The sequence below is a fragment of the Chrysemys picta genome, chromosome 4, assembly GCF_011386835.1.
Source record: "Chrysemys picta bellii isolate R12L10 chromosome 4, ASM1138683v2, whole genome shotgun sequence".
Lineage (NCBI taxonomy): Eukaryota > Metazoa > Chordata > Testudines > Emydidae > Chrysemys > Chrysemys picta.
The window spans coordinates 62,818,186-62,947,921 of NC_088794.1; the positions used below are offsets into that span (position 1 = coordinate 62,818,186).

General features: G+C 50.7%; 4 protein-coding genes across 4 annotated transcripts; 3 read left to right on the plus strand and 1 right to left on the minus strand.

Annotated features, from left to right (window-relative positions):
• The first annotated feature begins 14,353 nt into the window (after nt 1-14,353).
• On the plus strand, nt 14,354-37,596 carry PSMA5 (proteasome 20S subunit alpha 5). The gene is made up of 9 exons (XM_005310995.4): nt 14,354-15,160; nt 21,549-21,615; nt 24,991-25,117; nt 27,180-27,247; nt 28,287-28,394; nt 28,499-28,557; nt 29,535-29,637; nt 31,189-31,275; nt 37,305-37,596. The coding sequence occupies exons 1-9, from the start codon at nt 15,132-15,134 to the stop codon at nt 37,380-37,382; spliced, it is 726 nt and encodes a 241-aa protein (XP_005311052.1). The 5' UTR covers nt 14,354-15,131; the 3' UTR covers nt 37,383-37,596.
• A 13,735-nt stretch (nt 37,597-51,331) lies between these two features.
• SORT1 (sortilin 1) lies at nt 51,332-99,573 on the plus strand. The gene is made up of 20 exons (XM_005310994.4): nt 51,332-51,544; nt 64,801-64,860; nt 67,901-67,974; nt 69,329-69,431; nt 69,937-70,107; nt 70,492-70,565; nt 77,368-77,417; nt 78,721-78,851; nt 79,237-79,381; nt 81,899-82,054; nt 83,439-83,545; nt 84,138-84,240; nt 84,504-84,672; nt 85,102-85,292; nt 91,105-91,294; nt 91,839-91,955; nt 92,583-92,691; nt 92,858-92,964; nt 94,834-94,957; nt 96,002-99,573. The coding sequence occupies exons 1-20, from the start codon at nt 51,377-51,379 to the stop codon at nt 96,014-96,016; spliced, it is 2,364 nt and encodes a 787-aa protein (XP_005311051.1). The 5' UTR covers nt 51,332-51,376; the 3' UTR covers nt 96,017-99,573.
• Nucleotides 99,574-106,790: 7,217 nt separating this feature from the next.
• Nucleotides 106,791-107,810, plus strand: LOC101945429 (galanin receptor 2a-like). Its single transcript, XM_008175228.2, has one exon. The coding sequence runs from the start codon at nt 106,791-106,793 to the stop codon at nt 107,808-107,810; it is 1,020 nt and encodes a 339-aa protein (XP_008173450.2).
• A 9,908-nt stretch (nt 107,811-117,718) lies between these two features.
• LOC135983061 (SRRM2 protein homolog rsr-2-like) lies at nt 117,719-121,050 on the minus strand. Its single transcript, XM_065592443.1, has 2 exons — nt 120,223-121,050; nt 117,719-119,154 (listed from the first exon to the last, which is right to left on the minus strand). The coding sequence occupies exons 1-2, from the start codon at nt 120,767-120,769 to the stop codon at nt 118,619-118,621; spliced, it is 1,083 nt and encodes a 360-aa protein (XP_065448515.1). The 5' UTR covers nt 120,770-121,050; the 3' UTR covers nt 117,719-118,618.
• Nucleotides 121,051-129,736: the final 8,686 nt, after the last annotated feature.

Consider the following 129,736-nt stretch of genomic DNA (forward strand, 5'->3'; position numbering starts at 1 on the left):
AGTATCCCCCTTCAAGATGCCTCCTAGAGGCCATTGGACCTGGTTTCAGGGGGTATTTCTGGTCAAAGATACATGAGTTCTGGGGCCTAGATGTTTTCTACCAGCTCCCATGATCACTCTTCTGATCCATAACCCTCCCAATCCACCAGATAATAGGGTTTGCCTCAAACTTGTTTGAAGTCTAGGATCTCATGGACCTCCTACTCCTCTTGCCCCAGGACATCTATGGGAGGTGGGGTTGGTGGAGAGCAGCCAGGACAGGAATGTCTCTCCTAGGGTTTGAGAAGGGACACATAAAAAACTGAGTGGACCTTCAAGGATTCTGGCAACTGGAGCCTAAATGCTACAGGGTTTATTTGTTCTGTGATCTTAAATAGGTCAAAAACTGGTGGTCCAGTTTGGCTGAGGGATGGGTGGATTTGAGGTGTTTGGAGGTCAGCCAGACAGTCAGTGTGGCTTGGTGATTTTGCTCTGCATGATGTTTGTATACCTGCTTGGCAGCTTCCAGGTGTTCAGTACACTCTTGATGGACCCAATGAACATGGGCAACTAGATCTGCTGTGGCGGACTGCAGAGGCTGTAGGTGTGGCTGAATGAAAGCAAGGGTGAAAACCATAGTTTGCATAGAATGGACTATGTTGAGTGGATGCATGGGTGCAGCTGTTGTAGGCAAACTCTGTGTATAGCTGGAAAGTGACCCAATCATCTTGACAAGAATTGAGAAAACAATGGAAGTTTTGTTCGAGGGCCTGTCCAACTGTTCTGTCAGCCCCTTTTTCTGTGGGCGATAGGCTGAGGAGGTAAGCAGTTCCATTCCCAAGAGTTTGCACCAGAAATGGGAAGTGAATTGTGGACCTCCATCTGAGACTCTTCCAGTCAACATCCCATGGAGCTGAAAAATATAATGTAGAAAGGGTGGCATGGCTGGTTGGTTGGGAGAGAACAAATGGAAATGAAATGCACCATATTAGTGAGGAGCTCAATGGGGACAAGGGTGACAGTGCAATCCTGGGAGCGAGGTAACTCTAAAGTGAAATTCAAGAATACCAAGGAACCATCTTTAACACCTTGAGTCGGGGATGGCCCTCTGGGATGTAAAAGATACCTTCCGTGATAAAGTAGGCCCTCCTTCAAATGAAACCCCAAACTGGACAGAATACTAGGAGCATTTAGGGTCTGACAGATCTTAGTAGCCTGGAGGTCTTGGGGAAGCAGGGGCATCACGTCTCTGTGTGTTGTCCCTCTAATAAAATTAGATGGGCATAAAATGGTAGCTAAGGGAGACATGTCTTGAAGCATCTGCCTCTGGTGAAGAGCTTGGCAAGATCTGGGTGTACACAAATTCTTTAGCTGATCAGCTGCACAGTTTGCATCTACTGACCAGAAGAAGTGGACCCCCTTTTGGAGAAGCACAGTTATCAGGAAAAAGAACAGGAGTACTTGTGGCACCTTAGAGACTAACAAATTTATTAGAGCATAAGCTTTCATGGACTACAGCCCACTTCTTCTTTTTGCGGATACAGACTAACACGGCTGCTACTCTGAAACAGTTATCAGGGTTACTAAGTGAGAGAATCCTTTGATAAAATGCATGTAGAAACTGGCAAAACTGAGAAACCCCTGATCACCTCCTATATTCTTCAGGGTATTCCACCCAGAGATGGCAGAAACCTTTTGGGTGACCATTGTTAGTTCTTTGGGGCAAATGATATACCTGAGGAACTCAACTGTGCCTTTGGCGAACTCGCATTTCTCCAGTGTAGCATAGAGATGGCTTAGGTGGAACCTCTTGAGAACATGGCATACGTGTTGCTTGTGCAGGGTCTGGTTTTCAGAAAAAAAAAACAAGAATATCATCCAAATAAATAACCACAAACCAGTCCAATATGTCCCAGAAGATATTGTTGATAAAATGCTGAAATGTCACCGCAGCATAACAAATCCAAAAGGCATAACTAGATATACAAAATGTCCATATCGAGTGAAGAAAACAGTCTTCCACTCATCACCCTCACTGATTCAGACCAGGTTGTAGGCCCCATGAAGGTCCAACAATAAAAATATTGGCTGAGTGGACTCAAAGAGTTCATTAATAAGTGGAAGGGGGTAGCAATTTCAGACTGTCACTTTGTTCAGAGCTCAGTAGTCAATGCAGAGACTCAAGGAATCATCCTTGTTCACCCTGAAGAAGATTGGAGCATGACAAGGTATCAGTTCTCTTTTTATCGAAAACATTAGCATAATTCCAATATTTCACCAGGATTCCTAAAGCTACTGAAGGGGTCACAGGAATAGCAACAGTTGCCCTCAGAGTATCTCCTGTGGTCTCTGAATTCACAAGATCACAGGGCATTTCTGGTCCAGAACATGGTTTGGGGAGGCAAAGCTGACAACAAAGTCTTGATGTGAAGCGTATCGTTCCTGGACCCCAGCAGATGAGTGGATCATGGGTGGCAAGCTAAGGATGACGGGGGAGTGAGGTTTACAGATCAGACCAAACAGTAGAACCTCCCTGGTATTCTGGAGCATGGTAACAATCAAGGGCACCATTTAATGGGTAACCAGGCTGGAGGAGAGGGGAGAATCCATCAAGAGACTCCACCAAACCAGCGTTGCTCTTGTGCTGAGATGGAATATTGTGAATCTGGGCAAAGTCTAAGTCCATGAAATTGTTGGAGGGCCCCGAGTCTGAGTGCCCCTCAGCTCTACCCTCTGCCATGGTGGGATGCTGTAGCCATAGTGGCAGTTGGAGGGTGATGGCATGGTGTCCATTCATAGCAAAGGTACCAATAAACACAGGGCGGTTAAGATTCTGGAGTAAGGAGGGGAACATAGTCTCAGTCCAGACCCTCTTATTGAGGCTGAGGCATGGAGTCTTTCTGGTCAAAATACGGCCCAATTATTACCAGAGCATCCCATGTCATAGTGTCCAGATTCCGCACAGTACAGGCATAAGCCTGAAGCATGACACCAGCCCTTCACAATGTCAGAGAGGCAAGGCCAAACTGGCTGATCTGCCTGGGCTCCTGTGATGAGAATGTGGAACATGCCAGGAACTTGACTGTCTCCCCAGGCAGCGTTCAGTCAGGCAGTTGTCAATGCTGACACACAGCTTGACCAACACGTCCAGGACAGACAGCAGCTCCACCCATGCCAGCTCCTCCTTGATTTCCTTGCTTACGGCATGTCAGAAGCAGTAGCACTGCATTGCTTCCTTCCATTCAGCATCTGCTGCTGGGCGCTGGAACTCTGCGGCAAACTTAGCGACTGACCTGTTTCCCTGATGCAGCCTGAAGTGCATTCTTGGAAGACTGCACACAATTTGGATAGTCAAACACAATCACCATGGCTCAGATGAACTCTTCAAATTACCCCATTAGGGGGCTAGAAGTCTCTAGGACAGGAGATGCCCAGGCCAGGGCCTACACACTTAGTAGGCTAATACAAAGTCCTACTCAGGTCTGGTCAACACAGAATGATTGGGGCCATAGCATGAACAGGAGCTGGCACGGGTTCATGAAACTACAGAACTTTCCAAGGTCCACACCAAACTTATTCAGCACTGGAATCTCTGGCTCCCTAGAAGCTGGGGCAGCAAACACAGGTGGGATGGCTGGAGCCTGTAGGACTGCAATTTGTACCTGCAGGACCATAATCTGAGCCTGTGGGGTTTGCAGAATTCCCACAATGTCCTGCAGGGCTGCCTTTATGGAATCCATCTGAAGGGCAGTCCGGCCCCTTGCCTACCCTTGTTCAGTCTTTTGGGCTGCTCAAACTCTCAATGACTGAGTTGCAGGCAGGTTAGCCTAATGGTTGGAGCAACAGTCCAGCCTACCAGATAAAGCTGAATTCAGCTGGGACGGGGTGCTGGAGTGAAGCCAAAAGTGAGAGCCATGAGTCAGAAGCCAAACCCTAAGCCCAAGAGTAAGCCGAAGGCATAGCCAAGAGTTGGAGCCAGAAGCCAAAGCTGAAGGATTAGCTAGAGTCACAGTCAAGAGGCATAGCTGAGGATCAGAGCCGAGACTCAGAAGCTAGGATGGTGTGGGGTGCTGGGCCAGGAGCAGGACTGCAGAAAGGGACAGGACCAAGTGCAGCCACAGGCAAGGAGCACGCGGAGCAGCCACTAGAATGTTGCTACTACTGAGTTTAAGTAGCAGCCTGCTGACTCCCGCAGCCTATCAGGTGGCTCAGTCAATCAGACAACTACTATCAGGGCCAACTGCGCTCAGTTTGTCAGGAGACTGGCTTTGCTGCAGGCTGGCCCCTGACAGCTGCATTGCTGCGAAGGGACCTCAGCCTTAACATGACAGATTCCCTTTTAAACATCAGCGTCTCTATTCGCTTTCAAAATCTTGCCCAACAGATTCTAGGAACCCAGCAAGATTGTCATTTTCCTCTTCTTATGGCAACAGCAGCAACCTAATGTAAGTGTAGACATGGTATTCTAGGGCCTTGATTTTAACTCACATTGCCTGGTTTTCTCTAATGAGGTCTTGCCTAGTCGATCACATTGAAACATAATGGCAACTGTGTATAACGTCTAATCATTGCCTTCTGCTGGACAGGATCAGAACTGTTCAACTATGCATTTACTAGGCTGAAAGATTGAATAGTTTATGAAGCTTTTCCCTTATCTCACATGTTAGGGGGCCTTTGTTTTCGGAGCAGAAAGATTTGAGTTCTAACACTGCTGAACCAGTAAAGGGGTTACAGTGCACCATATAATGACAAATGTGAAGAGCTGGATGGCCACTGATTTATTGCAAGCCATAAAGTCCTTCTCAACTTTCAACCTGTGTCTAAATACCAGGGGTCTCAAACACGCGGCCCGCGGAGTTATGTCCTGTGGCTTGCCATAGCTCCCCTCACCCCCCGCCTTTGCCCCCCCCCGAGCGTGCCACGTCCCCACTCCTCCGCCTACCTCCCAGCACTTCCCGCCGCCAAACAGCTGTTTGGCGGCACTCAGGACTTTCCAGGAGGGAGGGGGGGAGGAGTGGGGATGGCATGCTCAGGGGAGGAGGTGGAGAAGAGGCGGGGCTGGGGCACGGATTTGGGGAAGGGGTTGGGATAGGGGCAGGGAGGGAGCAGAGTTGGGGTGGGGACTTTGGGGAAGGGGTTGGAATGGGGGCGGGGAAGGGGTGGGAAGAGATGGGGCAGGGGCGGGGCCTCATGGAAGGAGTGGAGTGGGGGTGGGACCGGGGGAAGAGGTGGGGGCTTTTGTATCTTTGTATAGAAAGGTGTCAGTGATGTGGCCCTCGCACCAATATACTAGTCCTCATGTGGCCCTCATGGTGATTTGAGTTTGAGATCCCTGCTCTATAGCCTGCCCTCCCTACTATTTATTATCCCGCTCTAGCACTGTATCTAAAACTATAGTGGCTGGTTGCTTAAATTTCACCCAATTATGTTTGCAGAATACAACACATCTGTATAGTGTACAATATATTGTAGGGAAAAATTCTTGCATTGGCTGGGCGTGGGGGATTGAGGCTAGATAATCTCAGGGGCCTTTTCCATCTCAAACATGTCTGTGTGATTGTTGCATTGCCAGGCACTTTGCAGATGCAGGCAGACGGTCCTGTCATGCAGGAGATACTCCACTGGCTTTGGAAGTGCTAAGTCTCTGCTGAGATAAACCCCGCTGGTTGGATTTACCCCTTCCCCTTTGTTGTGACGTTGAGACACAACAAAATAACTACTTTGGGAAGGCAATGATGCCTCAGATAAACACCCGGGGATGGATTTCCATTCAAAGGCATCTTCCTGCCTCAAGTCCAACTGTTCCCCTGTTCCTGATCCTCTGTAGCTTTATAAATAAAATAACACAAGCTGAGAGTGGTGCAAACTGCTGGTGTAGACACATGAAACTCCTTAGCAGAAGGCGTGAGCAAATATTTTTTTCATCATCACAGTTACCTCTAACTATAATATTTAAATATATCAAATTATAATATTCTAATTATATGTAAAACACCAAGGACAGATTCACTGAAGCTAGCTTAGAAAGGTGCAAATGACAGCTCCCTGCACCAACCTGCACCTCCTCCCCCAGCCCTGGGAGGAATTTACCCACTGGGTTAATTCCACCCATCACTGCAGTTTTGATTCCAGCCAGGGGCTCCAAAGGATCTTTGCTTGCAGAGGCTATTTCTGTGCATCCCTCGGGTCCCTTGCACATGTCCCCTTCCCAACCAAGACTGCTCATGCTTTGGGTTACAATGGAGGAGGGGAGGTTGGGGCCACTTTCTGCCACGGCAATCTCCTCCCCAATGGATTTGCCATTGACTTTGGGGACCCTACGCCTGCATTTGTGTTGACAAAATCTAGCATAAATCTGAGTTGAATCTGGCCCCAAAAGTACAGTCCACAGCAGTGTCCCCTCTAATTTTTCCCACGCATGTGTGGAATGAATTTTGTTATGTGCACCAATATGGAGGTGATGTGTGACACATTCATGTGAACAAAATTCATGTGGCGGGGGTGGGGCCAAGTGGTTTGGCATGTAGGAGGGGGCTCAAGTCTGAGGCAGAGGGTTGGGGTGCAGGGGGATGAGGACCGCGGCTGGGGGCGTGGGCTCTGGAGCGGGGCTGAGGATTAGGGGTTTGGGGGGCAGGACTCCCCCCAGCTCTCTCTCCCTACAGCAGCACCTGGTCTGGGTGGGGAGAGGCGCCTCTTCCCGCTGTGGCATCTCCGGGGCTGGGCCGCGGGAGAGGTGCCTCTCCCTGGCCGCGGCAGGGCCAGGCCAGGCTGGTGCTTGAGGAGGGGCACCTCTTCCCCAACCACAGCAGGTCCGTCTGCAGTCTGGGCTGCCGGTGACAGTCTGCAGCTTCGGGCTCCCCAGGGGAGCCCAAAGTGGCGGACCATCCGTCACCAGCAACAGTGGCTGTGGCTGTGGGCTCCTTTCCATCCCCTCCTCCTCCCCGCCCCCCGTCACTGGCAGGCAGCTGGCGGCTGCTGTCTGTCAGTGACAGACGGAGGGGGTGGAGAGAGGACCCTCAGAGGAGCGAGTGGGCGGAGGGTGGGGAGGAGAGAAGCCCTGGGCCAATGGGCCTAGAGCAGTACTGGTAGTTCCCAAACTTTAACAACCTGCGAACCCCTTTCACTAAAATGTCAAGTCTCGTGAACCCCCTCCTAAAAATGAACATTTCCATGGATTTTCTCCCTTACCTCAGCATAAATTACAAAAGCATTGATCGTGGACATATAAAACTTGTTTTTATGACATGCTTATTACACACTATTAATTATTATTTATCATTACAGTATTTGTATTATGTTATGAAAATGACAACACTCTTCCAAAATCTCACTTCTGTAGCTTGTATCACTTTTGATTAAGCCTGTTATAAGACAAGGCTCCTATCAGAGGTGCCAGTAGAAAAAAGGGGTGAGGGAACAAAGCCCCCATGCACCACAGGGACTGGGGGGGGGGCACTGCCAGAAAAGTGAGGGGCCCAGGGAGGCCACCGGAAAAAAAGGGCAGGGATCCACAGGGAGGCGTGCTGATGTGGGGGCGTCATGTGACCCTCATCACCCCCCATACTGGCGCCTCTGGCTCCTATGTTTCATCAAGGAGTATCAGATGTGAAACAGCATGAAGGTATTTAAGAAGCCAACTCAAAGAGTTCCTCCTACAAGCATTCAGGTCTTGAGCAGTTCAGGCAAACAACGCACGTTACAACAAAGCTTAAACTTGTTCTTCATAATAATTTAAAAACAACAGTAGCAGCCTATTTAATTTTAAAAACAGCAAAAAAATATCCACCTCCCTTTCTATTTCGTAAAAGGAGACTTGAAGTTTAAATCTCCTCAGCGTGATAGATATGCTTGCTTTGAACTGCTTAGCTCTTGGATGTCCCCAAGGCTCCGGGCTGCTGGCCCGTGCTGCCCGGGGTCCTTATGGACAGTTCTGTCCGCCATTAGGGAATTTTTTCCTGAGAACCCCTTGTAACATTTTGTGAACCCCCAGGGGTTCACGAACCCCAGTTTGGGAACCACTGGCCTAGAGGGATCCGAGAGGAGAGAACAGGACGGGCCACCAGGACCCCTGCTGAGCGTGGGCCTGCCGCCATTATAAACCCGGTACTGTCCGGACTGGTTTAGGGCCAGGGGAGGGGCATCACTCCCTGCCGCGGCAGGGCTGGAACTGGAGGAGGGGCATCTCTCCTGCCACAGCCCTGAGTGTCTGCGCAGCGCTTAATAGGCTGCTGTGTGGCCACGTGGCCATGCAGCTTAGAGGGAACTTAGGTTAGGGTTACCATTCGTCCGGATTTACCCGGACATGTCCTCCTTTTTGTACTAAAAATAGCGTCCGGGGGGGAATTTGTAAAGCACTCACAATGTCCGGGATTTCCCCCCCAGGCAGAGCAGACGGAGCGGCTGGGAGGGCTGCAGGGAAGTCCCGGGCTGGACTCCGGAGCAGCTGGAGAGGAGCCGGATCCGCCCTGCATTCTGAGCAAGTGTATCAGCACAAAGTGCAGCCCTCCCCTTTTGCAACTGGGAGCAGTTTCTGCCATGCAGCGTAGCAAAACGGGAGCGAGAGCACTTTGTGCTGATACAAGGGCAGCTCTCCCCTGCAGTCCGGTCCGGACCAGGGACCGGGTTTTGTTGTGCAGGGCCAGGGACCCGGTTTTGTGTGCTGGGGAGCTCAGCCACGTGTCCGGCTCGCACAGAGCCCAACACCCTGTTCTGAGCAGCAGGGTAAGGGGGCCAGGGGGCAGGAAGGTTCTGGAGGTGGCAGTCTAGAAACGGGGGGGGGGCTTTTTGGGGGGAGTGGAGAAAGTTTTGGGCAGTCAGGGTACAGGTAGGGGGGTAGGGTCCTGGGGGGCAGTTGGGGGGGTCTTAGGAGGGGGCAGTTAGGGGACAAGGAACAGGGAATCTTAGGTAGGGGGTGGGGTTCTGGAGGGCAGTTAGGAGCAGGGGTCCCAGGAGGGGGCAGTCAGGGGACAAGGAGCGAGGTGGGGGGCTGAGAGTTCTGGGGGGGAGCTGTCAGGGGGCAGGAGTGGGGAGAGGGATCAGAGCAGTCAGGGGACAGGGAGCAGAGGGGTTTAGATGGGTTGGGAGTTCTGGGGGGGGCTGTCAGGGGGCAGGAGTGCGGAGAGGGATCGGAGCAGTCAGGGGACAGGGAGCAGAGGGGTTTAGATGGGTTGGGAGTTCTGGGGGGGGCTGTCAGGGGGCAGGAGTGGGGAGAGGGATCGGAGCAGTCAGGGGACAGGGAGCAGAGGGGTTTAGATGGGTTGGGAGTTCTGGGGGGGGGGCTGTCAGGGGGTGGGGAGTGGTTGGATGGGGCGTGGGAGTCCCAGGGGTCTGTCTGGGGGTGGGGTGTGGATAAGGGTTGGGGCAGTCAGGGGACAAGAGGCAGGGAGGCTTAGATAGGGAGTGGAGTCCTGGGGGGCAGTTAGGGGCAGGGGTCCCAGGAGGGGGCAGTCAGGGGACAAGGAACGGGGGGAGGGTTGGGGGTTCTGGGGGGGCGGGAAGTGGGAGGGGCAGGGGCGGGGCTAGGGCGGGGCTCCTCCCGTCCTCTTTTTTGCTTGCTGAAATATGGTAACCCTAACTTAGGTCCACAGTACCACATACAAAAATAATCAGGAGTAAAAGGAGAAGAGTCCTCAGGATAGTCCAGACTTAAAGGGGAAGGGAGATTTTATGTCTAGCATTAAAGATCATGGACTAAGACCCCCTGAAAATAAGAGAAGATGCTAACTCAATTGTGCTGGAGGGCCCTGGTATAACACAAGCCATAAGTAGGGCCCTACCAAATTCATCACCATGAAAAACCTGTCATGGACTGTGAAATCTGATCTACCACTGTGAAATCTGGCTATTGTAGGGGAGGGGGTGGATTGGGGCTCCTACTGTGCACTGAGCTTCAACTGCTAGTCCTGGACAGGCTGGAGGGACAGGACTTCCTCTTCCCTTGCTTGGGCCATTCCCGGGGCTGGGTCAGACCCACCTCCAGGAACCTTCCCCAGCTGCAGGAAGCTCCAGAGCTCTGAAGGCAGCACCACTGCAAGCAGCAGCGCAGAAGTAAGGGTGGCAATACTATACAATGGCACCCTCACTTCTGTGCTGCTGCTGGTAGCAGCGCTACCTTCAGATCTGGGCAGCTGGAGAGCGGTGGCTGCTGGCTGGGCACCAGCAACAGCGCAGAAGTGAGAGTCACATCATATGGTGGGGTCATCACTTTTGGAGGGGACAGCTTTACGGGTGGGTGAGTGGGCGACTGCCCAGGGCCACTTGGTCAGGGGGGCGCTGTCATCCTCCCTACACACACACAGCCAGCCCAAGGCCCCTTTAACCCATGTACTCAGAGTGTGGGAGGGGCAGGGATGCCCAGCTGGGGGCTCCTACCATGCACCAGGCTCCTGCCCTCCCTAGCTGGGCTGGGACTTCCTCTTAGCCTGCACAGGCTGCTCCCAGGAATCTACCCCAATTGTAGGAAGCTCCGCGGCTACTGGCTGGGAGCCAGGGCTGGCTCCAGGCACCAGCGCAGCAAGCAGGTGCTTGGGGCAGCCAACGGAGAAGGGAAGAACTAGTAGGGGAAGCAAAAGTGGATGGGAACCTGGGAGGCAGTGACCATGAGATGGTCGAGTTCAGGATCCTGACACAAGGAAGAAAGGAGAGCAGCAGAATATGGACCCTGGACTTCAGAAAAGCAGACTTTGACTCCCTCAGGGAACAGATGGGCAGGATCCCCTGGGGTCCAGGAGAGCTGGCTGTATTTTAAAGAATCCTTATTGAGGTTGCAGGAACAAACCATCCCGATGTGTAGAAAGAATAGTAAATATGGCAGGCGACCAGCTTGGCTAAACAGTGAAATCCTTGCTGATCTTAAACGCAAAAAAGAGGCTTATAAGAAGTGGAAGATTGGACAAATGACCAGGGAGGAGTATAAAAATATTGCTCAGGCGTGCAGGAGTGAAATCAGGAAGGCCAAATCACACTTGGAGTTGCAGTTAGCAAGAGATGTTAAGAGTAACAAGAAGGGTTTCTTCAGGTATGTTAGCAAGAAGAAGAAAATCAAGGAAAGTGTGGGCCCCTTACTGAATGAGGGAGGCAACCTAGTGACCGAGGATGTGGAAAAAGCTAATGTACTCAATGATTTTTTTGCCTCTGTCTTCACGCACAAGGTCAGCTCCCAGATTGCTGCACTGGGCAGTACAGCATGGGGAGAAGGTGACCAGCCCTCTGTGGAGAAAGAAGTGGTTCGGGACTATTTAGAAAAACTGGACGTGCACAAGTCCATGGGGCCGGATGCGCTGCATCCGAGGGTGCTAAAGGAGTTGGCGGGTGAGATTGCAGAGCCATTAGCCATTATTTTTGAAAACTCATGGCGATCGGGGGAGGTCCCAGATGACTGGAAAAAGGCTAATGTAGTGCCCATCTTTAAAAAAGGGAAGAAGGAGGATCCGGGGAACTACAGGCCAGTCAGCCTCACCTCAGTCCCTGGAAAAATTATGGAGCAGGTCCTCAAGGAATCAATTATGAAACATTTAGAGGAAAGGAAAGTGATCAGGAACAGTCAGCATGGATTCACGAAGGGGAAGTCGTGCCTGACTAACCTAATTGCCTTCTATGATGAGATAACTGGCTCTGTGGATGAGGGGAAAGCAGTGGATGTGTTATTTCTTGACTTTAGCAAAGCTTTTGATACGGTCTCCCACAGTATTCTTGCCACCAAGTTAAAGAAGTATGGGCTGGATGAATGGACTGTAAGGTGGATAGAAAGCTGGCTAGATCGTCGGGCTCAACGGGTAGTGATCAATGGCTCCATGTCTAGTTGGCAGCCGGTTTCAAGTGGAGTGCCCCAAGGGTCGGTCCTGGGGCCGGTTTTGTTTAATATCTTTATTAATGATCTGGAAGATGGTGTGGACTGCACTCTCAGCAAGTTTGCAGATGACACTAAACTAGGAGGCGTGGTAGATACACTAGAGGGTAGGGATCGGATACAGAGGGACCTAGACAAATTAGAGGATTGGGCAGAAAAAAACCTGATGAGGTTCAACAAGGACAAGTGCAGAGTCCTGCACTTAGGACGGAAGAATCCCATGCACTGCTACAGACTAGGGACCGAATGGCTAGGTAGCAGTTCTGCTGAAAAGGACCTAGGGGTCACAGTGGACGAGAAGCTGGATATGAGTCAACAGTGTGCTCTTGTTGCCAAGAAGGCTAACGGCATTTTGGGCTGTATAAGTAGGGGCATTGCCAGCAGATCGAGGAACGTGATCGTTCCCCTTTATTCGACATTGGTGAGGCCTCATCTGGAATACTGTGTCCAGTTTTGGGCCCCACACTACAAGAAGGATGTGGAAAAATTGGAAAGAGTCCAGCGGAGGGCAACAAAAATGATTAGGGGTCTGGAGCATATGACTTATGAGGAGAGGCTGAGAGAACTGGGATTGTTTAGTCTCCAGAAGAGAAGAATGAGGGGGGATTTGATAGCAGCCTTCAACTACCTGAAGGGGGGTTCCAAAGAGGATGGAGCTCGGCTGTTCTCAGTGGTGGCAGATGACAGAACAAGGAGCAATGGTCTCAAGTTGCGGTGGGGGAAGTCCAGGTTGGATATCAGGAAAAACTATTTCACTAGGAGGGTGGTGAAACACTGGAATGCGTTACCTAGGGAGGTGGTGGAGTCTCCTTCCTTGGAGGTTTTTAAGGCCCGGCTTGACAAAGCCCTGGCTGGGATGATTTAGCTGGGAATTGGTCCTGCTTTGAGCAGGGGGTTGGACTAGATGACCTCTTGAGGTCCCTTCCAACTCTGATATTCTATGATTCTAAGGGCGGCAGGTCCGGCTTTTTGGCGGTAATTCGGCAGCGTGTCCCTCAGTCCCTCTCGGAGGGAAGGACCTGCTGCCGCATTGCCACCGAAGAATGAAGCCGATCGTGGCTTTCCCCCCTCTCCCCCCCCCACCCGCCACTTGGGGCGGCATAAATGCTGGAGCCGGCCCTGCTGGGAGCCCAGCTCTGAAGGCAGCATCACTGACAGCAGCAGCCCAGCCAGGACTAGCAGCTGGAGCCTAGCGCATGGTAGGAGCCACCAGCTGGGGTGCCCCAGCCCTGTCCCTCCCCAGCTCTGGATCCAGCTCTCAGGAGTTAAAGGGGCCTTGGACTGGCTATGGGGAAGCGGGGAACCATGGCACCCTGCTGATCATAGGGCTTTGGGCAGTCACCCACATCACCCACCCATAAGGCTGGCTCTTTCCCCTCCAAAAGTGACGACCTCCCACCCAATACCATGCCACCCTCACTTCTGTGCTGCTGCTGGCGGTGGTGCTGCCTTCAGAGCTGGGTGCATAGCCAGCTGCGGTCCTCTGGCCAGCCAGCTCTGAAGGCAGCAATGAAGAAATAAGGGTGGCAATACCTCAACCCCCCTACAATAGCCTTGCAATCCCCCCATGACCCTCTTTTGGGTTGAGACCCCCACCGTTACAATAGTGTGAAATTTCAGATTTAAATATTTGAAACAGTGAAATGACCATTTTTTAAAAATCCTATGACTGTGAAATTGACCAAAATGGATCATGAATTTGATAGGGCCTTAGCCATGAGTTAACATCTCATAGGTGTAAAGTCCAGGGACTTGTACGTACGTTCAGGAGAAGATGATTTCACAAGTGGATTTCAGTTTTCAATCAGTTTCTAAACCATTAAACCTATAATGTTTACTGAGTGTTTGCAAAACAGCAAGTCTGAGATTTACAGAGGTCTGAAGGTGGTTTACCAGCGGTGCTGGTAATTCAGTTTGTGATTTGTACTTCATTATTTATTCTGTACAGCATCACAGATGTCCATAAAGGCTACCCCTCCTCCTTTCTTAATGATGAATCTTTGCGCTAAATTCTAGTGAACATCTCACTCTTGACTGGTTTGGAGCAGTCCACAAGGAGTTTGGAGAAATCCAAGCTCTGCAGACGGGAGATTAGACGCGGAGCAGCCAAGGTGCTACGGTGGGAGAGGTGAAGATGGTGGGACGAGTGTGTCCCCAGGTGGTAAGGTGTTAGGACATAAAGCTGTGTGCTCTGGAATCCACAGCACCTGAGAAACCAGTGTGAGTTAGAACATGAGGCCAGTTTTGTGTGTACAGATCAACCTGCACAGTGTGAGGAGTCAGTGTGCACAATAGAAGAGGGTGAGTACAGCAGCAGGCAGTGCCTATACACTGGTGTAGCTGCACAGTGGTGTAGCTGCAGCAATGTTTTCATGGATGCTGGTGTTTGTGGTACAGTTGCAATATTGCCAATCTCAAGCATGCAAAAATCATGACTGGGGCCCCCTAAAATCATGATTAATGTAAAAATCATGATTTTAAAAAAAATATTGTAAAAAATAATACAGTTTTTTCTTTTCCTTTTAGAGCTGCTAGGGTGCATTCACTTTGTGATTTGAAGATTTTTGCTGCAACAAGGGGGGGGGGGAAGAATCCTTTTTTAAAATGAAAGCTGGGAGTCTCGTGCAATCTCCTGATCTCTGCAGGTGGGGTTTTAACAAAAAACCACAACCGTTGTGAGACTTGTCACGAAGTCACCAGTTGTGCCCAGTGACCAACCAACCAGTAGTGAGTGGTGGGGGCAGATGTTACTGCCACCCTGGTCTGGTTACGCTGGACCTGGTGCCCCACTGGGAGCAGGAGCAACAGAACTCAGGACTTGCTGGCCTCAGCCCCTTCTACTGCACCTGCCCCATCTCCTCCCTGCTGGGCCCACTCCTCCCACATCCCACCTCTTTCTCCCTGCTGGGCCCAGCCTCCCCCGAGCGGCCTGTGCGGTCCGCCCCTCCCCCCTCATTACCATCTGGGTTCTTCCCCCATCAGAAGGATTGAAAAGGGGGGCGGAACCCCATACGCCTTAGACCCTGGCAACCAGCAGCCAATCAAGGCTTGGCAAGGTAGCTTTTGACCAATAGCAGAGAGGCAAGATCCCGCCTCGGATGCCTATTGGCGAGGGCACGGTGACGTGTCAGGGTGCTTCACCAATTGGGTAGCGGTAAGGGCGGGGCTGCGCAGGCGCAGTGCGGAGCCGGTTGCTGACAGGGCCGCTCGCTGCAGGTATCAGGCCTGGTGTGGGACTTGGATCCGGACTCGGCATTTCCCTGTCTCGCACGCACCGGCCTTCAGCCTCGCGCCCGTCGCTGCCATGTTCCTCACCCGCTCCGAATACGACAGGTAAGCGAGGGAGCGAGCGAGCGAGGGCGGGCCCGCGTGGGCCTCGGCCCAGGCCCAGGATCTGCCTCGTCATGGAGCTTGGCCGGGCCTGGGGCCGGGTCACGCCGGGGGCGGCCCAGCCTTCGAGACCCCTCCACAGCCCCTCCCGCTGAGCCTCTCTCAGCCTCGCCGTGGTGTCCCCGGAGTGCGGGGGATCCCCTTAGCTCCCGTCCCCCCGCCTGAGGGATCGACCCCCCAGGCCCTGCCCCCCCTGCCTGGGGATCGACCCCCCCCCCATCGCCCGCCCCTCTGCCTAGGGAAATCGGCCCCCATGAGCCACCCAATTCCGTTTTCTTTTTCCTCCCCTAGCTTTCCAACTGTCTCTTGGTGGGGAAATCCCCCCTTCCAGACCCTGGCCTTGGGCCTCTTCCCTGGTGCTGTCAGTGGGGATGAGAATGAGGCATGCTTCCAATGATTCCCCTTGCTTGTTCCCATTACCTTCCTCTTGGCCCTGAACTGGGCCTCCTTAGTGGGGGAGTACAGACCCCACTACATCATCACTCTGGAAGGGTCTGTAGACTTCACCTCTGATTAACAGCAAGCTGGTGGTGGCCCACATTTGGAGGTCCTGGGCAATGAGAAAGAATGCTTTAGCCACCCAGTCTTAATGTCTCTGAAGTAGGAAACTTGGGGTTTGTCTATACTGGCACTTTACACCTCTCTGAGCGCTGCAAGTTTCAGCGTTGTAAAGTGCCAGTGCACCAGCGCTGGGAGCTACTCCCCTCATGGAGGTGATTTTTTTTATAGCGCTGGGAGAGCTCTCTCCCAGTGCTATACCACGACTACACAAGCCACGTTAAAGCGCTAAAGTCAAAGGAACGCTATCAGATTATTTCACTACAGTATTTTCCTTTTCCACTCATGGCACCCAACTCTCCCTGAAGTCTCTTGTGATTAAATACCAAAAGTGCTGCAGTATGGCTAAAAGTCTGATGTAAAGCAGCAGTAACCAAGTGGAGTCCAAGTTAGCAAGACCATTTTGGCTCTGTCCACACTACAATTACAGGTGGCTGTAGGCTTCATTACAAGAAACAGGCATATTGGAGAGAGGTAGTTGTAGGGTAGTTGGAGCCTTGTCTCTAATTCAACATATCGTGCCTTTGTATTGTAGTTTAACTGCTGTTCTCAAACATTTGGGCCCTGTCTATGCCATGGCTCAATCTGCTTTAAATATGGTGGTTGTTAGTAAAGTGTTTCCCTGATCTGAATAGATGAGGCCTACTCATGTTAGGCCTCCTACTGTCTGGCTTGCAACTTCAGAACTATAGTGTAGGCAGGGCCTAAGAAGCAGGCTGGGTTAGTCACAGAGTGACTCTTTTCCGTGTCTGGGCCGGGTGAGGTTTCTGAGTTTTTAGGCTTTTGGTTTCATTTTTAGTTGGACTGAACGCTATGTTTTGCATGGTTATAAAACTGCCATCAAAGCAAATAAATAAAAACTACTCTCAGAAAGTTTGGGTGACTATGTAATCATGAGCTAAGCTTTTGTGGGGATCTGACAAATGTGAATTTGCATATGCACCTTTGCACTTTCAATGTATTTGGAATGTTCAAATAATAACTTTTCAATTAAAAACATAGCTAATTGTTCCTCATACAGTTACAAATCCTAATACAAACTTGCAATTGTATTCCCAAACTATTGCAAAGTCACTGAGTACAAAAACAACACAGGAATATAGAAATCATGGTGAGACAGTTTTTCATTGATTTGAGATTTATTGCTGAGAAAAATGCAAAGTTAATTAACTTTGATAAAGGGCTGAGTTGCAGCTAATACTTCTATCTTTTTATGGTTTTGTTGTGTATATATAATTCAGATGTATAAGGTCCTGATCCTGCAAGGAAACTTGTGTGGGCTGAGCCCCACTGAAGTCACTGAGGCTTTGTGCATGTGCAGTATCCGCCCACAGAGCCCCATGCAGGTGCAAGAGTCTCTCCATATGGAACTCATTGCAGATTTGAGGCCTCAGGGTAGATCCTTTTGCGAGGTAGGGTATAATCCAGAATTCTGTTGCAGCAAATAAAAATAAAAATCTGAGTGACCCTGAAAGAGAGTTAGCAAGAAAATATTTACATCTTCTTTGATGTACTGTAACAATACTATATACATCTCACATTTCTATATCATTAAAATACTGTGGGGAAAATAGCTTTATGTGCTGCAGGGCGACTTCGGACTGGCAGTGTGGTGGGGGTAGTTAGGAAGAGAGTAGTCTCAAAATGTAGCTTGTTGCTGCTGTTGCGAGTTGTCTTGGTTTCCCATCGAGCTGTTTCTTCCCATCTGAAGTCTCTTCAGTTGTCAGCAGCTTGATCATTCTACCCTCTTCAATATCTCTTTTGGGGGTGGGAACCAGTATCTATTTTGCCCATCCCTTGCATGATGATCATCTTCATGGGAGCAGCTGGGGGGCTCATTCAACAGCAATTCCTAATGTAAGTTTGCCTGCAAATTGTGGATCCAGAGCAAGATTGAACAGGCACACAGCCCTTCTAGCTCTAGATTTTGGGCAGTTGGAGGGACAAGGCTGCTTGGATTCCTTCTCAAGCATTCGCAGGAGTGTCTCTTCTTTCTCTCCCCCTTTCCACATATCAATATGGCACTTCCTTCTCCTTCCCAGTCCCCCACAAAGGTTTAAATAGATATTCCCTTCATCCCTTTCCACCAGTAGGTTCATTTCTTTAGTGTGGTGTTGCTCCTCTTTCTAACAGCCCAACCCAAAATACCAATTAAGTCTCTTTTATAGATTCATAGATTCTAGGACTGGAAGGGACCTCGAGAGGTCATCGAGTCCAGTCCCCTGCCCGCATGGCAGGACCAAATACCGTCTAGACCATCCCTGATAGACATTTATCTAACCTACTCTTAAATATCTCCAGAGATGGAGATTCCACAACCTCCCTAGGCAATTTATTCCAGTGTTTAACCACCCAGACAGTTAGGAACTTTTTCCTAATGTCCAACCTAGACCTCCCTTGCTGCAGTTTAAACCCATTGCTTCTGGTTCTATCCTTAGAGGCTAAGGTGAACAAATTTTCTCCCTCCTCCTTATGACACCCTTTTAAATATCTGAAAACTGCTATCATGTCCCTTCTCAGTCTTCTCTTTTCCAAACTAAACAAACCCAATTCTTTCAGCCTTCCTTCATAGGTCATGTTCTCAAGACCTTTAATCATTCTTGTTGCTCTTCTCTGGACCCTTTCCAATTTCTCCACATCTTTTTTAAAATGCAGTGGACACAATACTCCAGCTGAGGCCTAACCAGAGCAGAGTAGAGCGGAAGAATGACTTCTCGTGTCTTGCTCACAACACACCTGTTAATACATCCCAGAATCATGTTTGCTTTTTTTGCAACAGCATCACACTGTTGACTCATACTTAGCTTGTGGTCCACTATAACTCCTAGATTCCTTTTCTGCCGTACTCCTTCCTAGACAGTCTCTTCCCATTCTGTATGTGTGAAACTGATTTTTCCTTCCTAAGTGGAGCACTTTGCATTTGTCTTTGTTAAACTTCATCCTGTTTACCTCAGCCCATTTCTCCAATTTGTCCAGATCATTTTGAATTATGACCCTGTCCTCCAAAGCAGTTGCAATCCCTCCCAGTTTGGTATCATCCGCAAACTTAATAAGCGTATTTTCTATGCCAATATCTAAGTCGTTGATGAAGATATTGAACAGCGCTGGTCCCAAAACAGACCCCTGCGGTACCCCACTCGTTATGCCTTTCCAGCAGGATTGGGAACCATTAATAACAACTCTCTGAGTACGATTATCCAGCCAGTTATGCACCCACCTTATAGTAGCCCCATCTAAATTGTATTTGCCTAGTTTATCGATAAGAATATCATGCGAGACTGTATCAAATGCCTTACTAAAGTCTAGGTATACCACATCCACAGCTTCACCCTTATCCACAAGGCTCGTTATCCTATCAAAGAAAGCTATCAGATTGGTTTGACATGATTTGTTCTTCACAAATCCATGCTGGCTGTTCCCTATCACCTTACCACCTTCCAAGTGTTTGCAGATGATTTCCTTAATTACTTGCTCCATTATCTTCCCTGGCACAGAAGTTAAACTAACTGGTCTGTAGTTTCCTGGGTTGTTTTTATTTCCCTTTTTATAGATGGGCACTATATTTGCCCTTTTCCAGTCTTCCGGAATCTCTCCCGTCTCCCATGATTTTCCAAAGATAATAGCTAGAGGCTCAGATACCTCCTCTATTAGCTCCTTGAATATTCTAGGATGCATTTCATCAGGCCCTGGTGACTTGCAGGCATCTAACTTTTCTAAGTGATTTTTAACTTGTTCTTTTTGTATTTTATCTGCTAAACCTACCCCCATGCCATTAGCATTCACTATGTTAGGCATTCCTTCAGACTTCTCAGTGAAGACCGAAACAAAGAAGTCATTAAGCATCTCCGCCATTTCCAAGTTTCCTGTTACTGTTTCTCCCTCTTCACTAAGCAGTGGGCCTACCCTGTCTTTGGTCTTCCTCTTGCTTCTAATGTATTGATAAAAAGTCTTCTTGTTTCCCTTTATTCCCGTAGCTAGTTTGAGCTCATTTTGTGCCTTTGCCTTTCTAATCTTGCCCCTGCATTCCTGTGTTGTTTGCCTATATTCATCCTTTGTAATCTGTCCCAGTTTCCATTTTTTATATGACTCCTTTTTATTTTTTAGATCATGCAAGATCTCATGGTTAAGCCAAGGTGGTCTTTTGCCACATTTTATGAAGAAGGGATATATGCAGTATTGCTAGAGTAGTCTAAGATTTTTTGTCGGTAGCGGTGGTGGCATGGAATGAGTTCCTGGCATATGCCAGTGGCTGTCTGTGCCCTGGGCACCAGTATCTGGACCAGTCAGCTGGGGCACTGTGCTGTACTGAGTATGAGGCTTCATACAGTTATATTTAAAATGAAACTGTCTTCCAAGGTAAGGCAGAAGTCACGTGTTAAGAAATCTCCCAGAGTCCCCACAGATTTCTGGATTCTAGTGGGGCATTTGGTGGTGGCATTGCATTCAAATAGGATACATCTGCACTACAGAACTTACAGTGGTGCAGCTGCATGGATGCAGCACTTGTGGTGGAGACACTCTAAGCCAATGTTTTTCAAAGTATAGGTCAGGCCCTGGGTCACCTTGCTGATTCAAATTATAATGATTGTTGCTGTGCAGCAGCTCTAAAGGGACCTGGAGAGGAGAGAGAAAGGGGGTGGGTGGGAACTGGGGAGGGGAGCAAGTTGTGGCTTGCAGGGCTGCTGTGGACATCTCCCCCGGCCCTCTGGAGCTTGCTGCTGCTGGCTGGAAGAGAGGGACCCTTCCCCTAGAGCTCGGTGCAGAGCCTTCCCCGGGAGCTGCTGGCAGGGGGGAAAGAGGCCCCTCCCCCGGATCTAGCTGCTGCTGGCGGGGAGAGGGCTGGGGGGAGTCCTCTGGCCCCACCCCAGAGCCTGCATCCCCAGCCAGTGCCCTCACCCCCCCCCCCCGCATCCCAACCCTCTGCCCCAGCCCTGAGCCCCCTCCAGCACCCTGAACCCCTCATCCCCAGCTCCACCCTAGAGCCCTCACCCCCACATGCCACCCTCTGTCCTACCCTGGGCCACCTCCCACACTCCTTACGATAGGCTTACTAAGGCTAGTGTCTAGTGTTAGTTATATAAAGTGGGTTAAGCTGGAATGTTTTGCAATATTATGATTTTATGAAAACTCTAGTCAAAAGATATAATTATGTTGGGTTACGGGCTTCAACAATTTTCTTCAAATGGGTCATGAGGAAAAAAGTTTGAAAACGATTGCTCTAAGCCAACGGGGGAGAGATCTCCTGTCGGGTTGTTAACTCCTGCCTCCGCAAGAGGTGGTAGCTCTTTAGGTGGGAAAAACTTGTGCTAAATATAAGCAAGGCAATAGCTTTTCTGAGCCAATAGAAGCATATACAGTTTAGAGTCCAGTGGCCATTCTAGCATCTGCTTGTGGAAGAGCCCTTGAAGCATTTCTCCCTACATTTATAATTGGACCCACTGGAATTCTAGGGCATCTGCTGCTGCTTTGTCCAGTCCCTGCTGCTTTTTCACTCCTTCCTTTTTTTAAAACTTGTGGATCTACATCCCTCTAGTCAATATCTGCCATGTTGGTGTTCGCTTTCTGAATATACAGGTGGCATGCTGCTGGATGAGGAATGTACCTCTATAACTTATCCAGTCACTGACTTTAATGCACTCCTGCATTACCAGCTGACTTGACTTAGTGCCATTATGTCCCTTTGTGGAGTTGAAACAGGAACTATTTTCTCTGATGTTTGTCCTTTATGTTTTTGGCCTTTTCTCTAGCTCTGATTTTGTTTTCTTCATTGCAGGGGTGTGAATACCTTTTCTCCAGAGGGACGGTTGTTCCAGGTGGAATATGCCATCGAGGCTATTAAGGTATTGCAAACCTCAGCCATTGTTGATACATTGCAATCTGTAGCCCAAATGCTTCTAATTGTGATTGGGTTTAGTCACTAAGGATGGGAGAGCTCTTAAGAAAAGTCCCGTTGTTCATTTCAGTAGTTGACATGCTTCATTTGAAGTGAGGACTGAACCAGTGCCCTATCATTATTTATTGTTCCCTTTTTGTACACACACACCTGGTGGAGCTCTTGTGTGCATACAGTGATGCTGGTTAATAGCAATCCTGATGAAATATTGCGGTTGAGAGCCAATCCCGTTCCATTGATGTTCATGGGCTTCGGATACTGGCAACAGGCATGCCACTTATTAACAACTTTTTCTGGAGGAAAGACCCCAGCTGCAGGCAGGTTTGCAGGGCTACAGCAAGGAAAGGAAGCGCTTGAGGCTGCACAGTACGTCTCTGTGCTGTGTCTTGCACTAGCACTAGTGCCTGGGCTCGGCACGTCCAGTGCTTCCTTCTCTGGCTGCAGGCCCACAAACCTGCCTGTGACCAGGAACTGCCATCCACATCCATAGTGGCCTGGGGTGCCCACGTCCCTGGCACTATGGGCTGGAAGGGGAGGCTGTGGGCTGGGCAGCGATAGGGAAGGAGACTGCAGCCCAGATGCTGGGGTTTTCCATGGAGAGCGTAGGTGCTGAGGTCCAACAAGGCTGCACAATACCTCTCCCTGCACTTTCCTGGCTGTGTCCTGTCCTGGCACCGGGGGGCTCGGGCTGTCCTAGTGCTTGTTCCCTGGCTGCAGCCCTTCTGCTTATTGGCAACTTCTGGACAGCAGCAATTTTTACTGGGAACCAAGAGGTTGCTAATAAGCAAAATCCATTGTATAATCAATTGAATTGAATGTCAGTTAACACTTAGGAACACCACAGCCTGGAGTGGGGGAATGGGAAAGACCTCTTCCCCAAAACTACACAGTCAGCAAAAGTTTGGGGAAACTACTGAATGCTAACATACTGCCAAATGTTGTTAGATGGGGGGTCCCAGCCACCTGAGATTATTAAAGATCCCATGGCATTTTTGAGACTTGGTGTTAGCTCCAACGTACAAACCAAATTCTAATTTGAGTAATTACATTCTACCTCCTTAAATGCCTCCCTATAGCTTCAATTAAAAATATTCACTTGATGCCCTGAATCTTCTTGGGCTAATGGAGCATTGCATTCTGGGATGTGTAGCTTCCACATACTGCCTCTCTCAAAGATTACCATTTTATAACTACGCTATTCTATGTTAACTAGGTGACCTTTATTTTCTTGGCTAATTGCCAAAGTAACCTGGGGTTTGTGAAGTTTGGCAGCGCCTGTTTATAATGGTTGGGAATGTTCTTTCTGTTGCAAGTGATGCAGTTGTCTCATTGCACATGCACAAGATGTGTTTTAAATGAATTGAGAGATGGAGGTGTATTTTTTTCTAATATGTAAAGAAACCAACAGTTTCTCCCCAAATTTGATGCAGAGGGTTTTAGTGTAAGTGGCGTTGAAGAAAGAAACAGTTTTTTATAGGTTCCTCGATGGCCTCTATTTAGGGATTAATGTTAAGGGTCCCCGTAGATGAATATCTTCTCTGTTACTATTGCCCACTCAAACACTTTGGCCACAAGGAGCAGGCAAGGTGCAGCTATTCATTTTCATCGAGTTTTTGGAAGCAAGAACTCTTAAATGCATCCTAGTCAGTGTGCTGATGCATTCATATTGCTCAGAAAATACATATAATAAAGCTGAAATCTAATCCATAGGATAAACTTGCTTGTCTTTATTGTCAGTTCCACCAATAAGCCTGGAAATGAATTAAATTTATGCCACTCAAATATTGCCTTTAAAATGTTTGGTACATTATTCCATGTATCGGGAATACAGGGAGGTCCTTCAGTTTACAGGGAACTAAATTGGGGCAGTTGGTAATGCAATCTTTGCAGTACCTCAAACAATAATATTTTGTTTCGTAATTACAGCCGAAGCTTTGAATATGGTTCAGGCAAGATATATACTTAATAAGGGATCCAGGTGGTTCAGTCATTGAGAAACATGCAGGTGAATATGATGCGACTTCCAGAATTAGGGAATTCTTGTGTGCATTTGACAGTGGCATGATTTAGGGCTTGTCTACATGGGGAAATTTACTAATATAGTTATACAAGTAAACTTCCTTGTGTAGACAAGCTCTTAGAGTTATGAGCAGGCAACTGATAGCCAAGTATTTAATCCCAGTTCTGATGCTCTGTGTGGCCTTTGTTGGTCACCTCACTTCATTATACTCATTTCCCTATCTCTAAGAGGAGTGTAATACTTAATTATCTCGGAGGGGAGTTGAGGATGCAGCAATTAAGGCATGAAAAGCGGTATGTGGTGTGAGTGCGAAGTACCTCTCTTTCACTTGTACACTTGGTGAAGACTCCTAACTAAATTCTGCAGATGGTAGGGGATTTCACAGCAAAGGAAAGAATAAAAGTGACTAAACTAATAAAATTAATCTGCGAATATTAGTTATATCCTGTTTTAAGGCCTCCATGGAAATCAATGCATCTAACTTTAATTTTGTTCTGCAAAAGAAAATTCACAAGGCTCTTTTTAATCTGTAAAATTAAAAAAAAATCGGAGAGATTATGGTATAGCTCAGGGAAGAGATTAACTACTAATCTGCAAGAGGGTTTCTGGATCTTGATGAACTTTCAAACTGCACATCCTGAACAGTTTAACTTTTTCTGGTTCCCAGATCAAATTCTGACCTCTTAGTTTAGCTCTCACTGTGCATTATCCTGTATTTGTTGTGAAGGTACATAATTGTAGATACATTAGTGCAGTGGTTCTCAAACTTCATAGCACCACAGCTCCCTTCTGACAACAGAAATTACTACACAACCCCAGGAGGGGGACCGAAACCTGAGCCCTGCCGCCCCAGCCGGGGGAGGGGAGCAAAGCCCAAGCCCCGCCCCAGGCAGGGGGCCTGTAATCTGATTTCTGTTGCTCAGGGCTGAAACTGAAGCCTGAGCCCTGCTGCCCAGGGCTGAAGCCCTCGGGCTTTGGCCCCAAGCGGTGGGGCTTTGGCTTTGGCCCCAGGCCCCAGCAAGTATAATGCCAGCCCTAACAATCCCATTAAAATGGGGTCGCAACCCACTTTGGGGTCCTGACCCACAGTTTAGAACCCCTGCATTAGTATATGCAGAATCTGTTTCTGCTACTGATGTTGTAGTACAGTAATGGCATCATTCTGGGGGGGGGTAGCGATATTACAAATGATGTAGGTCAAGATGAGCATCCTCATTTTGTGTAGATTAGATACCAAAGTGTAGGCGCCCTAGTGATGTTGTAGATTATGTATGATGGTGATAACTGTGTGTGTGTTCTTAGCTTGGCTCCACAGCCATTGGGATTCAGACATCAGAAGGTGTTTGCCTGGCAGTGGAGAAGAGAATCACCTCCTCACTTATGGAACCCAGCAGTATTGAGAAAATCGTAGAAATAGATTCTCATATAGGTAAGAGTAATGCAGGTTTGTTCCTTCTCATGATAAGGCCTGTTGCATCCTTCCAGCCCTGGACGTGTAATGAAAGCCTCTCCTCCAGAAGAGTTTCATGAGAGACTTGTCTTGAAACATGGCTTCTGAAGTCAGCTCTCAGGCCCTCACGTGGCTTTCTTGGGTGGGAACGAACAAGCAACTCCCAGCAAATACTGGGTGCTGGTTACTGGTTTTCCAGGCTCCAGGCCAGCAGGACATAGTTGCAGGAGCAGGAAGCAGCAGCTGAAATGCTCCTCCTCTTTGACCCCCCTAATGAAAGCTCGTCCCCAAATTTAGATCTGGGCAGGCAGGGAATTATTGCAATGTAAAGGTTTGATCCCAGGCCAGCATCTGTGCTGGGAGCTCACTGATTGGATCACTAATGTTAGCCTGTTCCTCTGTGCTCAAGGCAGCTTACTCTGGCTGCAGGGGGCCCAAGGAAGACTGATTTCCAAATATGTCAGCTTAAAAAAATTAGAGCTCTCCAAAGCACTACTCTTGTAAGTGATGAGAATTGGTGTGGGCTGTGCTGCTTGTGAAGAGACAGGTTTTTTTTTCTGGGAATCTAGCCTTCCTCCTCTGCTTTCTTACAGTACAGCCCTTTCCACAGCTACCAGCAGCCATGTGGTATTACAGGTCGAACAAATCTATTTATTTATAGCTGCTTATTTCAGCCAGCTTATAGTGAGGTGAAGATTCGCTGATGCGGCACCTCCTGCTGGTCGTCCTGGGAATTAGCTCTTCCATCCTGGAGCGCCCTCTGCAGGCCAGTGTCTTGCCTGCCGCTGGCCCCTGTGTCCCTCCTGGACCCTGGTGCCCCTCTATGTCAGGGGTTCTGCCCCCAGCAGTAACCCACAATCTGGGTCTCCCTACCCAGGGGAACCCCCCAACCCTCTATCCCCACCTTGCCTCAGTGGCTACTGCCATTCACCATCTAGCCCCTGCTCACTGGGGCAGACTGCAGTCTATAAACCACCCATCATCGGCAAGGGGGGGGGGTTGGGCCTCTGCCTATTCCCAGGCTACACTTCTGTAGCCCCAGTACCTTTCCTGGCCTTTAGCAAGGCCTGCAGCCTGGGGGGTTTTCAGGCTGGAGCTCCCCAGCTCCTCTGGCCTTCCCCCAACCCCACTTCACTCTAGGTACCCTGCTCAGCTCCCAGGTAGCCAGGTCCTTCTCTCTCTACAGCTAGAGGGGAAACTCTCTCTGAGCTCCTGGCTCACAGTCCTTTTATAGGGCCAGCTGTAGCCTGATTGGGGCGTGGCTCTTTCCCCACTCAGCCTAGCCTTTCACAGCTGCAGCCCTCTCCAGGGCTGCTTTTAACCCCTCTTCTTCAGGAGTGGGCAGCCATCCCACTACACAGCTACAAATGTGCAACTTTCTGTGGGTATATCAAATACTGTCAGGAAGAAAGGTGACTCTTCAAATACTTAGATTTTTGGTCAATAGCTCCACAGGTCCTCCCATTCCAACCCTTCACTCTCACACGTGGAGTAGGTCCCCAGTCTGAATTCTGGCTGCTTTGTGCTACCCAGCCACTAATTAATTCACCCTTACATTATGCCACCTGTGTTCAGGAAGCTGGTGGCTCCCTGTGGAGCCTGATTGCTCTCTGACCTCTTACTGTGCCAGTGCCAGCTAATAGAGAAGCAGCCAGCCCTCTTTTCAGGGGAGGATAACTTTATTCTTTCCAGTGGGTTTGGCTAGTGTCTTGGATACGCTTCCAAGGTTCCAGATTCGGTTCCTTTGTCAATTCATTGCAGTGGTGTTTTTTTTGCCCTGATAAGCCATAGCTTTAGCCATCTAGCTGAGTAGTAGACCCTCACCTGTCTCACAATTCTATTTGCATCCAGTGTTCTTCACTTTCTGACCTAACTATTGTATAGTGTTACTGAATGCTGTTACACAGCAGCCACATTTGGCCCAGTGGGTGAAGGAGTACTTATGTCACCCCACTACAGTGCTTTGGGGATTTGGGGGACAAAAGTGGTAGATAACTTAATAAATGAAGTTATTTGTCACACTCTCTCACCTTTGTTTCAGGCTGTGCCATGAGCGGATTAATAGCTGATGCAAAGACTTTAATTGATAAAGCAAGAGTGGAGACACAGGTAAAGCTTCCTCTGTTATTCCCCCTCCGCCAAACAATGACCTGATTCTGAGAATAGATTATTTTTGTGGCCAATTGGATGGTCCCGGCACTTGCAGACCTGGGTAGCAAAGGCAAACAATGCTGAGCAGAAGGAGAAACTTGGAGCCAAGCCCAGCAGCTGAAATTTCACAGATGTTTGGCAGAACTGACTCTCTCACTCTCACTTGTTGTTTGTTTTGATCTTTTTAGTAGTGAGAGCTTGGTATGAAGAAGGAACTGCATTAAATTCTGTTGTAGAGGGGCTTTTCCTGGGGGACTCACAGCTGGTATGGGTGGATAAAGGCACATCAGCACTGCTCCTCCCCTTCTTTTGGAGTAACATGAATCCTTCTCTCCTTTCAGCTGAGTGTAGTTCTAAGATGCCCTGACTTTGCAATCACCCTGTTAGTGGCCCAGGATCTCAGGCTTCCCTAAGGGGGCAGCAAACTAGTAAAGGGACCAATCCACTACTTCTGAAAGAAGCCCTCATGACTTGGTATTATTTCCAAATTACTGGGTTTTTCCCATCCCAAACCAGGCCACGAAGATACCCTTCTTCTGAGAAGCCCATGTCACAGACACACATCCTTTAGCTTGGGATGTCACTTCTGAGCAATACAGAACGTTCCTTGCGTTATCTCCATCTTATAATTGAATGTACTGCCCTTGTAATGCCAGGTCAGGGAATGGAACTGGAGTCCCGAAGCTGGGAATGGGTGACGGGATGGATCACTCGGTGATTACCTGTTCTGTTCATTCCCTTTGGGGCACCTGGCATTGGCCACTGTCAGAAGACAGGGTACAGGGCTAGATGGACCTTTGGTCTGACCCAGTATGGCCGTTCTTATGAGTCTTCCGCATGGCAGCATCACAAGGCTACATGGCAGGCCCATTATCTTTGAGACTCTTTTATTCCATCAGAGCATTGGCTTGTGTATGTGTCCTGTCGAGGATCACGTGCAAGAACTGGCTTTTGGAAAGGGACGGGTAGTTCAAGCCCTTGTATTATCTTCTCCTAGAATCACTGGTTTACATACAATGAAATCATGACAGTAGAGAGTGTGACGCAGGCCGTATCCAACCTAGCCCTGCAGTTTGGAGAGGAGGATGCTGATCCTGGTGCTATGGTAAGTAGGTGCTGGCACAGGACATTTTCTGAGTGTAAAACCATTGGATTTCCTCTGCCTTAACAGTACTGGTCTCTCTCAACCCTCCTGTGGTTTTGTTACAGTCTCGTCCATTTGGTGTAGCACTGTTGTTCGGAGGAGTCGATGAAAAAGGACCCCAACTGTAAGTTCAACTCTCTCACTGATTCATGCTCTTCTTGGGAAGAGGTGGGGCTTCTACCTGAAGCACCACAAGATAGTCTTATTAGACAAAAAATAGGGAATTGCATAGAAATCAACATCTTGGACTTATCTCAGTATGTGTCTGGGATGCAACAAGCTGCAGTGGTTGCCTGTTCAGTTTTGAACAGAATATGATGCTTGCAGTAAATCCTGATTTTAAGTCTTATTTTATTCTCAACTTTTTTTAAGTGAGAAGGGGAGATCTTTCTTACCCTTCCCCAGAGAACTAGCAGAACCACTCGTAACATAATATCTGGAGTCTGCTATACCATTCCTTAGGGAGGGGGTGGGAGCACTTGTAACCAGAAACTCAATGTGCTTCCAAGATCCAGACCTTCCTGGAGTGGTGGGGGTGTGGAAACTCCATGAATGCAGTGGGAGGAACAGCTCAGCCAGAAGAATCTCTAGCTGAAGGTCTGTCTTTCTGGGTAACCATGGCCTCAGTCCCTATCAGAATAATGAAAAATCCTGTTCATGTGAAATGCTTCCGCTAGGGTTGCGAATGATAGTGACAGAAAGGGGTGCAACTCTAATTCTAGTTTGGATACCCTCATTGTCTGTTGCGTTTGGCATTTGCTTCAGGGCATTTCTTGACCCTTCAGCCCCTTTGGAATCTTGGTCTGAATTTCCTCTTGCCCTCCAAATGCCAGCAGGAGTTACCTGCTGCTGGTGTGTCTTGTCTCAGCAACCCCTCAAATCTGCCATACAGGATGAGGCTGGCTTTAGCCATGTATCATGTACCCTGAGCCTCTGCCTCAGGATGTCAGGCAAGCTGCCACTCTCTAAATTTCACCCGAAGAGTCCTTAGCTTCCAGCTGTAAAATGGGCTCTGCAGAGAACGTTTCATTATTGTGAATCTTCTGGGGAAATCCCTTGCAATGCAATGGCATAAGACACTCTTATCTGTATTCCTGGCAGGTTTCACATGGACCCTTCTGGGACATTTGTGCAGTGCGATGCCAAAGCAATTGGGTCTGCCTCGGAAGGTGCACAGAGCTCTCTGCAAGAGGTTTATCACAAGGTAATGGAATGAGTTCAGAATTACACCTGCTGATTAGCTAGCTGATGTTTGCAGTGCCCTGGGAAGTAGGTATTACCCCCACTTTGTGGGTGGGGAAACTAGGTACAGGGGCTAAATCCAGAAGGGTAGTACCAGAACACCCCAATACCAAGTTATGGTATAAACACACTCCCCAAAGATGATACGGACACACTGACCCCTCCTAAGGATAAGGTCAGGATGACAGCGTGATGGATAGAGATGTTTTGATCGAACCAACAGGTACAAGTTAAAGGGTGGTAACTAACCATGGTCAGAGAGGCAATATGTAACTTGTTTGTATTGGTGTATAAAAGAGGGGTTGCCGAGGGGGTGTGTCTGTCTGGACTAGAAGGGAGCAGAAAGTCATAACTGCTCACTGAGCTGCGGCCATTGTAATGGATATACATGTGTTGGGTGTCCCCATAGAACGGGTTCTCACAACAAATATTTTGGTGGCCTCAGAGTGTGGCCACCAACTCTTGCTGGTGGCCGCTCTGACAAACCAGGTTCTCTGTCCCTGCCTCCCACAACCCTTCAGTGAGAGCCTGCCTCAGGCAGGTGGGTCGGGAACTCACCAGCCATTTGCGGAGTCCCAGGCTCCCTTTGCCTTGCCCGGGCAGGAGCGGGGGAGCTGCCCAGGGGAGCGCCCCAGCAACCGAACACTGCAGCCACCTCTGGCGCCACGCACACCAGCCCCATGTGTCTCCAGAGCCGCTGCCTGGAGCCCCTGAGGAGTGCAGGGCGCAGATCCCTTCTGGCGGCACCAGCACAAACACCAAGGCAGTGCATCTCTGCTTTTGGTAACAGCTATTCAGGAGCAAAAGCTGGATGCTGCAGGTAAAGGCCATTGCTTTGCCGCGCTCCCCCACGTCCCCCCACTCCATCTATGCTTTCGAGGCTGTTTTGGCTGAAAAAAAATCCGCTTGTGGCAGCATTTGAGAAACGCTGCTATAGAGTCTACTGGGCACTAGGACCGTGCTTCATAAACAATAAACTTGGCCGAACGCCTTTGCCACTGAACCGAGTCTGTGATCTTCTTGGGACGTTAACCCATACCGCAGACCTTGATCGATCTGGTCGGAGCCAGTACAGTACAACACTCATGCAGCCAACAACTGATAACAGGTAGTCATCCATTCTTGGGTATCACATAAATCACTGGCTCTGGACATTGGCTCATGGTGGGGGGGGGGGGGGGGGCGCGGCTCACATGTTAGAACATGAAGACGTCTGTGAATACGGAGGCCAATTTTTCAGAATTGTTAAAACATATACGCAGTAATTTAGTTATTACCGTGCCTGAACTACATTCCTCACTACTGCAGTGTTGGTAATGTACATAATTTGGCGACGTTTTGATTTGCTGCCAAATAGCTTGATATGATATTTTGGAGCAGGACAGAGGGAGGACACGACTTTTGGAGAGGATGTGATTTTCTTTTTTCAGAGGACTGGTTAGAGGGGTGTGCATGAGAAGCTAAGCAATGAAACTGAGTGGCTAACTTTTTTGTGGCTTGTTTTATTTAACAGTCAATGACACTGAAAGAAGCAATCAAGTCATCCCTCATCATCCTAAAGCAAGTTATGGAGGAGAAACTGAATGCAACTAACATTGAGGTACGTGCTGCTGTACTGTTCTTCCTTGTATAAATGCTGTAGGAGCTTTCAGCATTTGGACTACAAGAAAAGTCTATCCTGCTTATATTCTCTGCTTCCCTGGTCCAAGTCTCTGTGGTTGCACTGCAAGTGTGTCCCCTTATGGTGTCTCACCTGATACTAAGTCAGGGCTGGTTTTAGATATTTGTCAAAATAGCAATGACTGGGGTGAGGGGACTTTCAAACAAGGGCCAATCTGCAACTCTTAAGCTGCAATCTCTTCCTGAGGTGGTGATTCTTGTCTGTTTCAACATCTATATATTTCTAATGTGCTCATTGCCATAATATCAGTGTGTTGCCACATAACTCCGTGTGGCATACCTGAAGTAAGAATGAAATCCTCAATCTTTCTCTTAATGTGGGCTCTTGGGAAAGTATTGTTGTGCTCTTCTGCCCTGCTAATTGGAGAATGCTTGTCTGAGTGAATATCTGAATTCTGCAACACTCCCTGAATGTGGTTAGACTTGACTTTGTATTGCTCTCCAAAACCTTGAAGGGGGGGGGCCCTGCTGAGAGCACTAACACAAGATCTCAAGAATTGCCAGAGTGGACATGTCATGCCAGCTGGGCAATTTTTTTAGGGTTTCCCACTGCCATCCTTTCTTGGCACTTCCAAGGAATGAAAATTATACAGCTTCAGGACTTGCTATTCTTAGTCTTGTGTCAGTGCAAAAATCCCTGTTAGATAACAAGACCAAAGAGATGGGTTTCCCAGACTTCAAATCTCTGGGAATGAATATGTAGAGTCTGTTAACCTCCACTTCCCAGTGATGAGCAGCAGCCTTACCAAATGTAATTTGGTTCAGACATGCTAATGCTTTGGGGGGGGGAAATAAAAATAATTTTTTCCCTCTTGGTAAAGGGTAGGTGAATAGATATTTTTTTTTTTTTTTAAAGCAAGGCTGGTGTATAACATTTGTTTCTATTTCTGCCAGTTTACAAGATAACTGAACCTTAAAATCATGTCATTCTGACTAGTAACTTGCTCTTCTGTCTCTTCAGTTACTGATGTGATTTCAACAGCTGCTCTGTCTAACTGGTAACTTTCAAGCTGAAACTAATAGGCACACACTCTAATTTTGGGTGCCTCTGATTTTGACTGCCCACCCTGAGATGTCTGGGGCCTGACTTCTCAGAGTTGTGAGCTGCAGGTGCCTTAGCTCTGGCAGTCTGCAAAGGATCAGTTGCTGAAATTATAATGGATTTGAGGTGGGGAAGCGAAGCAAGATGATGGTCAGAATGATGTGATTTTACATTTTTGTATGCACAACCTACTAAAGCACAGAAATACTTTGGGTCCAGTATAAATGCTCTGAAGTCCAGTAAACTTACCTAAGCACTGTTACTGAACAGTACCAGCAATAGGAGAGAAGTCTAATGACAGCATTAGATACTAGCATCCGTTTGAGCAACAAAAGCTACTAGCAATAGGCATCTGACGCTAGCTGTGCCGCTTGTGTCTAATATTAAATGCTGCTAGTGAGCCCTTCTGAGATGATAAACTGAGCTGTCCTGGAGAGGAGAGATGGAAGAGGACATGCCAGGTTTGCACACTCAGAGCACAATCTTGTGCCATCCCCAGAAATGTTCCAATTAGCAAGGACTATGTCATGAGCATTTTAACAGGGTAGCCAGCCCCTTAAATGAAATTGGGCTCAGCTCTCCTTTTTCAGTCCAGGTGTGTTCTAGTTAAGTGTAATGAGGGTAAGGCTGCCCTAGGAGTTATAAACAAGAGCTCAGAATCCTGAGGTACAGTTTAGAATGGAAGAGAGTCCAGAGGCTTGAGAGTAAGGAGCTCAGAGGAAGAGCAGAGCTGGGCTGAGAGCTCAGGGAGGAGATGCCCCTGAAGCCAGATCAGGCTGAGGAAAGCAGAAGGCAAGAAGGCAGTCGGAGGTGGGGCACCTACAAACTTCCCCAGGCCAGAGAATGCTGAAGGCTGAGAGCAGCAGAGGGTGATGCCTCTGAACTGGAGAGCTGAAGCTGGAAGGCCAGAGAGGGCTGAAGGACAGATGGGTGAGCCTGCTGATGTCTCAGGCAAGAGCTGGAACTATACCTGAAAAGGAACAAGGGTGGAGAGAATCCCCAGCTAGGGGCACTGAGCTGGGGCATGTTGAGAAATGCCAGAGCTGTACTTGGTGTTGGACTGTTGGGATGAATGTGCTATTTGGACTGTGCTGGGGGCATCTTGGTTTATGGTAGGTAGCGGGACTTCTGGAAATAAACTAAAACTGCAGAAATGGCTACTTATTTATTCCAAAGGCTGTACTGAGTTTATTTGAGGAATAGAGGGAAACTGAGGCAGGGGGCCACTTGCAGGGCTGCCATGAGGCTACAGTGGGGTGCCCAGTAAGGGGCCACACATTTACAAGCATGTTTGCTCATTATTACTATCTTACAAATCAGTATCTTGGTCAGTAAAGCTTTCTTCTGGATGAGTGACTCGTAGTACGCATCCGAAGAAGTGGGTTGTAGCCCACGAAAGCTTATGCTCTAATAAATTTGTTAGTCTCTAAGGTGCCACAAGTACTCCTGTTCTTTTTGTAGTACAGTGTGTGAAGAAATCAATGCAGAGTAATGTATACAGTATACTTATGTCAGGTCCTCATTTAACAGGGCTTAGCTGTCCTCAGCATAGCTCTGTATGCGTTGAGGAATCACTATCAGGTTTAAGTGTGAGAATAGTGTGCTGAGGATTAAAGGGGCACTGTAGACTGAAATCACCCTTCTAGTTGAGAATGTTTGACTTAGTTACTATATCTGAAAGGCTAGAAGGCAAACTGAAGAGAGAGTTAAGGTTTGGGGTTGTTTTTTACATTTGACAACATTGTGTTTGGGTTTTTTTCACATAGAAGTGGGGTGTAGAAAAACAACATGAAAATGTGGTAAAGGAACAGTTAAAAATATACGTTGACAGCAGGGCTCAAGAGCCAGTGCAGCACCCGAAATGTCTCTCAATTCGCTTTTTCAATGTGACCGTTTCCCTTTATTTAACCTCTTTACAGGCAAGTCTTTAAAATCTAGAGCAGTGGTTCTCATGCTTGGGGCCCCGTCAGCACACAGCTGCAGCCCATGTGACATCCTCAGGGCCATACAGGTAGTATATGTTGTGTGGCTGTGGCCCATATAACACACACACAGCGGCATGTACAGCCCACGGTGGTAAATAGGTTGCGAACCACTGGCCTAGAGTTTGGACAAATTTGAGTCGTTCACTAGTGTCTTTGAATAGTGCTTTGGGGGCATGGGTAGAGTTGTGCTTAAAGGGTTACCCAGTCACAGTGGGTCCAGTATCTTAGGCCAAAACTATCAAAAGCAGTTAGTGATTTTTAGGTGCCCAACATGAGACTCCTTAAACAGCTGTCTTTCAGAAAGTGCCAAGCGCCTGCCGTCTGAAAGCCAGGCCTGGTTAAGATGTCCCATATTGGACACTCAGAACACTCATCATTTAGAAAATGTTGGCCTTAAAAGTTCTTGACCTATTTTTATACTCTTCACTTTGTACATCTTTGACGTTCTTTGCTCCCCTGGTGGTGTCTGTGGGTGACCACAAAGCAGCGCCAGTGAGGCTCAATGGAAGCTCCAGGACATGCACTTCTGTGCCCAGTCCTTCCTCTTCCATTGATGTGTGGCAGCAGCATACTCCCCATTCCCTAGAGAGTGAAGACTTCTGCCCCACTTCCAGAACTCGGTACATTCCAGGGTGGTCCAAGGAATGAAGGTTCTGTGCCACACACGCTAGCAGCCACAGGTGCTCCCCAGGCCCCCTTGTCAGCTGCCACTGCTTCTGTTCTTTACTGCTATCTTCCCATGTCAGCCCCATTAAATGGCTCTTCAAATGTTCTGTTGCTCATTTTCTAATTTCTTCTTAATATTTTGGTGCTTGGTCCATGAAGGTTCCAGGCAGTCTGCCCTAGAAACTGAATTCCTCTGATCCAAACAGCAAACAAAACCAAACAGACATCACCAAGGGGAAGTCATGCCTGACTAACCTAATTGCCTTCTATGATGAGATAACTGGCTCTGTGGATGAGGGGAAAGCAGTGGATGTGTTGTTCCTTGACTTTAGCAAAACTTTTGATTCGGTCTCCCACAGTATTCTTGCCGCCAAGTTAAAGAAGTATGGGCTGGATGAACGGACTGTAAGGTGGATAGAAAGCTGGCTAGATTGTCGGGCTCAACGGGTAGTGATCAATGGCTCCATGTCTAGTTGGGAGCCGGTTTCAAGCGGAGTGCCCCAAGGGTTGGTCCTGGGGCCAGTTTTGTTTAATATCTTTATTAATGATCTGGAGGATGGTGTTGACTGCACACTCAGCAAGTTTGCAGATGACACTAAACTGGGAGGCGTGGTAGATACGCTGGAGGGTAGGGATCAGATACAGAGGGACCTAGACAAATTTGAGGATTGGGCCAAAAAAAACCTGATGAGGTTCAACAAGGACAAGTGCAGAGTCCTGCACTTAGGATGCAAGAATCCTATGCACTGCTACAGACTAGGGACCGAATGGCTAGGTAGCAGTTCTGCAGAAAAGGACCTAGGGGTCACAGTGGATGAGAAGCTGGATATGAGTCAACAGTGTGCTCTTGTTGCCAAGAAGGCTAATGGCATTTTGGGCTGTATAAGTAGGGGCATTGCCAGCAGATCGAGGGACGTGATCATTCCCCTCTATTTGACATTGGTGAGGCCTCATCTGGAGTACTGTGTCCAGTTTTGGGCCCCACACTACAAGAAGGATGTGGAAATATTGGAAAGAGTCCAGTGAAGGGCAACAAAAATGATTAGGGGTCTGGAGCACATGACTTATGAGGAGAGGCTGAGGGAACTGGGATTGTTTAGTCTCCAGAAGAGAAGAATGAGGGGGGATTTGATAGCTGCTTTCAACTACCTGAAGGGAGGTTCCAAAGAGGATGGAGCTCGGCTGTCCTCAGTGGTGGCAGATGACAGAACAAGGAGCAATGGTCTCAAGTTGCAGTGGGGGAGGTCTAGGTTGGATATTAGGAAACACTATTTCACTAGGAGAGTGGTGAAGCACTGGAATGCGTTACCTAGGGAGGTGGTGGAATCTCCTTCCTTGGAGGTTTTTAAGGCCCGGCTTGACAAAGCCCTGGCTGGGATAATTTAGTTGGGAATTGGTCCTGTTTTGAGCAGGGAGTTGGACTAGATGACCCCCTGAGGTCCCTTCCAACCCTGATATTCTATGATTCTATGATCAGAAAATCCATGCCCTGCCTTGATAATGTGCCTCTGTCCTGTTCTCCTGGGGTCACTTCCAGGAGAGTGAACTCCCTCTCAGCCCACGTCCCCTTGAATCCCTGGCCCTTTTGCTATCTCCATGTGAGCCACCGAACAACTGATTGATAAATGGCAGTGACTTATGTTTGCTACTGACCAGGTCTGTATTTGAAGTAATGACTTAGATGCAAATTGCCTCTTTGGTTACCAATTTCCCAAAGATACTCAAGCTCAGTATTAACAAATTGTTCCCTAATGATTTGAGTTGTTATAGCCTCTTTTTAGAATGCCTGTGTAACAGGACAGGGCTTGTAACCCTGGTTGTTATAGAAGAGGGCAGCTGGCTCCCTAAACATCAAAAGATGTTTGCCTGGGTCTGATTAGAAATGGGACTGGGCTGAACTGCAGCTTGTCTCTCCCCCTGCCCTTGAGTGTCTGCTGAAGAATTAGTGCTAACCGGTCTCTCCCTGCAGAGGGAGAAGCAGCTGAACCTGAGCGTTCCCAGTAGATGTTTCCTTGAGCTGCTGCTACTATGAGGAGATTGAGTCAATTAGAAGCTATTTCTGCGGCAGGCAGCTATTTTTGGGAATCAAAGAACATGTTACAGGCTGGAACGATCTTGCTGGGCTGGCGGATCAGGCAGCCGAGAAGGAACAGCTGCTCCATCTCTGGCAGTTTCTCTGTTCCATGCCCTGTGCTGTCATTTCCTCACGTATGCAGGCAAACAGTTACACTGAATCCTTTCTTCTTCTCCTTCCAGCTTGCAACGGTGGAGCCCGGAATGAAGTTTCACATGTATACGAAAGAAGAGCTTGAAGAAGTCATCAAGGATATCTGAAAAACACGGAGATTGAGAGAGAGACTCCCTTAAAAGCCTCATTCCCTGGTCTAAGTGAACTGAAAGAAGTCAGTTTGCTTTGAGTGCCCGTGATTTTATTTCCAGCAGCGTTATGTGCTTGCTCTTTGTAGAAGGCTCTAATGGTTTTTTTTACAGGTTCTGTACATAAACAATCTACAATAAGAAAATGAGAATAAATCCTTTTGTTACTCTATCTTGATTCTCTTCTAATGAAGTTCTGGGGGGGGGCAGATGCGGAGCAGATATAGAATGTCCTCTGCTGTTAAACTTCTGCAAGGTAAGCCCTGCATCTAATGTATATTCTGCAATCCGGCATCCCTAATAAAGCTGCTCTCCCTGCCCTGCTATGCACACTGCTTTTCTGAACAGTATTGTCTGGTGTTCCCAGACATGGCACGACCTCCAGCACCCACTCTGGGGACGACGATCCTTTCTGGCAACTCCAATGGCAAAGCTCCCTCTTGTGGAGAATGCTGTAGCATACTATCTAATGAAACATCTGCTCCAATGTCACTTATCTGAGGCCTGGTCTACACTAGAAGTTTAGATCGAATTTAGCAGCGTTAAATTGAATTAAGCCTGGACACGTTCACACAGCTAAGTCCCTTTTTTCGACTTAAATGGCCCTTTAAACCAGTTTCTTTACTTCACCTCCGACGAGGGGATTAGCGATAAAATCGGCCTTAGCGGGTCGGAATTGGGGTAGTGCGAACGGAATTCGACATTATTGGCCTCCGGGAGCTATCCCACAGTGCTTCATTGTGACCGCTCTGGACAGCACTCTCAACTCAGATGCACTGACCAGGTAGACAGGAAAAGCCCCGCGAATGTTTGAATTTCATTTCCTGTTTGCCCAGCGTGGAGAGCACAGGTGACCACGCAGAGCTCATCAGCACAGGTAACAATGATGGAGTCCCAGGATCGCAAAAGAGCTACATCATGGACCGAACGGGAGGTACGGGATCTGCTCGCCATATGGGGAGATGAGTTCAGCTAGCACTGATTCTGTAGCAGTAAACGAAATGGCAAAACATTAGAAAAGGTCTCCAAGGCCATGAAGGACAGAGGCCATAACAGGGCATAACAGCAGTGCCGCGTGAAAATTAAGGAGCTAAGGCAAGCCTACCACAAAGCCAGAGAGGCAAACTGAAGGTCTGGGGCAGAGCTGCAAACATGCCGCTTCTACGCGGAGCTGCATGCCATGCTAGGGGGTGCAGCCACCACTACCCCAACCGTGTGCTTTGACTCCTTCAATGGAGAAACACACAGGGAAGCGGGTTTGGGGTACGAGGAAGATAGCTCACAGCAGCAAGGAAGCGGAGAAACCGGTTTCCCCAACAGCCAGGATATGTTTATCACCCTGGACCTGGAACCAGTAACCCCCGAACTCACCCAAGGCGTGCTCCCAGACCCTGAGGGCACACAGGGGACCTCTGGTGAGTGTACCTTTGTAAATATTACACATGGTTTAAAAGCAAGCGTGTTTAATGATTAATGATTAATTTGCCCTAGCAATCGCGGCCAGTACAGCTACTGGAAAAGTCTGTTACGTGTATGGGGATGGAGCGGAAATCCTCCAGGGACATCTCCAGAAAGCTCTCTTTCATGTACTCCCAAAACCTTTGCAAAAGGTTTCTGGGGAGGGCTGTCTTATCCCATCCGCCATGGTAGGACACTTTACCACGCCAGGCCAGTAGCACATAGTCTGGAATCACTGCATAACAAAGCATGGCAGCGTATGGTCCCGGTGTTTGCTGGCATGCAGACAACATCCATTCCTTATCGCTCTTTGTTATCCTCAGGAGAGTGATATCATTCACGGTCACCTGGTTGAAATGGGGCGACTTGACCTCCCCAATTTCCATAGCTTCCTCACCCAGATGCCCAAGAACACGGTGGGGGGGCCTCCGGCCACCCAGTCACTCCACCCCAGATGATTGCCTGAGCATCAGAAGGCTGGCCTTCAATAAGAGTTAAAGTTTTAAAGTGCAATTTGTCCTTTTCCTTCCCTCCTCCCCCACCCATCCCAGGCTACCTTGGTAATTATCCCCCTAGTTGTGTGATGAATTAATAAAGAATGCATGAATGTGAAGTAACAATGACTTTATTGCCTCTGCAAGCGGTGCTCGAGGGTGGGAGGGGAGGGTGGGGTGGTTGGTTTACAGGGAAGTAGAGTGAACTGGGTTGGGGGGAGGGGCGGAGGGTTCATCAAGGAGAAACAAACAGAAGTTTCACACCGTGGCCTGGCCAATCACAAAACTCGTTTTCAAAGCTTCTCTGATGTGCACCGCATCCTGCTGTGCTCTTCTAACTGCCCTGGGGTCTGGCTGCGCGTAATCAGCGGCCAGGCGATTTGCTTCAACCTCCCACCCCGCCATAAATGTGTCCCCCTTACTCTCACAGATATTGTGGAGCGCACAGCAAGCAACAATAACAATGGGGATATTCTTTTCGCTGAGGTCTGAGAGAGTCAGTAAGCTGCGCCAGCGCGCTTTTAAATGTCCAAATGCACATTCCACCACCATTCGGCACTTGCTCAGCCTGTAGTTGAACAGATCCTGACTACTGTCCAGGCTGTCTGTGTACGGCTTCATGAGCCATGGCATTAAGGGGTAGGCTGGGTCCCCAAGGATCACGATAGGCATTTCAACATCCCCAACGGTTATTTTCTGGTCCGGGAAGAAAGTCCCTTCCTCCAGCTTTCGAAACAGACCAGAGTTCCTGAAGACGCGAGCATCAGGTACCTTTCCTGGCCATCCCACATTGATGTTGGTGAAACGTCCCTTGTGATCCACCAGGGCTTGCAGCAGCATTGAAAAGTACCCCTTGCGGTTTATGTACTCGGTGGCTTGGTGCCACTATCGCCCCACCACAGTTTGGGAATCCCATTGCAGCAAAGCCATCCACTATGGCCTGCATGTTTCCCAGAGTCACTACTCTTGATATCAGCAGGTCTTTGATTGCCCTGGCAACTTGGATCACAGCAGCCCCCATAGTAGATTTGCCCACTCCAAATTGATTCCCGACTGACTGGTAGCTGTCTGGCGTTGCAAGCTTCCACAGGGCTATCGCCACTCGCTTCTCAACTGTGAGGGCTGCTCTCATCCTCGTATTCTGGCGCTTCAGGGCAGGGGAAAGCAAGTCACAAAGTTCCATGAAAGCGCCCTTACGCATGCGAAAGTTTCGCAGCCACTGGGAATCGTCCCACACCTGCAACACGATGCGGTCCCACCAGTCTGTGCTTGTTTCCCGGGCCCAGAATCGGCGTTCCATGGCATGAACCTGCCTCAGTAACACCATAATTTGCACATTGCTGGGGCCTGTGCCTTGTGAGAGGTCTATGTCCACATCAATTTCCTCATCACTCTCGTTGCTGCACTGCAATCGCCTCCTCGGCTGGTCCTGGTTTTGCTTTGGTATGTCCTGGCTCTGCATATACTCCAGGACAATGCGCGTGGTGTTCATAGTGCTCATAATTGCTGCGGTGATCTGAGCGGGCTCCATGATCCCAGTGCTATGGCATCTGGTCTGAAAAAAGGCGCGAAACTAGTATCTGACGGACGGAGGGAGGGAGGGGCGAGTGACGACCTGGCGTACAGGTATAGGGAATTAAAATCAACAAAGGTGGCTGTGCATCAGGGAGAAACACAAACAACTGTCACACAGAATGGCCCCCCCAAAGATTGAACTGAAAACCCTGGGTTTAGCAGGCCGTTGATTTCACGGAGGGAGGGGGAAGCAAATGAATACAGAACAAATCTATTTTTTACATCTTAAGCTGGCAGACGACGGTGCAGCATGACTGATAGCCCTCGGCATCTTCTGGGTGCTTGGCAGAAAATAGCATACTACGACTGATAGCCATCATCATCATTGGGAAGGCAGTACGACGACGATGGATACCAGTCATAATATACCATCTTCTACCAAAAGGCAAGGGGCTGCTGCTGTGTAGCAATGCAGCCCCATGTCTGCCAGCACCCAGATAGCTGATGAAGGCTACCAGTCATACTGCACTGTCTGCTGCCAAAAGGCAATTAGCTGCTGCTGTGTAGCAATGCAGTACCACGTCTGCTGGCACCCAGATGACATATGGTGACGGTGAGCTGAGCTGAGCGGGCTCCATGCTTGGCGTGGTATGTTGTCTGCACAGGTAACCCAGGTAAAAAGTTGCGAATCGATTGTCTGCCGTTGCTCTGACGGAGGGGGAGGGGCCTGATGACATGTACCCAGAACCCCCCGTGACACTGTTTTGCATCATTCAGGCATTGGGATCTCAACCCAGAATTCCAATGGGCGGCGGAGACTGCGGGAACTGTGGGATAGCTACCCATAGTGCAACGCTCCGGAAGTCGACGCTAGCCTCGGTACTGTGGATGCGGTCCACCGACTTAATGCACTTAGAGCATTTTATGTGGGGACACACACAATCGGCTGTATACAACTGGCTTCTATAAATTCGACCTAATTTCGTAGTGTAGACATACCCTGAGACAGATCCCCCTTTGTGTATCCAGTGTGTCAATAAGACCCCCTGCTCATCCAGATTCATCTCGCCCATTCTCCTTCATATGTCCAAATCTTGCCTGTAGATTTGACTTCTGTTGAAGGTTGTGAAATCAATCACTGGATTTTACATTCTTTCTTAACAGGAGCCTTAAAAGTAGGATACTTATACCCTTAACTGGAAATGAATTTTAATGTACCAAAGTCCTGTGACTTTATTTTCATAGTTAATTTGTAGAGAGTGACTCTTTTTCCAGATGTGTAATTGCTTTGAGATGTATGGGTGCAGTATTGTCCTGTTAACAATCAGCCTAGTGTCATTTATCTCTAGTGATTCTCATTTAGATCAGTATCCTTTTTGCTTATCTAGTGTGAATCTTATCTCATTACTTGTCTCTCTTTTGTTCCCAGTTGAGTAACGCACAGCATTAGTTTCTCTAACCAGAGGAGCTGTAACTTTTACTGCACAATCTCGGTACTGGGGATTGAGATCAATGTGTGTTGGATTGTTAAAAGTAAAAGGAAGCTCTGCTTAATCATCAAACCAAAAAAGTTTGTTCCTGTGAAATCAAGGTCTTATTTTACTAATGCTATTTCAGAATTTAGGAAATTAGCTACGTGGTGATTCCTGCCAGTAGAGACCTGTGACTACAGTTCTGTTGAGTGGGTGGCTCTTTAAACCCTTGCATACGATTGAGGGTGGATCTACCTGAAGTTTCACCTTGTCTTTCTTATTTTGAAAAATTAAACAGTTTCATAAATGAAGAAATTAGAACTTTTTTTTGGTGTGAAATAAGCAACTGAGGTAGCATTTTTTAATACAGGCACTGAGAGACTCTGAGTAGTGCAGAGAAGAAAACTTGCTCTGGCAAATGGGAATGCTTAAGACATCGATTTCTGCAGAATTTACTGAAACAGAAAACTAGTATTCTTACGCCTCTGAAAAAAAACCTTCCACTGCGAATCTGAAGTAGAAGCTGTTTCTGTCTCCAGCATTAATTTCATAGTTGTTTTTAGCTTTTTCAAGCAGCAGCATGAAATTGACAAGCCTGATAAGTTTCACTGTTGCTATTCCTTATCTTGTGGAAGTCTGAACACCAAGAATTGGGTCAGTTTTCTTTTGCTGTTGCTTGGGAATGGTCTGAGCAGCAGCAAAGTGAGGCAAGGGGGCTGTTAAAGCCAGGAGGAAGACCTCATAGTGGAGGCTGGGTAAGGTTAGAATAGCAGAGCCCTCCCCTGCCTTCCGGAAGGCTAGGCAGAGGGAAAACTCAGCCTTCCAGCTGCTAGGAGCATGAAAGTTTCAAATCAAACACCAGTAGACACATAAGGTGACCCCAAAGCAATGTCCAGAAAGCATCCTTATAGGAATCCCAGCATCATCTCTTTCTAGTAGCAAGAGGGGGAGGCTGGACTTTACCAGCCAATTGTCTGTGGACCTTAAAAAAAAAAAAAAAAAACAGCCATACTGGGTCAGACCAATGGGCCATCTAGCCAAGTATCCTGTCTTCTGACCATGCCCAGTGCCAGATGCTTCAGAGGGAATGAGCAGAACAGGGCAATTTCTCAACACCAGTCATGATTTTATAGATCCCTATCATATCCCTCCTTAGTTATCACTTTTCTAACTTGAACAGTCCCAGTCTGTTTAAGTTCTCCTTGTATGGAAGCTATTCCATAACCCTAATCATTTTTATTGCTTTGTACCTGTACCTACTGTTCATGGAGGCTCTCTCATATCCGGTACTAGAGTAATTGTATGTTGGATTCTCTCATTGCTTTGATGGACAAGTGTTCAGCTGGTGTTGACTTAAGCGCTGCGTTTATTTGGTTTTACGGCTTCGCTCATGGGAAGCGAGTTTGATCCTGGATTTGCAAATACGGTTGCATGTCTTGCGAGTGTAGTGGCTGTTGAGGGGAGAGTTTGAGGCATTGGTCTTCTGACTTGCTCTCTTCTCCTGCAGAGAGCTCTCACTCTACTTCTCTAAAGTAGAGAGAGAGCCTCATGGCACTGACCTCTTCATCTAGGTCTGTCCAGTGCAACAAGTTCCTACGTTTCAGTGTCTAGCATGCTTTGAGGTGTCTTTATATCGAAGGATAGGTCGACCCTTAGAGTGGGTTCCTGTGCTCTATTGGCAGTAGAGCACCGCTTTTGGTATATAGGAAACCTCCATGCAGACCAGGTGCCAAAACCAGCAAAGCTGAACCTGGATGAGCATGCTCTCAGTGGCAGAGATTTGACACCTCTCAAGGACTTAAGTGTTGGGGCTCCTGTCCTGCTCCTTGATGTTGCAGATGGATCTTAGGCAGCGAAAGTGGACGCTTGCCACTTGTTTGATATGGCATTGGTACAATGTCCATGTGTCGCAGCCATGGAGGAGTTGGCTGCGTACAACAGCGTGGTAGATTATCTTGGTTCTGAGGTAGACTCCATGCTCCCTTTGGAGGAGCCTGTGGGTGAGCCTGCCAAATGCCAAGTTTCCTTCACCAGGTGATGAGTCATCTCCTAATCCAACACGGCATTGCTGGAAAGTGTGCTACCCAGATAGCAGAATTTCCTGCCTGAGTTGAAGGGTGTATTGTTAATTGTGACAATGGGCTCATTGTGCTCATGATGCTGGTGGTCTGGTGCTGGCAGGTACAGGCTGATTGTAAAACCAAAGCATTTTAAGGCATAGGCAAAGCAGTTCACGGTAAGATGATTGTCCTTGGGCGTGTGTGCAATGAGGGCATAGTTGTCAGCAAACAGGAGCTGTCCTAATAGTTGTTTGATGTGGGCCCTGAGTCACTGTAGATTGAATAGACCCATCCTCCACCCCCATCCAATCTGAACTGGATGTGTACTTCTCCCTCCATCAAAGTCCTGGAATGCGAACAAGAGCATGGCTGAAAAGACAATGGCAGAGAATGGGAGCCATTCTGCACCCTTGTTTGGTGCCATTGGTGACAGGGAAGGCTTCTGATGAGTCACCACACTCCATCACCCTGGCCATTGTGCCACCGTGAAATGAGCAGACGTTAGCAATCACCTTCTCTGTGCAACCAAATTTAAGAAGGCGTTTCCATAGGCCCTCGTGATTCACCGTGTTGAAGGCCTTGGTCAAGTCAGCAAACACTATGTACAGGTCCTTGTTTTGTTCACGGGCCTTCTCTTGTGTTTGCCAGGCTGAAAAAATAATGTCCATGGTGCCACAGCCAGCACCAAAGCCACACTGTGACGGAGTCAAGTAGGTGAGAAACAAGCCTGTTGAGGACAAGCTGAGCAAGGATCAGACAGCAGTGAGATTCTGCGATAGTTGACACAGCTAGATGTGCTTCCCTTCCTCTTGTAGAGATGGACTATGAAAGCATCCTTATACTCCTGTCGCACCATACCCTGTTCCTATAGAACCTTGAAAAGGCTGGTGGGTTTCCTGATTAGGTGAGCACCTCCACTTTTGTACACTTCAGGTTGACGCGACGCTATCAGGGCGTGGTGACTTGCCTGTGGACAGCTGCCTTTAACTTAGCCTAAAGAAAGGTACATGGGCAGCTCCTCCAGGCCAGGACACTGTGGGAGTGAGTCAATGGCATTGTCAGACATAATTCAAGAGATGATCAACGTACTTTGCCCAGCGAGGAAAGAATATTGCCTTTGTCTGTGAGCAACCGGTTACCGTTGGCTGTGAGGACAGCGACTGTACCACTGGATTTTGGGCCATACACAGCACGGAGACCTTCATAGAAAGTCTTCATGTCATGCTTGTCAGCATCTTCCTGCAGTTCTAGAGCCTTCTGCTCCCACCACTGGTTCTTCATCAGGTTTGCAGGGTTTGGCCTGATGCTACCAGGCCTTCCTTGCTGATTTCTTATCCAAAATGTAGGATTTGTGTGTGGTGTGCATAGTCTCCTCTAGCCGGTCTATTTTATGGTCACTCTCATTGAACCAGTCTTGGTGTTTCTGCCTTACAAAGCCAAGAACCTTGGATGTAACATATCTGAGCTTCTGCCTGGTTGCATCAATGTCTGTGGAGTTCTCTGGGAACTCAGCTAACGCAGTCTCCGGTGTCTGTTCCAACTTTGCTTGTTTCCTGGGGTATTTCATGGCAGCTCATTGATCTTCTTTGGTGGTTTGTGGTGTCTTCTAGGGCACTCTGAGAAGTGTATCAACATGCTTCTCACAAGCTGATGGTCTGACCAGCATTCGGCTCTTCTAACAGCGTGGGTGACGTGCACATCTTTAATGTCTTTAAACCGTACAATTATGTAATCCATCATGTGCCTGTTTTGATCTGGGATGCATCCATATTGTCTTGGCATGTTGGAAGACTGTGTTGGTAATAGGGTGACCAGACGTCCCGATTTTATCGGGACTGTCCCGATATTTCCTTGTTTGTCCCGCGTCCTGACCGACGTGCGGTCCGGACACTGGACAAACAAGGAAATGCGCCGGAGCCTGGAGCCCGGAAGTGCTCGCAACCCCACCCCCCGCCCCGACTCCACCCCCTCCTCCCCCGATTGGCTCCCTCCCCGAATCCCCGCCTCTTCCCCGGGCTCACCATTCCTCCTCCCTCCACAAGCGCTGGAGGGAGGCCCGGGAGACTCAGAGGAAGCACGGGGCCGGGGTGAGTAAGAGTCCGGCCTGGCCCCGAGCAGGCAGGACTCAGTTGGGTGGTAGGGAGAGGAGGGGGGCGGCCCGCGGGGCCAGGCGGCGGCTGTTCTCCCCCCCTGGGCAGCGGGACTCGGGAGCAGCCGCTGCTGCAGCTCCCACTGCCGCGGGGGGAGGAAGCGGCCATGGCACTCGGCGGCTGCGGCGCCCCCGAACCTGGGCCTGCTGCGGGGACCCAGCAGCGCGCACGCTGGGCCCAGCCCCTGGCCAGTCGCGTCTGGGCTGCTGCCCAGCTGGTACTATCCCGCGGCACCCCCGGGGCGGAGGCATCGGCAGCCCAGCCCCGTTCGTTCCCCTGCGGGACCCGAGCGGGACGGGGGGGCTGGGGCCTGCTGCCCCCACTCCGGGGCCGCCGCAGGATAGTACCAGCTGGGCAGCAGCCCAGCCGCGACCAGCCAGGGGCTGGGCGCAGCGTGCGCGCTGCTGGGTCCCCGCAGCAGGCCCGGGTTCGGGGGCGCCAGAGCCGCAGCCGCCAAGCGCCATGGCCGCTTCCTCCCCCGTGGCAGTGGGAGCTGCAGCAGCGGCTGCTCCCGAGTCCCGCTGCCCGGGGGGGAGAACAGCCGCCGCCTGGCACCGCGGGCCGCCCCCTCCTCTCCCTACCACCCAACTGAGTCCTGCCTGCTCGGGACCAGGCTGGACTCTTACTCACCCTGGCCCTGCGCTTCCCCTGAGTCTCCCAGGCCTCCCTCCAGCGCTTGCGGAGGAAGGGTTTTTTTGTTTTGTTTTTGCCCCTTCTCCCCCCCCCCCCCCCCCGCGTCCCGATATTTGACTTGGGTGATCTGGTCACCCTAGTTGGTAATGGTGAGATTGAGCTCGGCACACTTGGGGAGAAGTAGTTGGCTGCTGGAGTTTGACCTTCCACTGCTGTGATGGCCTAGCACTCTATTCCCCATGTCAGAACTGGCTCCCACACGAGCATTAAAGTCTCCAAAAAGGCCTGCTCTGTCACCTCAGATATGGAGCTCATATCCTCCTGCCCTAGTCAGTGGAGAACGACCATTGCCGTAAGGCCACCTGTGTGCAGAGTTGTGATTAAGGACTGCCAGCAGCATCCTCTGCCTGTCCCCATCACCACAGCATTTGAATGAGTTTGGCTGAACAACCAGCACTATGAATGGGTTTAAGTGAGAGAGGCTTGCGCAGAGCCTTTCCCACGCTCACCCAAGCAGCTGTTGCTGCGCTGGTGCAATAAATGCCACAAGCATGGCAGCTGTCGTGCGTGCAAGATTTGTATTCGGAGTTGTCTTTCTCCTAGGTGAGCTGCCGAGCTGAGCTGAAAAGCCTCATCTACCATAAGCATAGTGATTGGCCAATGACTACTTATACCACACTAGTTGCCCTTATATGCCATCACAAGGTATGTGCTTCATTGACCTGACTATTATAATCCCTGACGCTTACTAAAATCTACGGATGAAAAGTAAGTCTCAGCTCCATTTTACAGATGGGGAAAATGAGGTACAGAAGTGAAGTGACTTTCCCCAGCTCACAGCCAGTGGCAGAGCCAGGAATAGAATCTAGGTCTTTTGACTCCCGATCCCACTCTGCCTCCGTGCATATTCCTCATGGGCCTTGTTGGCAGACCTATAATCTCAAAGGTCAGTGCCACTGAAACTTGCCCATTAAAAAGAAATGTGGGATTCAGATATCTGGAGGTCAATGCTAGTGTTTCTATGGCTTGGATTAATATGATGCACAACAGCACATTGCCTTTATAGCACCATTCTTCTCTGGTTCTCAGCTGTTGTACAATTAGTCATGGTACCTGACCAGAAGAATCCTGCTGTTCCAGGAGATGGTGCTGTTCCTTTGACTTTCCTTTTCTAGGAAACAAAATACAATAAACACATCTTCCCTGGGTGAGACTCAAAACAAAGAAATGTCCTTTATATCCTATCCTAATCACCTGTTTACTGGTACCAACTATCATGTAATCCTGCCATGGTATTCTAACTAAATCAAGGCTTTGTGTTCTGATCTCTGATCCCTCAGTTCTAGGGAGAAACACTTGAAGTTGTTGCAAGTCAGCCAACAAGTCAAATACAAGTAGGGCATCTTGGAATAATAGATTTTGCTCTCTTGCCACATCCCACTCAAATGAGTTTCATCTGGGCTCTTTTTGATGCCTTCCTACAGTACTACTCAGGTGATATGCAATGCCTGTTAGGCAGTTGTAGAAATGTCAGATATTTGTCCTTATATTTTTCAAACATGAAATCCAAATGAATGCATGGAAAAATAGCATCTGTGGAGGGGATGAGACTGATATAAAATTAAGCTCTTTTCTTGCCTGCAGTCCCCCTCTCATTTGCTAGGGAGCATGGAATGAGAACAAAATGAGTCAAAAACTTCTGATTTTTTAATCTATTTGCCCGCTGACTTAATCTGTGGCTTTGGGCAAAGCAAAGTCACTTAACCTGTCTTCTACATATCTGCCAAAGTGAGATAAGCTATCTCGCTTCCGCATAGTTATGAGGCATAGTCACAGTAAAGCTTTCAAGATGGTGAGTGTTATACAGTTGGGTTAGGAGCTTTCTCCTTTACAGATATTCAGATTAAGGGAAGGCGCAAACTCCATACCTGCCTTGGGCTGAAGGGGGAGCTTTTATCTCTTTGATTCCAGTGGTGGTTTCTGAATGGTCTTACTTTCCCCATGACCCCTGCCATGGAGTTGGAGCTTAATTTGTTACAAAACTGCTCTTTACCATCAAAAAGCACTTAAAGTTTCACTGTGCGGGGGTGGAGCTGCACTCTTCAAACAGCAGCACTGCACTGTGGGAGCTGGGGTTTGGTCTCCTTGCTAGGATTCTGAGACTGCGTATGTGTGTGGCCATGGTCCAACTACCTTGCATAATATTTTAAATGTGGATTTGTAAGGGCATAATTATAGCCCAGAATGAAAAACATTTCAGGATGTTTATGCCAGAAGAGGGCTTATAAAGCATTGAAGAGAAACCAGTTAAACGTGCAGGTCCATTCACTGATGGAGGAGGCAGAGAAGCTGAACATCTTTTCCATCCTACCTACTAAAAGTATCTTTTTACATTGCTTCTATGAAGTGCTATATTGCATCCCTTCACTGAGTCCCCATCTCTTACTCCATCTAATTCAAACTCATTAGTAAAACAATCTTGCACCTCATATCATTTGTGCTCTCATGTCCCCTTTCTCACTAGGTTTGTTTTTCTCCATCTTCTTATTGTACTGATCCTTTTGCCTCCTGTTTTTGGCTTCATGTCTCTGTCACACTACGTGCCTAAGCCTGGATCAGTCACCAAGCTCCCTCTCTCTTTCCCTTTCAGTCTAATTCTCCAGCAATTTCTTCTCAGACGTCCCTAAGATCCCTGCAATGTCTTGTCTTGTTATAGAGGGTGAAGTCCATTGGTGAAGGGCATGTGTCGTAAAGCATCATGTGAATTTGGGATTCTAGATGATTTATATTTTCCAACCTTTGCAAGCAGCCAGCTGTTTAATCATACTAAATCCTCACCTGTAACTAGAAGCTGCTTTCCACTCATGCCATGGTGGCACTGGGGGTTTGAGCCCATCCTGGGTTGGAATTGGGGTTACTATTGTTCTTGCCCAATTTACCATGGCTTTGCACTGCTCAGTGGGCCAACTACCCCTAGCATTACTACCATGAAGCACTCAAAAAGCTTGAGATGTGATTTTTAAACCAAAGACTTTAAAAATACATTTAAAAAAAAACGGACCTTCTAATTTTTAAGCCTTTAGAGTATGCTCTGGATCCCGCTTTCAACTTTGTCCATAGCCAGGATGGTTAGAAACTTTTAAAACTACTTGATTGAGTCTCACACATTTACCTGGACTTCCGCTGGAGCTGTAAGAAAAACACAGTCAGGTGAATGGTAATAAAGCTAGCCCTGCTGGCAGGCTCCATCTAAGTCTATTATTAATGTAGAATCCTAGAATATCAGGGTTGGAAGGGACGTCATCTAGTCCAACCCACTGCTCAAAGCAGGACTAATCCCCAGAACAGATTTTTACCCCAGTTCCCTCAATGGCCTCCTCAAGGATTGAGCTCACAACCCTAGGTTTAGCAGGCCACTACTTAAACCACTAAACCTGCATGGAGCTGGGGGGGGGGGGGGGGGAGCTTGTAACCCAGGATGCCTGGGTTCTGGTCTCAGCTATGGGGCCCGGATCGAGTAGGGTGTAAGGGGTTGTACGCCTGGGGTAGTGGTGGGAGCGCGGAGAGACCAGGCTTCCTAAGGGCCCTGCGCCTTTAAATGCTCTGGGGAGCGGGACTTGCAGACACAACATTTCCAGGTTGCAAAATAGTGTCTATTAAAATCAACCAATTAAAAAAACAACAACCTGCTCTGCGCATCCACTAGCCAATCAGAGAACGGTCGCGGGGTAGATTAGGATTGAGGGGAAATAAGATTAACGGTGTGTTTAGCCAATCACTTTATGCGAGGTCAGCCAATGAGTGAGGCGTTTCTGGAAGAAGGTGGTGCTTGGGATGCATGATTGACAAGGAAGGAACCTAATCAGAAGGTAAAGGGTCTGGTCAGGTTTGGCCCATGTTACTTTGCTAGGGGGACGGTGCGAGTGCTTACTAGGTAGAGACGGACAGCTCATGAAGCCAATCAGAATTGTGTGGCTCGCGCGGCCACACGAACGGGGAAAGAGCTCTCAGGGAGGGCGGGACTGGTTTCCTGGAACGGAGATTGGCGTTTCCTTTAACCAATGAGAATGGCAGATGGGTGCGTGCTGCCCAATGGGGTGGCTATAGGCGGGGCGCGGCGAAGCCGGGGTCCGGGCGCTGGCAGGGGCTGGGCTGGGCTGGTTAGAGGCGATGGGGCTGCGGGAGGCTGCGCTGTGGGGGATCTTGCTGCTGCTGTCGCCGGGACCCGACTGGCTGGAGGGAGCCCGCGGCGGGCCGCTGCGGAGGCGGCGGGCGGTGGAGCTGGGCTGCGGGGAGCTGCGCGGGTTCGAGCCCATCCTGGGCAACAACACCTACCAGGTGCGGGGCCGGGACCCGGGGCGGACAGACAGACCCCGGCCACGGGGGTGGGACAGACTGACCGACAGATCCCCTTCCCCCCTGCCGCCGGTGATGGTCTTGCCGTGCCCAGAATTGCCCTATGCCAGCCATGCCTGCCTGGTTGGGGGGGGAGGCTCCCAAGCTGCCTTAGTCTTTGCCTCCTAGCAGAGCCCCAAGGACAGCAATTCGCCTTCCCCCTCTTGCAGGGAGGGACCCCTTGTCTTGGGCCCCGGGAGTGCTAAAGCTGGCCCTCCCACCTTGTTTTCTAGCACTAGTTGCCAGTGCCTTCAAGAAATCTCTGCATACAATAGGTATTGGGGCGGGGGGCGGCTGGTCTTTGCCTGCAGTGCACAGCCAGGAGCCGAGGGGATTAAGTTTGTATAGAGCAGGTTCCTGCCACGTGAATGTCAATTATGGCAAATGTCAATGTGACCTTTGGTAAGTCACTTCCTAGGTTGGTGCCTCTGTTTCCCCATCTGCTGAATGGGGATAATGGAACCCATTTTGCCTGGAGTTATTTAGAGAGGTATCTTTAATATCCGAGCACTTGGTTTACCTGCATGTGTCAGCGAAGGGCAGAATCTTAATGGCTAGTCTGTGCGCTATTGCAGGCCCACAGAGAACCCTTTAACGTTGTGTTAAACACCTCGGTGTGCCTTCACCTGAACAGCATTGTAACTTCTCCCTGACTTTCAAAGTGAGACTGAAAACTGGTCACTCTGCTGATGCTCCCGTGAGATTGTCAAGCATCTGAGGCGCTGAGTCTTGTTGCACCTTGGTGCATCTTTGGAACGCTGCAGCAGGTGTTGAATGATATGTCTCTAAAAAAACCCTCCCCAGTCATCTGTTAGCCACAATTCACTGACTTGGTAGAGTGCAATGGCTCCAAAGATTGCACCTGTATATGTACTGCAGGAATCTGTGCTCCACTGACAATGAGCATAGGGGCATATAATCAAAACTGTAACAGGCCCTTAACTATAGCAGGGCAATTCAGAGCTGCTGTTGCATTAATAATCTGCTGTAGAAAATCCTATTATTTTGTTCCTTCTGTATCTCTTCTGCCTCTCCCTATTCCCTTTATGGCTTTAGCAGATGTTTGTTTCACTCTTGTTGTTTTTCTTTGTGGTTTAATTCTGTACCTGAGATGTATGTACAGTTTTGGGGATCCCCTGAGAGGCAGAACTGTGTCTGGCAGGCTTATCCCCCTTTCCTCTGGGGTGGGGTCTTTTAACTCAGACTCTACCCAGCTAACATTTGTGGCAGTGGCTTCTCTTTCTGCATTTTTATATTTTAAACATTTAAGTAATAGCTGAGATGTTATTACCACAGAAGATGTGGTGTGCCAGCACTTCACCTGAATGCAGTAGCTTCTTACTACAGTGATTGAAAGAATGAGGTGGATGATTAAGGAGATGCTGCCAGGTTTGGTAGACCTAAAATCTAATGTCCTGGTTATTTCCCATTTGCAAGGACAGCTTAAACTTCAGTCACCTACCCCCACAAAAGCTAAATGGGTTAGTCCTCTCTCTCCTAGTACAGGCCTCCCCAAAACACTGCCCCCCACCCAGCCACTTTACCAGTTGCTTACTAGCCAGGGGCTGGTAGAAAAAAGGATATCTTAACCCCAGAAAGATCTAGAGCTACTGCACTGGAAGCCCCAGCTGCCTTCTGCTTTTGTGTAAATACTCTGTTTTATTGTTACCTCATGCTCCCAACTCCCCCCATCCTGCTTGCTTGTGGCATCCTGCCTGACACCTAGATTGTAACTCTGTGGGGGAGGGAGTGTTGTCCTAGTTACTTGTCTGTCCAGCACTTAGCGCAATGGAATCCTGGTCTTTGATGGGGGTTCCTGGTTGCTACTATAATATAGCAACTGGGAAGGGTCCTGGGACTCTTCTTATTGTACTATCACACCCACACACACACATGCACCCCTACGCCTGCCTCAAATAGGTGAGCTTCCTGGCTGCTTGGAAGGGCAGAGGTTTCCTCTACTCATCCCACAGAGCCTCTGGGCTGCAGCAAGCCGGGGAGGGAGTGTGACTATTATTCCCCTTCTCCCCCAGGAGCAGCTCCAGTGTCTGCCTCTGCTTTTAGCTTTCCAAATTAGCAGGTGCTGGGAGAAAGAGACAGATTCTAAGGCCAGAATTGATGATCCTGGTCAGTTTTGCCTACTGGCCACAGCATTCTCAGTGCTATTGTTAATCTCAACTGCTCTTGTTAATTTCATGCTGTTGCTTGGCAAAGCTATGAGCAGAAGCAGAGGCATTGTCTGCAGACTTGGGAACATAGGCATTGCACTGATTTACATGGAATTCATATTTGGGAAGGTTTTCTTTGCAGTCATAAGGACCAAAACCTTAGCTTCTGTAGCAAAGCCTGTCACTCACTAGTAAACTGACTTGCCTTGGGTAATTGGGTTTTAAGCCCATTTCATGCAATCATAGAATATATGGGTTGGAAGGGACTTCAGAAGGTCATCTAGTCCAACCCCCTGCTCAAAGCAGGACCAACCCCAGACAGATTTTTGCCCCAGATCCCTAAGCGGCCCCCTCAAGGATTGAACTCACAACCCCAGGTTTAGCAGGCTAATGCTCAAACCACTGAGCTATCCCTTCCCCCCATGTCTATCAGCCTCTTCTGTACCTGATGTAGGATAAAAAGTTGGGATTCATTTGCTTACTCTTAGAATCATAGAATATCAGAGTTGGAAGGGACCTCAAGAGGTCATCTAGTCCAACCCCCTGCTCAAAGCAGGACCAATTCCCAGCTAAATCATCCCAGCCAGGGCTTTGTCAAGCCGGGCCTTAAAAACCTCCAAGGAAGGAGACTCCACCACCTCCCTAGGTAACGCATTCCAGTGTTTCACCACCCTCCTAGTGAAATAGTTTTTCCTGATATCCAACCTGGACCTCCCCCACCGCAACTTGAGACCATTGCTCCTTGTTCTGTCATCTGCCACCACAGAGAACAGCTGAGCTCCATCCTCTTTGGAACCCCCCTTCAGGTAGTTGAAGGCTGCTATCAAATCCCCCCTCATTCTTCTGTTCTGGAGACTAAACAATCCCAGTTCTCTCAGCCTCTCCTCATAAGTCATGTGCTCCAGACCCCTAATCATTTTTGTTGCCCTCCGCTGGACTCTTCCTGACATGTTGGAGGTATTTAGTCCCAGTGTAATGTTACATTGTCTGTGGGTGCTTTATCCTGCCTTTGTGGTGGATGGGCCCTATGGTATATAGTATTCTGCAATGTATCTGCTGTCATCCTATTGTGTATGGAGTTGAGACTTAAAAACCTCTGGCTTCCTTCCAGGGATCGCAAAGCCCTTTACTAACACTGAGTTTAGCATCCCAACCTCCCTGTAACACAGGCAGTTTTGTCCCATTTTACAGTTGAGAAATTGAGGCTTAGAGAGGGCTAGTGTCTTGCCCAAAGCCAGTATATGACAGAGCTGAGAACAGAGCCCATATATCCTGATTCCTGTTTCTTTGCCTTAACCCACAATCCCATCCTCTCTCTCCTTCAGCGCATAGCTTCTGTGGGCATGTAAAAAGCACTTAGTGTCTAAAAGAAACAGGCTGTGTCAGAAATCAGTGTTGGGGAATAACATGGTGTCTCAGCACAGAGAAGAATATGAGCATTTGTTTGCTAGGACTGGCAATGTTTTGTCCTAGACATCTGCGATAGAACAGATCGTGTCTGCTGGAGACAAGAGAGCAAGCCATAGCTCTTACGTTTTTATTATGGGCCTCTGGACTCCTGAAGAGGGAGTGAAATCTGGTATCTTCTTACACAGCTCTCAGCCTGTTTTTGTTTAGTTTGCTCTCCCCCAGCCCTTGAAGCTCCTCTCCTCCCAGAGTCTCTGCTTTATGCTTGAGGGGCCCAACATCTCAGCTATGACTGTGTGTGTGTCTGTGGGGAATATAGTCTGTTCCCCATTCCCCATGGAGGGGAAAGGATCTGTCAATCTTCAGTCCAGGGAGGCCTGGCTGGAGCAACTGAAGTGCTGCTCCCTAGTTGGCCAAGTCAGATGACACGAGACACTCCTTCCATCCCCTCCTTGCACAGGCCAGCTAAGGTAACTTCCCAAACCCTCTGCTGATTGCTGCCTGGGTAAACAGCTCTGTCTCACAGCAACGCTTCTTCCTGGGATTCTCGCTATACTGGGATGTCAGTTCCAAAGCTTCCAAGCAGCCGTAGGGGTGAGGAGAGGGCCGGTGGGTTTAATTCTGTTGGTTGCTGGGGTTTCCTTCTCTGATCAGATGCTGAAATGTGTGCCCACACGTGACTGCCTCCTGAAGGGTTTGAAAACTTCCTAGCTCAGGAGTACATCTGCAAATCCAGGGTGAGGGTGAGGCTAGCATCAGCCAGTGTGCTCTCCTGCCTTAGCTGCCAAGTTAATGCATAGCACCTGCCAGCTGGCTTGTGGAATAATAGCAACTCCTCCTCCCTTTGCAGGCATTTCCTCTGGGTTAAACATGCCATATGGGCAGACCTGTTTGGGTCTGAAGTGTTTTGTTGCCTTCTATGTAAGAGGCAGTGTGGCCTAGGGGGCTACGCATGGGACTGCGAGACAGCAGCTCTGGGGTTTCCATTCTAGCTCGGACACTACACTGGTTTATGCCTTGTGTAAGCCAACTGAAAGTGTTGCAAAAAAAACCCCACTGCTTGCAATGCTTCTACCTTACAACACTTCCATGTCTAAACACAACAGTATTTGGGGGCAGTAAGGGAGTGACGCGTGAGCTTCTCTGAAAGCTGTGGCCCGGACATCATAGAAGGGAGCTGTGCCGCATGCTGATGCATCGCAATGGTTTTGTCAGAAACCATGTGGCTGTGGGGACAAGTGAGATGGCCAGTTGCTTCATGCCATTGCTGTCCCTGAAGCAACACTGAGTAAAGCTGCTTAGCCTCTGCGCCTCAGTTTCTCTACTGTAAAATGGGAGGCTACCTCTACCATTAGGGAGGGATATGGAAAAATCATTGATGCTTGACAAGCAGTTTGAAAATAGAAAGTGTTAAACAGCTGGGGAATGTTAAACTAGAGGGGAAGTTCTCAGAGCGATTTGTCCTGGATTTGGGATGCTTTCTGCCTGCAATCTCTTACCTACTCGGTGGTATTTTGGGTTGCTCATTGGCAACCTGGCAAACAGCTTTTCTCTGAAATAAAACGATTCTTGCCCTCTAAACAGGTTGAGGTCCCAGTTCAATGTGAAGAAAAGGGACTTGCTGGCAGCAGAAGTGGGCCCTGCTCCAGCTCTGCTCATGCTTGAGGACATTTCATTTATTTTGTGTTCAGAGCAGCAATCGCCCGAGCGTTTCCCAGCAGAGCCTGAATTTCCAGTTTATAGAGACTGTGTTGACCAGTGGCACAAATGCTGCTCTGACGGTGGGAAAGTGGGAGAACTCTCTGCTGTTCTGCTTGGTCCCTGCTGCACTGTCAGCCTTTTGCACTCTTGTCTGAGTTTGAGCCATGCAGGGCTGGCTGGCGTTTTCTGCCCCACTGCCTCTAGGTTTGGGAATACACGATGCTGTGATGAGAGGCTGGGAAAGTCAAGTTCTGAACTCCTCTGGTTTCCAGTGAGGGATGTTGTTTTGCATGATCAAGGGCTGCAGATGCAACCAGCCACGCTTGCTGTGTAATTAAGCTGAAGAGGTGGCTTTGCTGAGTGCCGGACCTCTTCAATGGCAAGGGACAGGGCACCTGGATAAGGAAAGGCTTAAAATAAAATTCGTAGCATTCCGCCTTCTCCTTATCGACCTCCCAAATGGAATTTAAACAGGCGGTAATGAATACCCAGCAGGGATGTAGTGCTCCCATTCTGACGCTTCCAGAGTGCTTCGTAGAAATTGCGTTGGCTGCTTCTGGGGTGAAGCCCAGCAGCTGCCAAACAGCCACGCTGCTCCACGGTTTGGGAAAGCAATGGAGAACCTTGTATCTAACATTGTAGTGGGTGCTGGGATTGGATGAGAACACTGAGGTTAAAGATTCTACTCTTGAGGAAAAGAACTTGGGGGTCTCTTGTGACCATAGGTAGTCAGGCCCTTGCATTTAGATCTTTCCAGAGAGGAAGGATGGTCCAGTGGTTAGGGCTCTGGCCTAGGACTTGAGAGACCTGGGTCCGATTCCCAGCTCTGCCACAGACTCCCTGTGTGAGCTGGGGCAAGTCACTTAGCCTCACTTTGTGCTCAGTTCCTCATCTGTGCAATGGGGATAATAATCACTGAGGAAGATTGGAAGGTGCCCAGATAATGGCAGTGGGGCCATCTAGGTACCTTGGATATCGTATCAGAAAAATGGCTCCTATAGCATCTGGATTTTCATCAAGGATGTTTCTTATCCAGCTACAGCACAATCTGAGCCCGTGGGGTAGATGTGGGCTGTGGTTAGACGGACAGGGTCCTCTAGATTCAGACTGATCCAGTAGGTCAGCCTGGTGAGTTTCGTTGGCTGTTGGCAGGTCTCGGGCATTACTATCCCCTGTATTACTGTACTGGATATACTCTACTGCCCCCCGTCCTGTATTTTGCATTTCAGGAGCTGGGTGGCTTGTTTATGTGTAGGGGAACATCATGTCTCCCAGGTGACTGGGTGGAAAGCTGCTTCTCTCTCTAGATGTATTGCACAGTCTCCTGTTAGCACATGTGGCGTGGGCGTGCTGGGATATGTGTCAGAACGTGGCTGTGTAGCTTTCAAAAAACCCTTAAACCTTGGCAGAGCGCTGAGTAATGGTGATGCCAGACTGCAGAAGCTGGGAACAGATGCTAATCTCAGAGTCTCAGAATCCCGGTGTGCTGACAGCTGCATTTCAAAGCATGATCCCTGTCAAGATTCCGGGTCAGGAAGGACAGAAGAGGGGCTCTTCTCTTCCAAAAAGCAAATCTTAGCTCAGTCATTGGACACTTGAGACCCCTGTGCTCTCTGCCAGATCTACCTTCCTGCTGCGCTGATGGAGGGGGCCTGATGTGTCAAAGGCTCTTCATAAAAGGTCGCGGTGACATAAGTGACCTATACTTCGCACGGTTTGGTTCACCATATGGGTGACTTTTTTTCCCTCTGCCCTTCCCAGGGAAGGGGTCAAGGTCCTGCCCGTTCAACCACTGCTCCAGGATTTGATGGCATCGATATATGCTGAACCTGAACCCAGCCTAGCTCTCCACATGGTGTGATTTGTTGCCTCCTGTCCTGTCTGCTCGTGCTCAGGCGTATTGCAAAGGCCTCCGATGCCTGCTGGGCTTTTCTCTCCTACCACAAATGAGGATTTAAAGTCTTTGCACCGCTGATCGTTTACTGGAGGAAGTGAGCACTGTCAAGGCACAGAGCGGATAGTACCTGACAGATCTCGTCCGTGCCTAGCGTTTAGTGCTAGATGGATGCTCTCTAGTTGATCCCCAAGTTCCTATCAGCCTTGGAATCTGTGACAGAGTGAGCCACGTGAGGACTTGTCTACACTGGCACTTTACAGCGCTGCAACTTTCTCGCTTGGGTGTGTGGAAAAAACACCCCCCTGAGCGCATCAAGTTTCAGCACTGTAAAGCGCCTGTGTAAACAGTGCCCCAGTGCTGGGAGCTGCGTCCCTTGTGGAAGTGGGTTTTTAGAGCTCTGGGAGAGCTCTCTCCCAGCACTGCGCTGTTAAAGCGCTGCCAATGTAGACTAGCCCTGAGTTCCCCTGTTCCCTCAGCTGTGATCTGAGGGAAGGGATGCTTGGGCTGCATGTGTGCCGGCATACAATCCCCATCCTCGGACGGGATGAGTACACATGGCCGCTCTACGCCAGCTGGCCCTGTGGGAGCAGCCGGGGCCCGTGCTGGGTGCTTACCATTGTCCCAGCTTGTCTCCCAGGAAAGAAACAAGGGAAAGGTTGGCTGGTCGGGGGGGGGGGAGATGGGTGGGAAGGAGTGAAAACTGGGTTAATGTTTTCTTAATATGGATACTTGGCATTTCTGTAGTGCTGGTCACTGAAGAATCTCAAAGCAGCTTGAACATCAGTGACTATCTCTCCTTTTGAGATCCTTTCTAGAGATTGGGGAGAGCTGAAAATAGGGCCCAGAAGTCCTTATTCCCAGTCCCATTCTCCAGTCTGCACAGGGATGTGGTAGGGTCACAGGAAGTGGTGCTGCAGTCTGAAGGGGCACTCTAATACTGGAGCTTTCCTGGACTGCTCCCTCGGCTGTTCCTGAGGATAGCTCCATTTTCACTGGGGGCTTTTCCCCTTGGCCAAGCCTCCTCGTCCAGTAGGGGAGCTGTCGGACACAAGTCGTTAACCTTTCCTGTGACAAGTGGAAGTGATGGGCATTCTCACGGCTTTGGAAAATGTCCCTATTTCACTAGATGTCGTATTTGACGTTGTGGGTTGTGAAGATGCACAGCACATCTGGGCCTTTATTTTTAGCTATGCTCTTATGAACGTAACAGGGTCAAGTCATCTCTAATAAGATGTGAAATATTAAACACAAGGGCATTTTTCATACTAGTTTTGCCGGAGATTCTCTTCAAGCTTCTACACACGAAATCGTTCCCCGCACACGTGGCATGCTTAGCCAGAACATGCTACTGATGCCTCCTAAGCAGCACGGCTCAGGCTCCTGTCACTGTAATCTCCGTCTCTAAGCACTGTTGATAATAGAAGAGCTGATCAAATGGACACTTCTGCTTTTTTAAAAAAGCACAACAAAGCCTGTCTGTCTGTCTGTCTGTAACCCCTGTGTGTCCTGGTCAGTTCCCAACTGATGTGGCTAGCTCCTAGCTCAGCGGTTTGCAAACGTTAGCAACCCGAAGACCCCCATTTTGATTTCAAAATTTTCATGGACCCCCAAGTCAACTTCTGTTTTTCCCCAGGGGTGCTCAACCCCCACTCAGCCCCAGGCCCCACCCCTTCCCCCAAGGCCCCACCTCTTCCCACTCCTGCTCCACCCCTGCCACTCCTCTTCCCTGCCTCTGCCCTCCCCTGAGCACGCCCTGTCCCTACTCCTCCTGTTCCCTCCCAGTGTGTCCTGCACACTGCGGAACAGCTGTTCAGCAGCGTGCAGGAGGCGCTGGGAGGGAAGGAGTTGATCAGTGGGGCTGGCGGCCCCGGACATGACTCGCAGACCCCCAGAGGTCCACGGACCCTAGTTTGAGAACTGCTGTCCTAGCTCCCTAAAGCCTTCCTCTAATTGCAGTTGGATTGCACGACCTTTTATACCTTGACCTCTGCCTTTTCTCTGGTGCTGTTGTGTGAGCTCTGCATGGCAGGGGCTGTTTGTGTGGTGCTTAGCAAAATGAGATGCTGATGTTGGTTGAGTTCTCCAGATGCTACCGTAATGCAAATAATAAAAAAAGTCTGCCATGTTCCATCCCAAAGGTGGCTGCATTTCAGTGCCCTGGGAAGAGATCTCTTCATGCCCCTTACCTGTACACTGTTGTGTTGAGGCTTAGCTGTTAAACACTCTGTGATCACTTATAAAGTGCAAAGTAGCTTTCCTTCTGCCTCCCTGAGGGAGGGATAGTCAGTGCTGAGGGGAAATGCATTTGAGTTGCCAGCATCTGTGCTAAGGAGCTATGTGAGTAAGCAAGTTTTGACTGCTTAAGAAGAGTGTCTATCCTGCTTCTAGTCAAGTAAGCCCTGAATCCGCCCACTAGCCTTCTAGCATGGTGATGTTCCTGGGTATGCCAGCCTCTCTCATGCAGACAGCTCCTCCTGCATTTAGACAGCAAACTCTGTTGCCACCTTTGTGCTGCTGCAGATGCCACTCCTAGAGTTCCTAGTTCAGCACCTGCACCCCTGCCGTGGGCCCAAACGTCTTCTCATAGGAGGTGGAAGGGCTGCTATCCACAGAGCCCCTTCTATCTGTAAGAACTTATTGCAATGTACCTGTGATTAAATGCTAAGCCCATCTTTTCCATTTCTGCATGAAGAGGAGCCCTTAAAATCATCCTTTATTAACAGAGACTGAGCAGCGGGGGCTACGCTACCATGAAGCTTGGCTACTGATGGACTGGTAGGCCAAAAGCACGAGGTCTTTTACACTGCTGTATAGCAGAGTGGCCTCCTGTCTGTCACATGGCTGATTTGATGGCCTCATAGCATGAGGCCTGGCGAAATTAAAGCACAGCTTAGTTCCTAGAGAAGCAGAATCTTCCCGATCTCGCTTGGCTGAAATGGAGGTGGGTTTAGAAAACCTGTTGGGATTGTTGGGTGAGTGAGCCATGTGCCATGGGAGTGACTCAGTGCTCTCAGCAGAAACGTTCCCCATCTTGCGTCAAAGCAGAATCTTTATGTAACTGTTCCCTCCTGGGAGGAGGGGAGCGAGGAGGTGGATTTTCCTGGGGTTGGGGATGGCTAGGACAGTAATGCAAAGTCAGCCTCCGTGTTTGGAGGTGGCTGGTAGCGGGCAGTTTTTTGCCAACCATTTGTAAATTTCCCCCGTGGGTTTCCTCACACTCGAAGCCCCTGTGTTGTCTGGATTACATTCACTTGGGCATGTCTGTAACCTCCACTGGTATCCCCCATCCCATCTGTCATGCAAGTAGCTAATTTACATTTTTTCCATTTTTCAAATGAGATGCTAATAGGCGTCTCTCAGATGAATCTGATAATGCTGCATTGGCTCCCGGGGGGAGAGGCACAGCTGCCCTGACTTCTCTTCCCCTTTCTGCAGCTCACAGGTTCTGCTCTTTGTCTGCACTGTACCATACCCACCACTCTGACACCGACGTGTCGCTGTATGCCATGTATGTCATTTCCTCTTTCCTTCCTTTGCTTGGAAAGTCCCTCTGCCTCCCCCTCTCATCCAGAACTTTCCTCCTTCACCTGCCTCGTGCGGCTGGTGTAGGCTGCTGCCAATCCCTGGCTGTGGCAAGTCCCACCTGTGTCTCCATGCCTCTCTCCTTGTCTGCTGAAAATCCCTCCCCTGTCTCCCAAAGTCCCAGTTCCCTGTACTCAAGCACATCATCAGCCACTTCCTGCACACTCCAAACGGTGAGACTGCATCAAACTCCACACTTGTTTTTGAGTCCATTTCAGAGTCACCCAGGCTAGTGACTCTCCAAGGGCTCGCTCCAGCCCACTTCTTGGATTTTCTGTCTACTCCTCTCCTTGTTTGTATAGCATCAGCTCTCTCTGGTCCTTCATGCCATCCTCATTCTTGGTGCAAGAGCCTTCTCCACGGCCTCCCTGTCTCCTTTTGTCTTCCTTCTGATCTCCCCAGGAGCCTGCCTTTTGCACAGGTCTGGCATAGCTCAGTAACCGTGTTGGCACCCCCCCGCCCCTGCACTACTGAGGCCACAAGGTGCCCATGGCTGTGAAGAAACAGCATTCTGCACTCTCCCCCAGGTATTCCCTGGGTCTCTGCTCCCCTCCGGCAAAGGTAACTGGACACTTGAGGTTGAAACTGGTAGTGCTTCCCCTGTCGCAGTCAAGGTATTCAGGGCCTCTCACAACAGAGCATTACAAGGTCCCAGGTGTATTTCCATGGTGACTGTCTGGCCATCTCCCAGGTCTTGCCTGTAGAATGCTGGGATTCCTGTTCTCAGATGCACACGTATATCGGAGTCACTGCTCTGGGAGGGGGAAAGATTTCTCTGCCTGCAACCCAGATCTCGGTTTATGTCCTGTCCAGCTCAGCCATTGATCTAGGATTTTTATGGTGAAAGTGCTGGCTAAGCTGTAACATGGAGAGCCTCAAAATGTAGTGAGATTGTGAACAGATTATGAGGCAACCTTTGAGACTGCAGGGCAGGGCACTGATGGCATTCATTGTTCTGCTCAGGGGACTGTTTGCATTGCCAGGTTCCTCCTTGGCACTAACACGGCGCTAGCTAGCCAAATCCCAGTATCGCTGCTCTGCTGGCTTCGTCTCTCTCGTGTCCCTCTGGGCTCTTCAGGCCAGGTCCAGTTTGTCTCCTTGCTTAATGGGAGCGTTCTGTGCACCTTTTGCTGTGGTCCTGCCTGGCACGCACTAGGAGCTGTGGAAAATATTATCTGGAGACAGATGCCTTTGCAGGGTGGCAGGGCTGCGCTGTTTACTCTAGTGCTCGTGATAAAGTGCACAGCCCAGTTTTACTGCTCTGCAAGGCCAAACGAACGCACCAGAGTGTTTCTTGTCGGCATGGTGCTGCTCTTACGGGTTACTAGTTATGTCCAACGGGAGAAGAGTCCAGCTCTGCTTAACTTTCAGCCATTACTGGCCCTCTGGGTGGGGATCCTTCTGGATGCCAACTGGCTGCTGGGGAGCTCCCTGATACGAGAGGCGTTGTTAACTCATGAGGGTGTGAGATCTGGGAGCAGTCTGTGCTGCTCACTCTTGTGTTCTCCCAGGACTGGATTAGAAACAGTCGCAGGCCTCATGATGACACTTGTGGGGCTCTGGCTCCTGGTTTAGCAATGAAGCCCCATTAGGTGAGGGTGACCACACCGGGCAAGCATCTGCACTTCAGCAGAACCAAAAGTGAAATCGGCTTCCCCTAGCAGAGCTGCTGTCGTGCACGTGTGTTCAAGGGCAGACACAAGGGGAACCTGACTACGCTTTTTCCGTATTACAATAACTCGCTGATGAGTATCAAGTGCTAAGGGGAAAGGCCCCAGGCCCCTGCAAAGCTTTGGGGTAGAGATAAGATGGCTCTGTAGTTCAAACGTGAGCATGTCAGCCCCTTGGAGAGGTGGTCAGTGGGGGTTGATCTTAGCACCTTTGACCCACAAAGCTTGAGTTCTGCTTCGCTCTGCCTGCCCAGCACAAGCCGCCCAGCATTCCCTGAACTACCGAAGGGGCAAGATGGTATTGAGAGAGAGGACTCAGGACACCTGCCCATGAGATCTGCCAAGGAGACAAACTCTGAGTTGTCACGCGTAGGGTGTGTGGCAAGAATCCACTGGGCATTTCAGCAACATCCCATGTAAGGGGATGTGTGGGGGTCAGTGAAGGAAGCCACCTGAGGGAGCATGAAGCTGGGGAAAAAGCCCCTGCTGGGGTGTCTCCTGGCTTTACTGGTTCAGCAATAGACTGCACAGGAAATCCCTAGCGACCTGTGGTGAGAGTGGGGGAAATGCCAGTGAGCCGGACAAATCTTGGCTGGCAGCTGGGTGGTTATTACTGCCTTGGGATGGTGTGTGTAACCGGGAGGTACTCCACCATGCAGATCAAATTCCTCCTGATCCTCTCCCCTCTGGTGACAGAAGGTAGAGGGGCTTGTTGCCTGATCTGGGGTGTGGAGTGCAGAAGTTTGGATGTGACTCCAATCTTTTTCCTTGCAGTATGTCTTTGATGACTTCAGCGGCACTGTATCACTCTCCTGGGTTGGAGACAGCACTGGAGTAAGTAGTGCATTTGATCTGAACGGGCTTTAAAAGGTAACCCTTCTAAATGACGGGGCAGTAGTGGGGGTGGGTAAGCCGGAGAGGCAGCTGGGAAGCACAACTTCACTTCCTGGAAGCAGTGTTCACCTTGAGCACAAGCATTCGTGAGTATTGGACACTCCCAGTGTTCTGCGCGCCCAGACATTTAATCCTGCCTGGGAAGGTCCCCAGTGCGGGCTGGTCTAACACTCCAGCTAGATCACTGTAGAAGCCACTATAGTTAAAATGGCACGAATCTACATAACCTACAGCAGGGGTGCAGTTATGCTGGTAGAACGGTGCTTAAACTGGTATCGCTTATTTAGGTCCAGTTCCCGGAATGAGCTACGCCGATAGAACACCTTTATCCTGATGTGTCTTTGCCACCCCGGAGGGTTGCATTGCTTTTAACGATCTGTTTCCAAGCGAATTTGTTAAATCAGTACAAACCTGCATGTAGACCAGCCCGAGATCTCTTCTACAGAGGCTGCTGGAGGCCACGGCTGCCATCATGCCAGCAGGGTCCGCTGCCCATTGGCTGCTGTATCTAACTCTGTCTTGCTCTGGGGGGCCCAACATTTAAATACATAGATATAAAAATAAACATTTTAAAATTAACAACCCCCCCATCTAAACTCTACCACACACCCCCTCCCCTCTGGAGAGAGGAGAAACTGCAGGCAGCAGACATTGGTGGAAGATACCCAGGGGTGATGGCAGCACAAGGGTTGATACAGATTAGAATGGGAGCATTGTATTGTATGACCCTGACGGGCTGGGGGAGCTGCACCCTTTTGCTCTGGTAAGAAATGACCAGCAGGCCAATGGGGCTCATTCCTCTTGAACTAGGGATGGAGGGTTTACGCTGCCCCATTGTTAGCCTTGGGGGTGGGGCAGGGATAGGTGCTGCCTCTTCCTTCATCTGCTGCACTGAGAGACGGCCCGTGGCCCATTGGTGCTAAATCCATCTTGAAGTCCCAGCATCTCCGAGAGCCCAGCTTCCAAAATAGATGCTTTATTTGCAGTGTGAATTGGAAGTTGAAGCTAGACAAATTCAGACTGGAAATAAGGTGTAAAATTGTAATGGTGAGAGAACTGACCGAGGGGCATGGTGGATTCTCCGTCACTGCCCATCTTTAAATCCAGATGGGAAGTTTGTCTAAAAGATGGGCTCTAGGAATGATTGTGGGGCAGGTCTCTGGCCTGGGTTATGCAGGAGGTCAGACTGGATGATCACAGTGGTCCTAAGTTCCCCAGGGCTGTGCAGGCGCGCAGCCACAGGGGCCTATACTGGAGAGGAGAGAGGTAGGGGGCGTGCAGGGCTGCGGCGGGAAGAGGCGCCTCTCCCCCAGCCATGGGCTGCTGCGGCAAGAGAGGGCTGGGGGGAGTCCTTTCTCCCCAGGGCAGCCTGCACCCCAAATCCCTCATCCCTGGCCCCAGCCCAGAGCCTGCGCACCCCAACCCTCTGCCCCAGCCCTGAGCCCCAGAGCCTGCCCCCCCAGCCAGAGCCCTCACTTCCCCACACCCCAACTTTCTGCCCTATCCCTGGCCCCACCCCAGAGCCTTCACCTCCAGCCAGAGTCCTCACCCTTTCCCGTATCCCAACCCTCTGCCCCAGCCCTGAGCCCCGGAGCCCATACCCCCAGCCAGAGCCCTCACCTCCTGCATCCCAACCCTCTGCCCCAGAGCCCGCACCCCCCAGCAGGAGCCCTCACTCCCCCACATCCCAGCCCTTTGCCCCAGCCTTGAGCCCCCTCCCATACCCCAAACCCCTCGGCCCCACCCCCGCCACTCATCACCTCCATATTGGTGCACAGAACAAAATTCATTCTGCACATGGATGTAAAAAATTAGCGGGAACATTGCAGTGGTCCCTTCAGGCTTTGGGATCTATGGATGCTCCTGTCATTTGAGGAGTGGAATGGTGCTGAGCCGTGCTCTTGTGTGACTGATGCCCATTAGAAGTGTCTGAACATGGAGCAAGTGAGCTGCTGCTAGGAAACCTTCACAGCCAGGACTGCTCGCTGAGCAGCTGCCATTGGAGGGTTTGTCTGTAGAGCTATCGCAAGGTGGCTGCTCCTCCAACCCCTGGAATTGACCCTCTAAATTACAGCTCCAGGCAGGGCAGGGCTCTGCTGTCTTTATCAGGCAGGGCAACCTACACTCCTGTGGGCTCCTGCAGGAAAGAACTGCTGAGGCAGCCAACCTCCCTCACCCTCATCAGACGGCCGCTGTGTCCCAGACAAGGCTGGTTCTCGCAGAGCAGCTTGGAGGCTCAAGCCCCTATCTGAAGTTCTTGGCTCAAGCCCTGGCAGAGTTGGCTCAGCTCCTCAGCCACCCCTACGTGTGGGCCTGCTGGGCAGGACCTTACATCCCAAGGTCTTGTCTGGGCTGTGGACATCAAAGATCCCTTGGCCCTTCTCATGGGAGGAATGGTTTGTCCTAAAGCCTGGCCAAACCCTTCCTCCCCAATCAGTGTTGTACATTGTGCTGTCCATAGCTTGGTGCCTTCCACCCTAGAAGTGGCTACATGTTGGGAGGTGAAGGTGCCGTATACCCCTATAAGACCATCCTTAGATACTAGCTCATGGCATTTGCTGCCTTAAAGACATTGGGATTGGCTGTTTCTTGAGGAAAGGTGGGTTGAGCCAATAACCTGCCCCTGGATTTGGCTCAGGCCAGATGACTGTCTGATAGCCTGCGATTTGGGGGTACCTCCCCAGCAGACTCGTTTCCTGCCCTGGCAAATACAAACCTTTTTGGCCAGCGAGTCCCTGTCTCGTTAAAGCCGTTCTCCCTGGGAGAAGCCACATGAGAGGGGTAAGAGTGGGGTGGAGGGTTGGTCAAAGCACTAACTGACTGTCCTGAGGTGGATATTTAAGGGGCTGTCAAACCCCTTCTCAGGGTCAGTAAATCCAGTGGAGGGGGTGAGCTGAGGTCTGCATTCGCAGGCTGCCTCGGGGAGGGGCTGCTAGTGAGCGCTCCCCAAGATTGATGCTCTGGTCTTCTCTTTGGCCAGGTTATTCTCGTCCTGACCACATTCAAGTTACCGCTGCTGTTCGTGAGTTTCAAGCAGTCCAAACTCTACAGGAGGTGAGGCCCCCAGTGCCTGATGCATGCAGCTGATTTGATTAACTCAGTGAATTGGCGAGCTGCATCGTCTGGCTATCGATGCTGCAGCTCTCTCTCTCGCTCGCGGGAGGCCAGCCGTAAGCGTGGCGTACCCACTGGGGGAGGAGTTGGAGGGAGGCTGAGCTGCCAGCAGGCTCAGGCAGCCTCCTGGGGTGTGGTGGGGGAGGCAGGGCTTCTAAACTGGTCACCCCAGCTGATGGGTGCTGGGCTGCCGTACAGGAATGGGAGATGCCTCGAGTGGGAATAATTGCCAAGGGCTTGGGCGTATCTTGCCTTTTCCTCTGATGTACCTGGGAGAGTGTGAGGAATGCAAAGAAACTCTGCCCAGCCCAGTGGGGTGGGCGTGCTGCAGGGTGACAAGATCAGCTCTGGGCTGCTCTGGGAATCTGGGTGTTCAGTTGCTGAGACCGTTTTCATGCCAGTGAGGAGCTAGCACTCGGTGAACCTGGCGCATGGTGCCCGGTCACTCACTTCCCTCTACCAAATCATGCCCTGGTTCCACATGGGCATGAGTGACCAGTACCCACAGCTTCCCAGACTCCTCTGCACTGATGCAAAGGATTGTGGGGCTCATTGGAGACTGGAATATCCTCAGTCCTGGGTAAACACCTTTTTTGGGGGGGAGGAGCCTTGTAGGCCGGAGCTGAGCAATACGGGACTGGCTTGGTGGTCTTGTGACTCCCTTTTGGGCCAGTCCTGGGTGATTGGAACTCTTGCAGGTTGGCTCCTCCCTAGCGTGAGTGTTGGAAAAGCAGCCACTTGCCATGGAATGCTTCCATTCTTTGTCTGCTGGCTGCACTGAGCAGCTGCTCTGAGGTGCCCAGCGCATTCCTTCTTTGAGGCTCTCTAATCCCAGTAGTTGTCCCTGAAGCATCCGTAACACCTTGTCCCCTGTGCTGCATCCCATCTCCTAGACCAGGGACTCTCAACCTTTCTCTGTCTGAGGCTCCCCTGACGTGCTATAAAAACTCCATGGCCCACCTGTGCCTCAACAACTGGTTTTCTGCATATAAAAGCCAGGCCAGTATTAGAGGGTAACAAGCAGGGCAATTGCCCAGGGCCCCACGCCACAGGAGCCCCCGCGAAGCTATGTTGCTCAGACTTCTGCTTCAGCCCTGGGTGGTGGGGCTCAGGGCCCCAGGCTTCAGGCCCATGTGGTGGGACTTCGGCTTTCTGCCCTGGGCCCCAGCGAGTCTAACACTGGTGCCGCTTGGTAGACCCCCTGAAACCTGCTCACAGCCCGCCAGGAGGCCCCAGACCCCTGCTTGAGAACCACTGCTCTAGAAGAGTCATTATCTACTTTCTTCCCTCTCAGCGAGGACTATGGAAAAACTTTCATAGACATCACAAAGCTCATTAACCACACCTTCATCCGGACGGAGCTTGGGATGGCCATCGGCCCAGAGAACTCGGGGAAGGTAGGAGACAGCTGCTGATGTGCTCTTGGACAGCATGCACTCCCTGGAACTGCTCCTGAGTCAGTTGAAGGCTGCATTCATGCTGCATAGCAATGCACTTCTGTTCATTGAAATGCACCTCTCCACATGGCAGTGCTGACTGGTGTTCAGAGGAGAGGTGGTGGTGTGCTCCTGGGTACTGCTCCCAACACTCCACTTAACTGCTGGGAGACTGAGGGGAAGTCACGTCACAGCTCTGTGCCTCAGTATCCCTGTCTGTAGAACGGGGATAGTGCCTATCTCTCTGGGCTTAGCCAGAGCCTGTGAAGCCCTTGGAGCCCCACTGCCAGGAAGTGCAGGTTCTGATCCCATTGCCGGGATATGGGGCCTGAGTGAGTCACACAAAACCCATTTGTATTGGAGCAGGTCAGTACAGCCGGTGCGGGGGGATGCGGCTGAGGCTGACTGTCGCGGTGAAGGCATGTGCACCCTCGCTGACCTGCTCTCCCTCTTGCGCCTTGTCTAGGTGATTCTGACGGGGGACATGCCTGTGCCTGGAGGGAGTCATGGAGGAAAGATCTTCAGATCGTCTGATTATGCTAAGAACTTTGCTCAGACAGATCTCCCCTTTCAGCCCCAGAGTCAGGTCATATACCACCCGCAGAACTCCGACAGCCTGCTGGTCCTCAGCACCGAAGTAAGAGACACGTCGCATCCCACTCCCTCTCGTCTCTGCTTTCTTACATAGCTGCCAGTGTGCTCTGTGAGATGTCCTGGATTGAGTTCTGTAGTGACACCTGGTGGGGTCGGGTGGTAGCATCCCACAAGGGGAAGAATGACAAATCATAGCTGCTGTGTCCTTTAGCCCTTTAGGATTCTGGGGGATGAACTTCTATTCCTGAGTCTGAAACATACAGTGGGTACTTTCCAGGGAGTGTTATGTGGCCTTGTATTTAGAAGCCCTGATGTGTGTTCCATTTCAGAGGGTTGGCTCTGCCTTTTTTAGGCCAGATGCTATTTGAAGTGTTAGAGGTAACACAGCCAGTAACCAGCAATCTTGTCTGACTACTGAACTTTTCAGAACAGCCTCTGGGTGTCCAGGAACTTTGGGGAGAAGTGGGAAGAAATCCACAAAGCTGTTTGTCTGGCAAAATGGTGAGTAGCCAAATGGTAACTCGGCGTCCGCTGCTCTAAGCTCTCCCGCCAAAGGAAAGCAGGAGCTGCTCAACACTGCTTGTGGCACTTCCATCAACTCTCCTGCACTCTTTTTCTGTCCCCTCTCTCTTCCCATAGAGGAAGCTCAACAGCATGAGGGGCTCATGCCACTCATGTTTAATACATTTTGATTTAGAAATAAGTGTCCCATCCCTCTGAGGGCTGGGGAGCCTTCCCTACCATAATGCTGTGTCCTGGACTCAGATTTTTCCATCAGGAGGAGCAGCAAACTGCTCTCTGAGGGTTGGGAAAGCATGGACTGAGTGTTCCCTCAATGGAAGGCTCCACTCTTTTCACATGGAGTGTCTAGAACTCTTCACATAGCCACGGGCCTCTGACTGGCATCGCCTAACTGCCTGCTCTGGAGCCTCCCCGTACCCTGGCCAGCCACCCTTCCTTACTAGGGTTATCTGAGTGTCTTTGTTTATCACACACTTCATTTAGACCTTTGGCCATCTGATAAATACTCAGGTTCCTGCTTGGCTGCTTCACGTCTCTAATGTGTGTATAAACTACTGTGCCTGTGCTGCACCCGCTCATGTCAGATTCTGCCTATGGATGCCCACAATCCTCCTTCCTGTCTGCTACAGAGGCAGGGAGGGCACTTAGAAGGTGAGAGGACCTTGGATTTTTTGGAGTTGATTCCCAGTTTGCTTAGGCCTGGTCTATACTACGAGTTTAGGTCGAATTTAGCAGCGTTAAATCGAATTAAGCCTGGACACGTTCACATGGCTAAGTCCCTTTTTTCGACTTAAAGGGCCCTTTAAACCGGTTTCTTTACTCCACCTCCGACGAGGGGATTAGCGATAAAATCGGCCTTAGCGGGTCGGAATTGGGGTAGTGTGAACGGAATTCGACGTTATTGGCCTCTGGGAGCTATCCCACAGTGCTTCATTGTGACCGCTCTGGACAGCACTCTCAACTCAGATGTACTGACCAGGTAGACAGGAAAAGCCCCGCGAACGTTTGAATTTCATTTCCTGTTTGCCCAGCATGGAGAGCACAGGTGACCACGCAGAGCTCATCAGCACAGGTAACCATGATGGAGTCCCAGGATCGCAAAAGAGCTCCATCATGGACCGAACGGGAGGTACGGGATCTGCTCGCCATATGGGGAGATGAATCAGTGCTAGCTGAACTCTGTAGCAGTAAACGAAATGGCAAAATATTAGAAAAGATCTCAAAGGCCATGAAGGACAGAGGCCATAACAGGGACGCACAGCAGTGCCGCGTGAAAATTAAGGAGCTAAGGCAGAGCTGCAAACATGCCGCTTCTATGCGGAGCTGCATGCCATGCTAGGGGGTGCAGCCACCACTACCCAACCGTGTGCTTTGACTCCTTCAATGGAGAAACACACAGGGAAGAGAGTTCGGGGTACGAGGAAGATGAGGATGAAGATAATGTAGATAGCTCACAGCAGCAAGGAAGCGGAGAAACCGGTTTCCCCAACAGCCAGGATATGTTTATCACCCTGGACCTGGAACCAGTAACCCCCGAACTCACCCAAGGCGTGCTCCCAGACCCTGAGGGCACACAGGGGACCTCTGGTGAGTGTACCTTTGTAAATATTACACATGGTTTAAAAGCAAGCGTGTTTAATGATTAATGATTAATTTGCCCTAGCAATCGCGGCCAGTACAGCTACTGGAAAAGTCTGTTACGTGTATGGGGATGGAGCGGAAATCCTCCAGGGACATCTCCAGAAAGCTCTCCTTCATGTACTCCCAAAGCCTTTGCAAAAGGTTTCTGGGGAGGGCTGCCTTATCCCGTCCGCCATGGTAGGACACTTTACCACACCAGGCCAGTAGCACGTAGTCTGGAATCATTGCATAACAAAGCATGGCAGCGTATGGTCCCGGTGTTTGCTGGCATGCAGACAACATTCATTCCTTATCGCTCTCTATTATCCTCAGGAGAGTGATATCATTCACGGTCACCTGGTTGAAATGGGGCGACTTTATTAAGGGGACATTCAGAGGTGCCCGTTCCTGCTCTGCTGAACAGAAGTGTTCCCCGCTGTTAGCCACGTGGTGGCGGGGAGGGGTGAAGTGATCATCCCAGAGAATTGGGTGTGGGGGAGGAGGGGGGTTAGTTGGGTTTGTGCTGCATGTTAACCCGGAAACCGCAGCCCCTCCTTTTACATTGCAAACCCATTTTAAATGGCCAACCCAACGGGTGCTTGGTATGGGAAATGAGGGCGCTACTGTTTGAAACCATTCCCACATGTTAAGAAGGTTAAAAAAGCCAAAAGACTGCGGCTTACCATGGCTGCCTGCAAGCCGAAATCTGTTGCCTGGCACTGTGTGAGTGATCTCTCACACCAAACCGGCAGGCCCTCAATATAAGAGGAAAAATGCGACCTTGTAACGAAAGCACATGTGCTGTGTAATGTGAACAGCAAAATTTAACGTGAAAGAGAGTACCCATTGTTCTCTAAAATGTGTCTTTTTTTTAACCACCTCTCCCTTCTCCTCCACCAGCTGCAAATGTTTCTCCTTCACAGAGGCTAGTGAAGATTAGAAGGAGAAAACGGCGGACTTGGGATGATATGTTCTCGAAGCTCCAGATGTCCTCCCACGCTGACAGAGCACAGCAGAATGCGTGGAGGCAGTCAATGTCCGACTACAGAAAAGCACAATATGAACGAGAGGAGAGGTGGCGGGCTGAATTGTGGGATGAACAGAGCAAGTGGCGGGCTGAAGATGATAGGTGGCGTCAGCTTGCAGACAGAAGGCAAGAGTCAATGCTCCGGCTGCTGGAGCATCAAACTGATATGCTCCAGCGTATGGTTGAGTTGCAGGAAAGGCAGCAGGAGCAGAGACCGCCGCTACAGCCCCGGTGTAACCAGCAGCCCTCCTCCCTAAGTTCCATAGCCTCCTCACCCAGACGCCCAAGAATACGGTGGGGGGGCCTCCGGCCACCCAGTCACTCCACCCCAGATGATTGCCTGAGCATCAGAAGGCTGGCCTTCAATAAGAGTTAAAGTTTTAAACTGCAGTGTGTCCTTTTCCTTCCCTCCTCCCCCCACCCATCCCGGGCTACCTTGGCAATTATCCCCCTAGTTGTGTGATGAATTAATAAAGAATGCACGAATGTGAAGTAACAATGACTTTATTGCCTCTGCAAGCGGTGCTCGAGGGTGGGAGGGGAGGGGAGGGTGGTTGGTTTACAGGGAAGTAGAGTGACCCGGGTGGGGGGGGGGGCGCGGGGCGGAGGGTTCATCAAGGAGAAACAAACAGAAGTTTCACACTGTAGCCTGGCCAGTCACAAAACTCGTTTTCAAAGCTTCTCTGATGCGCACTGCGCCCTGCTGTGCTCTTCTAACCGCCCTGGTGTCTGGCTGCGCGTAATCAGTGGCCAGGCGATTTGCCTCAACCTCCCACCCTGCCATAAATGTCTCCCCCTTACTCTCACAGAAATTGTGGAGCGTACAGCAAGCAGCAATAACAATTGGGATATTCTTTTTGCTGAGGTCTGAGCGAGTCAGTAAGCTGCGCCAGCGCGCTTTTAAACGTCCAAATGCACATTCCACCACCATTCGGCACTTGCTCAGCCTGTAGTTGAACAGGTCCTGACTACTGTCCAGGCTGCCTGTGTACGGCTTCATGAGCCATGGCATTAAGGGGTAGGCTGGGTCCCCAAGGATCACGAGAGGCATTTCAACATCCCCAACGATTATTTTCTGGTCCGGGAAGAAAGTCCCTTCCTCCAGCTTTCGAAACAGACCAGAGTGCCTGAAGACGCGAGCATCATGTACCTTTCCCGGCCATCCCATGTTGATGTTGGTGAAACGTCCCTTGTGATCCACCAGGGCTTGCAGCAACATTGAAAAGTACCCCTTGCGGTTTATGTACTCGGTGGCTTGGTGCTCCAGTGACAAGATAGACAGAACCCATATCCCTATCGCCCCACCACAGTTTGGGAATCCCATTGCAGCAAAGCCATCCACGATGGCCTGCACGTTTCCCAGGGTCACTACCCTTGATATCACCAGGTCTTTGATTGCCCTGGCAACTTGGATCAAAGCAGCCCCCACAGTAGATTTGCCCACTCCAAATTGATTCCCAACTGACCGGTAGCTGTCTGGCGTCGCAAGCTTCCACAGGGCTATCGCCACTCGCTTCTCAACTGTGAGGGCTGCTCTCATCCTGGTATTCTGGCGCTTCAGGCCAGGGGAAAGCAAGTCACAAAGTTCCATGAAAGCGCCCTTACGCATGCGAAAGTTTCGCAGCCACTGGGAATCGTCCCACACCTGCAACACAATGCGGTCCCACCAGTCTGTGCTTGTTTCCCGGGCCCAGAATCGGCGTTCCATGGCATGAACCTGCCCCAGTAACACCATGATTTGCACATTGCTGGGGCCTGTGCCTTGTGAGAGGTCTATGTCCATGTCAACTTCCTCATCACTCTCGTCGCCGCACTGCAATCGTGCTCATAATTCCCGCGGTGATCTGAGCGGGCTCCATGATCCCAGTGCTATGGCGTCTGGTCTGAAAAAAGGCGCGAAACTAGTATCTGACGGACGGAGGGAGGGAGGGGCGAGTGACGACCTGGCGTACAGGTATAGGGAATTAAAATCAACAAAGGTGGCTGTGCATCAGGGAGAAACACAAACAACTGTCACACAGAATGGCCCCCCCAAAGATTGAACTGAAAACCCTGGGTTTAGCAGGCCGTTGATTTCACGGAGGGAGGGGGAAGCAAATGAATACAGAACAAATCTATTTTTTACATCTTAAGCTGGCAGACGACGGTGCAGCATGACTGATAGCCCTCGGCATCTTCTGGGTGCTTGGCAGAAAATACTGGGCGCTTGGCAGGAAAGAGCATACTATGACTGATAGCCATCATCGTCATTGGGAAGGCAGTACGACAACGACGGATACCAGTCGTAATATACCATCTTCTACCAAAAGGCAAGGAGCTGCTGCTGTGTAGCAATGCAGTCCTACGTCTGCCAGCACCCAGATCGCCGATGAAGGCTACCAGTCATACTGCACCGTCTACTGCCAAAAGGCAATTAGCTGCTGCTGTGTAGCAATGCAGTACCACGTCTGCTGGCACCAAGATGACATATAGTGACCAGGGCCGGCTCTAGCTTTTTTGCTGCCCCAAGCAGCAAAAAAAAGCGCCGAGCCCCGCAGCCGAGCTCCGCGCCGCCCCCCCGCCGAGCGCCGCCAGAACCACCCCCAGAGCGCCGCGCCACCCCCCCGCCGAGCGCCGGAAACCCCCCCCCAGTGCTGCGCCGCCGGAGCCTGCCCCTGCCGAGCGCCGCCGGAACCCCCCTCCTGCACCGCGCCCGCGCTGAGCGCCGCATGCCAGACGAGCGCCGGGCCCCGCCAGAACCCCCCCCCCCCGAGCGCCGAGCCCCGCGCTGCCCCCCCCCGCCGAGCACCGCGCCGCCAGAGCCCGCCGACTGCCGCGCCGCCGGAGCGCCCTCCCCGTGGAATGCCGCGCTGTGCTCCCCCCGCCGCCCCTTACCAGGTGCCGCCCCAAGCATGTGCTTGGGTGCCTGGTGCCTGGAGCCGGCCCTGATAGTGACGGTGAGCTGAGTTGAGAAGAGCGGGCTCCATGCTTGGCGTGGTATGTTGTCTGCACAGGTAACCCAGGTAAAAAGGCGCGAATCGATTGTCTGCCGTTGCTCTGACGGAGGGGGAGGGGCTTGACGACATGTACCCAGAACCCCCCATGACACTGTTTTGCATCATTCAGGCATTGGGATCTCAACCCAGAATTCCAATGGGCGGCGGAGACTGCGGGAACTGTGGGATAGCTACCCATAGTGCAACGCTCCGGAAGTCGACGCTAGCCTCGGTACTGTGGACGCGGTCCGCCGACTTAATGCACTTAGAGCATTTTATGTAGGGACACACACAATCAGCTGTATACAACCGATTTCTATAAAACCGGCTTCTATAAATTCGACCTAATTTCGTAGTGTAGACATACCCTTAGTCTCTCTGGATTTTGAACCCCTTGGAGTCAGCAATGCCACTCAGCATTCTGGTCCTAGATACCAAGGTGACACGTGCATCCGATAGCTTTCAGTTCAAACTGGAACAGTTTAGGAACCATGGGCTTGGGTGCCATGAGTTTGCTGGGTCTCAGCTCTGCTTCTGGTAGGTAGAAGCTTTGTCACAAACTTACTTGTATCTAGTCAAACTAGTCCTTCAGTGACTACCTGGACAGGGCCAGTGTGTGCGGTATGGATGCTATCTGGTTGCAGTTCACAAACCCCTTGGATGCTCCCCAGACTTTTGAGTAAAAGGACCCACGCTTCTGTGAAAGGCCCTGTAGCAGTCCTCACTGGTGCATGTGTTGTAGAATCCCAGTATACCACTGGGATAGAAGCTGTCCCTGCTCAAGGAGTCTGGCTTCACCTGTGTCCCCATGTTGTGTAAAATTATGGGTATGTGTACACTGCAATCGGGGGTGTGACTGCTGCCTATGTGGGCATGCCTGCGCTGGTTTTAATCTACCTAGTGCAGCTAAAAGGAGCAGAGAAGACATGCTGGCAGGGACTCTGGCAACGTGTTCTGGGTGTGCTTGTATAGCCTGCGCCGGTGTATGTGCTGCTGCTATTTGAGCAATGCTAGTTAGAAGAAAGCTAGCACAGATCTGCCTACCCAAGCTGCAGTTACACCTCTAACTGCAGTGTAGGCAGCCTGACACAGCTGTTGATCCGCTTTTCTTATATCCGCTTTCTAAGCACTCTTCCCCCCCCCCCCTGTCTGTTTCTAGGGGCCCTGACACTACCATCTTCTTCACCACCTACCTGAATGACTCCTGCAGTAAGTACTCCCTGGTTCCAACTAACAGTTGTGCAGTATCAGAGAATCAAAGCCACTTTGTGTGTGTGTGTGTGTGTGTGTGTGTGAAGCCAGAGACTTCACAAGCCTTTTCCCTTCAGCTCCATGGTCTGAAAACACTTTAATAAATCATCAGCTGTTAGCAATTGACTCGTTAGCCCAAGGAGCTAGGGACAGGCCAGTGAATGGTCCTGAGCTCAAATGCTCTGGAGATTGTATAAAGCTAATCAGTGGCTATTTTAACATGCGATTCTGAAACCTGTCAACTGTGTGTGTCCCCCTCCTGCCAGGCACCATACAAGGTGACTTAGATGCCTGGATTTACAGGTTAAACAATTTATGTAAATTACATCTCCAGTCCGTTTAAATGTAGCAGTCCCACAGGTCAGAATTCTCCAAGTGCTCGCCAGCGATCACGAAAGCATGATGCCATAATACCCTCACAAAACTCTAAGCAAACCGATGGGTTTGATGCTGGGGAGTGGGTGAGGGAGAACGGAGGCTGACAGTGCTCATGCTACAGCTCCTTAGTGTGTTGTGGGAGAGTTTGGGTGTCGAGAAGTGAGGCGAGATGGATGTCTGGGGGGAGATCATGCTCTCCTTAGGGCTTCTCAGAGACTTAATCACTGCCAGCTTGAGAAATGATGGTGGGTGATGTCGGAGCGCAGATGAATCCGCCCTGTTCCAGGGCTGCGAGCACAGAAGGTGGAAAGGAAGCTGAACAGGCCTGTGTTGTGAAGTAGAGCCAGGGTTGTCTGAGGTTTCAGGGGCAGCCTGGTGTGTCCTTTAGCCACTGGGCAGGCTCAGGCTAAGCTGCTGATGGCAGGATGTCGGCACTGTCAGGGTGGCAGTCTGTGACAGACAATCTAGGAGCCTTTAGAGCTGACTGACGCTTCAGAATGAGGTTCTGCCCAGTGTGTGTGAGGGGCTGGGTGAGAAACTGCTGTGGTGAGGCAGGAACAGACTTTAAGGGGGATCAGCACTTCCCAACCTCGGGGTTTGTCTATACTTAAAACACTGAAGCGGTTCAGTGAAGATGCTACTGATGCCGATGGGAGAGCTTCTCCTGCCAGCGTGGGTACTTCAGCTCCTCGAGAGGCAATAGCTAGGTCGCCAGAGAATTCTCCCATTGACCTAGCCCTGTCTACACTGGAGGCTTTGGTTTAACTACTTTGTTCAGGGGGTGTGGATTTTTCACACCCTTGAGTGACGTAGTTATACCAACCTCACCTCAGTGTCCCCTCCTCTACTGCAGCAATATTCATTCTCATTTCCTTCTCTTAAGAAACTGATCTTGGGTTTTTGGAGCTAAAGAAAACCAATGACTTTGGCAAAAGCTTCAAGACCATAGGAAACAAAATCTACTCGTTTGGCCTAGGAGGTCGCTTCCTGTTTACTTCCGTGGTGACGGAGCAGGTAGGAGATTTGCTTTACTCCTTTCCGTCTGGCTTCCATATGGCTCTGCAAGTCCACGGAGTCGCCACCTTTCTTTGTTTCCATGTGGGAGGCCATGGCCCAGGTTTGGATAGATGTCCTGGTTTGGATTTGTGGGTGCAGGGCCTGTGTGAATGTGATTGTGCCTTAAGGGGATGGGAACAGGCAGGGGCATAAATGAGCATGTGGCTGTCCAGAGTTGTTCATCCCATTCCTGTGTCCTGATCTAGTACCGGGACTGTTCTCGCTCCTGCTTCTCTTCCCTGTCACCCTCTCTGATCTGTCTAGGCCCCCGGAGCATAGGCACTGACGAACACTTGAGTACTATAGCCATCGGTGGTGCATTAAGGTTGTGCTTGCCTTCCAGGGCAATACGAGGAGGATCCATGTCTCGACTGACCAAGGGGAGACCTGGAATATGGCCCAGCTTCCATCTGTGGGTCAGGAGCAGTTCTTCTCCATCCTGGCAGCTAACGAGGACATGGTGTTCATGCATGTGGATGACCCTGGAGGTGAGTGATAGAAGGCAGGTGGGCGATGCATGCCTGAATAGATCCAAATGTCAGTTCCAATGCTTCATCCAACTGGAGCTGATTGTAAATCTCTGCTCAAGAGAACACTGTAGTCTTCTGATTGCAAACCCTAGGAAATGCAAAGCCAAGCTGACAATTCACGTAACTCCCCTGCCCGTATGTTCTAAGTACAGAAACAACTGTAACTTTGCCCTGTTCTGCACTGACCTGCCTTGTGTACTCACTGCACCTTCCATGTAGGAGGCAGCATTCTGAAGGAGAGTCCAGCAAGGGCTCTAATTCCTGGTAGCCCATGGCTGTGGGAATACCATAGCCACATACATACACTATGGTTTTGTACGTTGCGTGTCTGAGATGCATGTGGTTTCCACGCTACCCTGCACCCCATCAATTAAGTTGCCTAAGTTTTGGTCCACAACTTAAGTTTGTTCCCTTAGAAGTATTAGCCCAGGGGTAGGCAACCTCTGGCACGAAGGCGGCACGCAAGCTGATTTTCAGTGGCACTCACACTGCCCGGGTTCTGGCCACCGGTCTGGGGGGCTCTGCATTTTAATTTAATTTTTAAATGAAGCTTCTTAAACATTTTAAAAACCTTATTTACTTTACATACAACAACAGTTTAGTTATATATTATAGACTTCTAGAAAGAGACCTTCTAAAAACGTTAAAATATATTACTGGCACGCAAAACCTTAAATCAGAGTGAATAAATGAAGACTCGGCCCACCGCTTCTGAAAGGTTGCCGACCCCTGTAATTAGCCCTTTATCTGTGCCAAGTCTTTCACTGTGGTACTTACGGCATTTGAAAAATCTGTCCTTTGACTCTTATGGTCCTGAGTCCAGCCTGCTTTGATGAAGAGAAGTGCATCAGTCTCCTTTATTTCCTCTGCAGTTGTTCATGGTCTTGGAGGGTAAGAGTAGCTTGTAGTGATGGAAAGACAAGTGCCCTTCAATTTAAATTTCCCAGTGCAAACTAGGAGCAAGACCAAAGCACACCAGTTAGATCACAAGTCAGTTTTCAGAGTCACTGATGCAGTCAACAAGTTTGTTGCTGGAAAGTAGGAGTGCCTTGTGAGTAGTGATACAAGGGCAGAGTTAAGGTTACCTGGCTAGCCTTAACTCTGACTTTCCAGGCTTTCTAATGCTTGTGGAGTGTTCCAAACAGTGTGACATTCTTTCAGAGGCTTTTCCTGGGAGTAACTGATCTTTACAGTCTTAACCCTGACTGAAATATTTTGCTAGGGAATATTCTTTAAGACTTCAGCAGATGGCCCTGCTCCTTCTCAGACCAGTCCCTTTGTGGAGTCTTCCTTTCAAAGACTGGACACCCCATGTAGCTCCCTGCCCTTAAATTATCCCCCCAAATCCCTTCCCAGCAAACTCCTCCATGGCACCAGGCTTCCAGAGCAGCAGACTAACCCAAATTTCTGCTTTCTAGGCTGCATGCTTTGAGAGTTAATGACCGCCCAGAGTTACGCTGAGTGTAATCCTCACTTCTGCACCACTGTCTGGCTTCAGACTTGCCAGGAAAGCTGTCCCCGGCACATGATCATGCCTGTGACATTTCAGTTGCACTGGTTTTGGTTTGGTAAAGCTAAGGGGTTCGGGATCAGTACTGGGCTTTGGACAGAGGGAGACTTTTGCTCAGATGGCCCTGTTACCAGAGAACTGTCATTGGTTTATCCTCACACCCCTGTGGGGCAGGGCTGTTATCCCTGTTGTACAAATGAGGAACTGAAGCCAGAGAGACTGAGGCTAGGTCTACACTACCCGCCTGAATCGGCGGGTAGAAATCGACCTCTCGGGGATCGATTTATCGCGTCCCATCGGGACGCGACAATCGATCCCCGAATCGGCGCTCTTACTCCACCAGCGGAGATGGGAGTAAGCGCCGCCAACAGAAAGCCGCAGAAGTCAATTTTGCCGCCGTCCTCACAGCGGGGTAAGTCGGCTGCGATACGTCGAATTCAGCTACGCTATTCACGTAGCTGAATTTGCGTATCTTAAATCGACTCCCCCCTGTAGTGTAGATGTACCCTGAGTGACTTGCCCGGGGTGCCGCATACACATGGTCTGTGATCAAGCCCAGAGTCCCTGTCTGGCACCCTAACTGCTGAGCCATCGTTCCTGGCAAAGCAGAGGGTGAAAGTGCTGTCTCCAAGGCCAGCTGTAAGTAGAAGCAAAGAATTTGGCATCTGGCAGCATCACACCACATGAGCACTGGAGTTCATGGGCCATCTTTGCTTCTCCTCTGGGACTTGCTGATTCTCTCTGCCCCCGCCATGTGAATTAGGGATAAATTGATGATGCAATGCTGTGTCAGCACTGGCAGCATAAGGTGTGACTCTGGCATGTGGAGGCTTGAGTCCGGGTGTGACCAGGAAACTTCCCTGGCCTGGTAACCTCTTTCACAATTATACTGTGGGCGCTATCTGATTGCCCAGCTGTGTCTGATTGCTCCTCTTCCAGAGCTGTATCATCTGTCTGTCTTGCAGATACTGGGTGTGGCACAATTTACACCTCAGACGATCGAGGCCTCATCTACTCCAAGTCCCTCGAACGGCATCTCTATACTGGCATTGGGAGTGAAACTGACTTCACCAATGTGACCTCACTGCGGGGCGTCTATATCACCAGCGTGCTCTCTGAAGGCAAGCGCTCGCTCTTGGGGGGTGGGCTGCACCCAGCAGGAGGCTGCGGTAGAGCAAACTCCTCAGCCCCGGCACTGGGGAAGGGCCCGGGCTAAAGCTTCAGTTGAGGCAGAACCTTTCTCTTGAATGCCCCTCCCTGTTCCTGGGGGGCGCGATTCTCCTGGGGTCTGCACCAGGCCTCAGGAATGCCTTGGGGCCCACCGAGGCCCAGGAAGGATGGGGTGTATCTCTGCTGTCCTTTGCCTGCTCCTGTTTGAGTCCAACCCTTACGCTGTCTGTGGGGCTCGCTCGGGCCTGGCTTACAGGACTGGATAGCGTGCAGTCCTTGCTCATGTGAGTAGCCCCATTGAAGTCAGTGGGCCCAGTCCTGCTCCCATTGATGTTGGTGGGCCTGCTCACAGGAGTAAAGTAGCGGCTGGCCCCTGGGTGCAAAACAACTTTCAGTCCAACACCCTTTCTCTGCTCACGTGTGAGTCTCCTGCGGGGCTGGAAGTGGCCACATTTGGGTTCAGCCCGGAGGTCTTCAGGGAAGAGCCTGGGCTGGCTTCCAAAAGCCTCGACAGATTTATTCTGGCTGGGGCAGGGGGCGAGACCTAAACCTTTCTATACACAGGACTCTACTCATTGAGCTTGAAAGCATCAGGTTGTTGGCAGAGCCCTGCTGGGGTTCTGTGCTGCTCAGCAGGCTATGGCACTAGGCAGGCACACCTGGGGGCGTCGCTGGGAGGAAACACAGCACTCTCACTGGCGTGTCTGGATTTGCAGTTGAACCGGGGCAGTGATGTACAAAGGGAGGCGAGTAGTCTATGGCAGTATGAGCCAATATGGTGAACGGCACTAACTGTGCCATGCAGGTCCATTCTGCCTTCTAAGGCACAGCAAGGAGGGAGCTTAATAACGATTAAAAAAATCCTTGAAACTTGCATGTTCCTTCTTTGTCTGCAAGGATGCTTCTTCGCCTCTGCTGTCTCCTGGACAGCCTGCTGGTGTAACTGGGGAGCTTTCTAATTGCCCATTACTGAACTACTAGGCTGAACCAATCCTTGGGGTCCTACTAGGCTTGAAGTCCTGAACTGGAACAGTCTCAGTGCAGTGATTGCAGCTGGAGAGAAACTGCCTCGGTGCAGTCTAGCAGGCGCTCTCTACACTGGGAAAACGTGCAGCAGAAATATACATGGGTCAGCTGCCAGGGAGAAATAGACTCGTCTCCTTCCGCTGCAGCCAGGCTGCCTGTTTCATGGGGGTGGGATGTCTGCTAGATGGACCAAGACAGACTGTATTGCTGTCTTCAATGGGAGGGCTGAGTTGGAGTGAGCTGAATGGAATACAAAACACTGAGGGTTTCACACCAAGTGTTTCCCTCTCCCCCCCCATCCCCCCCCAGACCGTTCCATCCAGTCGGTGATCACGTTCGACCAAGGTGGCGAGTGGCTGCCACTGAGGACGCCTGTCAACGCGAAGTGTAACTCCACAGCAAAGAACAAGGAGGAGGTTTGTCTGTCTGGGATCCCAGGGCAGCCAGGCTCGGGTGTGGGGCACTGCCATGTGTCGGGACGCGGGCAGGGCAGACTTGGCCCCATAGTTAATTTTTTGTAAGCAATCTTTTATTTAAGACCACTGCATCTTCCCATGCGCGAGTCCAAGGGGACCTATTCCCGTGGCAGGGCTAGCGGCCCGAGACTGCAGCATCAGGCCTGTGTGCGACGACTGTCTGCTCAGTTTATTTGCATCCTGCAGCGTGAGTGAGATGCGTAATAAAGTAAACTTCAATAGCGACACCAGCCAAGACTTAACAATGTGTTAATCCAGGCTATTATGGGGTATCTTTGGGGACAGACGGCTGCCTTTCCTGTGTGGCTGGTCTGTGCCTCGCACAATATGGAAATGGCAGAAGCAGTTAAAGGTAAAGGTAAAGAAGCAGGTAAAGGTCCCTGGCTCTACATTAATTGAGTGGCCCAGGGTGGGCACAAACCTGAGCTGGGCTTTGCTGAGATGCTGGTGGGAACATGCCAGGAAGACACTCCCCTCTCCCCCCAATGTGTCGTCTTGTCTCCTAACCTGGATTTTCTGGTGTTGTTCACAGTGTAGCCTTTACATCTATGCATTGTACGGCATCTCCCTGAATCACAACGTGCCCATGCTGCCTCTGTCCGAGCCCAATGTGGTGGGAATAGTCATCGCTCACGGTAACAAACCCGACTGCTATCAACACAGGGAGAGGGCAAGTGGAGGGGTTATGTGGGTGGGGCAGAGGGGACTCTCAGGATCCATCCTCTGGGCCTTGGGCTGGCAAGTGACAGGTTTAATCCATTTGGGGTGAGTTGCTCGTTCCTACAGAGCAAGGCTGGGGGGCAGGGGAAGGTCAGAGGAAATAAGTCTGTCTGCCCCCGAGGAAGGGACACTTCCTGGACTTGCTCTAACTCCCATGGTGTTGGGCCCTGTGTTGCAGGCAGCGTGGGGGATGCCATCTCTGTGGTGAGCCCAGACGTTTACATATCTGATGATGGGGGCTACACCTGGGCACGGGTGCTGGAAGGACCCCATCACTATGCCATCCTGGACTCCGGGGGCATCATCGTAGCCATTGAGCACAGCCTCGAGCCGATCAATGTGATTAAGTAAGCCTGAGCTCCACTTGCTAAAGGGGATGGGGGTGGGATCTGTTCTCCGGTTCCGGGAGGCTCTGGTGAGCTGTAAGCGGAGCTCTGTCCATATAGATTGGTGCTGAGGGAGAAACTAGGCTGCTGTCAGTGTTGGGATTTCCCCTCCCTCCCTTGTTCTGCAGCTGCTCAAAGGATGTTCTAGGGGAGTGGGGCTGTTCAGAGGGGAAGGAGCCCTCTCCTTTGGGCAGATACTGCTTTGTGCCTAGCGCTCTGTTGGTAAGCTCCCCCTTCTGGGCCTTCACTCCTGTGCACAAGCGAAGCTGCGCGGCCTGTGCTGCCTTTCCACACCTCCTCACCTTTGAACGTAATGGGGTCACAGAAGGTTCCACCTGGTCTCTTCTTGATTGTGACCCCAGCTCCTCACTGTAAGCCTTTTCTGTCTAGGTTCTCGACGGATGAAGGCCAGTGCTGGCACAAGTACACTTTCTCCAAGGAGCCCATTTACTTCACCGGTCTGGCATCGGAGCCAGGAGCCAGATCTATGAACGTCAGCCTCTGGGGCTACAGAGACTCTGTCTTGCCCCGCAAATGGGTCTCCTACACCATTGACTTCAGTCATCTCCTCAGCAGGAACTGTGAGCTTCTCTTGCTTCCTTCCTTTCCATACAGAGATGGGGGTGCGGAAGGGCTGAGGGGCAAAGTGGGGGAGCAATCTGAATAGATGAGTATGGACGCGGTAGGATTGAGGGTTACAGACTGGATACAGAATGCTCCCATAACAGTGGAACATATTCTCCAGAGAGGCTACTGTAGAGTGACTGTGCCTCTCTGCTGTAGACTGCACACATCACACTGCTGCTCCCTTTCACACCTGGGCATGCTTGTGGGATTTCATGCAGGAATCCAAATTAAGCTGCAGCAATTGGAATCCCCCGACCCCAGATTTCCTACGGTTTGGTCCTATCTAGAATCATAGGGTTAGAAGAGACCGCAAAGGTCAGCCAATCCAACCCCCTGCCAAGATGCAGGACTTGTGTCTAACCCAGGGGTGGGCAAACTATGGCCTGGGGGCCGCATCCAGCCCTTCAGATGCTTTAATCTGGCCCTTGAGCTCCTGCCGGGGAGCAGGGTCTGGGGCTTGCCCTGCTCCATATGTGCCGTGGCTCTGCACGGCTCCCGGAAGCAGCGGCATGTGTGTTCCTCCCCCGCCCCCCCCGACTCCTACGCATAGGGGCTGCCGGGGACTCCACATGCTGCCCCTACCCCAAGCGCCGCCCCCACATCTCCCATTGGCCGACAACCATGGGCAATGGAAGCTGCAGGGGCGGTACCTGTGGACGGGGCAGCGTGCAGAGCTGCCTGGCCAAGCCGCCGCGTAGGGGCTGGAGGGGGGACATGCCGCTGCTTCCGGGAGGAGCTTGAGGTAAGTGCCACCCGGAGCCTGCCCCCCGACCCCCCCCAGCGCCCCAACCCGCTTCCCCAGCCTTGATCCCCCTCCCGCACCCTGAACTCCTCATTTCTGGCCCCACCCCAGAGCCCGCATCCCCAGTCGGAGCCATCATCCCCTCCCGCACCCCAACCCCCAATTTCTTGAGCATTCATGGCCCACCATACAATTTCCATACATTAAAAGATGTGGCCCTTGGTCCAAAAAGTTTGCCCACCTGGTCTAACCCATCTCAGACAGATGGCTCCAGCCTCCTTTTGAAAACCTCCAGTGAAGGAGCTTCCACAAGCTCCCTAGGCATCTGTCCCATTACCTTGTTGTTTTTATGGTTAGGGAGCTTTTCCTGAGGTTTAATCTAAATCTGCTGTGCTGTAGTTTGACTCCATCACCTCTTGTCCTGCCCTCTGTGGCCAGAAAGAACAACTTTTCTCCATCTTTTTATGGCAGCCTTTCAAGTATCTGAAGACCGTTATCATGTCCCCGCTTAATCTCCTCTTTTCCAAACTAAACATAGCCAGTTCCTTCAGCCTTTACTCATATGGCTTGTGTTCCATCCCTCTGATCATCTTTGTCACTGGCCTCTGGATCCTTTCCAGTTTCTCTACATCCTTTCTCGACATTGGTGACCAAAACTGGACTCCGTACTCCAGCTGAGGCCTAAGCAGCGCCAAGTAGAGCGGTACTATCATAGAATCATAGAATATCAGGGTTGGAAGGGACCTCAGGAGGTCATCTAGTCCAACCCCCTGCTCAAAGCAGGACCAATCCCCAACTAAATCATCCCAGCCAGGGCTTTGTCAAGCCGGGCCTTAAAAACCTCCAAGGATGGAGATTCCACCACCTCCCTAGGTAACCCATTCCAGTGCTTCACCACCCTCCTAGTGAAAAAGTTTTCCTAATATCCAACCTAAACATCCCCCACTGCAACTTGAGACCATTACTCCTTGTTCTGTCATGTGGTACCACTGAGAACAGTCTAGATCCATCCTCTTTGGAACCCCCTTTCAGGTAGTTGAAAGCAGCTATCAAATCCCCCCTCATTCTTCTCTTCTGCAGACTAAACAATCCCAGTTCCCTCAGCCTCTCCTCATAAATCATGTGTTCCAGCCCCCTAATCATTTTTGTTGCCCTCCGCTGGACTCTTTCCAATTTTTCCACATCCTTCTTGTAGTGTGGGGACCAAAACTGGACACAGTACTCCAGATGAGGCCTCACCAATGCCGAATAGAGGGGAATGATCACGTCCCTTGGTCAGCTGGCAATGCCCCTACTTATACAGCCCAAAATGCCGTTAGCCTTCTTGGCAACAAGGGCACACTGCTGACTCATATCCAGCTTCTCGTCTACTGTAACCCCTAGGTCCTTTTCTGCAGAACTGCTGCCTAGCCATTCGGTCCCTAGTCTGTAGCAGTGCATAGGATTCTTGCATCCTAAGTGCAGGTTCACTTGTCCTTGTTGAACCTCATCAGGTTTTTTTTGGCCCAATCCTCAAATTTGTCTAGGTCCCTCTGTATCTGATCCCTACCCTCCAGCGTATCTACCACGCCTCCCAGTTTAGTGTCATCTGCAAACTTGCTGAGGGTGCAATCCACGCCATCCTCCAGATCATTAATGAAGATTTTGAACAAAACCGGCCCCAGGACTGACCCTTGGGGCACTCCGCTTGATACCAGCTGCCAACTAGACATGGAGCCATTGATTACTACCCGTTGAGCCCAACAATCTAGCCAGCTTTCTATCCACCTTATAGTCCATTCATCCAGCCCATACTTCTTTAACTTGTTGGCAAGAATACTGTGGGACACCGTATCAAAAGCTTTGCTAAAGTCAAGGAATAATACGTCCACTGATTTCCGCTCATCCACAGAGCCAGTTATCTCGTCATAGAAGGCAATTAGGTTAGTCAGGCATGACTTGCCCTTGGTGAATCCATGCTGACTGTTCCTGATCACTTTCCTCTCCTCTAAGTGCTTCAGAATTGATTCCTTGAGGACCTGCTCCATGATTTTTCCAGGGACTGAGGTGAGGCTGACTGGCCTGTAGTTCCCCGGATCCTCCTTCTTCCCTTTTTTAAAGATGGGCACTACATTAGCCTTTTTCCAGTCATCTGGGACCTCCCCCAATCACCATGAGTTTTCAAAGCTAATGGCCAATGGCTCTGCAATCACATCCGCCAACTCCTTTAGCACCCTCGGATGCAGTGCATGGGGACTATCGCCTCCCATGACTTGCATGCTATACCTCTGTTAATGCAACCTAAAATTGCATTTGCTTTTTTTGCGACAGCATCACATTGCTGACTCGTGTTGAGGTTGTGATTCACCATAGCTCCCAGAGCCTTCTCAGCAGTGCTGCTGCCAAGCCGGTTATCCCCCATTCTGTATCTGTGCATTTGTTTTTTCTTTCCTAAGTGTAGCACCTCACATTTGTCTTTGGTGAATTTCATTTTGTTGTCTATAACCTTGTTCTCCAATTTATCACATTCCCTCTGAATTTTAGTTCTATCCTCCAAAGTGTTTGCAACCCCCCTTGTCTCTCTCTCTTCACCCCCACCCCCCGCCAGTTTTGTATTATCTGCAAACTTGATCTATTCCTACATCTAGGTCATTAGTAAAAAAGCTGTTTAAACAACACCGGACCCAAAACAGATCCCTGTGGAACCCCACTTGAGACCGCCCTCCAATCTGACATCATTCCATTAATAGTTACTCTTTGTTTGCCGTCCATTAATAGTTACTCTTTGTTTGCCGTTCTTTTAACCAATTATGTATCCACTTAATGGTAATTCCATAAAGCCCACATTTCTCCAGCTTACCTCTCAGAGTGTCATGTGGGACTTGTCAAAATCCTTGGTGAAGTCCAGGTATATTCTGTCCACCGCACTACCCCATCCACCAAACCAGTTATCCTGTCAAAGAAGGAAATCAAGCTGGTTTGGCCTGATTTGTTTTTGGTAAACCCAGGCTGGCTGCTAGTGATCACCTCTTCATCCTCCAGGTATTTGGAAATGGAATGTTTTATACGTTGCTCTAGTAGCTTCCCAGGTATCGAAGTCAGGCTGACTGATCTATAGTTCCCCAGTTCCTTCTTTTCCCCCTTTTAAAAGATGGGCACAATGTTCACCCTTCTCCAGTCTTCTGGGGCCTCTCCTGTCATCCATGAGTTTACAAATACTATTGCCATTGGCTCTGCGATTTCTTCAGCTAATTCCTTCACCGCCGTGGGGATGAATAGCATCCGGCCCTGCTGACTTGAATTCATGCAAATTGGTCAGAAGATCTCGGACGTGTTCTTTACTTATCCCGATCTGCAGCCCTTCCCCTTTGTGGTCTGTGATAACTTTGTTAGTTGTCCAGTCACATGTTATTTTTTTGTGAGAAGACTGAAGCAAAATAGGCATTGAGCAGCTCTGCCTTCTTATCATCCGTTACCAGCTCCATTGAGCAGTGGGACCACACTATCCCCGATCTGTCTTTTTAGTCTGATGTATTTGTAGAACCTTCCTTGTTGTCGCTAATGTTTCTTGCCAGTTTTAACTTCTTCCTTGCCTGGGTTTTCCTGATTTTTGTCCCTACACACTCGTGCTATTCCCATGTCTACTCCTTAGTGACATGCCCCTCCCTCCATTTCCTGGATGTCCTTTTTGGTTTGTAGATAGCTAAAAAGCTCCTTGTGCAGCCCCAACATAGGCTGCTGCTACAGATGGGGTAGTGCCTATGCTGTGACTCCCTTGCTGTAGAATTGTGCTCCAGCACAGAGCGGTCATTTAGAGCTTTTTGTTTCTGTGGCAAAACCCGTGAACAGAGTGTGGAATTCTGCAGTGTCTGCTTGAGTCTGCAAACAGCCATGAGACTAGCTCTGGGTGTGAACACTGGAACCTACAGCTGACTGCTGGAAGTGTCGTCATTAGAATCATAGAATATCAGGGTTGGAAGGGACCTCAGGAGGTCATCTAGTCCAACCCTCTGCTCAAAGCAGGACCAATCCCCAGACAGATTTTTTGCCCCAGATCCCTAAATGGCCCCCTCAAGGATTGAACTCACAACCCTGGGTTTAGCAGGCCAATGCTCAAACCACTGAGCTATCCCTCCCCCTGCATTAACCACTGCACAGCTAGTCACTGCAGGAACATTGAGGCAGTGTGCTTAATCTGCCCTCCCAAACTGGTCCCACACCTCCCCCGGGATCAAAAGCCCCAATTACCAGTGACTAGCACCTCCAGCTTCACCCCGACCACTTCCGTGATGCAGTTAGTGGCTGAGAATGCAGGGGCAGCATACAACGGAACTTGCTCTTCACCCACTTCTGCGCTGCCCTCCTTCAGTAAAAGCCTTCACTCCCGAAGCGTGACCAAAGCTGTGCTGAGCCCCAGGAGCCTGGGCACAGCCTTGGGTGTCAGCTTAGTGTGGAGAACATGTAGGGGGCTTTGTTCTAATGGGCCCGCCTCTTGCTAGTGGTTAGAGCAGGCGGCTGGGCAAGTTGTGGTATGACCTCGGGCAAGGCCCAGACCCCTGGTTCCCAAGCTACAAGGATGCTGCACAACCCCACTGAGAGCCTCTGCTGGACACTGCCATGGTAACATCTTGGGGACTTAGTTGTCCTGAGGGTTGTGTAAATGAGAGGAGCCCACTGGCAGCAAATGACTCCACCGGGCAGTCAAAGCCCTGCGGGTGTTGCTAGGGTTTTTCAGGGCAGAGTTTAGCATTGATGGAAAGGAATGTGGTTGATGCTGGCTAGAGCAGGTGGTGTAAAATCCCTCCCCCTTCTCCCAGTGCCCCCAGGTATTACCCATTACTGCCTCTCCTGCGGGCGGGCAGACTGTCCTGCTTCATTGTGCCCAATTCTGTAGGCGATTGGGCTGCAATGGCCACACTCCTTTTCTTGTTTTCAGCCCCATGACCTGTAGCTCTGGGGTTGGCAGCTGTTGCCTAGGGTCAGTTCCTGTCTTCTCAATTACATCGTCTTGTGCCTGGAGTCTGATCACCTTTCTCCTCTCGTAGGTGAGGACAACGACTATACTATCTGGCTGGCTCACTCCAGCGAGCCCGGCAGCCGCACTGATGGCTGTGTTCTGGGCTATAAGGAGCAGTACCTGCGTCTCCGCAAGTCATCTGTCTGTCAGAATGGCCGGGATTACGTGACGATGAAGCAGCCATCTGTCTGCCCGTGCACGCTGGAGGACTACCTCTGGTATGGCAAGCAAAGGCTTGCTCCCCTTGCATGGCGAGGGGTCTGGCATAGTTGGGCAAGGGGTGATGTCTATCTGCTAAGGTTACTAGAGTGGCACTGCATCAGGTGGCACTCTCGTCTGGGGCTCAGGTGGTGGCATAGGAACTGCCTTTGCGTAGGACCCGCTCACGTGGATCATCTAGCCCGGTAGGCATGTAGGGTTTGTCATACCGGCTCAGAGCATCACCCAGCGAGTCAGGGATCCCACTCCTAGTGCCTGGTGAAGGCAAACCTGCTCAGAGTGCACCACACATGGTGCCATGCTGTAACTAGGGGGTGGGGGGACCGCTAACCAGACACTGACTTCCCTACGGTGCAAGTGGGCATGCCAAGATCTGACCTACAGCCTAGCACAGCATGTATCCGCTTGGCTAGAAGAGTCCACTTCAGGTGGTCCAGGACTGTCTGTGTGATAGCGCTCTAGCTGGCTAGGTGAAGTTCACCCCTGAGCCATCACTCAGTGTGTCACTCACACCCGTCTCTGCTTTTTATCCTTGCACTGCAGCGATTTTGGCTATTTCCGCCCTGAAAACCAGTCTGTCTGCGTGGAGCAGCCGGAGCTGAAGGGCCATGACCTGGAGTTCTGTCTCTATGGCAGGCAGGAGCTGCTGACGACTAGAGGGTAAAGTGGTTTTTTAACAGGGATTCGCTCAGCAAACACTGGCCCCAGATAGGGGCAGGAGCAGCATGGCAGGGACTCCTGGGAGCAGGGGGATAGATCTTGCTGCTACCAGTGGGTAGGGCTACAGGGTGGGAATTAGGAGGACCTGGGTTCTGTGCCAGGCTGTATCACCAATTTCCCCTCTGGGCAGTGATGGTACTTCTCAGCTTTGCCCCATGGCTTTGGGACAAGTGCTGCTGTAGCATACTCAAGTGGGAAACTGCCCTTCTGGTCCTTGGAGGCCAGTGCTGGGCACACAGAATGGATGTGGATACCCCTGCTGCTGGCCCTGTGCTGTTTGTGGGGGCAGTCGATCATGGAGCCAGACCTCAGGGGAGCCTACCCAGCTTTAGGAGGCCGTTCCTCTGGCCCCCTGGCAGGATACGGCTGGAGATCTCCCAGCAGGTCTGGGCGTAGCTTTTGGATCCTGGCTAGGAAACCACGTTGCTCTGCACACTTTCTGCCCCTCCCAGGGTGGGGGTGGGGGGTTTGATATCTCCAGGAATGGCCAGGCAATCTCTGAGCTGGCCTGGGAAGCTCCCTCCTGATCATCAGGCCCTGCAGGCGCTTTCTTCCCTGACATTCCAGGTATCGTAAGATCCCGGGAGACAAATGTAGCGGTGGGAAGAGTCCGAGCCGTGAGGTGACGGACCTGAAGAGGAAATGCACAAGCAACTTGTTGACCCCCAGCCAGCTGGTAGGTGATAGCAAACGTGTGGGGAGCCAGCCAATACCAGGGCGTGAAGTGCTTGGGATCCTTGGGCTGTGAGGTTCTTGTACAACTGCCAGGAACTGGAGCAGTCTTGGTTTAAATTTCATGTTTTGTGAATGTAGCAAAGCTTCCTTTCTCTCTCTCTCTGCAGTCCTCTGCCTCCAGCTCTGCTCCCATAATCCTGGCTGTCGTGGGCGTGATGCTCCTCACCATCATAGCTGGAGTCCTGATCATTAAGAAATACGTCTGTGGGGGCAGGTGAGGTTTGGGAGGGGTTTCACACGCAGTCGCTCTGGCTGAAGTATTACACATCTCATAGATTTTAAGGCCAGAAGGGGCCATCGTGATCATCTAGTCTGACCTCCTGCATGTCACAGGCCACAAAACCTCACCCAGCCACTCCTGTAACAGACCCCTAACCTCTGGCTGAGTTACTGACATGTTCAAATCATGCTTTAAAGCCATCAAGTTACAGAGAATCCACCATTGACACTAGTTTAAACCTGCAAGTGACCTGTGCCCCATGCTGCAGAGGAAGGTGAAAAAACCCCAGGGTCTCTGCCAATCTGAGCTGGGGGAAAATTCCCTCCCAACCCGAAATCTGGTGATTAGCTAGACCCTGAGCATGTGGGCAAGACCCAGCAGCCAGACACCTGGGAAGGAATTCTCTGTAGTAACTTGGAGCCCTTCCCATCTAGTGTCCCGTCACTGGGATTTTTGCTACTGGCTGTCGCTGCTTGGCCACATGCCATCGTAGGCCGTCTCATTGCACCATCCCCTCTATAAACTTATCAAGGTCAGGCTTGAAGCCAGTTAGGTTTTTTGCCCCCTCAGCAGATACGTCCATGCTGCAATCTAAGGTGTACGTGCAGCACCCTGGCCAAAAGTAGCAGTGTAGCCCAGTGGCACAGCTTCAGCACAGGCTGTCCGAGATCCCGGGCACCTGCTCGTGTTGCTCAGACTGCGGCATAGGCATATCCTGACATGGCTGTGAAATCTCCCAGCTTCAGTTAAGTGAAGGTCATTGATGGTTAGCAGCTCCTGTATCCTCCCCACAGTCACTAACCATTCCACTACATAGTATGGTGTTGTACTTAAAGTACTGCACAGGATCTTTTCAGGGGGAATAAGGCAAAACGCCACATTTATTAGTAATACATGTATTCATTAACACTGTCTCATATGCATATGATATATATTACACTCATGCGCGCGCGCGCACACACACACAAACACACTCCGTCTTGTTGTTGTTACCAATTAGTTGCTCCCCTTAACTGCACTGGCCAGGTGAGTTAGATGGGGGAGGGGGTGGAGCTGGGCTTCTGCCGATCCGGATCCATGCTCCCATGTTGACAAGACGAGAACCGGGGTCCTCTGCAAGACACCTCACTTTTATAGCAGCTTCCCTCTCATGCAAATCTGTACCAGATTCAAAATCTGTGTCTCTGTCCATTGGTCCTTTGTGCTGCTTCCTTCTGGGGGTTGTCCCAATGCTGCAAAGAGGGTGTTTCCAAAAGAAGGTGCTTGCTTCTAACCCCCGGAGGCCGTCAGTATGTCTGCTTGTCTTTAATGAGCCCACTTGACACGTTTTATTGTCCTTGGGTCTGGCTCCCAGCCCCTCTCCAATGGTTGAGGCTGTCTGGAGGTGCTGCCTTCCATGCCTTGCTCATCCACACTTCATTCATTCAACAGGGCAATTGATTAAGAGTTGGGGGAATCTTGTTCTACTGCTAGCAAAAAGACATTTTTCTTCTATCTTATTCTGTCCTTAGGGGCTATAATATTATATCAAGGGCAATGCAAAGTTTCTACATGAGGCTTTGATACAAAGTCTCCATATACCAAGGCTCATCAGTACAAGGTTTCTATATGAGGCTTTGATACAAAGTTTCATGAAAACAGAGGTCACACGTGGGTAGACCCACCACAAGGTTATATAAAGAGGCACAATGTAAATTCCACTGCATAGTACGGGTCATCTTAAAGGCCTGGAAGTCTTCCCCCAGCGCTGGCTGCCATCCTTCCCAAGCTCCTAGGGCATTAGAAGGTCTTGCTGTTTGACATGCCAGAGGTGCAATAGACAGCGTGGCATGTCCCTGACTCCTGTGTCTGCTCCACCCCCAGGTTCCTGGTCCATCGCTATTCCGTCCTGCAGCAGCACGCAGAGGCGAACGGGGTGGAAGGGGTTGAAGCTCTGGATGCAGCCAGCCCTGCTAATAAAGGGGGCTACCATGACGATTCTGACGAGGTAGGTGATTGGAGGGTGGTGCAGATGCAGCAGAGAGCAGCACCTGAGAATGGCATGTCCTCCTCAGTGTCCTGGGGAACCAGGGCTTGAGTTGGATGCTGGAAGGATGGGGTTAAGAATGGCTGCTGCTCCCGTGCTGGGAGGGTACTGAATGTCAGGGCCATCTGAAACTGCCCCTTTGTTTGAGCAGTCCTAGTGGAGTGCAGACCACAGCCACCAGCAAAGGGAGAGTAGGGCTGGCGCTGGAGAACCTGCCTCCCACTCAGTGTCATCCCCAAGCTGCAGAAGGCCAGGCCGGTCGGGGCTGAACTGCCGGGGTTGGCCTGCTTGCAGAATGAAGGCCCTGAGCCGGGCTGGGGAGCAGCTCCAGCCGAAGGAGCCTTTGGGGGGCGGGTGGGCGGGCAGGCCAGTGGGTTCTGAATGGGGCAGCTGGTGAGCTGCAAACATATTCGGGCCTGGAATGTCTTCAGCGGCTTGGAGAACACTTGATCTTGGGGTCTCCCACTCAGCCTTGGCGGGGCGGACTAGTTCTCAAGCGTCTCTGAAAGTCACTCCCGTGTGGGCTGAATGGCCTGCGTGAAATAAGTCAGTCCCAGTCCCGTTCCTAGGTGGTCTGTCTGAGAGAATAGTGCAGCGGGCCCTCTGTGCCGGCAGGCTGAGCCCCGGACACTGCCCCCACCCCCATGTACTTAACCTTCTGGGCCAGGAACCGCATGGCGCATATGAGAAGCTTGCACTACGGTGGGGCCTGTCTTGTCGATAACAGGACTTCAGTCCTGGGGCTGTTAGGCAGAGGAGTGGGCTTGTGCTGTCCTGGTGGCATCATCATCCTAGCTATCACACAGGCTGAGACCTTCACGTAGTGCTGAGTTCCCAGTGGCCCCATGGCTTCCTGAGCATGGGGGGACGGCAGCAGGTGTGGTGTCCCGCTCTCTCCCATTCCCAGGGCAGGAGGGGAGTGATCCTGGGCTGGGATCTGACCGAGATGGGGGAGGCTCTGGCGCTGTCTGCCCTGAGGGGTGAGCACTCGTGTTCTCTCCTCAGGACCTCCTGGAGTAGGGGCACGTCGCTGCTTGCTGGCACTGGACAAGTGGGTTTGGACGCTGCCACAGATCTGCAGAACAGCAAACGCCTCCTCCAGCCCACGTTTCTCCGCAGTGGCCGCCTGACCCCTTTCCGAGGGACTCCACGCTCCTGTCACTTCCCTTGAGATTGTCCAGAGCCAGCAGCGCTGCTGACCCGGGGAGGAGACAGGGAGCTGCTGCAGCGACCTGGCGGCCCAGAGGCCGGGGAGTGGGGGACGTGGGCGTAATTTAACTTTATTTTAATGAGATTTCTTTCCAGCTGGTTGTTTTTTAAGGAAGACTAAATAGGAAGGTGAAACCAGCATTTCACTGAGCACTAATCATGACGAAGGTGCAATTCACCCTGCTGCAGAGAGAAGGCTCTTAACTCCAGCGTCACCCCTCGGGGGCTCATCTCTGCCTTGGCATGGCCTCGGCTGGGCGAAGGTGCTGGTGGCGCTGGCCTATCCCCACCACTTCACCTAGCATGGGCAGGCCTCGGGGCCCCTGCCAGGACGGCATGTCGCTTAGCCAGCACCCTGCAGGGCCACGGGCTAAAACGGGGGAGCGGGGGGTGCCTTTGATTTCATCATAGGAGAAGTGATTGGATGGAACCAGCGTGGCGCATCAAGTGGAGTTCATCTCTGCGCCAGAAGTAACCGCTGGGACTGGCCCTTGTGGAACCAAAGCACTGAACTGGGAAAGCACCATGTCTGCAAACACCGGCAGCAGCAGCAGGGGAGGGAAAGGGGTTATTTTTAGTTCTAGGAATAAGTGCAACAGAAAACTCAGTAGGAATAAATCTCCTGCTTCTTGGTGTGTTCTTCGGGATGGTGAGAAGCATGTTCCAGGTGGAAATGTCAGTGCTCTGGCAAAGAGCCCCATGGCTTCGCTTAAGGGGGCAGAAGAGAGAGGCTCCTAGTTTTCGAACATCCACCTGTTTTCCCCCCTAAAGCAATAGGAGACCAGCTGCTTGGTAGCTCCTAGAGCTGCTGTTGATGTGGCCAGGATCCTCAGTGCCCCACCCTTCCCAGTGGTAACACCTTTGAGTGTGATATCGCCTGACAAACTGTAAGCTGCTGCTCTAGGCACATTTCCCCTCGGCTGAGTACACTGCAATGTGTCCATGTCCCTTTTTAAACGTCTAGTTGTCCTCTGCAATAGATGCTGCCCTGCTGATTGCGGAGGGGGTGTCTAGGCCAATGCCTGGCTGGCCTTTGCACTTGGAGGACTGGGTGATAAAAAGTGAACATACAGAACAGTCTCTCAGATATAACTGGTGTTTGTTCTCCAGGGCTGGGTCCCAGCGGGCTGCCATTCATCCGGTGCATTGTTAGGCACCAGCGTAGGCCAAGATGCAAGGAACACAGTTCAACCCCAGGCACGCGGGAGACAGAAGTCTCAAGAACTGGTATTTTTCAAACTTGGCTTATTTGATCTGAGACGGCTTGCCTGGAATTGTCCATCTCACTGTCCCATTAGCAGCTTCCCCTTGACTTAACTCTTCTTTGACACTTTAAACCCATTTATTGTGACTCTTAACGTTGCTAAGTCCCAGCCTTGTCAGGGCTCAGTGTTGCAGCACCAGCTGACTTAGGAGCATAATGTCATTTTCAAGAGTGCTTGGGCTCTGTCTACACTGCCTGGGTTAGCGGAACTTGAGCCGGCAGACGTAGGGCTTGAGCATCTACACTCATCTGTAACCCTAGGTTCGGAAGTCTTGAACCCTGAAATTTGGCCCACAGGATGGTGGGTGCTTTCTGCAGACTCCCAGAGTGTGAGCCCTGTGGAGCTGCATCTACACTGCAAAGCAATAGGGCTTGAACCCTGGGTCCTGGCTTGACTCAGGCTCATATGCTCCACCCTGTGGGATCCTGGATCGCTGGGTCCAAATCCTGCGTTAGTATGATTTGTGTGTAGACGAAAGGGGTGGGGGGTTAGGCTTGAGCCTGAGTTCGAACCCTGGGCTTACATTGCAGTGTAGACATACCCTTAGGCTCCCGAGTCTCACTGAAAGACACTAGGACTTAGGCTCCTAAGTCAGTTAAGTTCTGCAACAAGGAGTGGAGCAGCCCTTAAATACCTTCACAAAAATCTGGCTGTAGCTACCGAATTCCTGTTACACTGGGGCTTTCCTTTAAAAATGTACAGGAAGAGCCATGCTGTTCCTGTGGCCACTAGAAGGCGCAGTTTCCCCAGATACAGCTGGAAGGCTGCTCTCCGAAGCTGTGCTTCTTTTGGAGTAGCCTATTGCAAGGGAGCGAATGTGATCTGGCTAAGATAGAGGCTGCTCGGTGGTGAAGGCAGATCTGGGTGCCTTTTCCTAGGCAACACATTGCCAAACTCTACCCTGGTCCCCTCAGTATCCAGCAGGTGTTTACGCAGCTGGTCATGTAGAATAGGAATGAAGTAGCTTAGCCTGTTTGCCTGGAGAGTTTCTGGTTCCCAGACTTGGTTTAGCAAAATTTCTTTGTAAAGAATGAGCTTTTGAGGAGCTTTCCTTTAGAATTTGACTAGCAGCCAAATAGCCGCAGCTGGCCAAAGCGCCAGGAGAAGCTCTGGGTCCACGTTCCTCACCAGCTGGGACCAGAGGCTGAAGAATAAATGAAAGGCGGCTGCTCTGTCTCTGGGAGTCTCCTGCAGACTGTCTCAAGCACTGCACAGCACAGCCATCTGGGGCAGAATCAGACGTCCACGGCTCTTAATCCTAGAGCGGTCACTGGAGCTCCAGACAGCAGCCTGTGATGGGAAACAGCAGCAGAGCATTTGGGGGATGGGACGGTCAGATGCACGAATGTAAAACTGGCTACACATTCTCAGGCTCTTGATACCAGCCTGTTCTGAAGGCACATCCTCGTGTACAGGCTGTTGAGGAAGCTGGTAAACTGTGGGTCTCTTTTGCACACCCTCTGCCCCATTTCCTGCCCCCAAACCCAGCAGCCTTGATGTTCGCTCTGCACACGGTAGAGCATCTGCCCCCCAGGAAGCTCGCACACCAAGGGGGTCAACGCATCCCTGGGGAGAGACAAATGTCATTGTTCTGGTGAGCAACGGTGCATTTCCCCATGGGCCTGGGCCGTGCAACGGCAGCCCTCCTCTCCCTGAGCAAAGCACGCTGATGCTGCTGCATCCCGGTCCCTGCAGAATGGTGGCTGCCTGAGCACTGCCCTGGGGCTGCTGTCGCGTGGCATTGAGCACCAATGCTGCCCCAATACCCTTGGCTTACCAGCGTGCCTGCAGGGCAGATCAACACAGGGATGCTGTGCCACGTGCCCTGCCCAGGATATGTCACCACGTAACTAAAGCCAGAGCCCCTGCCCTGCCATGTAGAGTATCTGCGGGGTCCAGGCCAAGGGCAGGTCCAGGGGACGGGATGAAGGGGTGTGGCTGGGGTATAACTGTACTAGAGAGACAAGGGGGGGAGGGGATCTTTTATTGGACCAGCGTCTGTTGGTGAGAGAAGTCAGGGCTAGGGAATGACTTTGTACTGGGATTTTTCTGTATATTTGCAATATTTGGGTTAGAAATAAAAACCAAATGGACTTTGTGTTACCTGCTCTGTGGGCTGCCTTACTGTGCGAGCGGGAGGGGTTGGCTCCTGCTAGACTCCTCTAAAGCGCCCTCTCCCACCTGCCCCAGCGACAGGCCTTAGCAGACCCCTGGGCACTGTAACAAACTCGAGGTGCTTTCTCCTGGGCCCAGCTCCCCCACCAGTTTCTGAACGTGCCTAGCCACCGTAACACAATGTAGGGGCGGGGTCAGGGGATAGCAGCACAATCAATCTGTTTGGCCATGTGCCCCTCTTAATGGCTCCAGTAAGTCTGTTATTCGGGTGGCCACTTCCCTGCTTAATGCACTTGTCTGGGAACACACTGTCAGTAAAATGTACAGTCGATTAGTCCTATTGAATCTCCATCTTACCAGTGGCAGGAAAACTCCCCTCCCTTTGCTCACATGATCCTTCTGCCTTGCAGAGAGAGGTGGGCTTCCATGTCTGGCAGCCGTAAGGGGAGCTGCATGAAAGCAGTGTGGGCTTGCCCTTGGGGCGGGTAGCCTGGGAGCAGCAGGACATTTGGGGTGCTGTGCTGCGGGCCAAGGCCACTAGTGCTGGAGGCCTTGGGGGATTGTTGGGAGTCTGAGGAGGGCTCAGACCAAAGCAGGTGGCTATTGGGTGAGTGTAGAGGCCAGAACTGATCCAACCCACCCCTCCCCTTCCAGGGTCTAACTCAGGAGCCCACAGCACGACTCCCCAGGGTGGTTTGTCCCTAGGCACCTCCCCAGGGCTTTTGAAAGGAAAAGCTACTTTAGTGTTTTGAAAACCTATTGACAGAATGGCTCAGTGTGTAGCCACTGTACAAACCACGGCCCCCGTGTGCTGTAGAAAGCCAGTTCCATAACAGGCGTGGTCAGCATGCAAACCGGCGTGCTCTGCCGCTGAGCTGCCATTTGTTACTGTCACGCCTAGGAGACCTGCTCCTGGGTGGGATCCCCCGTGGTAGGTGAACAAAAAGACTGTCCCTGCCCTAAGGCACTGATGATCCTGTACTGTGTGCACTAGATACCTACGGGCTCTTTTAGAACCTGTTTGTATTGTGGTAGCTGCCTGGGATATGTCCGCACTGTGGCTGGGCACAAGCTTCCCAGCCCGGGTAGGCAGACTAGTGCTAGCAGGCAGTGGCGGAGGCCAGCTCCCTGGATCTGAGCTCCGGGAGAGATGGAGCAGGACCCCATGGTGCTAGGTGCTGTACAAATGTTACCAATCTGGTTCTTGTTTTCTCAGCATTCATTGAGCTACTCTGGCACCCAGTGAGGCTGGGGATGTGGGCTCCCAGCACGCGCTTTAGGAAGAACAGCCTTGCGAGGCTTGGGAGCTCAGTGACTCTTTTGGCCAGTGCTACCTAGGGAAACGATCCCTGTAATTCAGGGTCTCTAACTGAGCACCCCAGAACCTAGCAGGATCGAGGGGTTCCCAGCTGAAGTTAACATCAAATGGGAAAGAAGACGTAACTTCTTGAGGGTGATTAACTGCAGGAGCAGCGTAGGCAGGGATGGGGTCACTGGGATTATTGCTGGAGTCTGTAAATGGGGGTGGGGGGGAGACACTAGTTCAACAAGTCACTAGGCTGCTCAAGGATCCCGTCTGTAGGGAAGAACAATTCCTCCAGTGCAGGAGCGGCTGGGTGACTGGCTCTGCAGGAGGTCAGACCGGCCCATCAGCATAGTCCCTGCTGGCCTTAATTCAGTGAGAATTAGGCCTTGCATTGGACAGAGAAACTTCAAAGCCAGGTGCTTAGCTCCTGCTGATGTAACCACAGCGCTTGCTTATCAGACCTTGCCATCTGCATTACTTTGACACAGACTTCACACTGGCAGTGGGATCGAGCATGTTCTGCTCTGTGCCTCCCCATCCCAGCCAGTCTCTGCTGCCTCGTGCCCTGTTGGGCGGTACCATAATTGGGAACAGCTGAGGCAGCACTCTAGGCTGGTGTTTGTTCCATTCTCTGCTCCAAGTTGTGCCGTCCCACTGGCAATTGGCGTGGGGTGGGCAGCAAGATCCTTGCAATCAATTCCCCTCCCTCCTCACAGCTGCTCCCGGGCTCTGCACACCCAGAAATCAATCTGAGCAGCCTGGACTTGTGAAAACGCTTCCCCTGAGCCAGGCAGTAGAGTAACACCTTTCCCAACATGAGGCTGCTCGCCTTTCCCTGGCTGTGGAGGTGAGAGCTTTTAATAAGCACTGTGGGGCCTCTTGCCGATCTGTGCTAGCGATGGACGGTGTTTGGAGGCTTTAATGATGTCTTTAGGGCCTTGGTGAATGCAAACACCAGCTTAATGAACCAGACGGTCTGCCAGTAAATCTTTCTGGCTGGAATTAGCAGATTGAACCAGTGACACCTGCTTTCAGGAGGGAAGGGGGAGGAGTGTGGGGTGGAAAGCAGTCCGGAAGAAAGGTGGTGTTTGAGGATTCAGGGATGTGATTGTTTGGTGGTGGGGGACCCTGCCAAGTTTCTGAGTGTCTTTCTCCGCCACACGCCGTTTGAACCAACAGAGCCTCAGACTGGGGCTTTGGCAGGTAAAGGCAAAAATTAGCTCCTGCGGGCAAAACCTATGTGCACTTCCAGCCCTGCTGTTGGTGCAGTTCAATGAGCAAGTACCAGGAGCTCTGTTACTGGAACAGAGACGTGACCACACGCCCTGGTCCGCAGGAGCCTGCGCTGCGCGGCTGCTCTTTGTGATGGAGGGAGGCAGCCTCCAAGCTCTCCCTGGTCAGGCTGTGGTTGTTTTAAACTTAGAAATATCAAATCTTGTCCCTGCTCCTGTGGGAGATCTGCTTGGAGCAGAAAACTGGAGCTCAGCATCTTCAGATCTCTACTGAAGGGGGATGCTGAATACTTTATAAAGCGCTTTCTTCCCAGGTGGCCAGATTTTGGATTGAACACTGTTAATACTGGAGTGTTAAACAGCCTGATTAAAAATCCCGTCTCTCCACTGCTCTGGCTCTAGCCCTGTGCAATGTCCTAATCTTGCTAGTTCTCCCGTTCTCTGAGGGGTCCTCCAGCAAAACAATAGGGGAGAAAGTGATCAGATTGATTGATTTGTTCTGGTTTTTAGTGTGTTAAAAAAGCAGGAATAACCTTTCCCGTCACGTAATAAAGTTGCTCTTTATACATAAGAAGTGCAAAAAAAAAATAATAATGCTGCCATTTAACACAAAAGTCCTTCTCACCGTTGTGGTAGCAGCAGGGATGAATCCGGAGTCAGTAGTCCTGGCTCCCATTCCTGGCACTGGGAGAGGAGTATGGTCTAGTGGTTGGATCAGGGAAAATGGGAGTTTAGACTGCTGGGTTCTGCCCTGACTCATTGTGTGAACTTGGGGAAATTAACTTCCCCTTTGTCTCCATTTCCCCATCTTTAAGAGGGGCAGAATATCTCCCATCTGGGGATGCTGAGGTGGTTTGTATTTATAAAATGCTTTGAGAGTGAGACCTGCAGCTGGAGAGCTCTACAGAAGGGCAAAGTATGTGAAACAACTTCCAAAAGTACACATAATGGACCTGTAAAAGCCAGTGTTGTGACGACAGGACAAACACCCACCAGCCATGGACTTACCAGGACTCCGGTATGCCAACATGAACCATTATTAGTTAGTCACCTGACTGAGCCCAGTTCCTGCATCAGATTTTTTAGTTGCATGTCCCTGCGTGAAAGCGAAGCCATTAGAAATCCCTGCTCTTCCTTTAAATAGGCTAAGCTCTGTCCCGATCCCGCATGGAAATAGTTGGGCCTAGTTCCCATCTGGGCCAAGCAGGTGGAGCTGGTGTGAAGTCAATGGAGTTGTAGCTGCTTAGGCCAGGTCTCTCTCAAATTCCCTCGTGTTAGAGTTTGGATTCAGCGCCTGCTGGGTCCCGTTGAAGGGCAGTGATCTGCTAGAGCAAATGTTTATAAATCTGCACCTGCAGTAAAGGCTTTGGTTTCTTTGGCTCCCGGCACATTATAGCTTCACATTTGGAAAGGAGCGGGTCTGTTCAGTCTGAACGAGCTTCCTTCTACAGCAGGGAAAATAACAGAGCAAGAAAGAACCAATGGAAAGTCACAGAATATCAGGGTTGGACAGGATTTCAGGAGGTCATCTAGTCCAACCCCCTGCTTAAAGCAGGACCAAGCCCCAGAGAGATTTTTGCCCCAGATCCCTAAATGGCCCTCTTAAGGATTGAGCTCATAACCCTGGCTTTAGCAGTCCAATGCTCAAACCACTGAGCTATCCCTCCCCCGTAAGTCTTTAGGGCGAGCGCAGTGTGTGAGACTCGTTCTGTAAGACAGCTGCCTCACAGCTCTGCTCCAGGCAAGCTCACTGTATCAAAGCCCAGGATGCAGACCACAGTTGTGGTAGTCAGAGCACTGAGTAAATAACTGACTTTTTGGTTCAGTGGCCAAAATTAAAATAATAATAATTAATAATAATAAATAAATAAATAAATTGGGGGGGGGGGGCGGGTGAAACTATTCCCCAGATTTGCCCTGGATTTATGAAAAATACATTTTTTAGCAATATTTCTGTTCACTGAAAATTTGATACCCAGCTTCACTGTGTACCTCATGTAGTTCCTTCCCTGTCAGCCCCCATGGTGCCCCTGTGTCCTCTGGAACAGCGAGTGCTGTGAGTCGGGCTGGACTGGGGGTTCCAATCTCGATCCAAACTCCCCAGAAGCTCAGCGGTGGTTGGATCCAGGGGGTCGATTTCAGCTGCTTCTTGGTTATTTGGAACAAGTGGCAGAAGTAGGCAGAGTCCCCTTGCTCACCCCAGTTCGCAGGTGGTTTCTCCGCCAGGCTGACTGACAGCCATCTGTGCCTTGTGGCTGATCTCTGCACTGGAGCAGGTTGACTGTTTGTTCAGCCAGAGGGACTGTGATGGGCAGCCCTGGGCAGAGCAGGGGTGTTGCTGCCTCCTGAGGTTTTTCTGGCTGGAGTTTATAAATTGTCTCTCATTAGTCAGCAGGGGTTTGCTTGGGAAAGTGACAAGGCCAAGACAAGAGTAGCTGCCTGGGACTGCAGCTTCATCCAGCTGTTCCCTGCAAGGGGCACCCACACCCACTGGAGAGTATCGGGGGTAGCCGTGTTAGTCTGTATCTACAAAAACAACAAGGAGTCTGGTGGCACCTTAAAGACCCACTGGAGAGGTGAGTCCTTTTGGCTTGGACATGCCACGGGCTCCCAGCTTGCAGGCCAGGGAGCCGGGAACCTCTCTGCACTGCAGAAGGAGACGCGCCCAGAGGAGCGGGTTCGTAGAGCTGCGTTTTGAATGCAGGAAGGACGGGGTGTGTTGGGAACTCAGACATCGGGCCTGCTCCTGTGCTCCGGAAGTTCAGTTCCTGACTTCGGTGGGAGCAGGATCGGGCCCATCGGGCGAGTCCAATGTGTAGTGGAGGAGAATGGGTGTCCGGATTCGTGTAAAGCGTGATTCCAGTGAAACTTGGGGGAATCTTCCCAGTGACCAAACGAGAAGCTGCCATCTAACTAGAGCATTTCCTGTGCTGCAGCGTCAGTTCCTAGCTCACTGGCCGAACCAACCCCCCTCCCGTCCTGAGGGAAGTTTCCTGCTCCCCCGCTCTGTCGCTCTCTCTGGGTGAGCAAACAGCCTGCCCGTGAGAGGGTGCTGGAGTTCGGGGAGCCTGTCTGCCCTTCAGAAACAGCCATGCCCAAGGCAGTCACACGTGGAGGTTAGCTGGGAGAAATAACCATGTCATAGAAATTTCTGTCCGTTCCAGCTGAGGAATAAGGAGAGACGGACACAGCTAGCCAAGCAAGGAGCCCCGGGAGGGGCGATCCGTTTATTTCAATTGCAATTGGGTTCGAGCTCATAAGTCAGCAAGAACAAAGAAAACACTTACACCAAAGCATTATATGCAGTTGCTTATGATAATCTATCGCTCTATGATTGGCCAAAATTTGCTATCATTACCATACATAATTAGCAAGTTACATGTATCTGCCCCTCTTATGACCCCTTATTGTTCATCTACTTGCCCCCTCCTCCTTGCTTATTTTGCAAACTAAGCGATTAGCTATCTACAGGACGCAGGCACAGAAAGGTCCATTGTCTCCAGGTTTGGAGTTTGGCAACATTTCCTCTTGAAGGAACTTCCTGACTACCTATAGCTGACCCTGCATTTTGTCCTTCTTCTTTCTCCCATGTGTACGTGATAAATTTGCCCCCTGGCACTTAAGTAGAATAATTTTATATCAACCACTAACCCCAACAACAGGGTTGGTGTTGGACAAGGCCCCAGGCAAACCGGCCCTGCTCCAAATTGCTTGCTAGGTGCTTTACCGAGCGCAGCAGAACCTGAGGAGCTCTGGCCTCCTGGACACCCACCTAGAGCCTGTGTCCCTCAGCCGTGGACACTGGGCTCCTGCACATTCTCCCACCTTCCTGCCATGCTTTGAGTATTTTATTCTCCAGCAGTGCCTGGCTCTCCTGAGGCCACTTCCCGACCCCCCAGTACGTTTCTCTAGTGGTGTGGTCAGACTCACTCTAATTAAATCTGCCTCTTTGAAATGATCCAGCTGCTCCTGCCTTTACTGGGCTCTTAGTGCTACGAATCCACCACTGGCCTTGAACTACAGCTCCCGGCATGTCAGCTGAGGCTGTCTTGCTCACTAGCTAAGCAGGAGGCTGGGATGCCTGGGTTCTGTTCCCTGAGCAGTCACAGATCCCTGCTAGAGAAACCTCTCGGGGGTTAGTATTTGCTCTGGCATCCTATAGGGCTTTCCCGTCAGGGAGCTCTGTGCCTGGATTTCTGGTGGTTTTGTTTCTGGGAGTCAGAATTTCTCAGGCTGCCTCGTGAATTTGTTACTCATCCCGCTTCCGAGCACCAAACCTCCGTATTTTCCTCTTGGGGAGCTGTGCTTCTGACCGTTCTCTGAGGGCTGTACCCTTAGCACTGCTGCTTTCTTTGAGGCGTGGTCTACACTACAGACGTATAGCGGTATAACCGTATCACTCAGGAGTGTGAACCCCCACCCCCACCCCGAGCGATATTTATACTGACCTCACCCCGGTGTAGACAGCTCCCTGTCAACGGGAGAGTAGCAGCGTCTTCACGAACCTGCTACAGCAGCGCAGCTGCACCAGTGTCGCCGCTGCGCTATCCGTGAAGACAAGCCCGTAGGTGCTGAATGCCAAGCTAACTTTGCCCTTTGATTTCCAGAACAGAGCGACAGGGCCAGCTGCAGCCGAGCTCCGCTTGACAAGGCACGTCAGCGTTGCTATGACCTACAACTCCAGTGCAGGGAACAGCTCCAGCTCTGTGCTGAGTGACCTCTTCCTCCTCCAATCCAGGAGGCTCTTTGCTTCCATCTACTTTCTCATTTTCCTGCTGGGTGTGCCTGGGAATGTCCTGCTGCTCCTGGTCCTGATCCCAGACCTCATGAGGACTGGTGGCAGCCACGTCTCCCGCCTGACCGGGCCCCTGCTGGTCAATATTGCTCTCCTGGACCTCCTCTTCTTCCTCTACGTCGTCCCGGTGATGTTCGGCAATGTGCTCTTCAAGGGCTGGCCCTTGGGCTACGTGGTGTGCGTCACATACAACAGCCTGTCCCTCTCCATCATCTTTGCCGATTTCTACAGCCTGCTGGCAGTCTCCCTGCTGCGCTACGTGGTGGTGACCCACCCCACGCGCACCATGTCTGTGTCCCAGAGGCTCATCGCCTGTGCCTGCGTGTTTATATGGGTGCTTGGCTTCCTCTTCTCCATCCCCTTGTGGATTCACTACACAACGGTGGAGGTAGAGGGGGAGACGTACTGTGTGAACCAAATGCCCAAGCAGCAGTTGGCTCTTTACTTCAGGCTCCTGGGGGGCTTGGCGTTCCTTCCCCCCATGCTACTGATGATCCTCTGCTACTCCAGTATCATCTTCACCCTGTGGGTTAGGAGGGGGCTGGCCGTCCACACGGCCTCCAGTCTCCAGGTTAACAGGCGTGCCACGGTCATGGCTCTGGTCACTGTGGTGACCTTTGTGGTTATGTGGGTCCCCTACTGGCTGGTGGTTTTCCTCACGAAGGATGATGAGTTGCTCACCACAGGCCCCATGTACTTGGCGTCCAACCTGACCACCTTGCTGGCCTACGCCAACCGCTGCGTCAATCCCATCATCTACTTCAGCGTCTCCAGGCAGTATCAGGCCGGGCTGAGGAAGCTCGTGAGGCAGACAGGGTGCTGCCTTGAGCCAAGGTGCTCCACGGACACGGTCAGGATGGAAGTTGCGGCTGGTGAGGGAGGAGCGCTGTAGGGGCTGATGGGGCTGGGCGGAGCTGAGATGAGGAAGGCATGGAGCAGGTCTGATGCTCTCCGTCCTAGCTACATGTGACTATGCCCATTCCGGGCTGCTCCTGGTCCCTTTCCCGTGTGCCTGGGCCACATGTAGAGGGGCTGAGCTGGGCCTCATCACTCAAGCATGAGCCTTTATTGCCTGTAGAGCAAGAGGCCCCAAGTTCAGTCCCCATGGCTGGTGGGTGTGTAATATTGCATACGCCAGATTAGCTCTTCAGTCCCTGTCCTGGGCCCAGGGCACCCCAGACTGGGCCATTCCCAAATGGTGCCGTAGACACCCAGCCTCCCAGACGTGGTGAAGAAGTCAGCAGGGCGGGCAGCCTGACTGGCTGAGAACCAAGCGCATCCTATTGCATGGGGTAAGCTGCTGCCTCAACCTTTCTTGGCTGTCTTGGTTCTAGACAGGAAGCTCCATGGGGCCGCAGCTGTGATATTGTCACAGGTTTGTACATCCTCAGGCATGCTGGGCCCAGCCCGCCTCGACCACAGGAGAGGGGCTGGATGCAGCAATAGGCAATGGGCTCTCTGGGCTGCGCCCTGCATAGGGTGACCACACAACAAGTGTGAAAAATTGGGACCGTAGTGGGGGGTAATAGCTTATATAGGAAAAAAAACCCAAAATCGGGACGGTCTCTATAAAATCGGGACATCTGGTCACCCTAGCGCTGCAGGAGCTCAGTTGCTGATTGTCACAGTCCCGTCAGGCCTTAAAATCTGATTCTTCAGGTGTTGTTTCAACATGACGTTAGCAATAAATCAGGGGCCTGGCCCTCACAGGGAGGGGCTGTATCATCTGGTCCTTATCACGTGTTACGATACCGCCTAGGAGTCCCGTGTTCCAGGCACGGTACAAGTGCAGAACACACAGTCGGCTCTTTGGGGCAGGCGCTAGCGAGGTAAACTAGGAGCTCCCCCAGCCTGCCCCTCCCCTCACCCACTTTGCTCTGCTTTGACTAGAATTTTGGTCTCTAATACTCTAGCAGCTTCATTACAAAATGTGAATAAAAACGAGTGCGTGACAAGAACGTTCCCTTGTCCAGTTCGTTGGGCAGGTGGGGTGACGCTGGGTTGCTGGAGGCCAACAGGCAGAGCTCTGCAAGAAGTATCAGCCAAAGGGGACCTGGCCTCTGTCTATTTGATAGCTCTTGGGTAGCGTCGGTGGATTGCTTTCAATATCAGTTACTGGGGTAGATTAGTGTTAATTTATTATAGTCGCACCCACCAGCCCCACTTGAGATCAAGACCCCAGTGTGCAAGGTGCTGTACATATGTGCATACATAGCTTTGTCTACTCCAATGTTTGTGATTTAGCTCTACCAGTGTAGTTAGATCTACACCCCCAGTCGTGGATATAGTCAGAGCAGGAGAAAGGTGGCTATGCCAGTAGAACTATTCCTCTAAGGCAGTGGTTCTCAAACGGTGGGTTGGGACCCGGTTTTAATGGGGTCACCAGGGCTGGTTTAGATTTTCTGGGGCCCAGAGCCAAAGCTGAAGCTCAAGCCCCTTTGCCCGAGGGCTTCAGGCCTGGGCGGTGGGACCATAGGCGCCAAGTCCTTGGGTGCTCCAGGGCTGGTGAGAAAAATTAGCGGGTGCTTAGCACCCACCGGCAGCCAAGCTCCCCCCTCCCCTGCCCCCCAGCACCTCTCACCTGTCAGGTTTCAGAGTAGCAGCCGTGTTAGTCTGTATCCGCAAAAAGAACAGGAGTACTTGTGGCACCTTAGAGACTAACAAATTTATTAGAGCATAAGCTTTCGTGGACTACAGCCCACTTCTTCGGATGCATATGCATTCGAAGAAGTGGGCTGTAGTCCACGAAAGCTTATGCTCTAATAAATTTGTTAGTCTCTAAGGTGCCACAAGTACTCCTGTTCTTTCTTCTCACCTGTCAGTGGCCCTGCTGACCAACTCCTCCCCCTCCCTCCCAGTGCCTCCCGCCCACCACGAACAGCTGTTTGGCAGCATGTACAACACTCCGGGAGGGAGGGGAAGGAGCGGGGATGGGGTGTGCTCGGGGGAGTAGGTGAGTAAGGGGCGGGGGCAGGGGTGTGGGGTGGGAGTGGGGCAGGTGCAGGGGTAGGAAGAGGCAGGGTGAGGGTTGGGGTTTGGGGACAGGGGTGGAGTGCGGGCGGTGTCTGGGAGTTGAGCACCCCCCAGCTAGAGGGAAAGTCGGCACCTATGGGTGGGGCTCAGGTTACAGGTCCCCTGCCTGGGGCTGAAGGCTTTGGCGCTCTCCCCCTCCCCCCCCCCCCCGCCCCGCCCCAGGGTGGGCTGAAGCTTCAGACTCTCCTCCTGGGGCGATGTAGTAATTTTGGTTGTCAGAAGGGGGTTGGGGTGCACTGACGTTTGGGAATAAGCTGTATCAGCTCTCTCCTCTCGGCTGGGGTACAGCAACCCGCCACACCTGGGCAGGAAGCCTTTGATGAAACTCCAGCTAGTCCAGAACAGTGCAGCACGTCTCCTCAGCACCACGGGCTCCTGTGAGCACATCTCACCCATCCTACATTCTCTACCCCGACATCCCAGAGAACAGGCCTCTGCACGGGGCTCCATGGTCTGGGCCCAGGTAGCTGTAAGAACCTGAACTCTGTCGATTAGAGGATCACAATACTCCTGTCTGACTTGGGAACCTCTGGGCTCTGCTGCTCCGGCCCAGTGCAATGCTCCGCAGTCTGGCAAAGGGGTTTGTGGGGCTGGTGCCCTGTGATATGTGGGACAGAATGGACCATCTGGTGGTTCTCTCTGGCCTTAAACTTGAATCTGTCTCTCTGCAGGAGACACGATTTCCTCGGAGGCCGGTCCCAGGCTGTGGAATGAACCCCCAGGAGGGAAAGGCCATCCCAAACCTCCCCACCTTCTGATCCAAGTGTGAGGCACAGTTCTCTGACCTGCCTCCCATCTCTGCTCTAGTTTTATGTTAATGTGGCTATTTAAAAACAGAATACCCCCCTCCTAAAATCCCCCCAAAACATGACCCCACAGCATGTGCTGCCCCAGGGGGCGGATCAGAGAGCGAACTGTGTGACAGATGTTGGCCACATTGCTTAGTGCACAGCTGGAAGATGCTCAGAAACTCCGGCTCTGTGCCATTTAACTGTATATAGCCGCCAGCCAAACTGGTGCTATTGGTACAAAGTCTGCAGGTGGGGCAGGCCCTGGTATGAGAGACAGGCCCTGCTCCAAAGCGTGTATGGCATAAATCAGTGAGATAGGTCAGTTCTACATGGCAGCGTTTTGTCAGCGTAGCTGTGGGTCAGGACTGTGAAAACATCATGTCCCGTAAGTGACATACCTGCACTGGCAAAATCCCCATGTAGACACAGCGTATACCAGCTTATACCTTTGGACAGGCTAGCTTATGTCGTTTGGAGAGGTAGTGTAATTATACTGGCAAAAGAACTCCTGCGCTAGCATACACTGCATCTTTGTTAGGGTGTCATTATGTACCAGCAAAGTCTTTGTAGACTAGTTCAGAGCATGAAAGGGGAAACTGAGGTACAGGTGGGGGTGTGACTTGCCCAAAGTCATCCGCAGGCCCACGACAGATCCAGGAAGAGACCCCAGGTTTCTTGACCTAGGTGCCATGCCCCAGCCACTGAGCCATGCTGCCTGTCTGGGGAGTTCTTGAAATGCTATAATGTACGCTAATATTGCTACGTTTTATGGCACGTAGGTGGAGCTGGCTATTAGTTTGTTTCTATATACATCTGATTTTACCCTGAGATTCTCCTGTGGCGCTCAGGTGGTGTCCCAGAGAGTGTATTGCTTCACCTCCATGGCGAATCAGCTCTTTGGTCCCTGGGAGGGAATTCAGCAGCATTGGCCTCCGGAGGGAACATTAATGGTGCTACTGTTTCCAGGTGGGGTGGAAGGCAGGAGACATTGGCTCCTGGAACACTAGGTGTGAATGAGCTCAGTGTTAATGAGGTCCCATGGGGAGCAAAGGGGGGTTGCTGGGCTGGAAGATACGTCTGGCTTCTCCAAAGAACTCACCCAGTAAGATTCCATTTCTATCGGCTGCAGCAGCATGCTGGGCTGAGCACACTTGCCTTGTGGTCAACGGTAACATGGTTCCCCAGGCCTGTGACGTGACTAAACCTGCTCTGCAGGTAGGTCCTGTTCTTGCCAGGCGCTGAGCACTCCCACACCGCTCGCGCTGACCTGCAGGACGGCGCCCAGGCTGTAGGCAGAGAGCCGAGCATGTCATTGGTCTCTGGCACTGATCAGTGTAACTTGTGGCCGCAGCCGTGCTCCCCTCGGCTTTGTTTGATGACAAGTCCCAGAGCAAGAGAACTTTAAGCTGCTGCAGCCGGCTTTTGTCATTCTTGGTCCTCTTGGGTGCTTGTTCCAGATTGTCCCTCGCCCTGCAATACTTGAGGCGTGTGTTACAGCAGTGCCCCCAGCTGAAATCAGGGCCTTGGTGCTAGGTGCTGTTCATGCACATAGTGAGAGATGGACTCTTGGCTCCTTTATTTTTAAAACACTCATGCACATGCACACTTGCTTTTTAACATGACGCTGCCCCACCAGCCCTGGTGCTGCGTTCAGCTCTGTGCAAGCCGTTCCCGGCCTGCTCTGCACAAGGCTCACTTCTGAAGGACTGATGGTGTTCTCCATGTGTGGCAGATCGGGAGTGTCCTGGCTCAAGCCTGGCTTTAGGTGTCGTGTGGGGTGCACAGATGTGGCTCTGCCCAGTCAGAGGTGTTCGCCCTGGACGTTTGTCTGGTGGCCTGGGAGAGTAGGACTGATAGTGCTGAATCCCCCGAAACTCACTGCTTTAACCCCAACTCTTCTGTAGTACAGGAACGCAGAGCAACTGAGTGCAGAGCGCTGCTGTAGCTGCCCATCCTGCTGATGCTGCCTCATGGAAACCATCCTCCAGCACCCAGGTCCCTTCTCTTCTGGTTGGGCCCCAGCACAGTCATGGCAAAACTCCTGCTGACTTGACTAGGAGCAGGCCTGGGCCCTTGGTTTCTGATCTAATGTCTAGGAATGTATGAAAATAGGAGCAGTGGGCATCCTGAGTTCCAGCTGCTTGTGCTGGTGATGGCATGGTCCCAATCTTCCAAGGAAAGTCAAAGGAACAGTCCCAAGAGTGAAATGCCTGCAAGCTGCATGGAAATTTAAAAAAAACCCCATCATAATAGAGGCTCAAATTAAATGTATATCCCCAATTAAAAAGAATAGTAAGAGGACCAAAAAACTGCCACCTTGACTAAACCACAGAATAAAAGAAGCGGTGCAAGGCAAAAAGGCATCCTTTAAATTTGGAAGTGAGGAATGTAGAAAGAAGCATAAGCTCTGGCCAGTCAAGTGTAGAAGGATAATTAGGCAGACCAAAAAAGAATCCACAGAGCAACTAATAAAAGACTCAAAATCTAACAGCAATTTTGTTTTAAGTACATCAGAAGCAGGAAGCCTGCCACTCAGTGGGGCCACTGGATGATCAAGATGCTAAAGGAGCACTCAAGGAAGACAAGGCCATTGCAGAAAAACTATATTAATTCTTTGTATCAGTCTTCACGGCTGAGGATGGGTAACTGGTTAAAAGATAGGAAACAAAGGGTAGGAATAAATGGTCAGTTTTCAGACTGGAGAGAGGTAAGTAGTAGTGTCCCCCAGGGGTCTGTACTGGGCCCAGTCCTATTCACCATATTCATAAATGTTCTGGAAAAAGGAGTAAACCGTGAGGTGGCAAAATTTGCAGATGATACAAAACTACTCAAGATAGCTAAGTCCCAAGCATACTGCAAAGAGCTACAAAGGGATCTCACAAAACTGGGTGACTGGGTAACAAAATGGCAGAGGAAATTCAATGTTGATAAATGCAGAGTAATGCACATTGGGAAACATAATTCCAACTATCCATATAAAATGATGGGGTCTAAATTAGCTGTTACCACTCAAGAGAGAGATCTTGGAGTCATTGTGGATAGTTCTCTGAAAACATCCACTCGATGTGCAGCGGCAGCCAAAAAAGGGAACAGAATGTTAGGAACCATTAGGAAAGGGATAGACAATAAGACAGTGAATATCATAATGCCACTATGGAAATCCATGGTACGCCTTGACTAGTGTATGCAGTTCTGGTCGCCCCACCTCAAAAAAGCTATATTAGAATGGGAAAAGGGCAACAAAAATGATTAAGGGTATAGAACAGCTTCCATATGAGGCAAGATTAAAAAGACTGGGACTTTTCAGCTTGGAAAAGAGACAGCTAAGGGGGGCTCTGACAGAGGTTTTAAAATCATAACTGGTGTGAAGAAAGTGAATAAAGAAGTGTTATTTACTTCTTCATATAACGCACAAATCAGGGCTCTCTCAATGAAATTAACAGCAGCAGGTTTAAAACAAACAAAAGGAAGCATTCACACAACAGTCAACCTGTGGAACTCTTTGCCAGGGGATGTTGTGAAGACCAAAACTATAACTCAGTTCAAAAAAGAGTTAGATCAGTTCCTGGAAGATAAGTCCAGCAATGGCTATTAGCCAAGGTCAGGGATGCAACCCTAGGCTCTGGGTGTCCCTAAACCTCTGACTGCCAGAAGGAGAGCTGGCTGTATTTTAAAGAATCCTTATTGCGGTTGCAGGAACAAACCATCCCAATGTGTAGAAAGAATAGTAAATATGGCAGGCGACCAGCTTGGCTAAACAGTGAAATCCTTGCTGATCTTAAACGCAAAAAAGAAGCTTACAAGAAGTGGAAGATTGGACAAATGACCAGGGAGGAGTATAAAAATATTGCTCAGGCATGTAGGAGTGAAATCAGGAAGGCCAAATCACACTTGGAGTTGCAGTTAGCAAGAGATGTTAAGAGTAACAAGAAGGGTTTCTTCAGGTATGTTAGCAAGAAGAAGAAAATCAAGGAAAGTCTGGGCCCTTTACTGAATGAGGGAGGCAACCTAGTGACCGAGGATGTGGAAAAAGCTAATGTACTCAATGATTTTTTTGCCTCTGTCTTCACGAACAAGGTCAGCTCCCAGATTGCTGCACTGGGCAGTACAGTATGGGGAGAAGGTGACCAGCCCTCTGTGGAGAAAGAAGTGGTTCGGGACTATTTAGAAAAACTGGACGTGCACAAGTCCATGGGGCCGGATGCGCTGCATCCGAGGGTGCTGAAGGAATTGGCGGGTGAGATTGCAGAGCCATTAGCCATTATTTTTGAAAACTCATGGCGATCGGGGGAGGTCCCAGATGACTGGAAAAAGGCTAATGTAGTGCCCATCTTTAAAAAAGGGAAGAAGGAGGATCCGGGGAACTACAGGCCAGTCAGCCTCACCTCAGTCCCTGGAAAAATCATGGAGCAGGTCCTCAAGGAATCAATTATGAAACATTTAGAGGAGAGGAAAGTGATCAGGAACAGTCAGCATGGATTCACGAAGGGGAAGTCGTGCCTGACTAACCCAATTGCCTTCTATGATGAGATAACTGGCTCTGTGGATGAGGGGAAAGCAGTGGATGTGTTATTCCTTGACTTTAGCAAAGCTTTTGATACGGTCTCCCACAGTATTCTTGCCGCCAAGTTAAAGAAGTATGGGCTGGATGAATGGACTGTAAGGTGGATAGAAAGCTGGCTAGATCGTCGGGCTCAACGGGTAGTGATCAATGGCTCCATGTCTAGTTGGCAGCCGGTTTCAAGCGGAGTGCCCCAAGGGTCGGTCCTGGGGCCGGTTTTGTTTAATATCTTTATTCATGATCTGGAGGATGGTGTGGACTACACTCTCAGCAAGTTTGCAGATGACACTAAACTAGGAGGCGTGGTAGATACACTAGAGGGTAGGGATCGGATACAGAGGGACCTAGACAAATTAGAGGATTGGGCCAAAAAAAACCTGATGAGGTTCAACAAGGACAAGTGCAGAGTCCTGCACTTAGGACGGAAGAATCCCATGCACTGCTACAGACTAGGGACCGAATGGCTAGGTAGCAGTTCTGCTGAAAAGGACCTAGGGGTTACAGTGGACGAGAAGCTGGATATGAGTCAACAGTGTGCTCTTGTTGCCAAGAAGGCTAACGGCATTTTGGGCTGTATAAGTAGGGGCATTGCCAGCAGATTGAGGAACGTGATCGTTCCCCTTTATTCGACATTGGTGAGGCCTCATCTGGAATACTGTGTCCAGTTTTGGGCCCCACACTACAAGAAGGATGTGGAAAAATTGGAAAGAGTCCAACGGAGGGCAACAAAAATGATTAGGGGTCTGGAGCACATGACTTATGAGGAGAGGCTGAGGGAACTGGGATTGTTTAGTCTCCAGAAGAGAAGAATGAGGGGGGATTTGATAGCAGCCTTCAACTACCTGAAGGGGGGTTGCAAAGAGGATGGAGCTCGGTTGTTCTCAGTGATGGCAGATGACAGAACAAGGAGCAATGGTCTCAAGTTGCAGTGGGGGAGGTCCAGGTTGGATATTAGGAAAAACTATTTCACTAGGAGGGTGGTGAAACACTGGAATGCGTTACCTAGGGAGGTGGTGGAGTTTCCTTCCTTGGAGGTTTTTAAGGCCCGTCTTGACAAAGCCCTGGCTGGGATGATTTAGTTGGGAATTGGTCCTGCTTTGAGCAGGGGGTTGGACTAGATGACCTCTTGAGGTCCCTTCCAACCCTGATATTTTAAGTTGGGACTGGACAACAGGGGATGAATCATTCTATTCTGTTCATTCCTCTGAAGCACCTGGCATTGGCCACTGTCACAAGACAGGATACTGGGCTAGAAGGTCTGACCCCGTCTAGCTGCTCTGGTGTTCCTGCTGCCAGTGCTGGAGCAAGGAGCAGCACAACAGTCTATTGGCTTTTGTTGAGTTTCTTTATTGTGCATTTCATAGTGACTCAGGAGCTGTCACTTCAGCCTCTGGGTATGTCTACACTACGGGATTAATCCGAATTTATATAATTCGGATTTGAAAAACAGGTTGTATAAAGTCGAAATGTATGCGGCCACACTAAGCACATTAATTCGGTGGTGTGCGTCCAAGTACCGGGGCTAGCGTCGATTTCTGCACCGTTGCACTGTGGGTAGCTATCCCATAGCTATCCCATAGTTCCCGCAGTCTCCCGCGCCCATTGGGATTGTGGGTTAAGATCCCAGTGCCTGATGGGACAAAAAACATCGTCGCAGGTGGTTCTGGGTACAGCCTCACCTCCTCCCTCCCTGCATGAAAGCAACGGACGGCAGACAACCATTTTCGCGCCTTTTTTCCTGGGTGGGTGAACACTGCAGACTCCATACCACGGCAAGCATGGAGCCCGCTGAGCTCAAGACAGCAGTAATGAACATTGTAAACACCTCGCGCGTTCTCGTGGAGTTTATACTCAGCCAGGACCAGAAAAACGAGGCGAGGAGGCAGCGGCGGCGGCAGCGCAGCGACAAGCATGATGAGGACATTGACATGGACATGGACACGGACACGGATACAGAATTCTGTGAAACCACGGGCCCCGGTGCTTTGGAGATCATGTTGTTAATGGGGCAGATTCTATCCATGGAACGCCGATTCTGGGCAAGGGAAACAAGCACAGACTGGTGGGACCGCATAGTGTTGCAGGTCTGGTACGATTCCCAGTGGCTGCGGAACTTTCGCATGCGTAAAGGCACTTTCATGGAACTTTGTGACTTGCTGTCCCCTGCCCTGAAACGCCAGAATACCAAGATGAGAGCAGCCCTCGCAGTTGAGAAGCGCGTGGCGATAGCCCTGTGGAAGCTTGCAACGCCAGACAGCTACCGGTCAGTCGGGAATCAATTTGGAGTGGGCAAATCTACTGTGGGGGCTGCTGTGATGCAAGTAGCCAAAGCAATCACTCAGGTGCTGCTACGAAAGTTAGTGACTCTGGGAAATGTGCAGACTATAGTGGATGGTTTTGCTGCAATGGGATTCCCTAACTGTGGTGGGGCGATAGACGGAACCCATATCCCTATCTTGGCACCGGAGCACCAAGCCACCGAGTACATAAACCGCAAGGGGTACTTTTCAATGGTGCTGCAAGCACTTGTGGATCACAAGGGACGTTTCACCAACATCAACGCTGGCTGGGCGGGAAGGGTTCATGACGCTCGCGTCTTCAGGAACACTACTCTGTTTAAAGGGCTGCAGCAAGGGACTTACTTTCCGGACCAGAAAATAACCGTTGGGGATGTTGAAATGCCAATAGTTATTCTTGGGGACCCAGCCTACCCCTTAATGCCATGGCTCATGAAGCCGTACACAGGCAGCCTGGACAGGAGTCAGGAGCTGTTTAACTACAGGCTAAGCAAGTGCAGAATGGTGGTAGAATGTGCATTTGGCCGTTTAAAAGGTCGCTGGCGATCATTATTGACTCGCTCTGACCTCAGCCAAAGAAATCTCCCCATTGTTATTTCTGCTTGCTGTGTGCTCCACAATCTCTGTGAAAGTAAGGGGGAGACCTTTATGGTGGGGTGGGAGGCTGAGGCAAATCGCCTGGCTGCTGATTACACGCAGCCAGACACCAGGGCGATTAGAAGAGCACACCAGGAAGCGCTGTGCATCAGAGAAGCTTTAAAAACCAGTTTCATGACTGGCCAGGCTACAGTGTGAAATATCTGTTTGTTTCTCCTTCATGAAAACCCGCCCCCTTTATTGACTGATTTTCTGTAAGGAACCCACCCTCCCCCTTTCCCCAGCTTTCTTTCAAACCAAATAAAGTCACTATCATTTAAAAATCATTTATTCTTTATTAATAGATTAGAAAAAGAGGGAGGGAACCCGGGTGGTATTTGGGAGGAGGATTGCTGGGAAGGAAAAAGCCACAAAGAAAAGGTTAAAAAAATGACAGCCTTTTGCTTGGGCTGTCTACTGGGGTGGAATGGGAAGGTGTACGGAGCCTCCCCCCCCGCGTTCTTACACGTCTGGGTGAGGAGGATACGGAACATGGGGAGGGGGGAGGATGGAACAGGGGCTGAAGCGGCAGTCTGTTTTCCAGCAGCCGTTCCTGAAGCTCCACCAGACGCCGGAGCATGTCTGTTTGCTCACGCAGCAGCCCCAGCATTGCATCCTGCCTCCTCTGGTCTTCCTGCCGCCACCTCTCATCTCGAGCGTCTCTCCTCTCCTCACGTTGGTCCCTCCTCTCCTCACGTTGGTCCCTCCTGTCCTCACGTTGGTCCCTCCTGTCCTCACGTTCACTGGCTTCTTTCCTATACTTTGAAACTGTTTCCTTCCACTCATTCAGATGAGCTCTGTCACTGCGGCTGGATTCCATAATTTCAGAAAACATCTCGTCTCGCGTTCTCTTCTTACGACGCCTTATCTGTGATAACCTTCGGGATGGAGGAGGGAGGCTTGAGGAATTTGCAGCTGCTGTAGGGAGGGGAAAAAAGAGAGACTTGTTTAAAAAGCTACATTTTGCAGAACAATGCTTATATTCTTTCACGGTGACCAACACTATTCACATTACATAGCACATGTGATTTCTGTGCAAGGTCGCATTTTGCCTCTTAATGCTGAGTGCCTGTGGCTTTGCTGCTAGAGATCACAGGTTTGGGCAACAGAATTCGGCTTGCATGCGGCCATGGTAAGCCATTGTTTTACAGCTTCTGCACCCTCCTTTCCCACATACCAAGCATAGCCTGTAGAGTGCTGCGGTTTTTCTGTTAACATTCAGCAGCAGCAGAAAACAAACTAACCACCCCCCCTCTCGCCATGAATTCTCTGTGATGATCGCTGTACCCCTCCCCTCCACCGCGTGGCTGGTATCAGGGAAGATCCCTGCAGGCACCAAACTAACCACCCCCCCCCTGCCGCCGCCCCCCTCCCGCCATGAATTCTCTGGGATGATCACGGTACCCCTCCCCCCACCGCGTGGCTGGTAACAGGGAAGATCCCTGCTAGCCAAACGCGAAAAACTCAGGGCCAATTTCCCATCTGCGCTTGGCTAACTGCAGGGAAGGATTTATTTTCCGCCACAGGCAAACAGCCCAGTAGGAACGGCCACCTCTGTCCCCTTAATTAAGTTCCCGTATTTCAACCAGGTTACCAGGAGTGATATCACTCTCCTGAGGATTACACAACAAGATAAAGAACGGATGTTGCTTGAATGCCAGCAAACACAGGGACCATACGCTGCCAGGCTTTGTCAGGCAATGATACCAGATTACTTGCTGCAAGCATGGCGTGGTCAAGTGTCCTACCATGGAGGAGGGAATAAGGATGCACTGCCCAGAAACCTTGTGGCAAGGCTTTTGGAGTACCTCCAGGAGAGCTTCATGGAGGTGTCCCTGGAGGATTTCCGCTCCATCCCCAGACACGTTAACAGACTTTTCCAGTAGCTGAACTGACCGCAAATGCATCCCAAGTCCTCAGGGCAAAGTAATCATTAAAAACCGTTTGCTTTTAAAACAAGTTTTATATTTTAAAAGGTAAACTCACCTGAGGTCCCTTCCATGGGGTCAGAGTCTTGGGTACTGGCTTGGGAGGCTTGGGAGGGTACTTCAGTCAGGGTGAGAAAAAGATCCTGGCTGTTGGGGAGAACGGAGTGCTGTGTGCTCTCTGCAAGCTCATCCTCCTCCTCCTCCTCCTCCTCTCCCCCATCGGCAGAATCCTCAGGCGTCGCTGATGAGACTATCCCCGACCCAGAATCCACGATCACAGGTGGGGTAGTGGTGGCAGCCCCCCCTAGAATTGCATGCAGCTCGGCGTAGAAGCAGCATGTCCGCGGCTCTGACCCGGAGCGACCGTTTGCCTCCTTTGTTTTTTGATAGGCTTGTCTGAGCTCCTTGACTTTCACGCGGCACTGCTCAGAGTCCCTATTGTGGCCTCTCTCCATCATGCCCTTGGAGATTTTTTCAAAAGTTTTTGCATTTCGTCTTTTAGAACGAAGTTCTGCAAGCACTGAATCCTCTCCCCATACAGCGATCAGATCCAGTACCTCCCTCACGGTCCATGCTGGTGCTCTTTTTCGATTATCAGCCTGCATGGTTACCTGTGCTGATGAGCTATCTGTGGTCACCTGTGCTCTCCACGCTGGGCAAACAGGAAATGAAATTCAAATGTTCGCGGGGCTTTTCCTGTCTACCTGGCCAGTGCATCCGAGTTTAGATTGCTGTCCAGAGCGGTCACAATGATGCACTGTGGGATAGCTCCCGGAGGCCAATACCATCGAATTGCGGCCACACTATCCCTAATTCGAAATGTTAAAATCGATTTTGGCGCTACTCCGCTCGTCGGGGTGGAGTACAGAAATCGATTTAAAGGGCACTTTACATCGAAATAAATAGCATCGTTGTGTGGACGGTTGCAGGGTAAATTCGAATTAAAGCTGATAAATCCGAATTAAAGTCGTAGTGTAGACCAGGCCTCTGTCTCTGCTCCAGATTTCCTGTGACCTCGGGTAGGTCACTTCATCTCTCTGTGCCTCCATTCCCCATCTATAAAACAGAGCTAACAGCCCTCCTGTTCGCCCCGTGTTTGTCTGCCGTGGCTAGTTAGCTTGCGAGGTTTTCAGGGCAGGGACTTCTGTGTATGTACAGCACCTAGCATAATGGGGTCTGCATCTGGGCTGAGGCCTCTTAGTGCTCCATACAATAACGATTACTAATAACCAAATACCTGTGGGGTAAGTCCTGCTCTCCCGCTACATTTTAAAGGCTGGTTTCCTGTTTGTCTGAAATATCAGCTGAGCAATTTGTTAACATGCTACCCCTCTTTTTCTCTGTCATGGTGCCTATTGGAACCTCCGGGCGCTCGGCTTGGCTGGGAAGTCTGTTATTTTCCTTGGCAGGGCTGATTTGAAAAGAAAGTGATTTTTCCTGCAGGGACTTGTTGATGGTGAACACCCTGCATTGACTAAGCTCCTGGCCAGTAATGAAAAGTGCCACGAGACGGGAAAAGCAAGCCCCTTCCCTTTCCCTTCTCTTCTTTTGTGTCCCTTTCTGCTGGTCCACACGGGAAGAATAAAGTAGGTTACTTCAAAATGCCCCATCCCAGAGATGCCTTGTCACTGCTCTTCTGAGCAGCACTAGCTAGAATACAGCTCCCACAGGCCTGGCTACCGCGCATTGCAATTGGAGGTGTGATTGCAGCTAGACATACTGGTGCCTGATCTATTGGTTGTGTGTTAATCATATTGATTACTTAAAAATTCCCAGTTAACCCTCTGAAGTTTGATAGGTTCTCATCCCAAGATCAGGCCCAGCATTATTTGAATTCCTATTTCACTGAGAACCCCAACGTGCATAGCTGCAACACTCATACGTAGGAAAAACCTTCTGTAATAGTAATAGTTTTATTAACAGTTAGCAAAGTTATAGCCCCTCCAGCCCAGCAAGGTAGAGCGAGATAATACAGAGTGAGCTGAGAATCCACATCCTCCCACCCTCCCCTGCAGAACAACCAGAAGTATTAATCATTGTCTTTAGCATCATCTTCTCATCACCATCAACCGTGGTCGTCATCCTGGCACCTCCCAAGAGCTGCACGTAGGCCAGGCTACAACTTTTGTACTGTGTTATGCTGATGCCATTCTGCCTAAGGCATGGTCACTAGCGGTTTCTCCCCTTTTCCTAATCTGCAGCTCCTAACCCTACTAATATTGGGGTGCCCTTCTCCCACGGTTATTAATCCTTTTGCCGCTAGTTCATTAGCACATAGGTCACTTAGTTACCATGGCATTCTTGGGGTGGACATCTGCTGATGTCCCTAAGGCCTTTTCTACACTGCAGAGTTTTGTCGACAAAAGTTATACTGCTTTAATTAAACCTCTGTTGCATGTCCACACTATGCGCCTTGTGTCGGCAGAGTGCATCCACATTAGCAGCTCCTGCATCGACACAGAGAGCAGTGCATTGTGGGGTAGCTATCCCACTGTGCAACTGGCTGCAGGTGCTTTGGGAAGGGTATGCAATGCCTCATGGGGCAGGGACATTGTCACATGATGCAGGTTTCTCAATCCCTTCATCCCATGGGCATCCTACTAGATTGCCAGCCGCTTTTCAACTGAAGTGACGGGGGCGGGGGAAGAGTGTGTGACAGGGAGAGTGTGTGTGTGTGTGTGGCAGGGAGAGAGACAGAAACAGTGTGTTTGTTGCGGAGAGTGTCGGCATGCAGTCTTTAAGTTCGGACAGCAGCCTGAACAACCAATTCTGGGGGAGGAGGACACCCCCCATCAGTCCCCAGGGGAGGGGGACATCCCCCCGATCAGCCCCCAGCTCTGCACAGCACAGCAGTCTCTCCCCCTCCCCCAGCAGCAGCAGCCCACTCTGCCTGCCTGCCTATGGTTCTGTGATTCCCTCCGAGTTCTCCCACAGCCTCCTCAGCTACCAGGAGGAGCATCCTCAGCAGCTCCGGCACTGGAGCACCCACAGGAAAAAAATAGCAGGTGCTCAGCACCCACTGGTGGGCCCCGCCAATCAGCTCCTCCCCCTCCCCCCTAGCACCTCCCGCCCACCATGATCAGCTGTTCAGCAGCATGCAGGAGCCTCTGGGGGGAGAAGCAGGGGCAGGAAGAGGCAGAGCAAGGGCGGGATGCTCTCGGGGGTGGGGCGAGAAGAGGTGGGGCAGGGGTGGGACCTTGGGGGGAAGGGGTCAGGGATGAAAGTAACTGAGGATGCTTACCGGGGCTCCCGGGCTAATTTAAAGGGCCTGGAGCTCCGGACGCCCTTTTAAATCGCCGGCCCCAGGGCAGCTGCCCCCCCCCCCCAGCCTGTCAGCGGCCAGGGGCGGGGGGGCAAAATGGGCAGGGACGTTAAAGCGCTGCAGGGTCCTTTGCCGCAGCAGCGCTTTAACGTTGCTGCGCCCCCCACCCCGTCGGTGGCCCCGCTGGTATGGACCCTACTGGCAGGGCCCCCGCCAGGGGAGGCAAAAGGGGCAGGGACATTAAAGCGCTGCCGTGGCAGCGCTTTAATGTGGGCTGGGTATGGGCTGGTGCGGGTTCTTACCGGTACGGAGTACCGTCCCGTACCGGCTCACTTTCACCCAGGAAGGGTGGAGTGGGGGCAGGGCCTGGGGCACAGCGGGGCTCGAGCAGCCCCTGGGAACTCAGAAAGTTGGCACCTCTGGCTCTGTGAGCTCTCCAGGCTGAGGAATGTCAAAGCTTCCTGGAGCATTGAAGGGGTTGGGGGTGCTCAAGCCTGCTGGGCAGCCTTCAAAACCGTGAGCAGAGAGGTCATGGTAGGCATTGTGGGATACTGGGGGAGGCCAGTTGTGTCGACATAACGAGCGGCAGCGTCTACACTGGCACTTTGTCTACAAAACTTGTGCGCAAAAAGCCCTATGTCTCTCATCAAGATAGGGTTGCCAGGTGTCCAGTTTTCAACTGGAACGTCCAGTTGAAAAGGGAACCTGGCAGGATCCAGTCGGCTCAGCTGACTGGACGCTAAAAGTCCGGTTGGCCGCAGTAACTGCCTCTGCCACTGGGGGTGGGAGGAACGGCAGCGGCAGCTGGAGCCCCATGGAGGAGTTGCTCTGTGCTCAGCTGCTAGATGTTAGAGAAAATTTTGAAGGAGAAATTAGTTGAGGACCTGGAGGGTAGTGGCAATTGCGATAATTTACAACATGGTTTTACGAAGGGCAGATCGTGTCAAACGAATCTGATCTCCTTCTTTGAGAAGGTAACGGATTTATTAGATAAGGGAAATGCGGTGGACCTAATATACCTGGATTTCAGTAAAGCGTTTGATACTGTACCCCATGAGGAATTATTGGTTAAACTAAAAAACATGGGGATCGATCTGAAAATCCAGAGATGGATAAGGAATTGGTTAATGGGGAGAATGCAGCGGGTCGTATTGAAGGGTGAACTGTCAGGTTGGAGGGAGGTTACCAGTGGAGTTCCCCAAGGTTCGGTTTTGGGACCCATTTTATTTAATCTATTTATAACTGACCTCGGAACCGATTGCAGGAGTAGGCTGGTAAAGTTTGCGGATGATACGAAGGTGGGAGGCGTTGTAAATTCGGAAGAGGATAGGGATATCCTGCAGGGAGACTTGAATGAGCTTGTGAATTGGAGTGTCAGAAATAGGATGAAATTTAATAGTGAAAAGTGTAAGGTAATGCATTTGGGGATGACCAATAACAATTTTAGTTACAAGATGGGGACGCATTGGTTAGAAGTAACGGAAGAGGAGAAGGACCTAGGGGTCCTTGTAGACCGCAGGATGACTATGAGTCGACAGTGTGACGTGGCGGTGAAAAAAGCCAATGCTGTCTTGGGATGCATTAGGCGAGGTATATCTAGTAGGGATAAGGAGGTCCTGCTTCCGTTGTACAAGGCGCTGGTGAGACCTCATTTGGAGTACTGTGTGCAGTTCTGGTCTCCCATGTTTAAAAAAGATGAACTCAAACTGGAACGGGTGCAGAGAAGGGCCACTAGGATGATCAGAGGAATGGAAAACCTGTCGTATGAAAGGAGACTAGAGGAGCTTGGGTTGTTTAGTCTGACCAAGCGAAGGCTGAGGGGTGATATGATTGCTATCTTTAAATATATTAGAGGGATTAATACAAGGGAGGGAGATGAATTATTCCAGCTTAGTACTAACGTGGATACGAGAACGAATGGATATAAACTGGCCGTGGGGAAGTTCAGGCTTGAAATTAGACGAAGGTTTCTGACCGTTAGAGGGGTGAAATATTGGAACGGCCTTCCGAGGGAAACGGTGGGGGCGAGGGACTTGTCTGGCTTTAAGATTAAGTTAGATAAGTTTATGGAGGGAATGGTTTAATGGTAAAACATAGTTGTCAAGAAAAACCAAGCAATGGTAGGTAAATAGCATAATGGCTAAAAGGGGTCAGGATGGAGACTCTTGCCTATATGCTCGGGGTCTTACTGATCGCCATATTTGGGGTCGGGAAGGAATTTTCCTCCAGGGCAGATTGGCTGAGCCTCTGGAGGTTTTTCGCCTTCCTCCGCAGCATGGGGCAGGGATCTCTAGCAGGAGGGTCTCTGCCGATTGAAGTCACTAATAACAGGATTGGGGACTTCAGCAGCAGAGTCCAGGGAAGGGGCGGGGATGGTTTTATGGCCTGCAGCGTGCAGGGGGTCAGACCAGATGATCATAATGGTCCCTTCTGACCTTAAAGTCTATGAGTCTATGAGTCTATGAGCTGCTGATGCCTGACAGAGCAGTGGCTGGCTTCCGGACAGGCTCCAAGAGTTCCATGTCGCCACCGGGGGGGGGTGGGGGGGGAATACTGTCCCCGATTGCCCCAACCCTGCCCCCTCGCTACAGGGACCGACCCCTCCCTGCCCCTTGCTCCGGGGACGACCCTCCCCTCCACCCTGCTGTGCCCTAATTGGGCAGGCTCCACGTCGGCTCCGCCCAGCCTGGCTCTGCAGGCAGAGGTGAGTCCTGGGAGAGGGGAGTGAGCGGGGAAGTGGAGGGAGGTATGGAGAGTGAGCTGGGGGGAGAGGAGTGAGCGGGGGGGGGGGCTCGTGGGAAGAGGTGGGGTAGGGGCAGGACCACAGGGGAAGAGGCAGGACAGGGAAGGGTGTTTGTTTTTCAGCAATTAGAAAGTTGGCAACCCTAGCATGGTGGCCACCTCAGTCTTGCGTTACCTGGCCATGGTCCATCTCCTCCACTTGCCGCCAAAGGCTTCCACTGCCCAGTTTCATGTGCCTCATGGGCTTTGCACTCTCCATTCCCAGCTCGATGCACTAGCAGGTCATGAGCACCGAGAGCCAGCGCTGCCACCACGTGTCCTGCACAATGGAGCTGCAGAGTGCTCTCCTCTCTCTTGCCTGGCATGGCTTTCCTCCCCGCTGCGCTCCTGACGGCAGCGTGATACTGGGAGATCAGCCAGCTCTGCTGGTGCCTCAGGGGAGGGCTCATCCGCACCGAGAGCTGGTGCCACAACTGTAGGCAGGTCACCACCAAGGTCTTCAACATAGTGATGAGCCTCGTGATTGTGTGGATGCCACATTGGGTGGTGACCTTCCTGCTGGTGAACCACAGTTTGCCACAGCACCCTCCGGTCTTCATGGTCCATGCTGCTTGGCTGGTCCAACTGCTGTGTCAGCCCTGTCGGCTTCTTCGGTTTCTCAGACCAACCTCGGCTCCAGCTGAAAAAAACTGGTCAGGGGGCACTACAAGTGGAGAGTGGAGTGGAGTGGAGGAGGCAGGTGTGCAGAGTGGAGATCGCTGTCTGGGCTACAGCTCCCAGCTGCCACTGACCCTCCTTGGAGACAAAGACCTGGCAACGGGCTCCCTCATGACAGTCAGTTCAGCCTGGAAATGCCAGGAGAGCTAGAGCGAGACGGAATTTTTGATCCGAAATTTTTTTTGGCCAAAAAATGCAGGTATGGGGCAACGGAAACATTTTGTGATGTCATGTCGATTAGGCTGGATTGTTTCAATTAAAACCAAACCTAAACAATATTCTAAAAAAAAATCAAAATGTTTCCTTTTTAACATTTTCAAAACCATTTTCAACTTTTTGATTCCAAATAACTTTGCGTTTAGAAAGTTACTTCGATTTTATTAAAATAAAAAAGTGTAAAACGTTCCAGCAATGTCCAATGTCTCCTCCCACCCGAAAGGAATTTTCTTTTTTTTTTTTTTACTTTTCAGTTTGTGAAAGAAATTGAAGCAAAAATTTTCAAGTTGACCCGAAACTCTTTTTTCCCAATTGTTTGGTACTGCAAGTGACGCGAGAGCTCAATTATTCACACAGCCCTGCCTGTGCTATTGCAGAGCTTCCACATCTGGCTCTCAAAGCTCATCGGTGTGTGTGAAAATAGGGCATTCCCAGATGGCCTCTTGGAATCAACACTGATGGCCACATGGCCCTTGTTTATTCTGCCACTGCCACCAACAGTGCTAGTGCAATGGTGGGTGACTGCCCACAGACGTCTAGGAGTGAAATACTGGCCCCATTGAAGTTCAGGACAAAGCTCCCACTGACTTCCAAGGGGCGCAGTGCGGGCAAAAAAACTGGTTTCAAGACTGAGCTTGATAAATGTCTGGAGGGTGTGATACAACTGGCTACAGTGACATGGAGCCGATCTGCAACTGCTAGTAGCAAATATCTCCAGCGGCCCGTGATGGGATTGGGACACTAGATGGGGAGGGCTCTGAGTTACTACAGAGAATTCTTTCCTGGGTGTCTGGCTGCTGGGTCTTGCCCACATGCTCAGGGTCTAGCTAATCACCATATCTGGGGTCAGGAAGCAATTTTCCCCAGCTCAGATTGGCAGAGACCCTGGGGTTTTTTCACCTTCCTCTGCAGCACGGGGCATGGGTCACTTGCAGGTTTAAACTAGTGTCAGTGGTGGATTCTCTGTAACTTGACGGCTTTAAGCCATGATTTGAGCACGTCAGTAACTCAGCCAGAGGTTAGGGGTCTGTTACAGGAGCGGGTGGGTGAGGTTCTGAGGCCTGTGATGTGCGGGGGTCAGACTAGTTGATCACGATGGGCCCCTCTGACCTTAAAGTCGATGAGTCTGTGACTTCAATAGGCCACAGGGTGAGATTTTTCAGAAGTGCTCAGTTCTGCCCTAACTCTGCTCTGGTTGAACTCGATGGGTGTTTTACCATTAACTCTGATGGGAGCAAAGAAGGGCCAACACTGAGTCTTTGTAACCCCCGTTCTTGAGCGGACAATACAATGGTTAGTGCAAGAATGGTTTTAACCGTGCCATGGCTAGGTCAGCCATTACTGTGCAAGAAAATTGGATCCTATTTATACCCTGTTAACATATATAATTGAAATGAGACATTAATTGCTTAAAATCAGAGTGTACTTGTTAGAGCTAATTATGACGGAGTCAAATTAAGTGCTGACAATGATTATAGGTAGTGGTGACCCAGTTTCAGTGTGTATGTTGCATTGTTTTCTACTATATATTGGAATATTTGCTGTTACTTGGTTCTCTGCCCTGACTCTAATTTGGGGGAGCTACAGGCCATGTGAAGGGCACTGCACACAGGCAAGTCATTCTGTGATGAATGTAGATGCTGTCGCTCATCCGACATCAAGCCAACGGGGTGACGAGTGGGACATTTCACCACAGAGACCCATCTGGACATGGGGAAAGTAGTAAGGAGAAAGCAGAACAGAAGGCCCTGCTGTGCATGGGGTGGTTCTTTGCTATGCACCAATGGAACTCCAGCGAGCTGCTGCCCAAACCTCTTGTCACTTGAAATTCTAGCCGGCTTCCAGCTAAGGTGTCCAGGGTGGAGAAGTGGCACTGGGTTAACCCACTGCACCTCTCACTGCCCCATGCTGCTACAAGGCCAGGCATATGCAGGAACAGGTCCAGCATTGCTTTATTGGCACAGCTAGCATAGAGCAATACTTGGGCATCACATGGCAGCAGCCACTGTGCTATTGACCGCCATTACAGCTGGTCACCTTAAGGGGACTCTTTAAACCAGCCAGATCCTCTCCTGTGTGCCGCTGCGTCTCATCTCCATCTGCCAGAGCGAGGATAAATGCTGCAGGCAGGAAGAGCTGGCATCTATTCCGGGCCCTGGCTCAGATTCACTGTGTGATCTTGGACAGGTCACTTCAATGTTCGAGGCCTCAGTTTTCAGGTCTGGTAAGTGCAGGTGGTCCTGCTTTGAGCAGGGGGTGGGACTAGATGACCTCCTGAGGTCCCTTCCAACCTGATATTCTATGTTTCTATGATTCTATGATTATCCTTCTCACTGGGACGTCTAGTCCATTGGCACTTATAAAACACTTGGAGATCCTCCAGTGGGAAGGGGCTAAATTAGAGATGCCGCGTGGTACAGACAGAGAAAACGTGGCCTGGAGCAGTGAGGGGACATGCCCAAGGTACCATACAAAGCCGGTGGCCCTGACTGCCTGTTGGGGCTATGGAATGAGGCCATGCTTCCATTCACCGCTGGCTGTTGCTGGCCCTTCCAGAATGTGGAACTCCTCCCATGCCCTCCTATGCTAGTGAATCCCAAGGCTGATGGTGCTCTGTAATGGAGGGAGTGTGGCC

What these genes read in the sequence shown, in the direction of transcription:
- PSMA5 (XM_005310995.4), top strand. Translation starts at nt 15,132, where the DNA reads ATGTTCCTCACCCGCTCCGAATACGACAG. An exon ending in AGAAATAGATTCTCATATAG is followed by an intron (nt 25,118 to 27,179) that starts GTAAGAGTAATG and finishes CCTTTGTTTCAG; the next exon opens with GCTGTGCCATGAGCGGATTA. An exon ending in AAGCAAGAGTGGAGACACAG is followed by an intron (nt 27,248 to 28,286) that starts GTAAAGCTTCCT and finishes ATCTTCTCCTAG; the next exon opens with AATCACTGGTTTACATACAA.
- SORT1 (XM_005310994.4), top strand. Translation starts at nt 51,377, where the DNA reads ATGGGGCTGCGGGAGGCTGCGCTGTGGGGGATCTTGCTGCTGCTGTCG. An exon ending in CTACCTGAATGACTCCTGCA is followed by an intron (nt 77,418 to 78,720) that starts GTAAGTACTCCC and finishes CCTTCTCTTAAG; the next exon opens with AAACTGATCTTGGGTTTTTG. An exon ending in GCATGTGGATGACCCTGGAG is followed by an intron (nt 79,382 to 81,898) that starts GTGAGTGATAGA and finishes TCTGTCTTGCAG; the next exon opens with ATACTGGGTGTGGCACAATT.
- LOC101945429 (XM_008175228.2), top strand. Translation starts at nt 106,791, where the DNA reads ATGACCTACAACTCCAGTGCAGGGAACAGCTCCAGCTCTGTGCTGAGT.
- LOC135983061 (XM_065592443.1), bottom strand. Translation starts at nt 120,769, where the DNA reads ATGCAGGCTGATAATCGAAAAAGAGCACCAGCATGGACCGTGAGGGAG. An exon ending in CCCCATGGAAGGGACCTCAG is followed by an intron (nt 119,155 to 120,222) that starts GTGAGTTTACCT and finishes CCCTCCCTACAG; the next exon opens with CAGCTGCAAATTCCTCAAGC.